This window comes from Triturus cristatus, chromosome 9, assembly GCF_964204655.1.
Source record: "Triturus cristatus chromosome 9, aTriCri1.1, whole genome shotgun sequence".
Taxonomy (NCBI): Eukaryota; Metazoa; Chordata; class Amphibia; order Caudata; family Salamandridae; genus Triturus; species Triturus cristatus.
The window spans coordinates 722,002,098-722,146,276 of record NC_140592.1 but is presented as its reverse complement, the minus strand read 5'-3'; the positions used below and the strand labels follow the sequence as shown (position 1 = coordinate 722,146,276).

The 144,179-nt window shown below is 43.8% G+C and overlaps 1 protein-coding gene across 1 annotated transcript; it reads right to left on the bottom strand.

Annotated features, from left to right (window-relative positions):
• Window positions 1-32,876: 32,876 nt before the first annotated feature.
• LOC146798602 (uncharacterized) lies at window positions 32,877-130,187 on the bottom strand. Its single transcript, XM_085627992.1, has 3 exons — window positions 130,125-130,187; window positions 47,430-47,493; window positions 32,877-35,220 (listed from the first exon to the last, which is right to left on the bottom strand). The coding sequence occupies exons 1-3, from the start codon at window positions 130,139-130,141 to the stop codon at window positions 34,966-34,968; spliced, it is 336 nt and encodes a 111-aa protein (XP_085484118.1). The 5' UTR covers window positions 130,142-130,187; the 3' UTR covers window positions 32,877-34,965.
• Between the last annotated feature and the right edge of the window lie 13,992 nt (window positions 130,188-144,179).

Below are 144,179 nucleotides of genomic sequence, written 5' to 3'. Positions count from 1 at the left end.
ATTGCTAACGCCGTGCTGCGGCAGATTTCAAACGCAGGGATGCGCTGTATTTACAAGAATGCGGCGCACCCCTGCACTTACCCTAGCACTGGCACTAAATTTCGCTGCCTGTCGCCATCAAAGGCACTTTTGCACCATAGTGCAAGGGTGCCTTTGTTGTTGGGAATGATTGTTCATGTGCAGGAAGGTGTCCCTTCCTGCACAATTAACAATAAGTAATGGCAATTTATAACTTCTATGTGTGCTGCTTTATACAGCACACATAGAATTGCAAATCATAATTTTTTAATTATTGTTTATGTGCAGGAAGGGATATGTTCCTGCACAAGAACAATCACTAGTAGCGATTTGCTGTTTCTATGTGTGCTGCAGAAAGCAACACATATAGAAAGAGAGAAAAAGGAGGAGAAATTAATAATTTCTGCCCGTTTTGCCAGGTTAAGACCAGGTTTTCCCTGGTCCCAATTTTAGCGCGTCCCCATATTTACGTTCCCTGTGTAAATAGGGGGCAGCGTCAAAAAGCAATGGGTGTTGCGGTGGAACATTCACAGCAACACCCATTGCCCGCCCCTTTTATGCTAAGTGCTGCATCGAAGTGGGCCTTATTCACAAGGCAGCGTTAAGCCACATTAAGTGGTTTAACGCTGCCTTGTAAATAAGACGAAGGGCTTATTGCCAGCAGAAGATCACAGAAAGTGACGTTCTGGTGGCGAAAAACTCTTGTAAATATGCCCCTGAATACTCTTGACCACCTTAAGGACCTATGTCCGATAATGTTTTCTTTAACCCAACACATCAAATGGGGGATGTTACATTGTTTATTGATCCTATATCAATACTGAATGACAAACATTTCTGAAGTGCAATCTTCTCTGACACTGCCAAATCACTCCTTCCCTATACGATATGTGACACTAAGAAGTGTCATTATCATAGCAGCCCTTGAGAGTTAGGTCCAAAATGTGAATCTAATAAGACTTGAGTCTCATCATACACTGCAAATAGCTAGCAAGCGCCCTCCTCTTTTGTTTCCTACAGTAAATGCTTTAGAGGACTTGATTTCCACCTTCACAATCTCCTGGCAAATGTCTTGGGCATCGCATACCCGTTCAGACAGGTGTCCTAGGAACAGCACGCGACTCCACCTGAGTTCCACACCAAAATGACTAAGAAGGTTGCGAATGTCCTTGCAGAATAGATGGAGACTGATTGCAACCAATCAGAAGTGTTATATGTATGTGTCGTAGGATTCGCGGTGCCGTTGAGGTGCCATTGGAAATCTTGAAAACTGAATCAAAAACACATTCAAACAACACAATTACCAAATATATATTACTTTATACAACTTTTTAGCTAAGCCCTTTTCCTCCATATGCACTTATAATGTGTTCAACGAATGAAATAAATATTGCTAAAAAACAATATATATTGATCCCCAGATATTCTGGGGATCTGGGAACTATGGGGCATATTATCAAGCATGGAGTTAAAATTATCGCCGCTTTAGCAGCAGAAAACTGCCGCTAGAGCGGCGATAATGAGCTTGATAATATGCCCTGGAGAATTCCAATAGAAGCCCATATTGTCACCAGAACATTTGGAAGCCGGCTCCATTGCGTGGCAAGATTCGGCTATAAACGAGTCGGACTGACAAGATCGGCTTCGGAAACAATTCCGTTGACGTGGACGAGATCTTTGCTTCGTACTTGGTCGCTCGGAACGGGGGAAGATTCTGTCGGAAACAGTGGCTCCGAATCGAATTTGCTCATTCCGGACCCCGTCTGGAGGCCTTCCTAACGAGATCGTGCCTGGCCCCTAAGTGTTGTAAGCACCCTTTTTAAGTGAATTGTCTCAGCATGATCATTTCTATATAGGATAAGCAGTGAGGTGTGCACCAGCTATTACTAGTGTGCATGTGCTTAATAAGCCACCAAAGTGAATCCTTCTATAACATTCAAATGCAGTTAAGAAGTGAGTTGGCATACAAGAGGACCAAACACATTTCCACTCCTCTTTGAGTCTTGTTCACGGTTAGTAAACATCTTGGATTTTTTCATATATATATAAATGCACTCCATATATACTAAATAAATAATTCAGAACAGGAAAGTAAAAGTTTTTACAACATATATACCTTATTACTAAATTTGTATGCTCCCCTTTCTTTTCAATTCCATACAAATGCAGTTCATAAGGTTACCATTGATGGAATCACTATTTAGGTTGGTCACTAGATCCAATTATCACTTTCAAGTTCAATTTTTTATATGCATGCAATCGGTTCTTGCCCTTCTGTCTAGAATAGAATCAGATTGGGTAACAAAAATGATATATATCGTTTCACTCTATTTCCTTTAAAACAGAAGGGATTCAGTATTATACTATCACTATTCTTGATCACACCATTCGGGGTTTACTAAAATTCTTTTTTATAATTCTTTTGTCCTACCATTTAGTTTCTGCTTTCATTGTGTCACGGTGTTCACTGTAAGAAAGGTTGTAGGTTTCATCCATGCACTCTCACCGACTGGATTTACTTCTGGTGAAGTGAGGTCTCTTGCCATCTATACCATTTAGCATTTGCACTCCTCATCTATAATTCCTCATGCTTCCCATATTTATATTGCCTAGTGAATCCATTATATTAAGTTAATTTGTTTTCCAACCACTTCTCTGAAGTCACTTACTATCACAACAGAAAAGGGGCACAAACAAAAGAAAAACAAACAAAACAAAAATATAAAAAGGTGGTTAAAAAGCACTCTAAAGAACATATGTTCTTTGTCTCACAGTTTCACATCACTGCTAGATGAAGCAAACTCCAAAGCTTCTTAGGAAGATTGTTAGACAAAGGTATTCCCACCAGAGAGACAAAGAATGGCTTATTCAAATGGACGTACATGTTCTCCCCTGCGTTTAGGCCATCTGGCTCACTTGTCTCTATAGCTATAATATATCTAGAAGCCAATTTACTCAGGGTTGCTTCCACATACCCTTCTCTGTCACTTACCACGATCCTATCCAATCAGAGATGTGACAAGTTTCAAAATGTTTTGCTACTGTTTACTTTGAGTCTCTATTAGTCATTGCCCTCAGGTGTTCAAGGATCCTCTTCGTCATGAGGAGGGTAGTGTCCCCACATACCCGTCCATACAGTCACCATTATGTCACCTTACCTGAATGATAAAGTCCAGCATCGTAAAGTAATCAAAAAGGGCCTGTGTGGTACTTTTCCTACGTGGTAAAGGCGCTGCATGGTAACGGATGCATAGTAAAGGTAACATACACTTCGTCCAATAATCCTTGATTTATGATTTTGATAAGCACACAGTTAAATTTTGCATATATTAGGCTGCATCCTTCATTAAAAAGGCCACACTTTTCTGTACGATTTCTTGCATATGCTTCTTACACCCAACTTCCTTTATACTGCCCCACGTTTTTCATCCCACAGCACAGGTCCAATGAGAGCTACTGCCCAACTTGTGAGATCTAGGACTCATTCACAAGGCCTTCCTCAACTGCTGTCTTTATGTGTATTTACAACTTTTCAAGACGCCACAAGTCTAAAGGAAAATATAGCACTCTATCTGCTTTGACAGTTTTCTCCCATTTGAGATAGAATAAGGCAGCTTCTCTCTTTACGCCAGAGTTCCTGATGGGAGAGAGGGTTACAAATGTCGGGGCAGATTAACAAGCCCCTTGCGCGTCACTTTTCCCATGTTAAAAGTGACGCAAAAGTGGCGTAAGGGGCTTGTAAATCTGCCCCGTCATTTCCAATTCACACAGACTTTTCGCAAGTTAAAATGCGTAGCTCTTCTTCACAATATAACCACCCATCATGAGCCGGACATCGACCCTTTCTTAGACTCTGCCTCATATGCATCTGAAAAACATATCACACTATTGCTTGCACATTTTGATCATTAAAAGATGGATAGCCTCGCAACTTGAATGTACTCACATTTCCTATTTACATCAATCTTAGGGCAGGCAAGGCACAGGGGTCCAGCCAACATGGATTATTCAAAACAGAGAGAAATGTTTATTAAATATGAATGCAATATTCACAGTGATGACGCATTCAGAGGCAGATTTACAAGCCCCTTACGCCACTTTTGCGTCACTTTCCTATGTTGAAAGTGACGCAAAAGTGGCGCAAGGGGCTTTTAAATCTGCCCCTCAGTCTTTAGAAGGCTAACACCAGGGAGCCAGTTAGCGCATTGTCCCTGCCAGGGCATCCCATGACAATGTTGTCACACCCAAATAAATATCATGGGCACCAGAGGCAGATCTAGAAGGCCAGGAACACCAACAGGTTAATTCTCCCTCTATCCACAAAGAACCTCTCTGGAAGAGGATTTTGATAATAAACTCAAGGGCACTATAGCATAGGAGTACCATTCTTTGGCCCGAATCAGCCTTAGGGTAGGTGGATGCCATTTCAATGATTTTCTGCATAGCTAGGCATGGAGAGACAAAGAGGGTATTCTAGGGGCAGTCCAGCCTTCTAAATCCCAATGCCCTCTCTGCTCTATTTTTGTGATAATTTCTGGGACCCTATTATGTAAAGGGGGCATTTTCCCTGTTTGTGGCCCGTGCTCCTTTAAACAGGTGCGCCGGGTGCAAACAGGGAAAGTGCGCCCTATTACATGGAATATGCTGCCCCCAGGGCAACCACGATGCCATTAATGTGAAAAATAGAGCGGGGGCAGCGAATTAATGTGAAAAATAGAGCGGCTGCTTTAAAGCCGCTACGTGTTTTCGCAGTGCAGACAGCAACCCGCCTGCACTTTGAAGGGAGACTAGAGATACCCTTGGAGACGGGTGCAGTCAGTGACTGCACCCACCTGCAAGTCAATGTCTGGGGGGTCCATAGGACCCCCTTCCCCCTCACCTCCAGAGGGCTGCTCTTATAGCGCACTGACAGTGCGGCATTTTTTTAGGTGGCACACTGTCAGTGTGCATCCTGAGAGCTTCTTTGCTTCTGCGCCAGCATCTGTAATATGGCGTGGGCATAGAGGCAAAGGGATTCCCTCATTTGCATGGGCCACGACCCCATACAAATTAGGGAACGACCCCTGAAGATAGCGCTGGCGCTTTACGTGCGCCAGCGCTATCTGTATTACAGAAGGGGCAGCACAAGCATCTGCATCCCCTTCTGTAATTCCAGAATGCCAGTGTTGGCCGCCACAGATCGTGGGAGGGGGGATGCAGGAGTAACGACTGTCAATTAAAAAAAGGGACTAACTTACCTTTTTCCTGCTTCCTCGCCACGTCTCTCCTGGTAGTCCCTCACTTGGGCTGGAACAGGAAGCACACCCAGGCTGCCAGTCAGCTAATCACAATGCTGCAATGCAGCGTTTTGATTGGTCTGAGCGCCGTGGTTCGGCCCTCAGACGCTGACTGGGAGCCTGGGCATGTTGTCCATACAGGCTATAATGCAGCCTGCGTGGAGAACATGCAAAATGCGCATGAATGTTTGGCCAGCCCAAGACGGCTGGCTAAACATTCATGCGCACTTACAGTGTGCTCATCACTCCCCCTGCTCCTGTTGTGAGAGCAGCCTAACCCTGCAAAGCTGCAGGGCATCAGGACAAAATAAAATGATAATAACTCAAGTTATCATTATTTTATTTTTCCTTACCTTCACCGGTCTGCCTTAGCGGAGGTGCCGTCACAGCAAAGTGCCGCTGGGGCACGCACAGCGGGCGCAAACGCCCGTTGCGCCCCCGGGGCACCTTGTGTAATACGGCCCCTGGTCAGTTGTCCACCCCAGCTGCTAGTCTCTTGGGAAAGCAAACAATGCTGGGAAACCCCAGATGAAAGGGCGGCAGTAGCCCAGGCCATGCCAATTGGAATGGCCCTCTGCCCTACACGGTGGATTGGCTAATGAAGCTCCTCCTCTGCTGGCGGGGGGAGGATGGATGATCTTCGAGGCAGCAGGAGAAGTGAACGAATACAACCTTATCCTTTAGGCTTCAGCTTGAGAGAGGCTCTTTGAGGTCTGAAGCAGGGCCGGACTGGCAATAACGGGCACTGGGTGTTTCCCCGGCAGGCCGTTAGGGTGGGGGCCGGTTTTGGGCCCTTGCAAACTGCTCGGCTGCACTCCCTCTCACCCGGGGGTGGGGGGGGGGGGGGGCTGAGCAGTTTGCCAGGGCCGGTTTCTGTTCCCAGTCCGGCCCTGGTCTGAAGGCTATTAGGGGCGAACATTTCGGGTTCCTGGGCTTCTATTTGAGCCGTATCAGTTTTCCCTGTGACTTGTGTTTTCTGCATTGCCCTCAAAGTCCTGTGATCCCTTGATGATTTTTGCGTTTTAATGCTCCTGCTTATATATGATTTATAATAATATTGATCACCCCTTTGACTTTCTATTAGCATCAGGGGACGCGCAACTCTCTCATTTTCCACTCGCCGTGAGGGGAACGGCTGCCGTTCACGTACCGCCTGCCTGGTCTCAACATTTGCCGCACTTCGAGCCGTGAGGGGAACGGCATCGTAACCAGGACCAATCCAGACTACCTATCCCAGGGGGCACAGCGCCGGGAGCGCGCTGGACGTCACTAGAGGGCGTCGGAAGCCCTCAAAAGCTGTGAGCGCCTCCCGCTGCGCGAGACGCGCAACTCTCTCATTTTCCACTCGCCGTGAAGGGAACGGCTGCCATTCACGTACCGCCTGCCTGGTCTCAACATTTGGCGCACTTCGAGCCGTGAGGGGAACGGCATCGTAACCAGGACCAATCCGGACTACCTATCCCAGGGGGCACAGCGCCGGGAGCGCGCCGGACGTCACTAGAGGGCGTCGGAAGCCCTCAAAAGCTGTGAGCGCCTCCCGCAGCGAGGGACACGCTCGGGCCAAGGGCGGGCCCGTCCTTGCCCGTCTTAGCCCGGAAGAGGCTGGGCTGGGCCATACCCCCGTCTTTTGCCGTATGAATACCTATCTGTAAGTACTGTTGCTCCCTATTTTGTCAGGGCTATAGCCAGTTTGCCTTTGCTGCTCCTATTTGCGACCTATTGATTGTTCTTTTTTCTTCCTTTGTGGAGTTACGGCCTATTTACCATGGGCAAGCGGAAGTTAACTGAGGCTGGGGGCTCACTTTCGAGCAAAAGGGGGAGAAAATCAAAGAAACTGTCTCATGCTGCTTCTAATTGTGTTTTAACAAGGATTGAGGGCATTGTGGATGATTGTGAGAACATTTTGGGCATTACGACGGACACTCTGACAGCCGTGGATGGTAATCGGGCTGCAGTTTTATCAGCACCTCCTTCCCTAATGGACAGAGTTGTTCCAGCTATGTTCAATAAGAAATCATCTAAAACCTCTACTCTTCGCGAGTCACAAATTTCTGGACACGGCACTCAAGGGCTTCCATCACCACAAAAAGAGCCAGTCCCTAATAACTGTATGAATGCTTCGAGTGACTCTATACTTGTTCATCTTCCCTGTTCAAATAGATTTGAGGTTCTAGACCTTTGTGTTGAGGACAGCACAATACCTACCCCCAGTAAGGAAGGGATGGCTATGCCTCTCCCCAGTCTATCGCCATGTTGCCAATATAGCTCTCAGTTCGGTGCCCTGCGACTAAGAGTGGAATTTCTTGAAAAAGAACTGACTTCACTGAAGATAGCGATGGGCTTGCCTGGGAACAAGCTTCCGGACGCAGTCCCTTCTCCCCCGTACTGACCAGCACTAGTGCAAGCCAGGATTCAAGGAGGAAATGCCATGGGATGGATGGGGTTGGCTCAGCCCAAGGCCAAGGGACCCACGTTCCGCTCCCCACAGACCCTTCTTCTTCACTTAGTCATTCTATCCCTCTCACAGATTTGGGTCCAGGAAGGGGTTGCAGTGGCAGTACACATGCTGGGCCCCTCCGGGGAGCCAAACCTGTTAATACTGCCTCGAACCAGGATGAGCAGTTTGGGAGGCCATATTGGAGGTCTACTAGGGACAATTTACCATCTAGAGGCCCTAGCACTACAATTCATATGACCAAGGTCCCCAAACTCACGAGTCATCACTGCTACGAAAATCAAGAATCACTACACAATAAAGTAATCCATTGGACAAGACATGTGAGGGGATGTAGGTCAGTCATAAGGGAGGATGTGGATAAAGTAACAAGGATCACAAAGGTTGGCTCAAAGACAGATTGTATTGAAATCAAGGTATTCAATCCCGAAATAGCCGAAAACCTGCTTTTACTTGAATTTCGTACTTCACCCCCCAGTTCTTCTGCTATTCAATTTCGCAATTTTCCACTATGGTCTCAAGACGTGGAAGTAGAAGAGTTGGGCCTAAATTCAGTAGACTGACTGGACAATAGCCACTTTATAGCCCCTGGGGTTTCTATAAATAATCAGATGGAGAGAAAAGTTGAAATAGTTTTAGGCCCAAACGATGGGGGGGAAAGCAATTTGAGCAGGGGAGTCCACCGGCTATCCATAAAAGATTTTTGAATGCGGGCGACTCTGGGACTGTGCCCAACTTAAATAAGTCACTATGCTTCCTTTCCTGGAACATTGCCGGCCTACAGAAAAAGTTGTCGCTCCCTGAGTGGAACGAATTTATAGATGGCCAAGACATCTGCTTGTTCCAAGAAACTTGGAGCTTGATCCCTTTATACAAGTCTGGGTTTAGTACTTTCTTTATTCCAGCATTAAAATCAGGGAAAGGCCGACCTGCGAGGGGGCTGCACATCTGGTTAAGTATTTCTTTAAACTGGTCTGTAGCTTCCATCACCACCCCTTCCGACGACATTTTACATCTGTCGGTGAAAGGTCTTAATAAAGTACCCAGTTTGGAAATATTTAACGTTTATGCCAGAGGATCATCCGGGGCACAACTCTCGTCGACTATAGCCACCTTAGAGAGAGAAATATGTAATTTTAAACCTAACTCAGTGATTATCGTTGCTGGGGACTTCAATTGCACCTTTGAGCCTCTTTGCTCTGAGGATGTTTTGGGCATTGGCGAGCACGATGCTAACTTTGCTATTCCTCCACTTAGTATAACCCCAATCAAGAAGTGGACGCAAAGGGCCATCCAATTGTGTGCACTCACATTGGAACACAATCTTAGAGCTGTCAATGGTAGATCACGTTCTGATTTATGTGGAGCCAACACTTATAACAGACGAGATGTCCGTCTAGGATAGACTATATCCTGTTAGATATACGTCTTTGGCATGCTCTAGAAGACATGGAAATTCTACCTACCCAGGACAGTGATCACAATCCACTTTGCATGTCATTATGTAACATCTGGACAGATGCTCAAGCCGGCATTGCAACAGAATTGAGCACAAAAGAGGTCGTGCCTTCTTATTGTAATCGTCGCCTAAAGTGGCATAGGGTCTCTCAGGATATAGACACACTGTGCAAAATAAGAGCTATGGTAGAGCAGTTGTCTTTGGAACTCGACCCACTCCAAGAGCCCCTTAAGGGTGTGCAGATTTCTCCCCTTATTAAAATCTATGCAGAGTTTATAGGAAAAATGAGTTTGCTTTTTACTATATCAGAGCCTGGGTCATTTAATTTACGTCCCAAGGCGTCTAAACTATGGTTTTCAAGCTTGTGTAGGGAGAAGAGACGAATGTTATCCACGGCGTACGAATACCTATCTGTAAGTACTGTTGCTCCCTATTTTGTCAGGGCTATAGCCAGTTTGCCTTTGCTGCTCCTATTTGCGACCTATTGATTGTTCTTTTTTCTTCCTTTGTGGAGTTACGGCCTATTTACCATGGGCAAGCGGAAGTTAACTGAGGCTGGGGGCTCACTTTCGAGCAAAAGGGGGAGAAAATCAAAGAAACTGTCTCATGCTGCTTCTAATTGTGTTTTAACAAGGATTGAGGGCATTGTGGATGATTGTGAGAACATTTTGGGCATTACGACGGACACTCTGACAGCCGTGGATGGTAATCGGGCTGCAGTTTTATCAGCACCTCCTTCCCTAATGGACAGAGGTGTTCCAGCTATGTTCAATAAGAAATCATCTAAAACCTCTACTCTTCGCGAGTCACAAATTTCTGGACACGGCACTCAAGGGCTTCCATCACCACAAAAAGAGCCAGTCCCTAATAACTGTATGAATGCTTCGAGTGACTCTATACTTGTTCATCTTCCCTGTTCAAATAGATTTGAGGTTCTAGACCTTTGTGTTGAGGATAGCACAATACCTACCCCCAGTAAGGAAGGGATGGCTATGCCGCTCCCCAGTCTATCGCCATGTTGCCAATATAGCTCTCAGTTCGGTGCCCTGCGACTAAGAGTGGAATTTCTTGAAAAAGAACTGACTTCACTGAAGATAGCGATGGGCTTGCCTGGGAACAAGCTTCCGGACGCAGTCCCTTCTCCCCCCGTACTGACCAGCACTAGTGCAAGCCAGGATTCAAGGGGGAAATGCCATGGGATGGATGGGGTTGGCTCAGCCCAAGGCCAAGGGACCCACGTTCGGCTCCCCACAGACCCTTCTTCTTCACTTAGTCATTCTATCCCTCTCACAGATTTGGGTCCAGGAAGGGGTTGCAGTGGCAGTACACATGCTTGGCCCCTCCGGGGAGCCAAACCTGTTAATACTGCCTCGAACCAGGATGAGCAGTTTGGGAGGCCATATTGGAGGTCTACTAGGGACAATTTACCATCTAGAGGCCCTAGCACTACAATTCATATGACCAAGGTCCCCAAACTCACGAGTCATCACTGCTACGAAAATCAAGAATCACTACACAATAAAGTAATCCATTGGACAAGACATGTGAGGGGATGTAGGTCAGTCATAAGGGAGGATGTGGATAAAGTAACAAGGATCACAAAGGTTGGCTCAAAGACAGATTGTATTGAAATCAAGGTATTCAATCCCGAAATAGCCGAAATCCTGCTTTTACTTGAATTTTGTACTTCACCCCCCAGTTCTTCTGCTATTCAATTTCGCAATTTTCCACTATGGTCTCAAGACGTGGAAGTAGAAGAGTTGGGCCTAAATTCAGTAGACTGACTGGACAATAGCCACTTTATAGCCCCTGGGGTTTCTATAAATAATCAGATGGAGAGAGAAGTTGAAATAGTTTTAGGCCCAAACGATGGGGGGGCAGGGGAGTCCACCGGCTATCCATAAAAGATTTTTGAATGCGGGCGACTCTGGGACTGTGCCCAACTTAAATAAGTCACTATGCTTCCTTTCCTGGAACATTGCCGGCCTACAGAAAAAGTTGTCGCTCCCTGAGTGGAACGAATTTATAGATGGCCAAGACATCTGCTTGTTCCAAGAAACTTGGAGCTTGATCCCTTTATAAAAGTCTGGGTTTAGTACTTTCTTTATTCCAGCATTAAAATCAGGGAAAGGCCGACCTGCGAGGGGGCTGCACATCTTGTTAAGTATTTCTTTAAACTGGTCTGTAGCTTCCATCACCACCCCTTCCGACGACATTTTACATCTGTCGGTGAAAGGTCTTAATAAAGTACCCAGATTGGAAATATTTAACGTTTATGCCAGAGGATCATCCGGGGCACAACTCTCGTCGACTATAGCCACCTTAGAGAGAGAAATATGTCATTTTAAACCTAACTCAGTGATTATCGTTGCTGGGGACTTCAATTGCACCTTTGAGCCTCTTTGCTCTGAGGATGTTTTGGGCATTGGCGAGCACGATGCTAACTTTGCTATTCCTCCACTTAGTATAACCCCAATCAAGAAGTGGACGCAAAGGACCATCCAATTGTGTGCACTCACATTGGAACACAATCTTAGAGCTGTCAATGGTAGATCACGTTCTGATTTATGTGGAGCCAACACTTATAACAGACGAGATGTCCGTCTAGGATAGACTATATCCTGTTAGATATACGTCTTTGGCATGCTCTTGAAGACATGGAAATTCTACCTACCCAGGACAGTGATCACAATCCACTTTGCATGTGATTATGTAACATTTGGACAGATGCTCAAGCCGGCATTGCAACAGACTTGAGCACAAAAGAGGTCGTGCCTTCTTATTGTAATCGTCGCCTAAAGTGGCATAGGGTCTCTCAGGATATAGACACACTGTGCAAAATAAGAGCTATGGTAGAGCAGTTGTCTTTGGAACTCGACCCACTCCAAGAGCCCCTTAAGGGTGTGCAGATTTCTCCCCTTATTAAAATCTATGCAGAGTTTATAGGAAAAAGGAGTTTGCTTTTTACTATATCAGAGCCTGGGTCATTTAATTTACGTCCCAAGGCGTCTAAACTATGGTATTCAAGCGTGTGTAGGGAGAAGAGACGAATGTTATCCACGGCTCTACAAAGTAAAAATGCGCCCCTTCTTAGAGTTGCCAGGAGAGAGTACGCTAGGTCAATAGAGCTAGCCAAGCGCTCTTGGGAAGAGGCACATTGGCAGGAGCTTACACGTGCTTCCCATCTCAAGGATGCTACGCTGTTTTGGGGTCTCATCGACAAAGGTAGCCGCATGGGTGACGATCCAATTTCTAACCACATTACGGCGCAACAGTGGCACTTTCATTTCTCCAGCTTGTACAGTGAGCCCACTGACCATCCTCACTCTAATGGCGTTAAGTCCTCCCTACTTTCTGAGGCCTCCTCTACAGACGACTCTCTTGTATCTGCTAGTGCACCCGATCCTTTTAAGCTCAATGAGGTTATTCTAGCCATCACGGGATTAGCATCTGGGAAGGCGGCAGGCCCTGACGGTAGTCCGGGCTATCTCCTTCTCCACAATCCCAAACCTTGGGCTATTGCTATTCAGCACTTGTTGAATCTAATCGCCAGAGGCCATCCTGTCCCTGATTCATGGAAAGGCGCCGAAGTGGTACCTATATTCAAGAAGGGAAATAGAGAGGATCCCGCCAATTATAGGCCGATAAGCCTTATCGACATAATTCAGAAGGTGGTTGGCAGGGTCCTCTTGATGAGGGTCAGGTCCTGGATGGATGATGTCAATGTTCTCTCACATCTCCAGGCAGGTTTTAGACTTGGGGTGGGCACGATGGACCAGGTCTTACGGTTTTTTATGATCTATTGGAAAGTGGTCACTATCGGGAAAGGCAGTCTATATCTGGCCTTCATTGATCTGAAGACAGCATTTGACCTGGTTCCTCGCTCTAAGCTCTGGTCGGTTTTGTCTGACCTGGGATTCCCCCCTCTGATCCTAAACATTGTAAGGCGCCTCCATGAGGGGAATTATACAAAAATTAGGTGGGGCAATCAAGGACAGTTGACTGACAGGGTACCAGTTGTCAGGGGTGTCCGTCAGGGCTGTGTGTTGGCCCCAACTTTGTTCTCGCTTTTTATTAATGGGGTGGTTGACCATCTGAGAGAGGTTCCAACTTATGCTCCTGTGTTGGCAGGGGAAAAATTACCAACCCTTCTTTTTGCCGACGACACCCTTTTGATGTCCAAAAGCCCAAGCGGCCTTCAAAAGCTACTTGATAGGTTTAGTCAGTTTTGCGATGTAAGGGGTCTTGCAATTAACACCTCCAAAACAAAGATAATGACTTTAGCCCCATCTAAATGCTTTAGGAATGGCCTCTCACTTAAGGGATTGCCACTAGAGATCGTTGACTCCTTTGACTATTTGGGCATCAGGGTCACTAAGGCCATGCATTGTAAGGAACACCTAGCCAAAATGCTCCTTAACCACAAAAGGGTGGCGGGAGCTATTTTGAGAAAACAGCGGCTCTCCCTTAGTAGACCAATAGCAGCTGCCCTTAAGGTATATGATGGGAAGGCCTTACCCTCAGCCCTTTATGGGGCGGAACTTTGGGGGCTCGAGAACACCTGTGATCTGGAGAAATCCGAGAATCACTTTTTGAGAGGTTTGGCCTCCCTACTTTCTTCCACCCCCTTGCTTCCGCTCCGCTTGGATCTGGGGCAGCGTTCCATTAGAGACTTAGCAAGGATACGACCACTGCTCTTCTGGGTGTGCTTGAGACGCACCCCAGAATTGGCTAGCTATGCTGATGCCCTGTCTGAGTTAATTACCCTAAACTCTGGCAATAAGATTAAATGGATCTCTAAGCTAAGACGGCTGGTCTTTGATATTGGGCACGGCGATGCCTGGCTTAACCCCTTCAGTGCCCATGACGAGATAGTCTCGTCATGGAGCGCGGTTGCGCTGTGCCCATGACGAGACTATCTCGTCATGAACCCCGCCCACTAATGCAACGCCCGGCACAGGGCGGGGAAAGGGCGGGGCACTGAAGAGGTTAATCAAACCCCCCCAGAAAAACAAATCATTAAAAAAGCTTATTGGGTCTGGGTGAAGGGTGAGGTAGCCAGAAATGCTAATCGTGACAGACTCACTGACCAGTTCCTGGAGCATAAGATGGTGCCCAAATATGAGCAATATCTGGACTTCATCCTGCGTCCAAGAGACAGGATGTTATACATGATGCTCAGGTTTGGGTCCCTCCCGATAAATGCATTGAGGGCAAGCTGGAATTGCCAGCTTTCCATTTCGACCAAATGCCCGGGATGTTCTGCCCCAACCAAATCTGTTCCTCATTTCCTCTTTGCCTGCCCGGCTTATAGAGCGGCTAGGAGGAAGTGGCTCGGGCCTATCTGTAGGAATATGGGATTTGCACATTTTAGGGTGGCACATCGCTCCTTGTTGTCCGATACCTCTTCCCTGGCAATGGTTTGTGGGGTAGCCAAATTTACAGGATGCGCCTGGCTGATTCGCAGAAAATTGCTCAAATGTTTAGAGTTTGGCCTTTGAGATCTAGATGTATTCGCTGTATGTCATGAAGATGTTTTTCTAGGGTCTTTTATTCTGTATATACACTGTTTTATTGTCTTTTAACTGTTTATGCTGTATCATGAATGATGTTTTGCTATGTGCATACCTTTATGATATTTTATATCGAATAAAGTTATTCATGACTATTAGCATCATAGTCCCTAAACTAACACTGCACACAATCAAGGCACGCACAGATGTCATCTTGAGCATGCCTGTGGTTGCATGTGTTCTCGCGTTACAGACAGACTTCTTGGGTTGACAATGCTTGTTATTATTTCTTTTAAAGAACTGATGGGAATTTTAGTAGACCAAGCCTGAAGCATCTGTTCAAGGGAGATGGGGATTGGATCAGACAGCACAATTCAAACATGAGTTACCAGATGTGAACATTCAGAACAAGGGGAATGCTCTTGCTGAAGTGATTTAAAAACAAAACGTACTCTGAGTGGCAGCATACTAGATGTCCGTATAATAAAGGGAAAAGAAAAGAATGATGTAATGAAGAGTGCGAGGCAACTGAGATTTAAAGAAAAGTGCTTTTGCAGGAAATAAAATGTTGATCAGGACCAACTCCTGAGATCAGGTCTTCTCCCACAGTATCACTGATGATATGCATTGGAGAATTACCTCATTAAACTGACATTTATTCATATTTGTCTTACAATTGTCTAGCCCCTGGATTGTGCTCTACTCACAATACATTGAAAAAGTTCATATGGGAGGTTTTATGGAAGTAGTTCCGAGTCAAACACATCTTTGTTTTGATGTAGCCTTTAGAGCGTGATGATGCATGGTGAATACTGTCCATGCATGATGCTCATCAGCGGCATACACTGTTTGTCCACCTCCGTTGTCCCACTATGAAGAGATATTGGAAATTTGGCAGAAAAGCTGAGTGCATACTCTGGCATAGTTCCCTTTCGGGGGCATTTCATTCCGGGAGAGGATAACAGTCCAAGCAGTTTACTCACCAGATTATCGTAGGCAGCAAAAGGAGGGGCACCCAAAATAGACCAAGGATGCTGATAAAGATGACAGATTTTAGGGATGGTCGATCGATACATTTACATAAAATTAATCTAAATAAAACATCTTTACATAGTTGCTCTTAAGTTAAATTACCTGATAGAGACTTCTACCCGCAGTTTCCTTACTTTAGAATATTCCCTAGGCATCAGACTGGATCCAGAAATTTTTAGTTAACAGTAACCCTGCACGCGGGTAGGTGATATGGTTCAGCTTCGCGTAGACTCAGTGGCGTCATCCATGCCGGAAAAGACGTGCACAATGCCTTTGATGGCACCACCCCAGCGTGCTGAAATCAGGTCTTTTCTCTCTGTTCTAGTCAGCGCAGATCCAGAGAAGAGCTACCCCTACTCACTTTTTGACTGACCTTTTTATGACACTCTTGTCGAAGATTTTTGAGTCTTTGTATCTCCTGGTGTGAAGGATGTGAACCAGAAAGGCAGGTTTCAAGCTATGTGGCACCTGGAACTGAGGGAGCAATCCTACAAGCTCCTTACCTCCCGATTCTGCCCTATTCCTCAACCCTCCAGATCTCGGTCGCTGGAAAGATCCCGAGATCGCTTGCTAAGTCGGACCTGGTGATCATCATCCCACTCCAAGTAATCGGGAAAGTGAAGTAAGTCCCAAAAATAGAAACGGAAGTTGAAGAGGTCTTTGACTTCACTGCACAAGTCTTTGGACAAGTTGCAGGGCCTAGTTCTGTGGTGAAGCCTGCGCCTTGGTCACATCAGTGCCTCCATAAAATTCTGTGAGTCAGAGCTACCCCAGCCAAACTCAAGGAATTTCATAAGGCCATGCACCTCATTTTAGGTGGCCCGACCTCTCTGGAGCAGCCTCAGGCCCACAGGTATGGGAGGGGCCCCTACTGGTCTTCCGCCAGTGGGTTTGCCCTCGGCACCAGTCAGGCCTCAAGGATCCATTGACAGATTCGGAATGGTGCCAGTTGTGCAATCTCGAATATCCCCGGCATTTGCTCTAGTGCCGACGCCCCTGGCGCCACCGATGCCCTGCTGTGGTACTGCCCCCATCATCATTCCCATTCCAATATGGAGCCAGATGGGCGTCGTTGGATGCCCGTGCCGGTCTGGGGCAGACTCCCAATATCGGAGCCAGTGCCTTATTCATATGACAGGCCTGGATTGGGTGATTATTGTGAGGGGTCTGTGGACTATTATGGATACCAGCCCTTATAAGATCCCAAGGACAACTGGTATGAGAATCTGATGGATGCCAGTAGCCTTGACACCTCCCCAGAAACTCAATCAATCAGGGTTGGTAAAGCACAGCTACTCACCCACGAGGGTCTCAAGACGCTGGGGGGGGGCTCCGTTGAGTGCTTGGATCAACCGAAGAGCCAGGTTTTGAGGTCCTTCCTGAACTGGTGCAGTGTGGGGGCTTGCCGGAGATGGAGGTCATTCTAGGCCTTGGCAGCGAGGTAGGAGAAGGATTTTCCTCCCGTTCTGGCCTTGTAGATGCGTGGGGTGGTGGCCAGAGAGAGGCTGGCTGAGCGGATGTGTCTTTTGGGTGTGTGGAAGGAGAGGCGGTTGTTCAGTTATGTTGGTCGGGTGTTGTGAAGGGGCTTGTATGTGTGGGTGAGGAGTTTGAAGGTTATTCTGCTTTCAACTAGGTGCCAGTGAACAACACAGATATGTTAGGTGATGTTGCATGTTGATTCTGGCTTAGAGAGTGTTGTCGTAGGTCAGTCTGCTACTAATGAGAGAGTGCGTGACAGTTTTTCTGGATTCCGATGGGATCCATCTGAACGTCTTTCGAAGCATGCAGAGGGTGTTTAAGCAGGTTGATGATACAGCGTTGATCTGGCGGTTCATTGTGAGCAATGAGTCTAGTATGATTCCAAGGTTTCGTGCATGGTCTGTGGGGGTGGGGGGATTTCCAAGGGCGGGGAGCCACCAGGATTTGTCTCAAGTGGAGGGGGGGGAGCCAAGGATGAGCACTTCTGTTTTCTCAGAGTTTAGTTACAGGCAGCTGTTCTTTATCCAGGTGTTGACAGCTTTCATCCCTTCTTGGAAGTTGCGTTTGGTGATGTTGGGTTTGTTGAGGAGGGAGAGGATAAGCTGGGTGTCGTCAGCATATGAGATGATGTTGAGCCCGTAGTTCCTGACGATGGTTACGAGTGGGGACATGTAGCTGTTGAAGAGGTTGGGGCTGAGGGAGGAGTCCTGGGGCACTACACAGTTGGTCTCTGTCTGTTCCTAGAGATAGGACGCGAGTCTGACTTGCTGAGTTCTGCCGGTTAGGAAAGAGCATATCCAGTCAAGGGCCTTGCTGCGGATGCTGGTGTTGTGTAGTCTGGTGGCTAGGGTGCGGTGGCAGACGGTGTTGAATGCAGCCGAGATGTCCAGGAGGATGAGGGCTGCCGTTTCGCTCTGGTCAAGAAGGGAGCAGATTTCATCGGTGGCGGCAGTCTCGGTGCTGTAATGTAATGTAAATATGATTCATAAAGCGCAACTCATGCCCAAGGGCGTCTTGGCACTATAGAAGTCTGATCTAAGGCAGCAACAGTATCCACTACGGGTTGAGCAAGAGGGTAGGATGCTTTATCAATCCTGTGTAAAAAAAAAGCTAGGTTTTTAAGGCTTTTCAGAAGCTGAGTATGGAAGGGGATGTTTTTAGAGTCAGTGGAAGACTGTTCCAGACCATTGCAGTGGTCCTGTAAAAACTCCCCCCTCCCCAGGTGGCCTTTTTAAATAGGGGGACCACCATGTTCCTGGCAGAGCCTGAGCGTAGCATTCTTGCTCGTATGTACCATTTAAGTTTTCTCTTAATATGGTCAGGCCTGAGTCCATGCAGAGATTTAAATGCTAGACAAAGGGCTTTGAACTTGCATCGTTGTCTAACTGGCAACCAGTGTAGTTTTCCTGATGGCTTCTCTAGCAGATTTATATTTGGGAATTTTTAAGATGAAACGGGCAGCAGCGTTTTGCAAAATCTGGAGTGTTTTCAAAAGACCTGATGCAAGAGTAGGGTAGAGACTATTACAGTAGTCAATCCTTGTGAGGACCATAGCCATGGTCACTGTTTTAAAAATGTCAGGAGGCAGGAATTTTTTGTTTTTTTTAATCAGCCTTATAGAGCAAAAGGATGCAGATGTAATTTTGTTGACTTGCTTCTTGAATTTCAGTTCACTGTCTACCGGGAATCATAGGTTCTTTACCTTGGTTGAGGGTGTGGGCAGTGGGTCCAGCTCTGGTGGCCACCAATCCGGTGTCCAGAGAGAGGGTTTATTGCTGAAGATGATGACCTCAGTCTTTGAGGCATTCAGCTTCAGGCAATTGGAATCCATCCAGTTGCTCACCTTGCTCATACATAAGCTGAATGCCTCACCTGGCTTGTTTTCACAGTTTGCCAGTGACATCACAATGTGGGTGTCATCCGCATACTATGCTAAGGTAAAACCGGCATCTTTGATGATTGACACAAGTGGCGTAACATAAAGGTTAAAAAGAGTTGGGCTCAGTGCCAATCCTTGTGGAACTCCGCAGGGCAGGGAAAGCTGCCTGGAGACGAAATTGCCCATTGCCACATTTTGTTGTCGATTTGTCAGAAACGATTTCAGGAGATCTATCGCTGTGCCTTTTATCCTCAGGCCCTGTATACGGTTTACTAAGATCTCCTGGCTGACTGCATCAAAGGCCGCATAGAGATCAAGCAAGATCAGTGACGCCGGTGCTGCGGTTGCTGCAGAATCCAGATGTCCAGGACATTGTTAGCTTTGATGAAGTTAGTTAGCTGCGTCAGCTTTTTCGGTGACTTTGGCTGCGAAAGAAAGCATGGAGATGGGCCTGTATTTTTTAGGTCCATCTGATATGTGTGGGGTTTCTTCAGGAGAGGGGTGACCAGTCATCTGTGAAGGTGGTGGTTTCGAAGGAGCAGTTGATCGTCCGACCTAGTTAGTGTGAGATGGCCCAGGTGCCTCTGTGGAAGATGTGGGGTGGGCAGGTGTCTGAGGGAGCTCCGGAGTAGATTGTTTTCATGTGTCTTCTGTCGTGACAGAGGTCCATTTGAGCAGGGTCTGTTGGGTGACTTTGTATGGAGGGAGAGCAAAAGCTTTTTGAAGTTGTCATAGATCCTCTTAATCTTGAGACACTTGCTTGGTCTTTCCTTTACCATGGCTAAGGAGGATGGTGCCTCAGTGGCAGTCAAGACAAACGTTTTGATGAAGGTACTACAACTGAAAGTTCCCCCCACCAAACTGATACTACCATTCAATGTAGGCCTCCCCGACGCCCTACACAGGGCCTGGTTCAAGCCATGCACTGGGGCTACGGTGCATAGGACAATTGCCCACCGCCATCGCCTTGCCCTAGGGGACCAAGTTTCCTCACCCAGTACCCCACCCTGGAGAGCTTGGTGGCGCACTCCCTACCACTCCACCGGATAGGGAATCCAAAAGGCAGAATACCTTTGGAAAGACAATGTTCTCTTCCGCTAGCCTGACACTGTGGTCGGTGAACACTGCATGCCTCTTGGGCCGAAACTCTCAAACGATCTCAGATTCAGTTGTGCAAGTACTGCCCATGGTCTCTGAGGATGCCCAAGCCATACTCTCTCAAGCAATTGCTGATTGAAGTGATGCAACCAAGTTCGCCATACGATGTGGAATGAACACAACAGACTCATTAGGCAGGAAGATTTTAAAATCAGCAGCACTTAGCCTCTATGCCTGGTTGAGAACCACTGGCTTTTCAGGGAATGTCCAAGCATTGCTCATGGACATGCCCTTTGACAGCTCCCAGTTGTTTGGAGAGAGAGCACTTTAAGGACAACAGAGCTACAGCCGGTCCTTCGCCCTTTCCATGGCCAACCCCAGTCCACCTTGCTCCCCTTCTTGTGGCCATCAGAGGGGCTTCCAAAAGCATCTTTAAATGCCCAGTCACCCCAGCCATTAGCCTACACAATCTTTTTGTGGCCGAGGACACAGATCCCACAGACCATGTGAGACAGGCAGCCAGGGGTCCAACCAGTCTGCCACCATCCTCCCCTGGAAGTCACAGCCTCCAAACCCTTTTAGCTTGCCCTTCGACCATCATTGTCCTCCAGTGGATAGCAGGATATGGCATCACTTGCACCACTGTAGGTCAATAACATCCGACAGTTGGGCTTTGCTGTTCATCCAAAGGGCTACTCCCCATCCTTGCTTTGTCGGTAGGTGTTAGCTCTCTTGGCCAAGGGAGCTATAGAGAAGGTGCCGGCATCAGAATTAGGCTGTGGTTGCTATTCATGCTAGTTTAGGGTTCTATTCTAGGTCTGTGACTTCTCAATGTCTTCCCAAGAAAGGAGAAATTCAGAATGCTCACGCTCACGCATGTCCTGTCTGACCTGGACCCAGGAGACTGGATGGTATCACTGAACTTAAAGGATGCGTATATTCACATCTCCGTCCTGCCTGCCAATAGGTGTTACATGCAGTTCACGGTCGGTCAAGAGCAATTTCAGTTTCTGTGCTCTCCTTTGACCTTACCAGTGACCCTCGGGTGTTCACAAAAGTGATTGCGGTGATCACAGCTCATCTGCGGAGGATCTGGATTCCAGCATTTCCCTACCTTGACAACTGTCTGTTGAAGGCAGGCTCCCCCCAGGCAGTTATCTCCCACCTTCAGGTTATGGCAAACCTTCTGCACTCACTGGGGTTAACTATCAACATGCCAAAGTCACCCAGACTTCTTCTCAGATGCTCCCTTTCATCTGAGTTGTTTTGGACACAGTGTACCTTTGGGCCTATCCTCCAGAAAGGCGAGTCCAGAATATTCAGGCAATGATACCAATGTTTCAACCTCCATCCTGGATTTTGGTGAGACTGACTCTGAGGCTGTTGGGCTGTTGGGCCTCATAGCCTCCTGCATCCTTCTTGTGACACATGCCCTTTGGCATATGAGGGTTCTGCAGTGGGAACTGAAGGTCCAGTGGGCACAGCATCAGGGAAATCGCTACGACATGGTCCAGAACTCGGAGAGAACTGCATAAGACTTGCAGTGATGGCTAATGAACTGCAATTGGGTCAAGGGCAGACCTCTTTCCCTTCCCCAACGAGAGCTAACTGTAGTGACAGATGCATCACGTCTGTGTTGGGGTGGCCATCTGGGAAAGGTAGAGATCAGAGGATTCTGGTATCAGGTGGATTCTGGACTCCACATCAACCTGTGAGCTTCGGGCAATCTGGTTGCCTTTAAAGGCCTTTCTTACTTCAATCAGGGGAAGGCTGATATTGGTGTTTATGGACAACACCACAGCCATGTGGTATTGCAACAATTAGGGTGAGGTGGCGTCGTGGACCATTTGTCAAGAGACACTGCAGCTCTAGACGTGGCTGGAACACCAAGGCATATTCCTGGTGGCTCTCTGAATGCCAGAGCGGACAAACTCAGCCGTCAATGCCTAGCAGGTCATGAATGGAGTCTCCATCAGGTGGTAACGTAAGGTCTCTTCCAAGAATGGAGAGAACATTGCTTGGATCTGTTTGTCTTCATCAAGAACATGCAATGTCAGCAGTTTTTCATGCTGGAGTTTCCAATACTGCTCTCGCTTGGAGATGCTTTTCGTCTTGAGTGGAGTTCAGGCCTCCTGTGCACCTTTCTGCCAATACCACTCTTGTCCAGAGTTCTCAAGAAGATCAGGAACGACTGGACCCAAGTCATTCTTGTGTGTCTGGATTGACATGGAAAGTCTGGTATCTCGAGCTGTTGAGCATGAGAATGGGTCCTGCGATCAGGCTGCATCTTCAGGAGAATATTCTGTTGCAACAGCAGGGCAGAGTTCTGCACCCAAACCTGAAAACACTTCGCCTTCATGCATACAGATTGAGCTGCGACCTGTTGACAGCTTTCGACCTACCACCCGAAGTTTGCCATGGTATTTTAGCAGCCAGGCATCCCTCACCCAAAACGGTATACGTCAGCCATTGGAGCAAGTATGTGGCATGGTGTACAGACTGACACGTTGATCCTCTTTCTGCACCTCTTTCTCAGGTTCTATTGTTCATTCTTACCTTCGCCCAGCAGGGCTCTGATTTTGGTGCATTAAAAGGTTATCTCTCTGCCATATCAGGATTTCTGTGGTTAACAGATAAACCACCCCTGTTCACATCCTCTATTGTAGATAGGTTTATGAAAGGTTTCCAACACATGTTCCCACGTGTACCCTTCATTATGCCACAATGGGACCTTAATTTGGTTCTTACATTTTTGATGTGTACTCCTTTCGAGCTTCTACAGAACTGCCCACTCAGGCTTCTTATAATGACAATGGCCTTTCTAATAGCGATAACATCTGCCCGAAGGGTCAATGAGCTACAAGCACTGTCAGCACATCCTTCCCATCCATCCAGACAAACTGGTCCTTCACACTAGAGCATCCTTCCTACTGAAGGAGATAACTCCCTTTCACTTAGGCCAGTCCTCACTCTGCCTACCTTTTATGCTCCGTCTCACCCCTCTAAAGAAGAGAAAATACTTCATCAGTTGGACCCAAAAAGAGCATTGTTGTTCTACCTTGACCACAGAAAAGAGTTCGGGCGAATGATCAGCCTTTAGTGGGGTACGTCAGAGCAAAGAAAGTACAGGCAGTGCAGAAACTGACCGTCTCACAGTGGATAGTGCTCTGTATCAAGATCTGCTAAATATTGGGAAAAAGCAACCTCATGAAGGTCTTCAAGCTCATTCTACCCGAGCCAAGGCTACGACCACTGCGTTAGTTCACAGATATGCTGTCCTGGATATTTGTCAGGCAGGGTTGTTTCCCTTTTAAGAGGCCTAGTTTAATGCACCAGAGGTCAGTGTTCTTGGTCGATACATGCTTCTGGCGTGGAAAGTTTCAAAACGGAAACTGACGTCGGCACGCTGGGATGGCGCATATATAGGCACCGCAAACGCCATTTCCAGCACGGATGTCGCCACCAATGCCATGTGAAGACCAATGACACCACCTACTGGCCTGCAGGGTTACTGTTCACCAAAAACCTCCAGATCCAGTCGGATGCTTGGGGAATATTCTAATGTAAGGAATCTGAGGCGAAGTAGTGTCTCTACCAGATAAGATGTTACTGAAGGTAAGTACGTTTTTTGTACATGGCTATCAATCCTAATAGAAATACTCAATGTAGATTGACTTACAATGATTCTAAATAAAACATAGTCAGAGGTAAGTAGGATAAATATAAATATCATGAACATATATGGCATTCATGCACATTGTTGGAAAATGGCCCTCTCTGAAGGGTAACCCCAAACGTTTTGCCTTCCTCCTCCTATTTTTCTGGCCTTCCTTTTGTTGGATTTAGGACTGCTGACCAGTACTAAAGTGCATGTGCTCCCTCCTCCACACATGGTATAATTGGTTTGCACCTGTTGGCAAATTTAATTTGCTTGTGCGTCCCTTTTAAAGCGGTATACCATATACCCAGGGCTTTTAAATTAAATACTACTAGTGGGCCTGCAGCACTGATTGTGCCAACCACACTACTAGCCCTGTAAACTTTTGACTTGCACAAATACTACACATTGCATCTTTAGATAAGCCTGACTGCTCTGTGCCATTGGAATGTTAGAAATGGGTTCTCTAGTTGGCAGAGTTATGCACCCTGTCCAAGTAGGGGCCACCACACCGGTCAAGGTAAGCTACATACAAATCTAAAGATTACCTGTTCTCACCCTCTGGAAGTTCGGCACAGAGCAGTCAGGCTTATCTAATGAGGCAATGTGTAAAGTACATGTGCAACACAACACACTGTAACACAATGTAAACACTATAAAGAGACTCCACTCTGGTATAGAAAAATAGACAATAATTGGATAAATATATCAAGACCAAATTGACAAAAATCGTATAAGTAAAAGTCAAGATATGAATTTGTAAAGTAAAAAAAAGAGTTACAGCACTAAGAAACTATAAGTGCAAATGGGGGTTATCTGATCAGGCGGGACTGATGCAAAGTCAACAGTTTAGGCCAACCGCGATAGAGCGCAGGCTGGGGACAAGAGCCACGCAGGCCCGGTGAACAGAGAACCTTGATCCTGGTTGTAACAGCAAGATGCAGCATGCAGACAAGCAATGTGTAAATGTCAAGCCAGCAGTCAAGTTGATGCATCGATTTTCTTCAAGCAGTGGTGACATTGAGTCAGATCAGTTGAGCGAAGTGACAGTTCCAAAAGTGGCAGTTTCGATGCTCTGGGTTAATCTACGCTCGAGGGGCGATGCGTCAATCTTGTCCACACTGAAGGGGCAATGCGTCTATTTTCCACACTCTGTGGCATTGATGCATTGGTTCCAAAGTGGTAGTTTTGGATGCAATGTGGCAGACACGAGTGCGATGTGCTGGTTCTACTCCAGCAACAGGGTCTACACGCATACTGTAGATGTGTTGTTTTCTCTGGTTCAAGTATCAGCGTCCACTTCTAGTAAACCAAGCACAATGGTAGGGGTAGAGACTTTGATAGCCCTGAGTCTCAAGCAACAGGAGGAAATCCAGCAAGCCCTTGGGGATCACTTTGGTTGTTAGGTAGAGTCCAGCTCTCACTCAGCAGGGTCAGAGAGCAGCAGGCAGCAGGGCAGTGCGATAGAAAAGCAGGTCTTCCAGATCAGCAGTCCAGCAGAGTGTCTGTTCTTGGTGCAGCACAACAGTTTTTTCTAACAGAGTTCAGTTACAGGTCCAGAAGTGTCAGAATCCAGTACATATACCCAGTTGTCTTGGAAGTGGGGGTGAATTCAAAGAAGGGTAGTTGAAGTGCATAGAAGCCCTGTCTTTCCAGCCCTGGCTCCAGACTATCAGTGGGGGGTAATCCGCCTTTTGTGTGGGAACAGAGCACTGCCTGTTCAGGTGTCAGTGACAGCTCCACCCTCCCTTACTGCCCAGGAAGAGCCACCAGAATGCAGACGAGTGCTCAGACACTGCTAACCTTCCTGTGTTTGTGGCTGCCCAGAGGGAATGCTCAAAGTATAGCTGTCAGCCACCCCAGACATGTATTTGAGACAGGCTGCAGGCACACAGAGCTGTAAATTGCAGAGAAATATCCACTTTCAAAAAGGGGCATTTCTGAAACAGTAATGTTAAATCCAACTTTACCAGTAAAGAGGATTTATCATTACCATTCCAAAGGTATGACACATGACCCAGCTACTTCTTTCTATTCAGTAATTACAGCTTAAAAGTATGTCAAGGAATTCAAAATGTTAACCTATGAGAGAAGTAGGCCTCACAGTAGTGAAAAATGAATTTAGGTGCTTTCCACTACCAGAACATGCAAAATTTAAAAATACACGTTCCACATTTTGCTTACACAGCACCCTGCCCTATCGCCAACCTATGCCTACCTTAGGGGTGCCTTATCTGCAATAAAAAGAGAGTTTAAGGCTTAGCAAAGGGTTTTAAATGCCAAGACAAAGTGACAGTAAAACTGCACACACAGGCTCTGAAGTGGCAGGCCTGAGATATATTTACAGGACTACTGGTGTGGGTGGCTCAATCAGTGCTGCAGGCCAACTCATAGCTTTTAATTTAAAGGCCCTGGGTATATGGTATACCACTTTACAAGGGACTTACAAGTAAATTAAATATGCCAAACAGGTGTAAACCAAGTATTGCATGTTTAGAGAAGAGATCACATGCACTTTAGCACTCGTAAGCAATGTTAAAGTGCAGAGTGTGCTAAAGGCAAGAAAAAGGTCAGAAAAATAGGAGGAGGAAAGCAAAAAAGTTCCTTCAGAAACTGCCATTTTCCAACGCTCATGGTCAATGGTTGTCCTGAAATTCTGACACAGATTATCCCATCTTTGAACTACGTTGGATACTCGTGAGCTCGATAGTCAAAGCAGCTCAGAGCAAACATCATGACAATTTATCCATCTACGAAGATATACCTGTCAAGCACATGAGCTAACTTCCACTGGCTATGGAAACATGATGCCCTGATAAGACTACAACTCAGCAAGGCAAGGCAGCCCAGACTTCTAACCCTGCTTCTTGTGTTCAGAAGTGTCATAACAAAGGTTCTCACATTTCTCCTTAAGTGGAATGAATCAAACGAAGACTGGTCATTGAATATACGAAGCTGGAGACTCACCCAAAAGTTCTGTTATGGTCAGAACAAAGAAACGTTTCTTACAGATCTGTCACTGAGGAGATTAAAAGTTTTTGGCAGTTCTAAAAAAGCATTTTCAGCTCCACCCAGGTTAAAATGGCCCCCTTCAAAAATGTTGCTAATATATCATGAAGCCATTGTTTTCTAGAACGTAGCACGCAACATTCAAATCTGTCAGAATCAAACAAAGATAAAATCAGTTCATTTGATTTTCAATAAAGAATCCACAGTTTCTCATGATGTATTAAAATAACTACCACATTGTTAAGGTTCTCCTACAATGAGCACATCAAGGACATGTAGAGACAAAGGATATGTTATTTGGCTCTTTTTAGTAAGCATCACTTCTTTCTACTATTCTAAACATCTTACAAATGAATGTGCAACTTAATTGAACACTTCGATCTAAGAGCTAGAGCAGTAGTGGGTTCAAATGTGTTTTATGTCACTTTATGCACCAGGCCCTATCATGAGTCAAGTACACATTGCATTTGCTTGACTCTTTTTTACCATCAATTGCATGTGAATAAAATAACAAGCAATGGCAATGCTAACTGGTATGGCTTTAATATGCTGCACCCTGCACTCTCATAGGTGTATGGCTTACCCTGCACTCATATTGGCAGTGTCTTTTATCCCTGGTGCACTAAATATAAGAGCGAGATCCAATAAAAAAGCATCTGCCTACTCTGGTGCGATATAATATGGGCACGAGCAAGAATGCATGAGACAACAAATGAAGCATATTAGAGGGCACGTAGGGCTGAAACTAATAGCTGAAATTCTCAAGACAAGTAGCAGCAAGTATCTTGCATCCAATGCAAAGTTTTAAACAAGCTGAACTTATTCACTAGTAGCCTATGAAGGAAGTCCAACTGTGATTGAAAAGAATTGCTCTAAGTTGAATGAAGTAACAAACAAAGCAACTGCATTTTGCACAGTCCAGAGATGACAGATAATATATTTAGGTAAGCCAAGCAACACTGCATTCCGATAATCCAAAGTGGATAAGATAGCTACCTGGATCCCAAACCTTCTCCCACTAACTGTGAGGCAAGCAAGAATTTTCATGAAGTTGTTCAAAATGGAGTAATATAAACATAAACATGATTTAACTTCAAGACATTATTTTTAAACATATCTTTTTATTGAAATTTGCCATACAGCAGCAACTTGTAACATTAGCCCTGCAGAACATCTCAGAATAATTTCAAGTCCTAGTCCAAGCCTCCCTGATACCACCTTTGTTTCCTTGCTCGCTGTATTTTTCTCTCTGATTTCCCCTCAGATTTCCCACACCTTTGCTGGCTAGGCCCAATTCTCCTTGAATCAGGCCTCTATATGAGTTCCAGCCATTCCAAATTTCCCCCCACATCTGGTGACATCCTCTACCATCACACACCACCTTTTCGGCTACCATGCACCATGTCTTGCTTCCATATTCCCAGGTCTGGGGCCTGCCTGCCGCTCCATTACCTCGCTATATTTCTCTTTGCCACTGCCAGGCCCAATATCATCCATGTCCACTGCACCCTGCCAACCCTTGCCTCTCCCCAGATATTATGAACACATTGTTTGGCGGAGACCGTCATGCCACTTCCCCCTACTTCTCCCAAGCACTCCACCATTGCAGACCAGAATTTCTGTATTACTGGGTACTCCCATGAGATGTGAAAAACAGAATCCGTGTATCCACAGACACATAGAGAGTGCATGTTTGTCAGCCTCCCCATCTGAACCATTGTTGCTCGGGCCTAGTAGGAGCGATGGAAAATCCTTAACTGGACCGAAAGCCTGATCATAGGGCCACATACCTGGGGCGTGCAAGGACTCTATAACTTCAAGACCCGCCATCTCTCGATCCCATAGATTCCCTAAATATTGCAGGGCATCAGGTGTGTGGTTAAGTCGTTTTTTATAGGTCAATGATGTGGCCTTTTGGGGCATGGAATCTCCCAATAATCTACCCTCCAGTGGAGAGGATTCTGCAGGTTCAGTACCCTTTGGCAGCACTGCTCTGAGCTCATGATGCAGTTGTAGCTACCTGTACGGCAGGGTGATGATATCTCCTTGAGTCCATACGTCTCCTACTGTGGAGATTCCAATGATATCCTGTTTGTCACACCCTGGTTGTTTCCTCAGTGTACACAGAATCTCAGCATCCCAGACCAGAGTCACCTGAGCAACCTTGTTTATTCACCCCAAGTATGTCCATCAGCCTTCCACCGCCATGTAGGGCGTTCGGGCATCCCTGCGGTATCACTAATCAATCAATTGTGAGTGAGGAGTCCAGTATGATAGTTTTAAAGTCAGCTATCCCTTGAAGTATAATTAGAACACATACAATGATCCCATCATCTTATTCAATCATACAATAATTCTATCCTCTAGAAAGCACCCTCACTTGCTTCTAATGATATCTAATTTTCAACTCCCAAATTTTGTCACAAAGGACTACTTCATTAAAAACATATTGTTGTACAATTGTGATGACATTAAAGATTTTACAAGCTGAGTGTAACACAATTTTTTCTGAATAAAAAACACAATATTGCATAAAGTACAGTACAATTAAAACATCATACAAAACAACATTTCATATCCAGAATAGCATTTGTTAGACAGAGAGAAAATTGACAGCACAATTTGTCATTCAAAGACCATATCAATTGGGACAAATTTAAAAACTAGGCCTTGATGTACTTAGTCTTTGCACCATTTACAAGACCAAATGTTGTTTTGTATGATGTTTTAATTGTACTGTACTTTATGCAATATTGTGTTTGTTTTTTTTAGAAAAAATTGTGTTACACACAGTTTGTAAAATTTTTAATGTCATTACAATTGTACAACAATATGTTTTTAATAAAGTAGTCCTTTGTATCAAAATTTGGGAGTTGAAAATTAGATATCATTGGAAGCAAGTGAGGGTGCTTTCTAGAGGATAGAATTATTGTATGATTGAATAAGATGATGGGATCATTGTATGTGTTCTAATTATACTCCAAGGGATAGCTGACTTTAAAACTATTTAATAGTACTCCAGCCCCTTTGTGTTCAAAAGGGGTCTCTCTCTATTTTTTTATATATAGAGTCCAGTATGATGCCAAGGTTTTATGCATGGTCTGTGGGTGTGGGGGATGTTCCCAGCGTGGTGGGACACCAGGAGTCATCCCAAGCTGAGGGGGTGAGTCCCAGGATGAGGACTTCGGTCATGTCCGAGTTGAGTTTGAGGCAGATGTCTCCCATCCAGGTGGCAACAGCCATCTTCCCGTTGTGGGTGTTGTTTTTGGCGGCTGTGAGTTCATTGGTGAGGGAGAGGATCAGCTGGGTGTCGTCGGAGTATGAGATGATGTTGAGTCTGTGGTTCCTGACAATGGCTGCCAGTGGTGTCATGTAGACGTTGAAGAGGGTAGGGCTCAGGGAGGAGCCCTGGGGCACTCCGCAGCTGATCTCTATGGGTTCTGAGAAGAATGGTGGTAGTCTGACTCGCTGTGTTCGACTGGTGAAGAAGGAGTGCATCGAGTCTGGGCCGAATGCCAGCATCGTGGAGTCTTGTGATTAGGGTGTGGTGGGAGACAGTGTTGAAGGCAGCCGAGAGGTCCAGGAGGATGAGGGCTGATGGTGGCAGTGAGGAGGGCGGTCTCGATGCTGTGGTTGCTTCGTAAGCTGGATTGGGATGTGTCCAGGATGTGGTTGGTTCCGATAAACTTGAAGAGTTGGGCGTTGATGGACTTCTCAATGACATTGGCTGGGAATGAGTGTAGGGAGATGGGTCTGAAGTTCTTGAGGTCTGTCGGATGGCTTCTTCAGCATGGGGGTTATTCTAGGCATGTTTCCAGTCGTTGGGAAAGGTGGCGATCTTGATGGAGCAGTTGATGGTGTGGCAAAGCTCAGGGTGATGGAGGTGGCGGCTCTGTGGAAGATGTTGTGCAGGCAGCCGTCCGAGGGGGCTCTGGAGTGGATGCTCTTCATGGCCTTGAGCGAGCCGTTCGTGGTGAGTGGAGTCCAGTTGAGCAAGATCTGTTGGGGGCCGGTGTCTTTGGGTGCGTCAGAGCTGTCATAGATCTGTCTGATCTTGTGGTGGAAAAAGGTGCCAAAGTTGCTGCAGAGGTCTTGGGTGGGTGGGATGTCTGTGGTCTCGCTGTTGGGTCTGGTAAATATCTTGACGATGGAAAACAGTTCCTTGCAGTTGTGTGCACTGGTGTTGATTCTGTCTTGGAGGGTCATTTTCTATGGAGTTTTTAGGAGGAGGTGGTGTGGGGTGATGGCGCTTTGAAGGCTGCATAGGCTTCCGTGGCCTTGTTGTTCCTCCATCTCTTCCTGAGCTGTATATAGGTGCGACCGGACTCCTGAAGGGCAGGATTGAACCAATCTACTTTCTTGGAGTGTTTCTTGCTGGCGGCTTTCTTGTGGGGTGCAAGAGAGTCTGCACAGTTGGAGATACATTGGTGGAGGTGTTGGCGTCTGTGGGTATTGACGGTGGGGTTGTGCTAAGGGAGGCGGTGAGCTGCTCTTTGGTGACATTTTTCCAGGTTCTGTGGGGGAGGTGGTGGGCGGGATGGTGACGGTGGGTTTAGTGAAGGTGAAATGAACGCAGTGGTGGCCGGTCCAGAGAAGTTTCGGAGGTGTGGCTGAAGGTGACATTCTCACTGGCAGAGAAGATGGGGTCGAGCATGTGTCCTGCTGAGTGGGTAGTAGAGGTGACTAGCTTCTTGAGTCCTACGCTGGCGAGGTTCTTCAGAAGGGATCCAGTGTTCAGGTCATTGGGGTTGTCCAGGTGAAAATTGAGGTCGCAGAGTACAATGTAGTTGGTGAATGCGAGAGCCTGGGGTGCGATGAAGTTGATGATGGCATCGGTGAAGGATGGGCGGGGGCCAGAAGGTCTGTAGATGAGGGTGCCGTGGAAGGTGATGTTGGGGTTGGTCTGGCCCTGGAAGTAGAGGTGTTCGATGCTTGTCGTTGGGCCATCTGTGGGTGGTCAGGCGGAGGTTGTTTTTGTGGATGATGGCAATGCCTCCTCCTGGTTTGTGGGTGCGGTCCTTGCGGATGATCTTGTATCCATTGGGGATGGCGGTGGCGATGTTCGGGGCTGAGCTGGGGTTCATCCAGGTTTCCGTGAGGAAGACGATGTCGGGGGAGATAGAGTCAAGGAGGTCCCAGATTTCTGTGGCGTGTTTGTAGAGGGAGCAAGTGTTGAGGAGGATGCAGCTGAGATGGTAGGGTATGCTGTGGGTCGATGAAGCGGTGGGAGGAGCTGGAATGCGGAGGTGGGTGAGGGTGTGCAAGCAGCGGGGGCAAGAGAAGGGGCCTTGGGTGTTGCGAGGCATCACAAGGTAACAGGTGGTGTTGCCTCTGGGGTTTAGGGCATCGAGGGTGCAGGCTTTGTAGCAGTGACGGGTCTGAGGACCAGGGTCCGTGGCGCTGGTTGCAGTCCAGGCACAGATGGGTGCAGACGTGCATGCATTTGGAGCGCCTTCGGCGTGCCATCAGCGCAGTCGCACTACGGCAACCATTAAGAAGTGTGGGGGGAGTTGGACAGGTGGGAGGTGGGAAATACGGGGAGCAGGAAAGTAGCACTGGAGGGGGCAGGGCCTCAGGGGAATGCAGCGGCAAGGGCACAAGTGGAAAAAAGGAACAAAAAGGAAAAATAAACAGAGAAAAAGTGCTACAAAAGAGGTGCATGCGGGAGCCTGCGGGTAGAGGAGGGTCTCGAAACACTGACCAAGGGATCAGAAGGTCAGTAGCTGGGAGCTCTGGGGCAGCAGCTACCAGGCGGAGCTCTACAGGGAAGGGAGCAGTCCACTGATAAGATCTGTGGATTGCACCTTCACTGTGCAGCGGTCGCCATTAAGTAGTGTGCTGGGGGGGCTGGACAGCTGTGAGGCGGGAAACACGGCAAGCGGGAAAGTGGCACTGGAGGGGGCGGCATAATGTAAATTCCTAGGGCAAATCAAAATTAACATAACACATAACTATAATCATTCTCAACATAAGGAGAGACAGAAACAAACAGTGTATTTTACAAAATACAAAAATTACTTTTATTAAAGATTAAGTAATAAATATAAATACAAATCAAATCTAAAACAATCCACAGGCACACCGCAACCATATCATCAATCACGCTTGTTGCACACTATTCATACCCAGCAATACTAATATATACATCAAAGACAAGAAAAGTGTAGAACAGAGATTTATAAGTATTTCATATTTAAAGTCATCTTGTCTTTTTGATGATTTGAAATTTGGGCATCGATAGAAAAAGGCCCTAGATACAGGCTGTTAGATAGGTTTAAAACTCGTATCTGTGTCACTGAATGGCTGCAACCCAGGATGGTATCCTACGCGTGTTTCAACACAACAGTGCCTTCTTCAGGAAAAGCCACAGCAAATAAAAACAAATATCCTCTATTGGGAGTACGTCTGCCCGGTTAATGGAGGGCTGAATGGTTTGGTTCACAACACTCATCAGTGAATGCAACCTAGCTTCTATGGAATGATTGAAGCACACTGCATGGGTAAAACGGTAAATAGAATTGGGTGTAAAAGACAAACTCAAGATAAGGGCTGTCTGAGAGGTTCCCGTTATGTGGATCTATTTTGGGTCTGTCAATATCCGAGCATCATCTGATATGTATGCCTCAGGCCACAAATACGCGGTCTCAGCTACAGGTAGCACATGCAGCCAGACACTGTCTGTGTCTAAAAAAGGGAGGGGGCGGCGCCACAGGAGAACGCAGCGGCAGGGGCAAAAGCAAAAAAAAGGAGCAAAAAGGAAAAAGGAAAAATAAAAGGAGAAAAAGTGCTACAAAAAAGGTGAAAAGTTAAAAGGAAAGGGGAAAATTAGAGAAAGACAGAGGAGAGAGACAGTGGGCAGGCCAGCAGCAGAGCAGAGATGTTCTACCGCTAGACCACCAGGGATGAGGTGCAGGCAGGAGCTTGCGAGTGGAGGAGGGTCTCGAACCACTGACCAGGGGTCAGAAGGTCAGCTGCAGGGAGTTCGGGAGCAGCAGCTACCAGGAGGAGCTGTGCAGGGAAGGGAGCAGTCCACTGATAAGAACAGTGTCATCACAGATCTATCCATACAGAACGCTGGTTCCATCTATTGCGGGAAAACCAGTTATTAATCATGCTCAGCTGTTCTGCTGAATAGTTTCTCTAAATATCTGGCAAGGCTATGCCCCCATCGTACCAAACTCTTGTAAGTTTGGGTGTTCTGCAGTGCAAATTAAAAGGTTGGCAAAGAAATCATTTTGAATAGTGCTGCGATCCCTAATAGAAAGAGTGGCAAAGACCACCAATTTTGTACATTCTGCCGCAGTCTATCTAGTAGTGGACCAGGTTGCTCTTCTGGTGTAATATATATTCCCAAGTAACAGAAGTCCGTGTGCACCACTGTTGCCGCACAGTCCTTTAGCAGGCGCAGGAAATGGTCCTCAAACGGATACACCACATTTGTGCCAGTTGATCATGTAGCCAGAGTATTTGCCAACATTTTTAATAATTTGCATTAAGCAAGCCAACGTTAACGCGAAGTCAGCCATGTAAAGCAGCACATCGTCCACGTACAATGATATTTTGCCTTCCTATTGTACCCCTTCCCCCCATTGCAGTCCTCTGACCATTGGATCCTGATGGATCCATGCCGCCAAGGGTTCTAGGGCCAGAGCAAAAATTAGTGGAGACAGGGGACAACCCTGCCTGGTACTTCTCTGGAGTTTGAATGCTCGGGAGTGCACGCCAATAATTTTAACCTTCACCATTGGTCCAGACTAAAGGAGGTGGACCCATTGCACGAAGTGAGGGCTGAATCCCAAATTTACGGGCATCTCAAATATATACTTTCATTCCACTTAATCAAATGCCATTTTGGAATCCAATGATTGTACCAGGGCCTGATCTAGTAAGTTGTTCCTCTATTCCAATACCCTGTGGATGTGCTGGGGATTAAGTGTGGTACTCTGGGGGGGCATAAATCCCGACTGGTCCGGGTGTATCAATGTTTGGATCACTGTAATTAGGCATGCGGCTAAAACTTTGGGCAGTATTTTGACTTCAGCATATAAGAGCAAGACCAGGAGGCGCAATCCTCTGGCAGCTTCCCCTTTTAACGTATGACCACTATGGTGGCCAGTCTCTGATCTTGCAGCAGGGAGCCCCGCTGTATACTCTCCTTATACATCTTTAGGAGGTGGAGGGCTAGCTTGGTTGCCAGCATTTCGCACAGTTCAATTGGGACCCTGTTTGGGCCCATGGCTTTTTCGGAGCGAAGCTCCCTCACCGCCGCCATCAGTTCCTCTTCTGTAATATCCGCCACCAAGAATTCCTGATCCGCCCCCACCAGCTGCCACGCGTGTATGTCCTGGAGAAAAGCACAGGTGTCATCGGTCATCATCATCATCAAGATCATCTTTATTTCAGCAATTTGCCTTAAAAAGAATACAAAATTAGACATATACAAGAACAGACCATACATTGTATAATAATATATCATTGCATTTCATTAGATGTTCACCAGACCCCTTCTCTTATTCCACATTGCTAATAGAAATTGGGAGACTGCGAAAACTATGCATTCAGATGTATCTGTCTTAAAAATTCTAAAAGCATGGCTACACTGTCGAAAGCCCATATTTTTGCAGATAGGTACCAACCAATATTTCCTTGCTTTTATATATACAGGGCAAAAAAACAGTACATGGAGCTCGACCTCTTTGTCACAGCTACAGCCAGGGCAAGCCCTGGTTGAGTTGTGTGACCAATTGCCAGTGAAAGCTCTCAAAGGTAGAGTACCATATCTCCATTGGAGGTATAATTTTCTTGATGAGATGGGATAAATAATATCCATAAAGTTCTCAAATTGATAAAAATCCTTAAAACTTAAAAAAGATTTAGTTAGAACTCCAATATTGGGAGCAGACTGTGCTCTTGTAAGTTGCTCAGCCGCATAGATCTTGGTGAGGAGCTTCCGCGGGATCACCTGACAACTCCTTTCAGGGTCATACCACATGTCATGCAACCCAAGTTTGGTAAACTGGAATTTTAAAAACATAAACCAGGGGATTTTTAGTAAACCCCTGCAAGACAATATTTCCTTCAACTCTGCTCTGTAGTACGAAAGTTCGGGCGTTGTCCACAACCTGTGCCAATACCTGAGGGGTTTCAGAGCTAATTCATCATCGATGGACCTCAGACCCAAATCCATCCTCAAGGGTTGCAGCGGAGTGCTTTGCGGAAGTGTCAATAGCTGCCTGATGAACTTGTTTTCTATTTTAAGAAATTCTGACCCTGTTGAGTGCCCCCATAGCTCCGCACCATACAAAATTGCGGCCCTCGCCTGACTCTTATAGATCTCCAGCGGAGGTTTGATGGGTTTATATGTGGAGACATTAGAGAGCCTAAGGATACCCCCTGTGTACTGGGTTCATTTCAGTTGCGCTTTAGCTTGTTGTGGGGCCCATATGAGACTTTCACTTAGGGTTACTCCCAGGTATTCAAAGGTTTTAACCCTTTCCAGACTTACTGAGTCTAATTTGGGATTCGGGCGTGTGGAGGGCGAGGGATTAAAGACCATGTACTTTGTTTTGTTAACATTAATTTCCAGGCCACGACCTCTACAGAAGTCCTCGAAACTATCGAGCACACGCTGGATTCCCATTGGTGACTTTGAGAGAAGCAGAGTGTCATCCGCGAACATAATCGCCGGCACCCTGCTACCTGCCAAAATTGGGGCATCGTTGTTAGGGGCACTGTTAAGATGGGAAATCACACCATTGACATATAGGCAGAACAGGGTAGGCGCTAATACGCACCCCTGCCTGACCCCTCTGTCAATGGGGAACTTAGATGACAGTGCCCCATTCTTCCCACATCGAACCCGGGCAAAATTCCCCTCATGCAGCTTCATCAGTATTTCCAGGATTGGTGGTGGGACACCCAAACTGAGCAGCACAGTCCAAAGTTTTCCACGGGGTACCAAGTCAAAGGCGGAGCGGAGGTCCATGAATACCATGTAGAGGCTGCCACCCTCTATCTTTGCCGTTTTCCAGAATAGTAAAAGCAGGCGAAAGATTTGATCCATGGTAGAGGTATTCCTCCTAAACCCCGCTTGGTAGTGGCTCAATATAGCATTCTCCTCCATCCAGTCCTGTAGTCGGTTGAGGATGAGCGGCGCAAAAAATTTTTGCGGGACATCTATGAGGCTGATGGGCCGATAATTGACCGGTAGCAGAGGGGATCCCTTCTTAAAGATGGGAACAATTTCTGCACCCAGCCAGGTGCAGGGAACCTTCATTCCTCTCAGAACTGCATTGAATATAATGCACAAGTATGGTCCCCAGATCCCCGTTTGATGTTTTAAAAAAGCTCCCGGCAATTTATCTAGCCCCGGCGCCTTCCTGGTTACAATTTTAGAAATAGCATTGGCAACTTCCTCAACCGTGAACTCTAAGGTGTCGTGGGGGTCATTCAATGCTGCTAGAACCGAGGTCATGTCCATATTAGGTTCAGCAGCATACAAGGTCTTAAAATGTTCTTCCCAAACGTTTGCCTCTATATTGGGTTCGGTTGCGGGTTTAGGATCACCGCTTCCAGTATTAACTATAGCCCAGAATTTACGGGCATCATTCTGTTCTAAAGCACAGGATAGATCAGTCCATTTTGCGTGGTCCCAGTCGAGTTTGGCCTGCTTCAGCATAGCTTTATAATGTGTTCTCTTGCCATCGATGAGAGTCTTGTCGCTGGAAAGTTTTAGTACACTAATCAATTCTTTTTTTGCCAAGCGACAAGCATCATTAAACCAAGAGGGAAATGGAATCCTTTTCTTTCTCTTGGTAACTGGTGGATTGAAAACAGCAAGTAATGTACTAGCTAAATTCGTATGCAGAGCCTGCAATTTAATATTAAAATCAGGAGAAGGTTGTTGGGAGTTTAGGATATCTAATTCAATAAACCATGGTAAAATTGAATTATATAATTTTGCCAGGTCCTTGCAGGATGCCGCCACCTTATCCCACTTGACCCTGTGCCGGTCATTCGTTAAAACTGCCCTATCTCCCAAATCATCCCGGTATCCTGATTCTTTCGCTCGTGGGGCCGGAAAAACCATCTCCAGCCTCAATAAATTGTGATCGCTGTCATCCCTTGCAATTACCTCCAGGTCAATGACCTTCGACCACAGCTTTGTCCCAACCATAATATAATCTAAGCGTGATTCATGGCCCTTTTTATTATATGTGCACCTAGAGGGTATATCAGAGCGAGTGCGTCCATTGCAGGCCCTGATTGAATGACTTAGTGTGAGGGCCGTTATCTGTATCGCTAGAGGAGACCATGACCTGGAGTGTGGAGATTGAGTTGGGGGAACGGACCAATAATCATCCTCAGTTGCAAGGGCGCCATAATCCATCCCTGGGAGGGGTTCGAAATGGCAATTCAGATCTCCCGCTAATAGTAAAAACGTATCCGTTGGGATAGAATGCAAAAAATTTGATAGCTCATCCACCGTAGTGGACTCGTTAGCTACACCAACAGGTCTCGAGTAAACATTCACAATAGCGAGCTTAAAGCTGTTAGGCCACTTCAAAATCACACATTGTATGTCATCCGAGTGGGTGGAGACAGACTCAGCTATGCAACCCAGATGGGTGCCCACCCATGTAGTGAGACCCCCAGATGGTCGTCCCTTCCCCCCCCATCGAGCAGGTATATGGAAGCCCGCGAATCCCAATCTCCTTTCCTCTTCCCTGGCCCACGTCTCTTGAAATAGACATATATCCATCCCATCAATAAAAGTGCCCCAATCATCGGTCATCATATTTACAGCCGGGGATTATATTTGAGCACAATAATCTGCGAATGCTTCTGCTATACGGCTTCTTTCCCTAACCAGTTCCCCACCCCAGTCTTGGCCTCCAGGTTCCAGTTTCGGGACTGATCTCTCTTGTCAAGCCACGCCGGAAGCCTTTCTGTTTTAGTCCCTATGTCATAGAGGCAATGGCTCGTGGCGCGATGTAGTGCCCACCAGCCTCCTTGGCTAGGTCTTTATATTCCCTTTGTTTTAAGGCCAAAGAGTGTCGTACTTCCAGTCTATTCACTGTCATGCGGAATTGCTCCTGTCACAGTACGCCCTCTTCGAGTTCAGCAAGTTTGGCCCTCTTGTCCCTTTCAAAACCTGAAATAAGGGATATCGCCTGACCACGGTTTTATATTGTATTGTATTGTAATTGCATTTGTATTACGCTTACTACCACTGACAAGGTGTCAAAGCACTTTTTTTGGCGAGTATTACGCTACTTCGGGACCCATAGAGGATTAGTGTTGAATTAGTATAGTGAAACATGCAAGTAAATTTTAAGTGCTGGATAGATTAGTCAGTTATTTGGATTCGGAAGGATAGGTTTGTATTTATATAGCGCTTGTTACCCCTGATGGGGTGTTGAAGCACACTACTCCGGAAACCCATAAGGGATTAATGGTGAATTAGTATGGTGAAATATGAAAGTAATTTGAGTGGTGGATATTAGTCAGTTATTTGGAGTGAGAAGGATAGCGAAGGGATAGAAGGGGAAGAAAGGTTTGCATTCATATAGCATCTGTTACCCTTGACGGGTGTTGAAGCTCTTTTCTGGTGAGTAGCACGCTATCCCGGAACCCATAAAGGATTAGTGTTGAAAATTAGTATAGTAAAATATGAATTAATTTGAGTGGTAGATATGCTATTCAGTTATTTGGATAGAGAAGGGTAAGTGGCAGGATAGAAGAGGGAAAGAGGTTTGTATTTACATAGCGCTTGCTACCCCTGATGGGGTTTTGAAGCTCTTTTTTGGCGAGTAGCACGCTACTCTAGAACCCATAAGGATTATTGTTGAATTAGTATGGTGAAACATGAAATTAATTTGAGTGGTGGGTATGTTAGTCAGTTATTTGGATTGAGAAGGGTTTTGGAGGGGTGGAAAAGGGCAAAAAGGTTTGCATTTATATAGCGCTTGTAACCCTGATGGGGTGTTGATATGCTTTATTGGCGAGTAGCACGCTACTCTGGAACCCATAAAGGATTAGTGGTGAGTTAGGATAGTGGAATATGGAATTTGAGAAGTGAACATGTTAGTCTGTTATTTTGATTGAAAAAGATGGCGGAGGGATAAAAGAGTGAAGGATTTTTTTTTCAGGTCATAGCAGTAGGAGGGGACTTTTGGATGAGTAAATAGGGTTTTTGGAAGGGAAGAGTCCGAGGGAAGAGTTTAGAGAGGTTTGTTTTGGGGGATCGTTATAGTAAAAAAGAGGTGTCAGATGATGCAAAGAGGGGTAGGGTAGGAGAGAGTCTAGCAAGGGTTATTTTGTGGGTCATAGTAGTGGTATGGGGTTTGGGATAAATGAGAGAGTGGATGTAGAGGATATATTGATAGGGTGAGACATAGGGTAGTGCATTGGAAAGTGTAGTAGAAAGTAGTTTGAGATGAATCAGAAAGTTGGGCTAGAAGATATATTGAGAGAAGTATAGTCTGAGAGATAGGGTAGTGCATTGGAAATGCCAAATTAGAAAAAAGTGATAAATATATAGATCCATAAGTACATTGAAAGTATATAGAGGCATAAAGGATGTAAGTATATGTAGATTAAAGATATTGATAGAGGTACAGGATGAGAAATAGGGTAGTGCATTGGATATGCTTTCTCAGGAGAAAAGAAACAGACACACAGATCCAAGTAAATGGAGGTACATAGATGCACAATGGAAGCAAGTACATGTAGACCAAAGATTTTTTTTTTTTAATCAACATAAATTTTCTACATGTTTATACAAAGCAATACACAAAGATAGGTACATATCTATAATGAAAATAAATGCTTATATACAGAGGGATATGCTGAAAATGTATGTTTGCGTATTGTGCTTATGTGGGGATAAGCCAATTCTTGAGTAGTTTTCTGAAGATAAGGTGGCTGTCAGTGGATCTTATGTTGGGAGTAAAGAGTTCCATAGTTTGGCTGCTTGAACAGAGAAGCATGTACAACCTATGTTTTCTTTTTCTTGTATCTTGGGATTTTGAGGCGAGATGCCCCTTTAGAGAGCAGGTTCTTTTGTTGAATGTGTTTGGTGATTTTATTCTTGATGAAGAGCGGTCCCATTCCATGTATTGGTTTGTGGGTGATGCAAAGTAGCTTGAATGTGGATCTTCTGGCAACCGGTAACCAATGCAGGTCTTTCAAGGCAGGAGAGGTCTTGCGGTTTGATATGCAAGAGTAGTCTGGCAGCTGAGTTCTGAATCCGTTGTAGTCTTTTCATGGTTGTTAAAGGTGATCCGTAGTAGATGGTATTGGCGCAATTGAGATGGGACAGAACAAGGGAGATGGTAGCTTGGACTTTGTGTGGAAATCCCAAATGAGGGAAAATTTGTCGCAGCGTTTTTATAGTGACAAAGCTTGATCTTGCTAGTTTGTCCACTTGGACATTTATCGACAGTTGGAGTCCATGGTCATTCCTAGGTTTCTTACTTCCTTTGATACTTTAGGTGGTGATCCCAGTTCATCAGGCCAGGCGGCAAGCGGGTCATAATGTTTCCAATCGCCACACGTGAGTATTTCTGTTTGGAAGCATTCAATTAGAGATGACTCCAAGTCATCCACTGATCCACCGCTCTGAAACAACTGAACATTGGGGATTTTTCAAAGTCTTTGGGGCATTCCAGTTGAAGGAGTATTTGGTTGTCATCTGCATAGTTATAGCACGTGAGGTGAAATTAATTACTTCATGTAGATGTTGAAAAGCATGGGTGAGATGATAGAGCCTTGAGGGACCCCTGCTTTTGTGGAGTATGGTTTGAACAAGAAAGGTGGGGTATGGATGACATTAGTTCTGTTTTGAAGGTAGGATGCAATCCATTCTAGAGCAGTTCCCTCTATGCTGGCTTCATAGAGTCTTTGTTTCAGTGTCATGGTCAACCGTGTCAAAGGCAGCTGAGAGGTCCAAGAGGAGTAACGCAGCAACCCCGTTGCAGTCTACTGCATTCTTCAGGTCATTCCAGATGGGAAGGAGGGCAGATTCAGTGCCTCTTCCTGGATGGAATCCTGTTTGGAAGTCTGAAAGTATGTCATTCTCTTCAATGAATTTTGACATCTGGGCGAGCACTGCTTTTTCTATCAGTTTGCCCAGGAAATTTCCATTTGTAATGGGTCTGTAATTGTCAGGGTTCAGCGGGTCCAAGTTTGTTTTCTTCAGTAAATGGCATATGTGTGACTTTTTGAGTTCTTCTGGAAATATTCCGGTAGTTAAGGAATCGTTGATGATTCTTCTTACTGGAGTGGCAGCAGAGGTTGTTAAAAGAATTGTCTTGAAAGTTTGTGGTGGACAGGGGTCAGAAGGGCTGCAAGCAGGCCTGCTTGCTTTGACCAGGCCCATAAATTCATTGTGTGAGATGTGTTGGAAGGAACGGAGAGGCTTGGTTAGAGTATTCTTGGATTGATGTTTTGTACTAAGGGTTATTGCTGGTGCATTGTTTCTGTTTTAAGTACGAGGCCTATGTATCTGCTTTGTCCGTGTAATGATATGCCAGTTTGTCTGTGAAATCTTGAATAACAGGATGAGTTCCTTCTAGGCAATTTGGTTTGCGAAATTCATTGAGTATTTTATAAAATTCTTTATTTGCCCATTTAGCATTTTGAATTCTGTCTGAATAGTACCTTTTCTTAGCTTTTTTGATAGCTGACTTGTATACTCTGTTAATTTTCTGTAGGTGAAGTTTGTCTTGTTTGGCGATTGTTTTGAGTTAGGTACGTTGCGCTTTCTAATTTGTTGTTTTATGTCTTTTATTTCTAGGTTTCTCCAAGACGCTTTTTTTCTTTTGTTCTGTTGTGCAGTTTTGAGTGGCATCAGGATATCAAAAGCTTCCTGTAGCCACTCATATAGATTTTGAATAGAATTTATTGTTTCTAGATTTTTACTGGATGTTAGTTGTATTTCTAAGTGTTCCAAATTGAGTTTGTTCCACGGCTGATAGGTGGATAGATGTAAGGTAGTTTTAGGTGAGTCGTTTAGTGTTGTTTTATTTTGGAAAGCAAGCAAGTTGTGGTCTGACAATCTGATTGGAGTTATAGTTTGAAAGGTAACTAGTTTAGTATTAGCAAAAATGAAATCTTGGATATGTCCAGCGATGTGTGTCGGTTTGTGGCCAATCTGATGCAGGTTTAGTGCGTCTAGGCCAGTGATTATTTTTTTTGCATGGGTCAGATTGGGTTTGTCAAACCTATTGTTGAGGACACCCAGAACACATAGGTTGTAGTGTATTGTTATCAGGTTTGAAACTGTGTCAAGAAGTGCATCTGGGAATGTCGCCTTGCTAGGTGGAGGTCTGTAAAGGAGCAGGAATTTAAAGGAGGAAGACGGTGTAGGATTGCATCTTGTTAGAAGAGCCTCACAATTCTTTATGAAGATGTCGTCAACTTTAGTGATATGTAATGATTGCCTGAACACAACAGCTAGACCATCTCCTTTTTTGCCTATACGATTTTGGGTGATCGTTTGATAGCCTAGAAGAACGGCTTCATGCAGGGCTGGAGCCATATCATCTCCCAACCATGATTCAGTTATGAATAGTATGTCTGGTTTTGCATATGTGAGAAGGTCGTAGATGTGACGTTTGTTTTTAGAGAGGGATCGAGTGGTTATTAGTAGACGGTTTAGAGAATGGCCTTTGGTGATAGTGAGACTTTGTTTTGTAGATGAGTGTACAGTATTGTGTGGGTTTGTAGCAGGTGTGATTTTAGTGCTGGCATTAGCTGTATTAGGATAGCAATCGAGTAGCTGTTCTGTATCATGTTCCTCATCCAGCATGCTAAGAAGGCATTTTGATGGGTCTGTGTGTATGTGGTGGCGATGGTGCTTGAGAGTGAGTTGGTGTGCTGTGTTGTTTTCGTGGTGTAACATTGTTGTGCAGTAGACATGGGGAAGCGAAGTTCTAAGGTGTGGTGCGTTGCTTATATTGTATGCGTTTGTTTAGGGCAGAAGGTGTATGAGTCAAGGGTGGTGGTGCAGCATGTGGGTCATGTAGTAAGGTTCTAAATTGTCCAATGGATGAGAGGCAGTTAGTAGAGAGTTGCTGTGTTGCTGTATCTGTGTTAGGTGTGGTGGAAGAGAGAAAGCTTGGCACTGGAGTTTGTTCCTTTGTGTGGTTTGAAAGGTGCGTGTATGTTTGTATTTTGTGATGGTAAGTATTAAGAGGTGTTGTGCTTTGAGGATCTTGTGCTTGTGTGCGTGATATGTTTTGTTTTTGAGTGGCAGTGAAAAGGGGTGCTGGTGTATTTGTTTCATGCATTGGATTTGGTTGTATAGTATTATTTGTGAGAGGAGGTTGTAAGGTAGGGGGGGTGGTGATGTGTTTATGAGTAGAGTGTATGTTTTGTGTAGGAGGGAATGAAGTAGAGGTAAGAGTGTTAGTCTTAACCGGGTTTGTTGCAAGAGTTAGAAAGTGTGGTGGTGTGCAGTGTATGTGTTGTGTGTTAGTGTTATTATAGTAGAAGGCAGAGGAGGGTGTTGGTTGGACAAATGATGGAAGGCTGATATATTTGTTAGTGATTAAAGGTGGTCTGTTAGGAGTAATTAGAGCAGGGAGCGTGTGTCTGGATGGGATGTAGTTATGTATGGTGTTAAATGGTGTTGTGTTAGTGATGAGTGGATTGGTTAGTGGTATAGGATAGAGTTGTGTACTGTTTGTAGGTGATGGTAGGTATGTGTGATAGTTGGGATAGTAGGGTGTATAGATGTCGTTTGGTTGGTTTGTGCATAGGGTTGTGTGTGGTGTACATTTGGTGTGAGTGTGTTACTCTGTGGATGGTGTGGGGTGGGTATTACTGAATGGGAACATGGGCAGCATTTCTGGCCCTGGCTTCGACCAGTCTTGAACAGGCTCAAACAGGCAACTGCCCTTGTTCTCTACACCCTTAGCCTCGATACCCGAGCAGAGTCACCCTAACCCTGGCCTTATAGAGCCCTAGTTATCAGGTGACCCCTCCAGCCGATGGGAACCCTAGCCCTAACACTATCCAATCACAACACTACCTCTAAAATCTGGAACCAGTAGGAGACCAGGACCTTACAGCCAATCTTAGCCCTAGTCCAAGCAACCAATCAGTTTAAAAAACCCTGATATCTACGTCCGATAGAGGTCCTAGCCCTACCAGTAGTCCCAACCCAAGTCCAAGCAACCAACGGCACAGGAAGCCCTAGTCTCTACTTCAAATAAAAAGCCTAACCCTGCTCTTAGTCCCACACCTAGTCCAGCAACCAATCACACCAGAAGCCCTAATCGCTACTTCCAATTAAAGGCCTAACCCTAGCCCAAGTCGCACCCTAGTCCCAACAACCAATAACACAGGAAGCCCTAGTCCCCACTTCCATTAGAAATCCTAACCCTAGCCCTAGCCCCAACCCTACATTGATCGAATCACAGACCCAGAAACTAATCAGAACCCTCAAATACCCAACCAATGAGGACAGTAACCCTAATCCAATAGAAACATCAGATACAACCACCAAACAATAGCAGACTATATGAGGTCCCAGCTACCTCAGACAAGGCTTGCTGGCCAGGCAGTTTGAAGCTTCTGCTCTATTCAGAAATCTCCTAGGAGACAATCCTAACTTTGGACTTCTGCAGGTAATGGCCTAAATAACTTGTCCTTTAACAATAATGTTTGAATAAAACTTTACTCCCTCTCCTGGCCAAAAAACAAAGTGCACAGTCCCTATTAAATACAGTTTAAACAGCACACAGCAGATTACTGCTGTCTCACAGCACCCTCTGATGTAGAATATCCCTGTTGCTGGGGGGGAAGAGGGGGGCTGGTTTCACTGACTTGTTAAGACAAAATGGTGGCTGGGGGTGCACTGCTTAACATACAGGTCTTAGCACAGAGCAAAGGAGAAATTTGGAGGGGAAAACTGGTAGTCACGGGGAATGAGAGGGTAAAACTACAGAGTTTGGACTGTAAATCCCACAATTCAACAGGTTAAATGGAAGCAGTCACTGGCAGGGAAAACCACAAGTTTAAACAAAAAATGGGTGATAAATTATGCAGTCACAGGCAGGTTAAAACTACAATTTTAACCTGTAAGAACCACAGGCAAAGACAGTTAAAGAAATTTAAAAAAGAAAAGATGATGCAATCACACATAGGGAAAATCATTTTTTAGGGAAGAGACAGCACTAGACAGCCTCCTTAACACTTCCTGGACTCTGCAAACTGCAATCTGGGGCACATGTAGGTTGCAGCTCACAAGATGGAGGAGAAAATATGTCTCCAAGAGAGATTGTGCTGGGTCTACAGAGGATAGGTTCTCTTTAAAGTAGGGGTCTGTGCTTTCAATGAAATCCTGTTGTATAGTGCAGTGCTTCAGGTACCAGGGGTTTATTGGTCTTGTCGCCTTAGTGTCGGCATAGCTCTAAGCAAAAAAACGCCCAAACCCGGGAGTTATCCGAGATCCCAGTTGCTAAATGTTGAACATCTGAGTAGTGATGCACCTTTTGGGGGTGTGTGAGAAGGTAATTGATGTGGGAGAGGCCCCCATGTGTGCCTGAGTGAAAGCATAGTGCAGTCCGCTCTGGATTGTGTGCTCGCCATATATCAACCATCCCCAGGGCCATCAGAAATTCTGATAGTGGGGTTTGGGCCGTTCCCTTGTGTCACAGGGGTCATATGTCCTGCTCCTTGCTGACCACTATGTTAAAGTCTCCCCCCCCCCCAAGAGCAGCATGGCAATTGCAGTAGCAAGGCATCCATGTCAGGTAATGTAGAGGCATGCTGATGTGTAGGCACATATTTTGAACATACATTGATTGTCATTCCCTCCCATTGTCACAATAAGGCCACATATCTCCCTTGTGTGAGCCCATCCATGTGCGTTGGACAGTAAAAGGGATTGTCCACTTCAATAGAACCCCTACACCTCTCAAGCCCAATATATGTCCTGCATGGGTCACCATCTTGTACCACCACCTGTCAAGGACTGGGTATTTGTTGCCCATCATATTAGTCTCCTATAACAGAACTGTAACAAAACTATGTGCTGCTTCAGTGGTGCTTAAGATACTGCGGTACCACTCCCCTCTTAATCTCGTTCACGAGCCCATTGGCATTCCAGGACATTATCTTTAAGGCCTCCCCATAGCCATTCTTTATATACGATACAGTGAACCAGGGCCTTTGAGGGTCCACCCACTCCATTCCCAAATCTCAGTGTTCTCTCGGGTCAGCTTAGAGGGTGACTCTCCCCAGTGTGAATTGACAGTACACCAAAACAAACAAAAAGCAACCAACTCAACAAGAACAGCTCACCTCTCTATATCTCTTTGTGCTGTGTGGTGGGGGGATGGGAGTCCTACATGCATGTTCAATGAAAAAGAACTTCACAAGACCTTTGATGTTTGGAAAGAAGTTCACAATTGGAAGTTCTTCCTATTGTAGTGGTAACAATGTTTTTGTTTTAAAGTCCTTTCCTCTTGCATCTCAGTTCAAAATGTAAACTGCCTTCCTAGTGCATTTGTCAAAGAGTTCAAAATGTAAAACATGACTTACTGGGTATTGAGGCAAAGCAGTCCAAGAATGACACAGGAGGGCATTGTGAGGTGGACACTCAGACCTGAGCAATACACAAAGATAACACACAATGAATCAATAGCCAACCAATGCATTGTCTTAAAAAGGAAAACTACTTTACTGCAGACACATCTAAACACAAAAAGTGAAAAGCATTTTGATGATTCCAGGTGGAATTACAAATTGCAGCCTCTTCTTTAGGGGCCTCACTGATTAACTTGGGTGCAAATCATGTGCCCTGAAGAAACTTCACAAGGGGCAAGTACCCTAGTAAGTGTAGTCCACTTTCATGATATGTGAGCTACCACATGGCAATTTGTGCACAAACAGATGTAATCCTAAAAATCACCAATGCTCTTACACGGGCCTATTTTGAACTATTAGGCTTTTCACAATCAAAATAGTTAAACTTCCGTTTTGTCATGTCATTAAAAATGTAAAACAATGTACCACATTTAATAATCAATAATGCAAGCCTGTTTAATTTAGCATAAAAAAAAAACAACCATGACCATGTGGTGTCTGCATAGGGAGACTTGTCAAACATTTCAGGAAAACTCAAAGTATACATTGACATGAACCTTTAATCTCCCTATGGATATATCAAGCACATTCCAAAGCAACACCAAGAAAATGGACATACATATTCAAATTTTTCTTATTGCATTCACATTGTAAGTCTACCCGCTATTCTGTGTGTCTGATAGTTAAAAATGTAAAAGCCCTTCCTATATTGTTTGTCCTGGAGTTACAATGTAACCCCCTTTCCGATTGTTTTTGCCAGGGAGTGCACCATGTAAAACCTCTTTCTGTTGCATTTGTCAGAGTTCATAATATAATACATGTTCCTATTGTATTTCTCAGAAAAATCACAATGTAAATCCATTTCTTTTGGCGTTTTTTCATAGGATTCACAATGTAACAGTTCTCCTGGTTGTATCTGTCAGACTATTCACAAAGTTAAATTCCTTTCTTATTGAAATTGGAAGAGACTTCCCATTGTAAATCCATTTCTATTGTATTTGTCAGAGTTTGCAACACCTTTTTTGTTGCATTTGTCAGAGAGTTCACAATGTAAAACCACTTCCTACTGAATATGTCAAAGTGTTCGGAATATGAATCTCCTTCGAATGGTGTTTGTCAAGGAGTTCACAATGTAAGATCCCTAACTATCATATTTATCAGAGATTTCACATTGGCATTTGTAGTTGGAAAATCCATTTGGGGTGTCCAGGTCAGTCAGTAGTTACTGGGCCTCAGCTTGGTCAATGGGAGTCTTTCTCCTTTGATGTCCAGGAGCCCCATTATTACACTCTCATAACGAGAGGACCAAGTTCCCATTTTGGAACCTGAAACTCAGGGTAACGGGGAAAAGCAGTCTCAGACTGACTCAGGGAGGTCATGTGGGCTAGAGAATAACATAATAACAAGAAGTCAATGTACAGCCAATGCTTCTTTTGTTAAGAAGGAAAAGCAAGATATTGAACCCAGAACTAAATACTATGCAAACAATTACAAATGTTCACAAGATTTCAACTGAAATTGAAAATCAAACCCCCTTATACAAGGGCTTGCAAAATCCCAGGGAGTAATTCACATCCCCATGCCACAAAAAATATCACAGCGGGGCATCTAACAGGCACATCTAGTCCCTTCACATCTGTGCACTACCAAGCGACAATTTGAACACCAACTGGCTCTGTCCCTAGAAATTAGAAACACTCCTATGTGGAGCAACACATAAAACTTCTCCCGATTGTAGCATCTTTTCTGGCCTGGGGACCCACCAATCACTACGCCAAACACACAGCTTAGTTTTGCACTTCTTTGTTCATCTGCGTGTAACTGCGAACTCAACATTCTAAACCAACCTTCAGTGCATTCCGCTCTAACACTTATGTCGCAGTTCTATGGAATTGATCAGGAGGCAAAAGGGTTTCATCATTTCTAGCTCACAAGACACTATACTGTTTAGCAAGTTTAGGCTATGTGTTTTGTCAACTCATTCACAATGTAAAATGAGTGACCTATTGTCTTTGTCACCACATTTAAAAATCAATAACATAGCCAAATTGCCTTAGCATGAACTTAGAAGACCATGTGGTGACTGCCCAGAGAGACCTTTCAAACATTTTACACCGACCAAAAGTATATATTGACATGACATTAAGACTTCCTCTTCAAATGCAATGCATTTACTATAGTCAGTTGCAGAAAGGGACCTCTGTACAAAAGCTCTTTTGTTCGAATTTAGTAGTTCACAATGTAAAATCCATTCCTCTTGTATTTGTAAAATTATTTGAAATGTAAAGCTTCTTCGTATGATGTTTGCCATGGAATTCACAACATAAAACCCTTCTATTGCATTTGTCTGTGAGTTTACAATGTAAATCTCCTTCGTACTGCATTTGTCAAAGTTCACAATATAAAGCTCCTTCCTATTGCATTTGTCAGAGGGTTCACAATGTCAATTTTGCCAATGACTCCTTACTATTTTAGTTAGTTGTCAGGGAATTGTTCAGGGAGTTCAAAAATTGTCAGGAATTTCACAGTATGAAGCCACTTTGTATGGGTTTTGTCAAGCAGTAAAATGTAGAAACCCTTCCTATTATTATTGTTGGGGAGCTCACAATATAAAGCTCTTTTTTACCGGGTTACACCGTGAAATGGCCATTGCAAACAATTTTTTATCTGGGGTCTGCATTTGCAATGTCCCTGTCAGTTATGAACAATGGAAGTACTTGTGCTGAGTCACAGACTCTGTCCCAGTACTATGTCTTACAATTCTTTTTCTGGTGATCACATAAGCCCTCACAGCCAGCTAAAGTGTCAAGCCAGGCTTAAAAACAATAACATCCCAAAACAAAGGGTTTTGTCAAATGGGGTAATCAAACCTGCCTTCTACGGTAATCTATTCAAATCTATGTTAGAAAATAATTGTGTACAGGTTTTAACGCAGTGTGATAACATTCAACCCATAATAGTCTACTGAAATCTCCAAATAAAAATAGTTCAGGCTTTGATCATTGGCTTGTTACAATAACCAACTTAGGCCCATAGTACTGAGAATAATCAGTGTTATACAAGGATTCCTTTTTAGCAGAAGTACCAAATTCTACCCAATCAAATCCAGAAGGGAGGAAGATCAAAATGTAGGTAGAGCCAAATCCCCTTAAAACTATTGTCTTGTTAATCAAATGAGGTGTGGCAGAAGCTGCGCTGTCAAGCCACACCTAAAAATGTGGGGTCTCATTTATGTTTTTTTTTTGCAGTAGGGCAACGCAGCAGCGGCTGCGCTGCTCTACGGCAAAAGAAAAGGGCAGGAATGCACAGTATCTATTAGATACGGCGCATGGTGCAAAAGTGCCTGCATTGTGGGGATGATTATTTTTGTGCAGGAAGGGGCACCATCCTGCACAAAAACAATCACAAGAGGCTTTTTCCTCTTTCTATGTGTGCTGCAGAATGTTAGATCCAATTTATATGCCATATTATACACCCAAAAAACGATAAAATGGTATTTCACAGGAGCCTTTTTCCTTTGTGTTGTAAATGATCTCATAAGTACTATGAAAACTGAGATGCAGTGTGACAGGTTCACAATGACGTCTAACCTGAAATGACCTTTATAACTCACAGAAATCCATGCTTGTTAGAATATGTCTGCAACCCTACATGTTCAGCCCCGTGCAGTGAAGCTCATCCATTGTATGTCTGCATGGAAATGGAAAACTGCACCAACACACCCAGCAGTACCACTGATCCAAACGCCACACACCCCTCATGTGTTACTCATCTGAAAATAGCTTTGCTGCCAGTGCACTTTCATGACTGGAGACACTAATAAGGAACTGAAACGGCGAGTAAGAGATGCAAAGAAAATAAACTAAAACATCTCCAATTGAGCTCTTTTGAATATCCAGCACAAAAACTGATGGATTGAGTGTTTGAAATAGTCTTTGCCACTAATAGGTACTAAAAGCCATGTTCCATGCCATTCATGTTTTAGCTCATCCATGCCATTACACACAGTGGTCAACCATATGTAAATCAGTTTTAGGGGACGGTCCACTGCAAACTGCCAGGCTACTTCCCCCCCAATATTGGAGCACATGGAGGGTCAGACATAGGTCAGGCTTCCTGAGCCTCATCAGTGGGGTGCAGCTTGATTAGAATGGTGCAACAAGTTCAGAATCTATGCCTGGGCATAGGCCTTATGAAGGTCCAGTCAGTCCATCTGTTTGGGTGAAAAACTGGTCATTTTACACATTGTATTCATACATTCCCACTTGCCCCTGTTAACAAGATCAGTTTAAGGCTAAATATGGTCTTCTTTGCCTTCCAAAATGTTCAAGTTTTCTGATGTTAAAATCAAAGAGAATGGATAATCTGTGAACACAACTGTTGAAAGCATGTAAACTATTAAATAACAATGCTGCTGCTTGTTAGTTTCTATTATTCTCTCTTTAAAGAAAGGTCCTTTTTAAGAATTGATCAAACACAGCAAAACGCAAAGGCTTATTTGGGATTTACAGAGCGATGGAAGGCCTGATTGGCTTGGACTTGTGTGGCTTTGCAAAGAAATGTAGCGCTTGTGCTACATTGCGTTAGATTTCATAGCGGTAGGCGTTCCATGCGTGGAGTATGGGCTTTCCTATGCACCCACCCATGGATTCCACACAGTTCCAGATTTGTGATTTATTAAGGTTTGTAAAGCTGGAATTCTATGAAATCGGTACACCTACCACAGAGAGGTATAACAAGGAGAAATATGTTTTTTTATATGCCTTTCTGTGCATGATGTATTCTGCATCACATATTGAAAGAGGAATATGCCTCATTGGGGTGTTTCTGCATAGGAAGGAATCTGTTACTGCACAGAAACAATCCTGCCCGCAACACAGGCACCCTTGCACAATGTTTATATTGCCTAAGTACATATATGTGGAGTTAGGTATAGAAAATCTATACTTACTTACCTTTTGATATTTTGCAATAAATATTTTGTCCTCTGTATTTGCTTACCTCAATATTCTGACTTTGATATTCAGGGGGCACACCCACATAAGACAGCTGGTGAAGCGCCAAGGGCTCAAAGAGGAGTCAAATGTTTGAACTGTACAAGTGCTTTTTGTATACAAATTAGAACCTAAGTGCAGTGTGCTCACACTGGCCAGCATTTGTGGTGTGGCACGGGCCCAAGAGTAACAGACCGATTGATGTGGGAAGCTTCAAGAGACCACAATATAGTTCTAAAGGGATAAGGATTAATAAAGGATTGAGCATGCTGCAGTAAGTGCTGGACATGGACAGAGTGACTGTCGATGGCTACATAATAGAGTGATCACAAGTCCGTAATTTTCACAGACTGTCCATAAATTAGTTCTAATACCCCTTGTCTGTAACTGATGTTTTAACGGACAGCACTTGTCTGTAATTCAGTTTTTCAGCTAAAGGACAAAAGTTACTGGATTGAGATTCCCCAGCTGAAGTGAAAGGGAGGGAGTCTCCTGTGCTGTGTTCCCTAGGCAGGGGCAAACAAATAAACAAGAAACACGCCTTCTTGCCTGGGTGTCTGCTTCCCCAAAGAAATACAAATGTGTGCCATTGCTTAATCTGTAAATGTAAAGGGTGCTCTGGAGCCGGCGTTAATTGATGGAGTCACTTGAAGCTTCATGAAAAAATATATTTTTTCTTTTTGAGAGGTAATGTAAGGGTGTTCCAAGCTGAGCTGTGGAGTGTGTGGTTTTAATAGAAAGGTTGCACTAGGTATAATCTGCACATTACTGAAATCTATACTTCAGAAGCACTTTTTAATTTTTACCCTAAAGTCTTTATGCATATTTCATGGCGGCCTATATTATACTACGTGTAATGCATGTTTAAAATAATGACTTAAGCATTCACAGTGCGTGCAGGGACCTTCTAGCACTAAAAATACATGTCATACTTCCCTACTGCACCAAACAGGATCCAATTCTTTAGGTCTCTGTTTCCACACATAGACATCTGCAATGATCACATTAACCAATAGAGGTGCCATAACATAAACAAGTGCATTTCCCACTGATTAGTTTAACTTTAATTTATTTTTCAGTTAAGGTGTGCGTAATTTTGTATGTAGTTACTTGATAGTGGAAGATTTACAAAATAGTTACAGAATATTTTGCTATTTTTATTCACGCCTTTGATCCCATCTCTGCACTCACTGACCCCGTCTACATTGCTGTGCCGATACTTTTTTTCCAGTTTGAAAAGCTTTATTAGCAAACAATGACATAAGTAACATACCAGCAGTACAATTCAAAAACAGGAATAAAATATCAGAAAAGGCTGGTAACAAAAAGAGAAGATTAAAAGCTATTTTGGGATTTTATATGAAGAGGGAGGGAGGGGGAGGGGAGGGAGCAGAGGAAGGAGGGGTAAGGAAAAAAGGAGGGGCAACAACATTATGATATAAAGAAATAAAATAGAGAAACTGCATATTAGATTGCATCATTGTAGAAATGTAAATATTAGATGTCAAATGTAGACGTAAATATATTAAATGAACAGGGTAAGAACAAAAAGAACAGAGATAATATTATTCAAGGAGGTTTTAAATTTTCAGCAGTTGGATGTGAAGTATTATTTAAAACAATATGATCCAAGTAGGTGGTGAGGAGTAACCAGAAGAGATCTCTATTTAACAATGGTTTACAAGAGGAGGCGAAAGAAACATCAAGTCTATGAAAGTGACATAATGTATTCCACCAATGTTGTATGGAAAGTTTTGTGAGTGTTTTCCAGTTGAAGGAGATGTGCTGAAAGGCTAGAGCAAGCATGAGATCAAAAAGACCATGCTCATGAGAGGGAAGATCTAAAGAATCAGAGAGGCTACCAACAAAGAGGAGGGGAATAGAATAAGGAATGGAAATTGCGAATAGTCGAGAGATGTATGACCAAACCTTACCCCAAAAGTGTGAAACAGTAGGGCAAAGAAAGAGAAGGTGGAAGAGGTCATCATTTGAGGTGCCACAATTCCAACAGTTAGAGTCAGCAGAAGAAGAAAAGCGAGCTAAAGATGTAGGGGAAAGATAAAGGAAAAACATAGATTAAGAGAGGCAGAACAAGAGATTTTTAAGGATCTAGACCAAAGTTTATCCCAGAAGATGATAGACCATTCACAGTTCAGATCCGACTCCCAAGCAAGTTCCAATTTAGATTTAACATGATCAGGATTGGGGGCTAAAAAGGATTTATATATAAGAGAGGCCTTGGGTAGAGTGAGGAGTATAGTAAGAAGGGGATGTTGGTTATCAGATGAAGATTGAGAGGGAAGAGAAAAGTAAATGTCAAGAATAATAGTTATAAGGGTAGTAAACTTTTGCAAAAAGGAGCGAGGACAATGAAATATAGATTGAAATTGAGGAAAGGAACAGGGTGAAACTCCATTAAAAAGATGTTTAACCCATATAATACCCTTTATTATCCACAATTTCCCAAAAATGGGTCTGTTCTTGAAGAGGATAAGCGAGTTATGCCAAATAGGGGAATCTAAGAAAGATTCCCGAGAAGTAGTAGGAGGGTGGATCAAAGGTTTCAATAGAGAGCAGGTGTATCTAAATAAGGGAAGAGAAGTATGAGAAGATTTGGAAGAAAAGTACATAACTTCCTTGAAAGAGAAGGGTAACAATAAAGTGTGTTCAATGGAAAGCCAAAGGGGAGTAAAGGGAGTGGGGTCTGATATAAGCCATTTGGAGGCCTGGCAAAGAGAGAAGGACTTATGATAAAGGTAAAAATCCGGGAAGTTTACCCCACTGTTTGATTTTGGCTTACGAAGAGAAGATAAAGCAATTCTGGCTTTTTTATTCTTCCAAAGAAATCGAGAAAGACATGAATCAATACGCTTGAAATAGACAGCAGGAATGTGAATGGGATGCATGGAAAGTATATAAATTAAAATTGGGGCAATCATCATCTTAACCGAATCCAACCGACCCCACCAAGAAAGAAAACGAAAGTTCCAAGAAGAAAGTAGTTTCTCAATACGAGATAAGGCTGCAGACATATTCAATTTAATTGAAGAGGCGATAGAGTTGGAAAACCAAATGCCAAGGTATTTGATTTTTTAACTGTTCCAAGCAAATCCAGTGGAAGAAAAGTAGTGGGGACAGCAGAATTTTGTAAGGGGGAGAATTTCAGTCTTGTCTGAATTAATTTTATAACCGGAGACTTGCGAAAAGGATTCAAATTCAAGTAATAAAGGAGGACTATAAGTTTCAGGAGCAGAAATAAATAAAAGAATATCGTCTGCATAAGCAGAAAGTTTCAACTGATGCTCACCGTAAGGAAAACCGGAAATGGAGTCGGTATTACGGATAGAAGATAAAAAGGGCTCAAGAGCTAGAACGAAAAGAAGAGGGGATAAGGGACATCCTTGACGAACACCATGCTGGAGAGGAAAATAAGGTGAGACACGACCATTGACTAAGACTGAGGCTTTAGGAGCAGAATATAGTAAGGAAATAAGAGATATGAATTTAGAACCAAAACCATGCCATTGTAGCGATGCATACAAGAAGGACCAGTCTACCCTGTCAAAAGATTTTTCTACATCAACAAAGATAGCAGCCAGAGATGTAGATAAGGAGGGAACTTTATTTAATACATTGAGAAAGAGACTAGAGTTATCGGAAGTTAGTCTTCCTTTCACAAAACCACATTGCTCTTTACCAATAAGAAGAAGCATGAGGGGATCTAAACGTAAAGCTAACAACTTAGTAAACAATTTATAATCAACATTGACAAGAGAGATCGGCCGATAATTTTTACAAAATTTTGGGTAACAACCTTCTTTAGGAATGAGGCAAATAGTGGTCTCCTGGAGGGTGCCCTCTGTCTTAACCAGCTAAATAAAATGAGTGAAAAAGCGTTAGAAGTTTCGGGAGTAGTAAATCAGAAAAATGTAAATAAAATTCAACATAAAATCCATCTGGACCAGGCGTTTTCCCCTTAGTGAGAGTATTCAAAGCAGTGGAGATTTCCTGAAGGGAAAGGTCATTATCAAGATCGAGAAGGTTAAGATAGGAAGTAGCGGGAGAAGGAAGTTTATCAAGATAAGATTGGATGAGAGAAGGGGAGGGAGGAGATTCTGGCGTACAGAGATTTTGATAAAAAATGTTTACATTCGTTGAGTATTTCCTGATCTTTATGCAGAAGGGAATTATTAGACGAATAAATGGAATCTATAAGAGTACGTTTCCTACGTGTTTTAAGGTAATTTGCTAAAAGTTTCTCTGCTTTATTATGACCACCATAATAACGGGCGCTACTCCGCAGGAGCATCGATGAAGCATTGTCAGTAGTGGTTTTGTTAAAGGCAATCTTCGCTCGAATCAGTTCTGGTGATATGGAATTTTTAGATGAGGTATAGAATTCATATTCCAGAAGCTTAATATGTGCTAGAGTAGATGTTGGCTGTCGAAGAAAGCTTTTTTTTTCTTTGAAACAAAGTCTATAATATGACTTCTAGCTGTGGCTTTAAAAGAGTCCCAGATTATATGGGGGTAGGAGCTGGAGTTGCAGTTAATTTGAAAGAAGTCATTAGCAAAAGAGCGACAGGAGGAAGAGAAGAGAGGATCGGTAAGAAGAGAGTTATTAAAACGCCATTGAGAGGTTTTCGGGTATGGAGGGAGCAAGTCAAGATCTGTTATAATTGACTATGGGCTCAATAGAGGAAGACAGAAGATTTTGAGACAAAGACTGAGAAAGAAAAAGATAGTCTAGATGAGAAAGAGATGCATGAGAAGGAGAGAAAAAGAGTAATCAAGAGTGTCAGGGTGAGAAAGTCCCCAAGAGTCAATGAGATGTGCTTGAGAGATAGTGTCAAGAAATTGTTTGTGAGATTTATGTGGAATGAAACGAACTGTGGACTTGCAATCTAGAAATGGATCCACAATTTGGTTGCAATCACCAACTAATATAAATAAATCATCACGAAACTGAATACATTTTTGGGTAATCATCGGCCAAAAGGAAATATCAGGCAGTGTGGGGCCATAAACATTAAAAACAGTTAAATGAACAGAATTAATTGATAATTTGGCAAGTATCCATCTACCTTCCGCGTTATTTTCTTGTGATATAACTTTCCAATTCAATTTCTTATGACAGAGGATAGCAACACCATTTTTTTTATTAGTAGATGGAGAGAATAAAACCGTACCCACCCAGCCTCTCTTCAACTTAAGTGATTCAATGTCTGTGAGATGTGTCTCCTGTAAAAAGACTATGTCTGGGTTATAAGAGGCAAGATGGGAAAGGACTCTCTGTCTTTTAATAGGATTGTTAAAACCGTTTACATTCCAAGAGATAACTCTGAAAGTAAAAGCATAACAAATTTAATAGAAACAAAATGCACAATGATAGGAGGATGAGAGAGGATGCCAATGAATAGAGGGAAAAGGGGATGAAGAAAGGGGAGGAAAAGTGAAAAGGAGCAGAAGGAGCATGGAGGAGGCAGGATAAAAACTTATATAATACCAGATACATGATAATGGATAAGAAGATAGAAAAAGAAAATGCAGAATCTATGAAAGTGGTGAGTAGGGGGAATAGGAAAGGAGGAAGGAAAAGGAGAGATACACGAAGAGACAGTACAAATCCAAAGGATGACTGAGGGAATATACCTGAGGGGAATGAAGACAACATAAGGAGGATTGGGCAGTGGCGACAAACGGAAGACGATATGCCCAAAGCAGGAAGCCCGGCCACACCAGAACAACATATAAGAGAAAAGAAACGGACTAAACAACTTTAAGGATGATAGACGAAACCTGCATAAATGTAGTGAGTGAAAAGAAGATACAAGTCAAACACAAATTTAGAACTAAGAATGAGATAAGAAGATGACAAAGAAAAAGATAATGAAGAGAAGAAGAGGTAGCCAAAGAGGAGTAAATAAAGAAAGGAGGAGGAGCACGGATAATATGATATGAGACAAACGTAAAAGATGAAGAACAGCAATATTGAAAGAGAGGAGATTAAGAACAAATGGTTTGATACATATATGCACCAATAAAGAGAAGTGAAGACGAACATATTTAAAACATGAGAAATTCCTGCAATAATAACAAGGCAACAATGAGAATCTAAGAACTCTACATTTAACAAATCAGCAGGTAACAAGTCAACCCGTGTTTAGGAGGAGGAAGAGACAGAAATATAGACAAGCAAAATTAGAACATATACAACTTTATGAACAACTCATGTGACCAATAAAAAGATGAGGGCAAGTATTAAATGTCAACCATTGGGGGGGCCAGTAGAAGTGTCCATGTTGGTTGAAGAGTGGGAGTGTATAAACTTCCTAAGTTCCGCAGGTTCTTCAAAGGAAAGAGTACGATTTTGAAAAGTCACCTTGAAGATACAGGGGTGAAAGAGGCCATAACGGGCACCCAAGGCACGTAGTGGTGGTCGAAGATTGAGAATTCTTTGCGCCTGGCAGAAGTGGCATTGGAGACATCTTGAGAAAGAAGAACCTTCTGACCAAGCCAAGAGAGCTGTCGTTTTGATCGGGCAGCAGCAAGGACCGAGAGTGGGTCGGTGTATTTCAGGAAAAGGATGATGACACCACGGGGTCTGACTGAAGATGAAGTTGAAGTTGAGGAAAGCGGAGGACGAGGTCCAAGTCTGTGAGCCCTTTGGATATTTAAAGGAGTTGATGGAGACATATCTAGTAACTTTGGGACGAAAGAAGTAAAAAAGGCAACAGGATCATCACCTTCCAATGCTTCAGGCAAACCATAAATACGAAGATTATTTCGTCTGTCGTGATTCTCCAAATCAACAGTATGATGCTGAAGCCTACGAACCTCTTTCTCCAATGAACTAAGCCTTTCAGAGTCAGCCTGAACCACGAAAGCTGCTGTTCCATTGTAGATACCCTCCCCTCCATTGTGGACCATTTCTCCTCTAGAAATTGCATTTTGTTATTCGTCTCTTCCACAAATGGACGTAATGCGCGTATTTCATCTAGTAGCAATTCCAGAGAAATAGTCAGAGATGATGATTTATCTGGAGGAGGAGAGTCTTGTTTCAGGCGTTTAGATGTTGATGTAGGCAGAGAGGTTTTATGCTGCAGCGCCTGCGATGGTTGAGCACGATCAGGAGGCACACCAGCCATGTCTGTCTGCAATGAAAAAGTGTTAATTATAGCTGGTGCGGGATGTGCAGGGGCCATCACAGAGGAAGATTTGGGAGTGAAGATGAATTGATGTTTATGTATTCTGCCCATATACGAGTGTCACTCTTCCAAAAATCCATACAAGATAACAACAGAGCGAGTATGGGTGAAAAGGATCTTCAAAATTTGAAAAGATGCAGAGATAAGGAGAGTCTACTGTAAGAGTCCATGAAAAGACAACTCCAGGAAAGGCAGCGTGTAAAAAACTGTTACACGTTAAAAAATGGTGTTCTTAAATTAATAAAGCATCCAGGCAAATCACATAGTGCTCTTTCAGGGCCAGGGACAGAACGGTGTTCAATGACAGAATGCGTAGAAAACAGCAGCCAGGAGGAGCATTCTGAGGTGATTGAGAGACAAAATGGCGGCCGCTATGAGGAGCAGTGAGATTCGGCGAATATACGCCGAGAAACGTAGAAAACAGAGAACAAAGGGCGGCACGCCATGATTTGCAAGTGTACCGCCGCTGGTAATGTTCAGAGGATCAAGTTAATAAGCTGTAGGATCGCCAAACCCGTGGTGTGACCGACCGCAAGAATGTATTCCTGGTCCGGCAGGTGGTCTTACATTGGCAGTCTGATAGGCTCATAGAAGAGCCTACCATGCAGACCTCCACTCTCAGAGCATCACCTGCACCTTCCTACACAGTGTGGCATACATGCCTTACCGTGCAGGAACTGGGGGTGCAAATCAAGGGGGGGCACTATATGTGCCCTGCATGCACCCCCTGGGTCCTGAAGCAGCAGGGGGCCCTGCCTCTGACCGCTGTGCGAACGCAGAAGAATCCTGGATCCCTGGTGGTCGCAGCAGCCATGAGACGATCCAATCGCCGCAGTCGTAATACTGTGGGCAGTCCCACAGTGGGGCAGTGGTTGGACTACCACCACGGGTTCTGCCAAACTTGTAATCAGGCCCTAAGTGGTTTGCCCAGATTCACTGGATGTTGAGCTGATGCCGAGACCAACCGCGTCTTCTCTGGTATTGCTCCAAGGATCTGGAATGCACTACCACCAGAAATCAGACTCAACCCCTCAACTGTCTATTTCAAAAAAGAAGTCAAATCTCTTCTCATGTCAAAATGTATTTAAATATTGATGCAGACTCTTAGAATAACCAGTTGGAACTTAAGACTTTATTCCGAAACACTATGTTGCCATTGTATATTGTCTCCTTTGTTAACTACTTCGCTTGTAAAGCGCTCTGATACCCACAAGGGTCATGTTCGCGCTATATAAAACCTTCAAAATAAATAAACATAAATAAATAAATCTCGTTTCCCCAGTTCCAAAGTTGGCAGCCCTTGCCTTAATACCACATCCTGGGTAGATGGACAGAGGCAAGCAGAAGCCACATGTAAGATTGGCTCGTTATGGGCTCGAGGTTTCACCAGGACTTCCAGCTGAGCCTCAGTCAGGTTTCAGGCTCGAGCCTGGCTCAATCTTTCAGGGGCTCACCCACCTCCAGAATATCTGTAGGATGTCTGACAAGCCAGTTATATTAGCATATGGTGTCCTGCGTTCCCTTACCTTCATTATGGACATTGGCATTGATGCTGTTGGACCTGTCCGCAGCATTTGACAAGGTGGACCACAGCATCCTGGTAAAAAGACTCTGCTTTAGGGTGGTTAGGGTCCTTTCTGGAGGAAAGAGAGCAGGTAGTGTGGATGAAACTGGATTCTTCTAAATCCAAAGAGTTGAAATGGAGGGTGCCTCAGGGATCTGCACCGAGCCCCACCCTTTTCAACTTTTATATGTCTCCTCTGGCATTCCTGGTTGAATCATTTGGCATCAAGAGTATCTCTTATGCGGGCGATGCACAGCTCCTGCTCACCTATGACAGAGATTCAGTCAGCGCCAAAGAAACATTCACTCTTTGCTTAAAGGCACTACTTGAGTGGGACAGGAAGAACAAATTACAATGTAATCCAGATAAGACTGAGAACCTGTTATTTGGGCCAAATCCCCTTCCGGGATGGACAGGAGCGTGGCCAAAGAATGTCCTACACCCCCCCACATTCCCCCCCACCCCGCCATCCCTGGCAGTGGTGGGAAGAAACCTGGGGACTCTGTTTGATTCACACCCTTCCTTTAACGCCCAGGTTTCTTTGGTGGTAAAGTCCTGTCTTTGGATTCTTTGCCTACACTTGATTCCTCAGGAAGTATAGGCCACAGTGGTTAGAGCCTTGATAATATTATAGGCAGACTATATTAATGTGCTCTACCTGTCTATCCCAGAGTACTTAGTCCATTGTTTACAGGTGGTACAAAATATTGTGGTCAGCCTATTGTACAAGCTACCGCAGTGCATGTCTGTATCGCTTTTCCGTGAGCAGCCTCACTGGCTTCCAGTGCATAAGCGGATCATGTTTAAAGCTCCAACCCTGACACATTAACCCTTCCACAACAAGGGCCCGTCATATCTGAATGAGAGGATCAATGCTTACAGTCCAAGGAGAGTATTGCACTGTAGTCATGATGGGCTGTTAACAATACCCCACTTTAAAAAGAAGCAGAGGGGAGGCTCCTTCCTTCAGGTATGTGGAATCAATTGCCTAGTCAGCTGCGATTAATGAAAGAAATAGCAAGTTTAATGATAGAGGGAGCAAGTTTAAAAAAAGCCTTAAAAACATACCTCTTTAGCCTTTAGGGTACTGGTATACGGACTGAGGTCTTCTCTTCTGTTTGTACCATTGATGCTGAGCTCCGGGACACTCCTGGAGTAGCCGTGCTCTATCTAAATAATTTTCATTCATTCATTCATGGAATCTTTTTTTCTGAATGTTGTGTCAGATACACCTGTGATCTGTATTTATTTAACACAGTGTATTACTTCTCTTCCAGAAATGTACAAAAACACTGTCTTCTGGTTTTAAAGTGGAATGAGGAATATAAATGTATCTAGTCATTGACTGAAGTGCACTATTTGTTACCAGGAAGCCTGGGTTCAAATCCCAGAATCCCTGCATGAATAGATTGTGTTATCTAAGTCAAACCAATACGTTTTGTGTCTAATTTACTTGATAGTGACCTTTGAGAGCCCTTTCACATAACTCAGTTAAAGATGGATTGTGTACAAAATAACCTCACTTGTATGTTTTCTTAGCCTGTAATGCTCCGTCATCAATAACAATAATATGGGTCATGATGAAAGGGACACCAGATAAATGGTTCACCTTGTTCACTACGTGTTGTCAAGAGGGTTAATGAATGTTTTAAAGTTCATGTTTAGACATGCTCACTTCAAATAAATGTCAATGCAATACATTTTTTAAAGAGTTTATTGCTGTATACCAAAACGGTTACATAGCATGATAGTAGCCAGGTATGTAGCAATAGATTCCACTATACAATTGTAGAACAGTGCTGGGCAATTTATGAAGAGTTAGCACACAATTATTACATTGTTCTGTGTAAAAAACGAACACATAATTAACTGTCCATCCTCACGCCCTGGCCAGTCACCGCTGCCGTAACTTTCAGGGTAGAGAAGCAGATCAATGAACCCTGTGGTGCTTAGAAGAAAGTGTTCTAGTGGGGACAACATGACAGTGTGATGGAGATGGGTGGCCTTAGAACAGTGCCTTGTGAAGTTGCTTAATTGTGGCATAAACAACTAGCATATAGAAGCGAAGAGTGTATATGTTGGAGGTGGATTACAGGGGGAGAGTAATATCCTTGGTGGAGTCGTTAAAGCCCTCCACCAACATATATCACACTTACCAACATATATCACACTTGTGCAATAAAATATTTTCTCAGACCAGCTCATTCCTCCCTATGTAACAGAGTGCTTTCCGATAGGAACCAAGAGAGCGAGACCTTGGTCCAACTTACGATAGTCGGAGGAAGTGAATCCTTCCTGTTCAGTGTAATATTGTGTTTTGCTGGAAGAAGAGCCAGTTCGAGGAACTTGATGGAGTGTTTCTCAAACTCAGAATGGGGAATATGCCCAGTAGGGCCATTTTAGGGGATTCGTCAGTACATGGCCCATTGTGGACCAGAGCAACTCAGGAACTCTCTGCCAGTATTAAAGGATTAACAGGCACATGCATCAATGTAAAAACCGGTCGCAAACGGGCAGATTCTCAGAATCTGCCCCTTTGCGACCGGTATTTTTGCATTTGGGATGCATCATCCCAAATGCAAAAATCGCAATTTAAGGAATCTCTAAATTGTGATTCCTTAAATTGCGATTGCATTTAAGGAATCCCAAATTGAGATTCCTTAAATGCAATGCATGAAAGTGAAAAAATTTGCGATTTCGCTAATAGGGGGAGCAAATTACCATGAAGTTGAACTTCATGGTAATTTGCAAAAACTTTGAAAAATGCACTTTTGTGCATTTTTCAAAGTTTCATGTTGCGCACACACATGCCCTTAGAGCATGTGTGTGTGCAACATATGTGCACAGATAAATTTCAGGGGTACAATAGGGTGTCATTTTGACACCCTTGCACCCTTGAAATTGTATGAGCAATTTGCGAGTACCGACTGGTACTCGCAAATTGCTCATGCAATCTCCAATTCATTCCTATGGGCTTGGAGGCCCATAGGAATGAATGGGACGGCATTCCTTAATAGCGACTCGCAATTTGCGAGTCACAATTAAGGAATTTGTAGGAATCGCTATTTTTATAGCGATTCCTACATGCATAGGCTTTTGCAATTCCTTAATTGCGATTCCTTAAAAATCGCAATTAAGGAATCGCAAAAGTCTTTGTTGATGCATGTGCCAGTAAGTGAGAAGACCAAAACATTTAAAGCAAATCAGAAGCTAATTACATACAGCGCGGGCATGCTGCTGCAGCTCCTGAGTATATTTTGTAAATTTAGCCTGATGTAAGGTAGGCTTAATTCGGAATATTACATTGCATATACTTAAAATGGGATATGCGTAATGCTTTGTGGGGCTATTCCAATATTTTAGCCGAGTCCACATCATGCAGATGTTTGGCTATGTCAGTCTCCCAGTTAATAAGGAGAGAGGCCCAGGATTGGTTACCATGTTGCAGGAGAGCTCTGCACACCCATTTTATCAGTTGTCCCCAGTCCCTATGGTGTAGAGCATCTGGAACACCTCACGCGGGTTTGGTGCTAGGTGATGGACATAAAATATGGTATTTAATGATTTTTTTTAAGGTGTTTGTGAGAAAGTTGTTGACCCAGGTGAAGACGGTAGTCTGCTATAAGGGTTTGGAAATCTAGTAGCTTCCTGTCAACAAACAAATCCCTTTCTCAAAAAGAGGGACTGTAGGGCGTTTTATACGAGGTCCAGCATTAGTGCCCTGTCAAATCCTTAAAGCCAATGTGAATGCTGTTCCTCTAAAGGTGGTGCCTAGTCGATAAAAATAAGAGGATCAACCTCCATCGAGGGGTTGGTGGTGGTGGAGAAGTACTAGGAGAGGGAGGGAGTCGGAGGGGATCCCGCTAATGCGGAACTAGGGTCCTCACACACCCAGCAAGCTAGGTGTCATGCTTCATCATCTGGACCTGCTCCTCGTTGGGAAAAAGCAACTTGGCTAAGGAAGAACTGTGTCACTCTGCCAAGATTTCCATCCTGCATATCAGTGGGGAAATGGTAGATTTTAGACCCTAGGTATCAAAAGATAACTGATTCCCATGTTCAATCTGGGGTCTAATTGTATATAAACAGGAAAATACTACCATATGTTACAGAAACACTTCTTACATTATAAAAACTTTATCATGTTCTTACATTTTGCATGTGTAATTTACATCCCAAATAGTTTGGAGATTCTGCATGTACTTTGGCCCTTGGGAATTAGCCAGATCACTAGTTTGGCCTTGACTCACCTGCAGTACTATTTTAAGACTTGGACAGAGTTGCCAATTGCCCAGGGCACAATCTTCCGAGGGGTGTGGTCCCAGCTCACTCTTCATAAGCATGACCAGTGGCCCATTGCACCTGCAGAGTTTGCCAGGATTGTTGCTAGTTCTTCAACTTGACAGTGCCTCTTTTGGTTCTCTCTTCTCTGCTGAGACAAATCTCCACGTACACAATACCTCCCGGCAATACTTCCCGATACTCATGGTAGGCCCATCTTGTCTGATTTTAGGAATTATCCCACCTTGTTCTTCTCTTCATTATTTGACTGTTTATTTGCAACAGCCCTTTGAATCAGTTGTTGTAGATCTCCCATTTAAACTCAATTTCAGCCTGCTCTTCAATTCTCTTTGATTGGTAGTCTGGGCTCCAAGTTCTGAGATAAATGTAGAGTCCCGGACTCACACTCTAGTGTTGTGAGACAAGTTTTGGGTACCTCAAATCCTGACATTTGGCGTGAGACTGTCACCAACACCATCTGCTCTGCTTCATTAATTGTTTTTAGGTTCATCATCCACAAGAGGTTGAGTAGAGCCAGATTTTTGTTCAACCTGTCTAAACTAGCATAAGGTAACTCAGCTTAATGTTTTCCAAACTGTTTAACATGGATTTTAAAATGTTCAAAAACAATCAAAATTTTGCAGTTGCTTTCTCTTCAAGACAGATTGAATAGATAGGGTGGGGGCCTTGACACCGTGCTCAAGGGCATTCATTTTCAATTGAACGAGGAAATAATATATTACCTGAATGTAGCATAGCCAGAGGCAATCACGTAAAGACCATAGTGAATAAATAGTGCGGTGTAGAAAACAGTAAATAAATGCACTGATAAAGCTTCGCTGTATGGCCTCTCCTTGGATGTGTCTGTAAAATTAACCTTTTGTCCTGAATTTTGAACTTTTTTGCTGAATTTTTGTCCTTAATTTTGACCCTTTGTCCTAAAATATTTACAGTCCTCTCCAGAATTTGCCTCCATGCCAGGTGGTCACCTTACTACATAAGCATGCGTAGCAAATTCAAAGTCGAACAGAAACACAAATGACAGTTTATACTTTAGCAATAGAGAAGTCAAGCGATTGGCAGAAGTTACTGATCAAAAGATTGGACGGGAAACAGAACAGTGTTCCCTCTTCTGCTTGAGAAAAAGATTTAAAACTTTTGGTCTGGTACAACCACCAAGACTTCAATCTAAATAAAAATGCAATGGACAAACTTAACTGAATGTAACTGCTATATATATGTATGCAGCTAGCACACGTGACACAAAAATTAACATTGATGGAAAAAATACCAGAAGGCAACCAATGAGAATTAGGACTGTAACGACCAAATGTGTGTACTCAAAGAGATTTAGAGTCCTTTTTTGTGATATATCTTGAGAATTTGAACTCCTGGGGCTATGTTTCTTTTGGACGTCTCTGGGCTAAAGCCAGGAAAAGTGGGGAGTACGGTTCGCCCTTATGGCCACTTGGTGGACAGATGAGTGACAGTAAGCCTTGCTGTTCTGGAAGTTGCTGGTTTTGAATTCATACATTTGTAACACCACTATGCCCTGATGATTATGCTGTTCTTGTATATAGGAAGTTCAGTGCAACAAATGTTACTACACCTTAGCTGGGCTTACCCACTTTCTTGGTTTTCCTACCTGGACTCCTTCCCGGAGTGTTGATGGTCACTCCACTATCTCCAAGTGCAGTCTCAAAATAAGCTCATTACTATGAGGTGTTGTTTGACTGCACCAAAACCAGCAGAACTGGTGACATGGTTGAGGTCGGAGGAGTGAAGGCTCTGGTGGACTGCAGTAATCAGGTGTGATGCGTGCTTGACAATTGTCACCTAGTACAGCCTGTAAAATACTGACTCCAATGAGCTACAAAAGGCTTTTGGTACAGCGATATTGCTGTCATTTTGAAGATTAAGGGCCTGATTATGAGTTTGGTGTCCATTGTTGGACTGCCGCACCAGTGGTCCAACCACCGAATTACAACTATGGACCTCCATGGAACCACCATAAGTGACAGGGAATTGCGTTTCCTGGCGGAGGCGCGGCGGTCAGAGGTGCACAATATACTGGAGGTGCTGCTGCAGTACCACCAAGCATATTTAAATAGTTTCCCTCACTGCCAGGATTTCATGGCGGTGTTCACATCTGGTGGTGAGGAAACAAAAGGGGCTGTACAGGGGTCCTGTTGCCACTGGGCCCTTGGGTGCATGCAGGGGGACACATGGTGTGCTGCCTGTGTGCATGCATCCCCTTTTCTGCACTGCATGGACTTAACAGCTTGAGTTTGGCGGTGCAGGAGCGGGGCAGCGGCATGCTGCCCCACTCCCACACTGCCAAACTCAAAATCAAGCCCTCAGTTAATCAGGGTTTCTAAGAAGGAAACTTACTACATTATGGCAGACCAGCTACAGTGGATCAGATCCGGAGATTGGGAGATCCAGCATGCGTCCCATTCTTTTCCAAGTGATGGAGACAGTAAGTGCAGGAAGAAAAATGTGCCTTAACTAAGCCTCCATCGATAGGTCATAGAGGGAGACCATTGAGTACAAGAAGCAACATTATATTCGGCAGGCAGCTGAAGCATATTGTAAACAAAGGCACTACATTTATATCATACAGTAGCTGTAGGAATCTGGCTCTGTATATAATATGCCAAAGTGAGGTATAGTGTACAGAGTCCAGGGGGTCCCTAGAGGTATAGTATAGGCTAAAGTAAATAATACCTTACTCTCTTTTGTGGCAGTGTGGTTGAACAGTATGGCATATCAGAGGGTAGTCTTAAGCATTTGTTGTACACACTCAGGTAGGAAATGATGTCACACACTCAAAGACTGGATCCAGACCACTTGTTTGTAGAAAAAGTTGTTACTATGTTGTTTTTATTTCTAGAACCAAGATTTACTCAGTAGCAGGTAAGTAATGCTTTCAATTCAATTATAGTTTGCAAGAGACAGGGTGTACTGGTTTTGTAGACACATACAAGTTACTTTGCAGTAGAAGAACTAGGTTGTAGATACTTTAGAGTGCTTGAAAGTACTTTAGATTACTTTTCAGTTACTTTGTAGTTACTATTCTAGTTTGGAGTGAAACAAACTAATAACACAGTCTAAACATCACAGGGCAATGGTAAACTCTGTTGAAGACACTAAGGGCCTGATTCACAAAGGTAAACTTAGACCAAAAGTCTAAGTTTAGACCTGAAGTCTAAGTTTAGACCTAAAGTCTAACTTTACTACTACTAAAGTTAGACGTTTGGTCTAAGTTAGACTTTTGGTCTAAACTTAGACCAAAAGTCTAACTTTAGTAGTAGTAAAGTTAGACTTTAGGTCTAAACTTGGAATTTTGGTCTAAGTTTACCTTTGTGAATCAGGCCCTAAGTTACTTTTGTTGCAGTACAAGACAGTTCAACACAGAAGATTTTTCAGAGAAAATCCACCATACAATTCAAATGGAGAAAAATGAAGTGTTAGGTTTACAGGTCAGTAAACGGTTTTGGATAAGGAGTTTTGGGGGGCAAAACCAAGGTTCCCCAAGGTTCAGGTTGGCACTCAAGGTGCACCACCAGCAGCACTAGGTCAGCTGGGTGAAAAGTGCAGGTTGTCAATGTTAGCCACTGGGGTTAAGAGGCACATCTGTTAGGGGCTGCTCACTGGCAGGCCACTTGGTCTTGGGAGTCAAGCTCCTGTTGTTGAGGTAAGGGCAAAGGGGGTCCCAGATTAGCAACAAGTCCACACCACCAGCAGCGCAGGTACATCCAGTAGCAGGGTGCTTAGGAGGTGTCGGGAACCCATTGCTCTCCTATGGAGGTTGCCGGTTGAAGAAAAAGACTGCAGGCTGGAGCCAGAAGACTGGAAGAAGGGAACCAACGATGGGAGGATGAACTTGAAGAGTTGCTGGACACCAGGACATCATCGTTCGGGCACCTCACGACTCAGGGGCTGAGGGGGGAAAGGGTGTCTTTTCGTGTCGAGTTCTTCATACCAGTTCTGGTTGTGGTCGGGAGGACCCTTTAGGATGAGGCTGCAGGCATCGCAGAAAAGGTCAGAGGAGGTTGTCCAGTGCTGGATCTCAGGTCAGGATTGCCGAGTGCAGAGTGGAGAGGACTTGCGGTTCCAGCTGGATTCTGGAGTCCTGGCTTGGATTGCTGTTGGACAACGCCAGTGTCTATGGGAGATCAGAGTCTTTTGGAAGGCAGGGCAGGTCCCTGGGGTTCTTGGAGGCTGCTGGCTGTAGGACATACTGGTTTCAGCTTGCAGGGGTGTTGAAGCAGGAGACAGGCTGGTAGGGCTGGAGCCAAGGCAGTTATCACCATCCTCTTCATCTGTAGCACCACTCTTCATTCATTCTTCTTGTCACGTTGAATCTAAAATCTGGGTTCGGGGCTGCCTCCTAAAAACTGTATTTAGGGGGCATTTTAGTGGTCTTGAGGTAATAGCCAATGGGCTATTAAACTTAGGGTGACTACACTACACCTTTAGGGTGCTCACCCCATGTGGGGGGTGGGCACAATACCTATCCCTGATTTGAGGGTGCCTGCCATCTGCAAGATGGCAGACACCGAAGAGTGCTCTTCACCTCGACTCTTCCACCTGAGGGGTGGGGTTGGCAAACCTTCTGAACTGTTTCACTTTTTCCCGCATGTCTTGCCACCAAAAAAGGGGTGAGACAGGAAGGGGGCCTGCTCCTGATCGCGCTGGGGGTCGCTTTAGAAAGGCCGCAGGGCCTTTGAAGCTCTGCTGCCACAGATGGCTTTTCCTGACCTGGGGGAGGTGTGAATACCTCCACCAAGGAAAGGCTTTGTTTCTGGGCCCATGGAGTGAAGGTTCCCACCCCAGGGGTGCAGGATCTTGTCTCGTGGTTGCATGCTGGTGGTCACATGCCAGAAACCCACCAGAGGCTGCTTTGGTTCAGGGTTCCCCTCTAGAAGGGAACCCTGAGTGCAGGGAATAAAATATCTGACTCTGGAATCAGGGCAGGTTTATTATTCTGAGATGTTTGATACCAAACATCTCTGGATTCAGTAAAGCCATCATAGTGCTGGAAAACTCGCAATGACCAGTTTCCAGACCATATAGGATGGCTTTACTAGCTACCTATAATATCTAAGAATGGCCTTAATGATAGGAACCTGCCTTCTCATGCAGATAGGTCCTCACATGAGGTATAGGGCACCCTCATGCAGTGCTGGACAGGCATGCAACATGGGGATGTGTGCCATGTTGACTTAGCTGCACAAAAACAGGCATGCTGCAATAGCAGTGGTGTATGTTTGTGGTGAGAGGTCTCTGAGGGTGGCATAGTACATGCCACAGCCCTCTGAGGCCTTTCACTGGCTACATGGCCCTTGGTACCATAGGTACCCTTTACAAGGGGCTTACAGGTAGGCCAGAGTTGTGCCAATTGTGGAAACAATGGTACAGTTTAAGGAAAGAACACAGGTCCTGGGCTCCTGATTGGCAGGGGCCTATGGCACACTCAGTCAAATTGCATCAGGTATCTGGCAAAAATGTTAGGGAAAACTAGGCAGAAAGAACACTTTCCTACAGTACCCATTTCTGTTCCAGGGTTATGGCAATTATGTGGCATATCACATACAAGTTATGTCGCATATACCTTGCAATTAGTATGTGCTGGTTTATGCATGTATTTTAAAGCATGATCGTGCATTGTATACAGAGAGGCTGTGGTATGCTTGTCAGGCGGATAGCTCGAAACTGTTTTGTTATATTCACTTAAAAATTGTTATTTTGAGGAAGGACCTTTACTTCTAACTCTGATGATTCTGGTTTGAAAGGAGCCCCTATACTGACAAAAAATGATTTCATTTGAGATGTCATCAGTGATGTCAGGAATTATGTCATAGAACATGTCATGAGTAATGTCATGTGTGAGGTCATAAGCAGTGCACGGCCGCAACGCAAGCTAGAGGTAGCTCTACTAACTATAACTAGTTATTTTCTGTGTTTTTTTGTTAGTTCAAATGGGGTGCCGCTCGCAGGCGCAGGACCTTGCTCCCATTCAGACTCACCTGGAGCTGTCTCCCGCAGTGGACCTTGGCGCAGGACAGCACAGATCTTCACTGAACTCTACAGGGGGTTTTAATTTTGACTTTGTGTGATTCGCGGGACTGCGAGGACCAGAGTGCTTTCTTTCCTGCTGATTACTCGCACCTGGCTCCTCTTCCCGCCCCTCATTCCGGCCAGTACTTCACGCCTCGCGGCCCCCGCTTCGCGGGAGCCGCTCGCAGGCGCAGGACCTTGCTCCCATTCAGACTCACCTGGAGCTGTCTCCCGCAGTGGACCTTGGCGCAGGACAGCACGGATCTTCACTGAACTCTACAGGGGGTTTTAATTTTGACTTTGTGTGATTCGCGGGACTGCGAGGACCAGAGTGCTTTCTTTCCTGCTGATTACTCGCACCTGGCTCCTCTTCCCGCCCCTCATTCCGGCCAGTACTTCACGCCTCGCAGCCCCCGCTTCGCGGGTGCCGCTCGCAGGCGCAGGACCTTGCTCCCATTCAGACTCACCTGGAGCTGTCTCCCGCAGTGGACCTTGGCGCAGGACAGCACGGATCTTCACTGAACTCTACAGGGGGTTTTAATTTTGACTTTGTGTGATTCGCGGGACTGCGAGGACCAGAGTGCTTTCTTTCCTGCTGATTACTCGCACCTGGCTCCTCTTCCCGCCACTCATTCCGGCCAGTACTTCACGCCTCGCGGCCCCCGCTTCGCGGGAGCCGCTCGCAGGCGCAGGACCTTGCTCCCATTCAGACTCACCTGGAGCTGTCTCCCGCAGTGGACCTTGGCGCAGGACAGCACGGATCTTCACTGAACTCTACAGGGGGTTTTAATTTTGACTTTGTGTGATTCGCGGGACTGCGAGGACCAGAGTGCTTTCTTTCCTGCTGATTACTCGCACCTGGCTCCTCTTCCCGCCCCTTACTCCGGCCAATTTAATCCTTGCCTGCTCTCGCGCTAGCGGGACGCGTGCGGGGCGTAGTCCGGGGCGAAGCCCGGGCCAAGGGCGGGCCCGTTCTAGCCCGTTACAGACCGGGTAAGACCGGACCGGGCCATTTCTCTTTCATTTCAGTGACCATAGCTTAAAATGGCAGCAAGGGAAACCCATAGTAAATGTCTTGTAAGTAGTGGGTCTGTATCAGGGACCTTAGATGCTTTTTTAATTCGAGCCAATTCTCTATTAAATAATGAGATAACGGTCCTTGAAAAGCGCCTCTCTATAGGCATTGAAAATGCCAAAAGATCCTCTTTGGGTCATATCGCCCAGGCAAGGACGCCTGACAATGTCCCTCTGCCCGGCAAACAGACACTATCTATTGTTAGCCCTGCTACTCCTGTTTTTAACTCCCTTATCGATAATGAGTGTCCCCAGAGAACGATTAATGCTAGGACATCGCCCGTGACAAGCCCCAATCCTAATCCCACTATTGAAAACAGTAGGGTTGGTAGGAAGCGTTCTAGAGCTGTTAGGGAGGGAGCCATCCCTAAGAAGAACAAAGGCCCCCCAATAAAGAGAAACAAGTTGCACAAGCCATTAGTTCCTCCCCCTTGTACTGATACAGTTCCTGAAAGCACTTCAAACTCTAGCGCGTCTCCCGTCGCAATAAGCAGATCTGTATCTACCATGACTATTTGTCCAGATCAGGTGGCTTCCCTCCATTCCTTAGTTACCCCTACTTCTAATACTAATTTGGGCACAAATACTGAACCGCTTCACAAAGATGTAAAGGCTTTATTAAAATCTTTGCTTGATCCTCTTTGTTTCAAGCTGGACCAATTGGAGGATAGAATAGCCAAATTGACAAGGGTAATTGAGTCTTACCCCAATCCCCCCATAGTTCCATCCTCTTCTGAAAGGGAGCGGGGTAATGTCGCTGCACTACAGAGTACAAGCGCTCCAATTCTACAATTACCCACACATACTCCCGCATCCTCGACATTGCCAGCCCAGGCTCCCACACTCCCTATCAGCAGCTTCATCCCTCCCTCCTCTACGGTGACAAACACAAATTCTCTAGGAAGGGTAGAGCCAGATTTCCACCAGACCATTACTACCAATCCTCCCATTGCTGGAGTACATCTTACCCCAAACCTCCCCCCAGAGGCTGCCCCGTTTGTTGTAGTTCTAACGGGAGTCCCTAAACTTACTGAAGGAACCATCGAATCATTCTCATCGCTTAAGAATAAAGTGGTGAGTTGGCTTACAAACCATAGACCTCTCCCCCCAAATTATTCGGGTGAGATTTTGATGGTTCGTAGGGCCCACTGGGTGGGTAACACTAAGAAAGATCTTATCGGGGATTGTGTGATTATAACCCTGAGGGATAAGGGAGCCGTTTCTTTCATCCTTAACTCCCCTCATGTGGGGTCTGAATCTTTAATAAAGCCCTTCCCACTAGCTCTTTTCTATCCCCCACCGAGAAGACAACAGGAACATGATTATGACCAAGGGTGGATACGTGTGGGTCGAAATGGATTCTGTAATGGGCATAGTACTAGATATGAACTACAGGGCTCTTCCCTATATTTGGGGGATTACAATCGATTCAGATGTCTTAGCGAGGTTGATTGACTGGTTCCAAATACATGTCCAATCAGTGGGTCGCTCTACGCTGAACCATCTTCCCAAGGAGATCTAGACATGGGAGTTATTAAAACCATACCACCAAGCCCGACTTCATATTCAAATCCGGATGAGGATTTTAAAATTTTACCACAGATTGTGTCTCCTGTGAGCTCCCCTATTGGCCCCTGTACCAGGGATAATGTCTTTGTCTTATGCTCTAATTCTCCTTCTATAGCTGATTCTCCAAACCTAAGCATAGATGCCCCTACCAGAGGAGAGCCCAAAACTGATGTCAACCTTATCTCTTGGAATGTAGCGGGCCTAAAGAACAAACAGATATGCAATGAGTGGGGTAATTTTATGGACACTTTTGATATTTGTTTGTTACAAGAGACATGGGCCATGGATAACTACCAACGAGAGGGGTTCGCCTCTTTTGGCATTCTGGCTTTATCTAGTGGCAGGGGGAGACCTTCTGGAGGTCTTAGCACCTGGGTTGCAATTCATCTGGGTGCTAAAGTCAGGCAACTCCAAACATGATCTGATGACATTTTATGTGTTATACTGGACTTGCCTGAGAACAGGCATTTGGTTCTCATAAATGTCTATTCTAGACCATCTCCAGGAGGACGTGAATCTAAGGTCATTACAGCTCTGAATGATTTTATTCTGACTTTAGATCCAGATTATTCCGTCATAGTAGGCGGCGATTTTAACTGTCAGTTTGAGCCGCTCAGTCTCTCAGCCCAAAATGATCCTGTGGCGGAAGACACACATTTAAATATCCCTGACCCTATGATCCCTACGGTTAGAGCTTGGACCCCATTAGTACTTCAAATTCTTTCTCTTACCCTTTCTTTATCATTGAGGGCTTGCAATGGCCGATTTAAATCCGACCAGCCTGGACATACTACTTTCAATAGAGCTGGGCATTTGTCGATCTTGGATTATATCCTGATCGACACAAAATCATGGAACAAGGTCTTAGATTTTAGAGTGGTCGTTCGTGATGATAGTGACCACAATGCCCTTACTCTGAAATTAAAACCAGATCATTGGGGATTTTCAACGTATGTCAGCGGGGTGTCCCCTTCATTGCAATCTCTAACTCTCCATAACAACAAACGAAGAGTTAAATGGTCTAGCATCCTCATGCATCCTGAGAAACTGGCAGAAACTTATAGACTGGCACTTCCCTGCCTTAATGAAATGGCCGGTGTAGTGCTAGACTGCTCTTCCGCGGAAAGTTTATCCAGCCCCGTTATTATCCACACTCAGTTATCAACGAAAATCCTGGACGTTTTTTCTCGTTCAGAGGCTCCTAAGGCACCAGTGCCCAACAAGCAATCTTGGTTCACAGGTGAATGCAGGAAATTAAAAACTGAGCTGATTGTGGCAATAAAAGCAAAGGATAAACTTAGAACCAAATCACTCCGTGCCCTTTATAAACAACAGACCAACAGGGCAAGGAAGTCTTGGGAAGACGATATGTGGGAGGAGTTAAGAGTATCTTTACAGAATAAGGACTTTAAGACCTTCTGGGCCATTGTTAGCAATGGTAAGAAAGACTCTGACCCCATTACTGGTTCTAATATTGCCCCTGCACTGTGGGAAGGGCATTTCGGTGGCCTATACTCAATAGCGGATTCTAATTCACTTCCCCCAGTTGATTCTCCCTCTATTACAGCTTGTCGTGCTGCAGCTATCCCACGAATCGAAATTAAGGAGGTTGAAAATGCCATCTCTATGCTCATACCTAACAAAGCGCCGGGCCTGGACAAAATCCCTGGCGATCTTTTTAGGTCTGAACCTACGGTGTGGGCTCCCTACTTATGTGTCCTTTTTAACTCCATTTTGTATGGTGCAGAGCCACCAGTAACCTGGCGTGGCGCGGAGATAGTGCCTATTCACAAAAAAGGCTGCCCTTTACAGCCCTCAAATTATCGCCCGATAAGCCTAATTGATACGACCCAAAAACTATTCGGGCGCATAATTTTGAATAGATTACAGGCCTGGGAAGAAGAAAATAACGTTTTAAGCACTTTGCAGGCCGGCTTCAGGAAGGGTACTTCAACCCTTGACCAGATATTTCGTCTTCAGGTTATATTCTGGAAGACTGTGAGAGTAGAGGGTGGCAGCCTCTACCTCATTTTTGTTGATCTAAGGTCAGCTTTTGATCTGGTCCCGAGAGAAAAGCTCTGGGCCGTTCTGCAAAGGCTTAACATTCCCCCCTATCTCTTGGATGTTTTGAAGAACTTACACAAGGCCAATTTCGCCCAGGTTAGATGTGGGAAGTATGGCGAACTCTCTGACCGCTTTCCTGTTAGTCGAGGAGTTCGACAAGGATGTGTGCTAGCTCCCACGTTGTTTTGCCTATACATTAATGGACTCATAAAACACCTTCTAGCCCTCAAAGACATTGACGTCCCTAGGCTTGTATCGGGCAAGGTTCCTGCTCTAATGTTTGCTGACGACACCCTGTTGTTGTCACGCACTCCCATGGGAATTCAGCGAGTTTTAGATGGCTTTGTTGACTTCTGTGGTGACAGGGGCCTTGAGATCAACCTAGCCAAAACGAAATTTATGATTCTCAACCCTCCTAAAAGTACCCGCCCGAGCCCAGTATTGAATGGTATCCCCCTTGAAAGGGTGAAAACGTTCACTTACTTGGGGATTACACTCCAAGAAGATCTTGGCTGGGGAGGCCAGGTGGTCAATTCTACACTTAAGTTGACCCAAACTACAGGAGGTATGGCTAGATTGTTTAGTGGCACGGTTTTTAAACCAGCGGCCCCAGTGGTAGAAATTTTTAAAACTCAAGCCCGATCTGCCGCTACCTATGGAACAGAACTATGGGGCCACTCCCAAATAGATAGTCTAACGAGGGTCGAAAACTCCTTTATCAGGAAACTATTAAGTTTACCCCCTAGTACTCCGCTGGTCCCAATTAGATTAGATCTGGGACTGCTTCCCATTGAAGAAGTGGTGGTGGCCCGGCCTGTCCAATATTGGAAGAGATTATGGTCCAATCCAGACCTCGAAATTTTCAGAGATGAATTTCTGGATCTCTGGCCTACACTCAAACACATGAAGATCCCTTGGTTAACTCACGTTAGGGAAACTTGCTTTGAGATTGGTCGCAGGGAACTCTGGGATACCCCAGAAGCTTCCTGCCTATCTGTTTCTAAAACCAATCTTGCTGAAGAACTAAGATACTTTCATCTAACACGCCTGCACATGGATCCTAACATAGGCAGGCTGACCGAACAGTTTCTCCAGATTAAACCGAACTATGGGAGGGAGTTATTCCTGGATCTGATTTTCCCTCCTCTAGCCAGGAAATTATATGTTCAATTTAGAATGGGTACCTTACCACTCAGGTCTTTCACTTCTAGATGGGACATTAAGAATAGTATTTCATGCCCTGCATGTGGCTACAAACTGGAGGATGAAATTCATGTGTTCTTTGTTTGTCCTGCGTACCTTACCCATAGGAAACGTTGGGTAAAATCGATTTGTAGGAACCTTGGTTTTAGAGATTGTGTTAATGCCCTGCGAGTTTTAAAATACGACACCCATCCCCCAATTGTGTTCGCAGTTTCACGCTTTCTTAATGCTGTATGGTTTCAGCGTAGGAAACTTTCCACCAATTTTTAATAATGTGAAAATTTTAATTTGATTATTTTATTCTGTTTTGGTGGTTAAAATGTGATCTGCTCTTGCTTTCGACATATAAATTGTTGTATTGTATTCTGCTTTTATGGCCCTTGTGGCCGAAATAAAGTTTTTTTGACTGACTGACTGACAAAATGTTAATGTTGTCACTAACCAATTCACCTAACTATAACATTACTTTAATCGTTGTTTTTTTCAGTGAATTTCTTGTTTGTTTAAACGATAAACGAATATTTAACTACGATACAGAAATCTAACTCTCCACCGTGAACGTCGAAGGGTTGGCTGCAAGGCCTGCAGCCAATTCCCCACGTACAGTCAACCCCATCCTGCAGCCAACCACCCACATGCAGCCAGCCTCAACCTGTAGCCTACACCTGCAAATGCAGCCAACCGTACACTGTGCAGGACCTGTGCTCGTACAAGGTGAGCCAGGTCCTGCGGTCCCCACGTGCAGCCATCCCCTGCTACGCACTGCCTTTGGTCATGTGCAGTTTGGGGTTCATCACATCCCCCTACAGGCTGTCAATCCCTCACTGCACAAGGACCCCATCACCCAGGACCTTTATTTTAAAAGGGAGGGGGACAAGAACCCTCAGGGCCTTATTTATTTTAAAGGGGCGGGTGCTTGCATGGCCCCCCTACCTGAGCCTAATTAGGCCCAGGGGACACATCCCCCAGGGTCTTTTGTTTAATTAAGATCATCAGTGATGTCATGAGTGATGTCACTGACCATGTCATGAGTGATGTAATATGTGAGGTCATAAGCAGTGCATTGCGGGGGCATGAATTATAGTTAGCTAATTGTTGAATGTCTCTGGTTTTGAATGAGTGAAATGTAAGCCTAAATATAAAGCCTCTGTAACCTTTGATTTTTTTTGTGAATTTCCAAGGGTTTTTCAAATTTTATTTCCTAACTATAACGTCCCTGTAACCTTTGTTTTTTAATGTGAACTTCTAAGGTTTTTTCAATGTTAATTCCTAACTATAACGTCCCAGTAACCTTTGTTTTTTTCAGTGAATTTTTAACATCTTTTAAACTATTTAATAACTTTAACATCTTTATATTTTTTCTATAGTTAAATATTGATTCTATGATTAGATAATTAATTAAACTTTCCCCTTTGTATACATTTGCCAAAGAAAGTGCATCTAAAATGCATTGTTCACGGCAACACTGGACATCGCGATGATGTCTGGAGTCAAAATCACCGCAAATACACCGCAAAATGACAAAACAAAAGAACACATTCAATAGCCAACACCACATACAAAACGTATAACTGCAAAATAGATTATAACCAACACACTAAACACATTACTATCTAAAAGGCTCTATAGTAGCATATATAACTCCCTTAATATATCTATAACACAGGGTATAACTCTTTCAGTGGAATCTGTTGCTGCATGCAGCTGTTTAAGTATTTCAGTGGATCCATTAGACAGTGCATCAATCTATCAATGGTTCTGTAACAAACTGCATGACTGTCTGAGTGCATCTATGACTAGGTGCATCAGTGTCTCAATTCAATGGATCTGTGATTTGATTTCATAAGTCTCTCAGTTGATCTGTGAGTAGGTGCATGAGTGCCTTTGTACATTTGAGAGTAAGTATATGATCTGTGAGTGGATACATAAGTGTCTAAGTGAATGTCTCAGGGGTCAGTGAGTGGGTGCATGAGTATCTGAATGGGTCTATGACTGGGAGCATGAGTGTCTGAGTGGTTCTGTGAATGGGTGCATGGGTCTCTGAGTGCAACTGTGAGTGGGTGTGTGAGTCTCTGAGTGTATAAGTACATGGGTGCATAAGTCTCTGAGTGAGTCTGTGAGTTGGTGTGTGAGTGACTGTATGGGTGTGTGAGTGTCTGAGTGGGTCAGTGAGTGGGTGTATAAGTGTGTAAGTGAATCTGTGAGTGGGTGTACGAGTGTCTCAATTGGTCTGTGAGTGAGAGCTTAAGTCTCTGAGTGGGTAAGTGAATGGGTATATGCATGAGTGTCTGAGTGGATCTGTGACTGGGAGGGCAAGTGTCTGGGTGGGTCTGTGAGTAGATGTATAGGTTTTTGAGTGGGTGAGTGAGTGGGTGTGTCTACATCTGAGCGAGTCTATGAGTGGGTGTGTGAGTCTCTGAGTGTATGAGTGAGTGACTGAGTGCATAACTCTTACAGGATCTGTGAGAGAGTGTATGAGTGACTGTATGGGTGTGTGAGTGAGTGTAAGAGTGTCTGAGTGGTTCTATGAGTGGGTGTGTGAGTGTCTCAGTCAGTTGGGTGTGTGAGTGCCTTAGTGGATTTGTGAGTACATACATGCATGTGTGAGTGGGTCTGTGAGTGGGTATGTGAGTCTCAGGGAGGGTCTTTTACATGGGTGCATAACTCTCTGAGTGAGCCTGTAAGTGGGTGCATGAGTATCTGAGTGGGTCTGTGAGTGGGTACATGACTGTCAAGGTGGGTCTGTGAGTGGGTGTAAGAGTCTCTAAGTGGGTATGAGACTGTGCACATAAGTCTATGAGGGGGTCTCTAAATAAATGTGTGAGTCTCTGAGTGAGTCTGTATATGGGTGTGTCCCTTTCCTAGTGGGTGCATGAGGGCCTGAATGGGTATGTGAGTGGGTGCATGAGTATCTGAGTGGGTTTGTCACTGGATGTATTAGTGTGTGAGTGGGTGTGTGAATGGGTGAATAAGTGTCTGAGTGAGTTTGTATGTGCATACATGAGTCTGTGACAGTGACCGGCGAGTGTGTACAAATATATATATATATTTTTCCCACTATTTGCGGTGTCATCATGATAGTCATGACATCCTCGTTATGGTACACGGGGGGCGTGCTGGCAGTCGCTTCGTCATTGCAAATATCACGTGCTATAAAATAAATCCATTTTGCACACATAACTTGTGTTACTAATACTCCCATTTCTCAGACATTGAGTCAGAGTATCTCCACTCTGATCCCTTATCTAAGCTCTCACAGAAATTTTCATCCCCGAGAACCATTCTCGATCGATAAAATGGTGGCTGCAACTTTCTTTTCAGGTTGCATCGAGCCAATCACAGCATTCCCGCTGACAATCTTTAACGATTTACCTTGAACAGGTTACAATTTCACCGCGAGGGGTGTTTGAGGAAGAGCTCTTTCCTGTTGGTGATTGTGAGCAGTTACCCCTTTTCCATTTGGTGATTTATTTGCTTATTGGCTGGATTTCCTGAATGGTCTACTGGGTTGTGGGGAGGGAAAGGTGAACAGGGAAAACACGTAACCTGGTGCTCAGTTCTATTGCATCTTCAAGGTTGGGATTGTCTGTGCCCCCTTTTATTACTGTCTCTCCCTTACACTCTTCTTATCTTCTTGATCAAGTGGCTAGCCTCTCTAACCAAGTCTGAGATTTCCCACTCGCCTGGGATTGTTATCCCTTTCTCTTTTATGCCTGCTTTTATCCAAACTTGGACAAAAAAATGCAAAATGACAATAGCCAAAAGGTGAAGAGAAAATAATAAACCAATAAGCACTATCCCCGTGGTTGGAGCAGTGCCTCCCTTAGACCCCTCAATCCCCACCATTCTTGGTTCTCGTCCCCCCCTTTCTTTTAATCATCCCTTAAGCCTACCCACCCTTCCCAGACACGTACCCGAAAAAGCCACAGCTCTCCTGAGCAACTGCGGGGGAGTCACGCTTTCCGGGGCAACCACCACTCTTCTTTCCAGGTTTCCGGAGCCTCATCGTTGTCGTATGCTGCTGCCTGCTCCTGTATGATGAGAGGCCAGCTTCTTCCTTTCTTTTCCCATGCAACGCTTTTGCCGTCCTCTATTCTGGTAGAACGGGTCCCGTTCTCCTCCCCCGGGCTGCGGCTTGAGTCCATGATGTTCTTCATGGCGTCTTCCGGGTACTCCCCTCGTGTTCTCCCCGCCAATCCATTTGTGTTCCCTTGACCCTCCACCCCTCTTAGCAATTGGCTACCAGCTCGGAGAGACCTCCCTCCTCCTTTCATCAGGGGATCGTCGGCGGCACCGTTAACCCTTTCCTCTTCTGTTTAACAGGGAACGAGTTGCTGGATTTGCTCACCATCCTGGGACGAAAAAGGTAAGTAAGGGCTGATTATAGGGATTGGTTTGGGACCTGTTAGGGGTAGTAAGGCGTTTTCAAAGGGCAGGCCTGGTCTTCCTCACAATAACATTTTAAAACTTTTTAAAAACTGGATGATGTCATCAGTGATGTCATTTGAGATGTCATCAGTGATGTCATGAGTGAAGTCACTGACCATGTCATGAGTGATGTAATATGTGACTAACTTGTGCATTTGACAAATCTTCACAATACTTTCCAAAAGTTCATCTACCTCATCTCCCTCTTTGACAGTTTCAGGCCAAGAAAAAAAGAGGTCCAGAGAAGGAATATGCCCATGCGTCTTCCATATGGATTTTTGAACAGCGCTATAGTCCAAAGGCTCTTCAGCTCGTTTGCGGACACCTTTGTAGAGTGTTAAAAAACTGTACAACATTTTTAAGTTTTTTGTGATTATCAGTGCTTTATGTAAAATATTTTAGTGATAATTCTTGTTAATGAACATTGCAATGTGCATATTAATAACAATTTCAATGGATTTTGGTTACTTATTCTATTGGCTTTATTGATAAATTATGACATGTGGCTGATTAATTGATGTGGTGACCCTTTGACAAAGACAATAGATCTGTTTTACATATTTTGATAAGATGACCCCTGACAAAGCCAATGGGCCTGTCTTTTAGACATTAATATCCTGACCCCTTGACAAAGCCAATAGGCCTTCCTTATTAAAAATGACACCTGCTACTTACATCTGGAAGCCCACGGATTTGAATCACGCAGACCAGGGCTGGGTAACACTAGGGACGACATTAGCCAAACGCAATATAGCACAGTGCTGGGGCTCGGAACAGTCCCCGCCGCATCAGCAATGGTGTCAGGATATGGACCTAACGATGGTGACGGAGAAATCTGTTTACGTCCACTGAGGCTGCCTTAAATAATGGACGCGAATATGGGGAAAATGGAATCATTTTCGGGCCGATATTTGTGAACCTCCCCAACCAGAGCGGGTATCGGATGACAGTGACTAATTTAGACATAATGACAGGGCGGGGTCTGCCACAGCATATTCCATCTGAGAGACACGGAGAGGTTGATGAAGTTTATATTCCTATAAGTTATGGGATGCCACGCTCGATTAAACCTGGATTGTTGTTAATGCTTGCCAGAAAATATTCATTGCTGTACTGCATAACTGTTGGGGTATATCAAATTGTCAATAAAAATATATTTTTTTTAAATGACACCTGCTTATATTGTCCTATTGCATCTGGTGTAGCTGGGGGAATGTTATTATGGTGATCTTTATCCACTAGGTGTCACTAAAGGCATTTCCATCTATTTAATGCCTTGTATTTAGTACTGAGTGAGTAATAAATGTACTTTTCCTTTTCACAAGAAAGAGCACTGAGTGGAACATCATTTATTGAGTTTTATGTTGCGTGCCGGCGAATTAGGAATGCGAGCCCACATCAGCTACCTTGAGGCATTGGACTGATTTGCCTGACTACCCTGAGAGTGTCAAGTGTTACAATGGGGTATTTGTAAACTTACACTTGTAATAAGATCTTACATTGCATTAAAAAAAACTAGAAATTCACTGAAAAAACAAAGGCTAATGTGACGTTATAGTTAGGTATAGAAAGAAGTCATTAACTTACACAAAAAAAAACACTTACAAATTTACTGAAAAAACCAAAGGTTAAAGGCACGTTATATTTAGATGACATTGTTAGTTATGGTATTATGTTTTAAGCTAGAAAAACAACTGAAAGTTATATTTCAGTTAGCTAACTAGAATTTGCGACCCTGCACAACACACTTTATGACCTCACATTACATCACTCATGAAATGTTCTATTACATCATTGATGACATCACTGATGGCACCTCAAACAGCATCACTGATGACATCACCCCCACTACTGCTCAACGTACCCTATAATATTAGTTCGAAGCCTCTGCTTTGCATAGCCTTTGTCGTGGGCACACATCTTCACTGAGAGCCCACTCTCTACAGACACCCAAGTCCCATTACATGGCCAAGCCCCCACTATGCCCAGTCTTCACCCTGTGCACAACTCTTCATGGAGAATCCACTTCTTCGGGACATCAGAGCACCATTAGGTGGCGTAGCCACTCCTTCACATGCCTTTGTCCTGTGCTCAACTATTTACGGAGAATAACTCCCTTCAGACACTCATGCCCCTTTAGATGGGAAGCCCATAATGGGCACAACCATCATCCTGTGTTGAGCTCTTCACAGACAGACCTGTCACTCCAGATATCTAATTTCCATTAGGTGGCCCAACCCCTACTATGGACAGCCTATGTCCTGTGCGCAACTCTTCACAGACTTTCACTAGCTCTATTTAGTCAAGCCCCATTCGGTGGCCAAGTCCCTTCTACGCATAGCCTTCACCCTTGTTAGTGAAGTTATCAATGATGTGATTTGAGATGTGATCAGGGATGCTATAAATGATGTCATTGAACATGTCATGGGTGATGTGATATGTGAGGCTACTAGCAATGCATGGTGGGTGTATAAAGTCCCCTCAACCTTTGTTTTTTTAGGGAATATATATATATATTTCCACAAGTTCTGTTCTTTGCCACAACAAAACCAGAGCAGACTTCGAATGCGGTAAATGTATCCTTTATTTTCAAGGTCAGCCGCGCATAACGCGTTTTGGTCGTCTCAGCGACCTTGGTCAAATGCTAATACAAAGGGACGTAACCCGAAGTGACTTTTGAATCTCCTAAGACTGACTTGTACTGAAGACAAACTCTAGACAGCATCTTCACCATACTTTGATACATAGTATCGTTCCACAGTATGTTGCAATTTGGTTACTTTACATCATGCTTCGAGGTGATTAATGTCAAATGTTACCACATCAGCTATAATATTTTCTTGGCGAGTACACGGAAGTATTGAAAAGCCTATTCCTTTTTTACCATGGTATTTACTTAAAATGTATATGTTGAGATACTAGCGGGTAGTTCTAGATTTGGCAGTCTTAGCCAGACTTATGGGCAAGTTCCCACTGTACCCATTACTACAATTCCTTAACTAGTTGCCATTACCTTCCTTTCTCACAATTACTAGTATTTATAGCATGGTTTCAATTCCACATTTGCTCACATAATTGGGCAACAGCCCCAACATTTAGTAACCCACTGTGATGCTTTCAATTAGTTTGTGTGATTTTTGACCTACAGGGTTTGTTTCATATCTATATTTCATGACCTTGGTGCTTCTGAATGCAATACTGTGCCAGTATTAGTGTTCCCACACCCAATTACAGACACAAATGAAACTCCTCATCAAAATTCAGGCTGTTCGGAGCCTTGCTGTCTAATGCCAGGTTATACCTAGTTTTAAGTTCACACAGCTTTCTAGTTCGATCACCCCCTCTTTTATCCACTGGCACTGAGTCAATTACGAAATACCTAACTTGTGTTGGGTCTTTCCTATGCACCACCTCACAATTCCTTGCCACTGGGTAAGTTCTATCACCATTTGCTATGGCCCTCATGTGATGCAGAATCCTTTTATGAACTTGTAGCATGGTTCTACCCACGTACTGTAGTCCACACGAACAAGTTAGCACGTATCCTGTGAACTCTGTTTTGCAATTGTAAGATCCCATAATCTTTTTACTCTTTCCTCCAAATGGGGCCGAGAAGGTAACGGTGTCCTAGCCTATGCTACATGCTCTGCATCGGCTACACTTTCTGAAACCCAGGGTTAGTTTTAACCAGCTTTCTCCCCATTAATTTTCTGTGCTTGTTTTTACAATTGCATCCCTTAGAGATGGCGCTCACCGGTAGGTAATCGGAGGGTGTCTGGGAAGAATCTTGTCAACTACAGGGTCAGGTTTTAACAAATACCAATTCCTATTGCACAAATCTCTCAGTTCCCTATATAGTGTTGTAAGTGTGTAAAAAACCTTACCTGGAGTTTGATTTCCCCCTCCCTTACTTCTCTCATACAGAATAGAGAATATGATTCTTTCACACTTCTATTTATTGGCTGCCCTGCATGCCTCCTCCACCACCCTCTTACTGTAATCTCTCTGGTAAAATCTCTGACTCATATCCTCCTGACATTTCATTAGTTCTAGTTCAGCATTGCAGTTCCTGTTCGCTCGCAGCATTTACTAGTACGGTACGCTCATTTTGGTGAGGTTGGGGTGAAAACTAGTGGCATGCAATGTTGTGTTGCCTGCCGTTGGCATTCTATGGAGTCTGGTTTCTAACTTCCCCACTTGCACACACATATATTTTTAAAGGCAAAAGCGGGACTGGTGTTGTACATATGGTGGAGGTCGGCTCCGCAATCAGGCACGCCTCTTGATCTGGAGCTCCGCGCATTGCCGACAAACTCTGTGGTTGAGTGTACAGACTGCACAGCGTGGCGCCCCCCAGCCTGGATTGTGGTGTAGGCACTGGGGAAAGAGCAGCAGCTGGTCTGCTGATAGAGTTGCTCAGCAGTGACGAAGTCCGCCATCGACCACGCCAGTTTGAAGGAACAAGTAGAACAAAGGCTGACTAAGTCAGGGCACAATTGTATGCAGGGGCGGGTTATTATACCACGCTTGCAATTTTGGACCTGTTTGTTCCTTTTGGCGAGATCGTCGCACAGGGCTTATTGAGAGGAACCTTGACTGACATATTGGGAGAGAAAAAGTACTGACTTTTGGGAACTTTCTTAGTCCTCTCTCGATAGCTACACCAGCCAGCCAATGAGATTCCTCCCTACAGACATTTAAACACCACCCCGCCAAAATCCTCACTTTTGGACTATGCAGCTGAAAACCGGCATTGATAAAGGCATCTGCCGAAACGCGTCTGCCAGGAGCTGTTATATGAGGACAACGCATTTGTTTTTAAAGTGCTAATGGTGGCATTAAAACTTACTGCAGAGCAACTCCAGCATGTGTCTGAACACTTTTTAAAGGCAAAAGCGGGACTGGTGTTATATATACATATATATTCACTGAAAAAAACATAGGTTTCAGGCACGTTATAGTTAAGAATTAGCATTTAAAAAACCTTAGAAATTCACTGAAAACACCATAGGTTTCAGGGGCGTTATAGTTAGCTGGACTTTTCACTTGTACAAAACCATTGAAATTCCGCCGTTATAGTTAGTTCAGCTAACTATAACTCGCGCGCCCGCAATGCACTGCTGATGACGTCACATATTACATCACTCATGACATGGTCAGTGACATCACTCATGACATCACTCATGACATCTCCAATGACATCACTTATGACACCATCCACGTGACAATCTGATACACCACATCATACACTAGTATAACCTTTCATCACTCACTGTAAAATACAGAGTACCATATATGAAACCATTGACGCACCAATACCAGTTACTACATACCCACTCACTGATTCCTAAGCCTACGTACACAACTACCCATTCAACAACAGAATCATTTATACATGCAGTCACTAATTAATAGAACACTATCAAATGCACTTATACACATATATAGACATTGACACATCAGCAGTCATCTGAGTCGGTTATGCAGTCATCCTACTCACTCATGAAAAAAACTTAATCACACTTATATTTACTCACTTACACAATTATCCAACAACACCTCATTTATTCAAACACATAGTAACTCATAGTTAATATGCAAAAAATCACCATTACAATTATACACTCATTCATATAGTTACTCTCACAATCACTGACTCTTACACATACTTATTTATATACACCAACTCTCACATACAATGCCTTTTATTTTTTTACTTTGTTGACGATGTACAACTAAAACATATATTCGCTCACCAACACACAAATAAATACACTCAGTCACCCAAACAACTCTTTCCACATGCACTCTTAAACCTGTACACCTAGTCAATCAACCATTCACACATCTATGCATAGAGTTACACACACCCCATCCAACCACACACAAACTCAGTGTCCCATACAAATACTCACCCAACTAATCAATAACTAATATACACACTCATGTAGTTAGTGACCAACTGATGCAGCATGTTATACAACAACAGAGACAGTGCTGCACACATTCACATAGTTTAGTTACTAATCCATGTATTAAGTGAGACACTTTTAATTACTCACTTAAACAGACAGTCAGACAGCTACTAAATCCTCCATCCAGACAGTTATATATCCACTCAATCTTCAATACAGATTGGTATATATATATAATACATATTCACTGAAAAAACCATAAGTTTCAGGGGTGTTATAGTTAGCTGGACATTTCTCTCGTACAAAGCCCTAGAAATTCCCCCGTTATAGTTAGTTTAGCTAACTATAACTCGCGTGCCCCCGCAATGCACTGCTGATGACGTCACATATTACATCACTCATGACATGGTCAGTGACATCACTGATGACATCACTGATGACATCTCAAATTACATCACTGATGACATCACTGATGACATCATCCAGTGAGTCTGTGTTTGTGTAGAGGTTTAATATGTTTAATATATATAGGGAAAGACCTATGGAAGAATGAGTGGGTGTATAAGTGTGTGAATGGATGATTTTCTAGGTGTGTGACTGACTCTATAAGTGAGTCACTAAACGTATCTTACTGCAGACTAGTGACTAAACTGTGTGAATGTCTGTATCTGTCTGTCTGTTGGTGTATAAGTGCCTGCATGATTTTGTGAATAGCTATATGAGTGTCTATATAAATTATTGATTGGTTGTCTGAGTATCTGTATGGGTGCATGAGTGTTTGTGTGGGTACTGTGTGTGTGACTGTGCATAGATGTGTGAGTGGGTGATTCTATGGGTGCATGGTTTTAAGAGTGCATCTGTGATGGACTGTATGGTTGGGTGAGTGTATGTATCAGTGTGTTAGTGATTGAATGTATATCTCAGTGGTACATGTGTGAGTAACTACATATGTGAAAGGCAAGGTATATGTGTGTAAGAGTATATAACTGGGTATATGTGAGAGTGTGTGATTGTGACAGTGGCTGTATGGATGAGTGTGTGCTTGTATCAATGATTGTATAAGAGCGTAAGAATGTGGTACTATTTTTATGTGTAAATGAACTTGTGTGTGTAGAACTGTATAGGTGAGTAAAGTGGAGTGTGCTTAATTATTTGCATGATTGACTAGGTGTGTGAGTATGTCTATGGATGATTGGTGGTGTCTGAGTGTCTATGTAGGTGTTTAAATGCATATGATAGTCCTGTACTGAGTGATTGTAAGTATGAGTGACTCTACAGATGAGTGAGTGGAGGTGTGTGTAGACCTAAGAGTCAATGAGTGGGTATGTAGTTATTGGTATTGTAGTATCTATGGTTTTGAGAACGGCCATCTGAAATCGGTGTATCAAAGATTATATTAGGGTGTGAGAAGATGCACTAATTTATTACATGGATGACGTCATCAGTGATGTCATCAGTGATGTCATTTGAGATGTCATCAGTGATGTCACTGACCATGTCATGAGTGATGTAATATGTGACGTCATCAGCAGTGCATTGCAGGGGCGCGCAAGTTATAGTTAGCTGAACTAACTATAACGGGGGAATTTCTAGGGTTTTGTACGAGGGAAATGTCCAGGTAACTATAACACCCCTGAAACTTATGGTTTTTTCATTGAATTTTTAAGGTTTTTTAAATGCCAATTCCTAACTATAACGTGCATGAAACCTATGATTTTTTCTGTGAATTTCAAAGGTTTTTTAAATGCTAATTCCTATCTATAATTTATCTCTAAAGCTATGATGTTTAATGATTGTCATTGAATTTCTAAATTTTTCAATTTCAGTGTGTCAATTCCTTTAATTATGTTTTTTTAATACTTTTTTATCACCTTTTTTTAACTTATTTTTTCAATTAATTCTTTTAAAAATTAAAAAATATTTTTTGTTTTTATTGGGTTTTTAAAAAAAATTGTTAATGTTTTAAGATATATTTTTATATTTTTGAAAATAATGTTTAAACTATATTTTCAAAACTTTATTTCTTATTTTAGCTTTTTGCATTTTTTTGGGATCCGCGCACCCAACGCGTTATGAACCGCGCACCGTGCGCGCATTTTGCCGTTTAAAAAAAAAAAAAAAGGGGGCCCCAGGTGGTCCTACTGGGACCTCATAAGCAACACTAGAGGGTCAGTTTCTACCCTGACCCCTTTACATCTTTCACACACTTATTTCCCTTACTTAATCAGCCTCGCTTCTACCGAGGCACAAAATGTCTGCCAACAGTTCCTGGTTTTGAATGTAGACAGACACTTGACAGCCAATTAGCATTCAGCGCGTGATCGGGAGGGTGCGCGCTTGGTTCAGGGAGGGTGCGCTTAAGGTGCGCTTAGGGTGCTCGGATCCTCCGAGACCATAGATATATCTATCTTTTTTAGTCTAATTTTCTCAGGAACTACTGAACGGATTTACACCATTTATGCAAAAGGCACGAGTCTGAACTGAGGACTACCTCTTTGCCAAATTTGGTGTAATTCCGTTCAGCAGTTCGGGCTGTAGATGCGTCAACAGGTCCTATGGGAAATTGCATGGGGAAAACGTGTTTTAGGACCCCCCTTTTTTCTCGGCCCCCGCTTGACGAATCCCCATGAAACTTTCAGGATAGGAGTGGACCGGAGCTGGTCAAAAGTTTGGAAAATTTCGCAAAGATTCGTCAACCGGCGGCAGACTTATTGGGAATAGAATGTTGCGGATTTCCTATGATAAATAGGTCCTAACTAAAACTACCTACTTGCGACCGCCAGTAGGTAATGTAAATTTCAAACTAAACCACATTCGCTGGATGATGTCATCAGTGATGTCATTTGAGATGTCATCAGTGATGTCATCAGTGATGTCACTGACCATGTCATGAATGATGCAATATGTGACATCATCAGCAGTGCATTGCGGGCGCGCGAGTTATAGTTAGCAGAACTAACTATAACGGAGGAATTTCTATGGTTCTGTACGAGTGAAAGGGCCAGCTAACTATAACACCCCTGAAACCTATGTTTTGTTCTGTGAATATATATATATATATTTATATATAAATATATATATATATATATATTTATATATAAATATATAAATATATAAATATATATATATATATATATATATTCTGCTCCAAAGTTTGTCCACCAGGTGAGCAGCACTCGATCAGCAGCTTTGTTTATGATAGGCATGGACGAGAATCCGCTTGTAGAAGCCGCTCCGTAGTGGAATTGCCTGACGCGTTTCGAAGCTCCATATGCTTCTCTTCAGAGGCTTTAACGGAGACGGTGTGTGCAAGCGCTGAACCTACTTCGCCATTTTCATATTGCACTCCCACCAATGGGAAGCTCAAATGAGACTGTGCATTGTGGGAAATATGGTCCGGATAGCACACAAATCTTGTCCTGTATGGACCCTGCAAGTGGACTCGTCCTCAATCCTGTTTGCCGCTGCTGGCCCACATTACTGGCATGATGGTTACCATGTCAGGTGGCCCCCGTAACATTGCGGGGTGGTGCAAGCTCCGCGGCAGGACGGCCGCGTGTTACATTCTGCTCCAAAGGTTGTCCACCAGGTGAGCAGCACTCGATCAGCAGCTTTGTTTATGATAGGCATGGACGAGAATCCGCTTGTAGAAGCCGCTCCGTAGTAGAATTGCCTGACGCGTTTCGAAGCTCCATATGCTTCTCTTCAGAGGCTCTAACGGAGACGGTGTGTGCAAGTGCTGAACCTACTTCGCCATTTTCATATTGCACTCCCACCAATGGGAAGCTCGAATGAGACTGTGCATTGTGGGAAATATGGTCCGGATAGCACACAAATCTTGTCCTGTATGGACCCTGCAAGTGGACTCATCCTCAATCCTGTTTGCCGCTGCTGGCCCACATTACTGGCATGATGGTTACCATGTCAGGTGGCCCCCGTAACATTGCGGGGTGGTGCAAGCTCCACGGCAGGACGGCCGCGTGTTATATTCTGCTCCAAAGGTTGTCCACCAGGTGAGCAGCACTCGATCAGCAGCTTTGTTTATGATAGGCATGGACGAGAATCCGCTTGTAGAAGCCGCTCCGTAGTGGAATTGCCTGACGCGTTTCGAAGCTCCATATGCTTCTCTTCAGAGGCTTTAACGGAGACGGTGTGTGCAAGCGCTGAACCTACTTCGCCATTTTCATATTGCACTCCCACCAATGGGAAGCTCGAATGAGACTGTGCATTGTGGGAAATATGGTCCGGATAGCACACAAATCTTGTCCTGTATGGACCCTGCAAGTGGACTCGTCCTCAATCCTGTTTGCCGCTGCTGGCCCACATTACTGGCATGATGGTTACCATGTCAGGTGGCCCCCGTAACATTGCGGGGTGGTGCAAGCTCCGCGGCAGGACGGCCGCGTGTTACATTCTGCTCCAAAGGTTGTCCACCAGGTGAGCAGCACTCGATCAGCAGCTTTGTTTATGATAGGCATGGACGAGAATCCGCTTGTAGAAGCCGCTCCGTAGTGGAATTGCCTGACGCGTTTCGAAGCTCCATATGCTTCTCTTCAGAGGCTTTAACGGAGACGGTGTGTGCAAGCGCTGAACCTACTTCGCCATTTTCATATTGCACTCCCACCAATGGGAAGCTCGAATGAGACTGTGCATTGTGGGAAATATGGTCCGGATAGCACACAAATCTTGTCCTGTATGGACCCTGCAAGTGGACTCGTCCTCAATCCTGTTTGCCGCTGCTGGCCCACATTACTGGCATGATGGTTACCATGTCAGGTGGCCCCCGTAACATTGCGGGGTGGTGCAAGCTCCGCGGCAGGACGGCCGCGTGTTACATTCTGCTCCAAAGGTTGTCCACCAGGTGAGCAGCACTCGATCAGCAGCTTTGTTTATGATAGGCATGGACGAGAATCCGCTTGTAGAAGCCGCTCCGTAGTGGAATTGCCTGACGTGTTTCGAAGCTCCATATGCTTCTCTTCAGAGGCTTTAACGGAGACGGTGTGTGCAAGCGCTGAACCTACTTCGCCATTTTCATATTGCACTCCCACCAATGGGAAGCTCGAATGAGACTGTGCATTGTGGGAAAGGAGGATCATGAACAGTCGCGCTTTCTGGGGCTCATGCGTATATATATATAGGTATATAGGTATATAGGTATATATTACCTACTGGCAGTTGCCAGTAGGTAGTTATAGTTAGGACCTATTTTCCATAGGAAATCCGCAACATTCTATTTGAAATAACATTGGCGCTGATTGACGAATCTTCGCGAAATTTTCCAAACGTTTGGCCAGCTCCGGTCCGCTCCTATCCTGAAAATTTCACGGTGATTCGTCAAGCGGGGGCCGAGAAAAAAGGGGGATCCCTTTTCTCCATGCATTTTCCCATAGGACCTGTTGACGCAGCTACAGCCCGAACTGCTGAACGGAGTTACACCAAATTTGGCAAAGATGTAGTCCTCAGTTCGGACTCGTGCCTTTTGCTTAAATGGTGTAAATCTGTTCAGTAGTTCCTGAGAAAATTAGAGTTAAAAAGATAGATATATCTGGGCGGAGCCTAACCACACATCTCATCGTGAGATCTGATTGTGGGACCAATATACATGATAGCACCTCATTAAAAAGCATTGCAGTTAATAGAAGGTTTTAAGACTTTAGTTACATTATAAATCATTTGTTGATGGTACCATACTCATTTTAGGAATTGTGGTGTGTTCTAAGGTGATTTTACCATGTGAAAAAGTCTTCTGCTGTGATATCATGAATCATGTTTGAGAGAAAACTATTTTCTCATGCTTTTCCCACAGCGGTTTGGAAGGTGATCTATAAGCTAAACTGAGAGCATATTTTCTGTAAATTCACATTATCTTTCTCAGTCATGTGAGAATGAAGTCTGACATTCTCAGTAAAACATGTACATCCAACAAGGGCAGAGACTTTCAGTTGATTCCTTTGTGTTCTACTGCAGCTTCCCAGAGTGTTCTAAAGAACAACTAGAGCGCTAACAGTCCTACTTATGACAAACGTATTGCACACCTGAAGCCATCTTGATTGGAATAAAGTGGTAACTCTTAAAACATTTAATTTAAAAAGGAAAACAAAATGAGGGGGTTCATTTTGCCATAGAAAGTATGATTAGTGCTGCAGAAAGAAAAATTAGGGCACATTTTGAGTGACTTCTCAAATCCTCTTCTATTTCATTAAAAATTTTTGTCATGCAGACTGAAAAAGGCACTTTCAATACCAGCAGCAGACTTCCCTGGTGAGCAGTAGCTTTACTACAGTGATCTGATAAGCAACTAGAGTGCTAACATTCCGAATTTATGGCAAATGTGTGACACATCTGAATGCCTTCTTGATGGAATCAAAGTAAAAAACTGAAAGTATTTTCTACTGAGGAGACTGTAGTAAATGAGGAAATTAGGAAACTTCATAACAAATAAATCTCCCAAGATGGCCACCAGAGACAAAAGAGCCCAAATGTAGCCGAAATATCACCCAGATGTAGCCCAAGTATAGCCCAATGACAGAATGTCCCAGAGTGTTCTAACGAACAACTAGAGCGCTAACAGTCTTACTTATGACAAAAGTATAGCACACCTGAAGCCATCTTGATTTGAATAAAGTGGTAACACTTAAAACATTTAATTTACAAAGGAACAAAATGAGGGGGTTCATTTTGCCATAGAATTTATGATTAGTGCTGCAGATAGAAAAATTAGGGCACATTTTGACTTCTCATTTCCTCTTCTATTTCATAAAAAGATTCTGACATGCAGACTGAAACATGCACTTTGAATACCAGCAGCAGACTTCCCTGGTGAGCAGTAGCTTTACTACAGTGATCTAATGAGCAACTAGAGTGCTAACATTCAGAATGTATGGCAAATGTGTGACACATCTGAATGCCTTCTTGATGGAACCAAAGTAAAAAACTGAAAGTATTTCCTACTGAGGAGACTGCAGTGAATGAGGAAATTAGGAAACTTCATAACAAATAAATCTCCCAAGATGGCCACCAGAGACAAAAGAGCCCAAATGTAGTTCAAATATCACCCAGATGTAGCCCAAGTATAGCTCAATGACAGAATGTCCCAGAGTGTTCTAACGAACAACTAGAGCGCTTACTGTCTTACTTATGACAAAAGTATGGCACACCTGAAGCCATCTTGATTGGAATAAACTGGTAACACTTAAAACATTTAATTTAAAAAGGAACACAATGAGGGGGTTCATTTTGCCATAGAAATAATGATTAGTGCTGAAGAAAGAAACATTAGGGCACATTTTGACTTCTCAAATCCTCTTCTATTTCATAAAAAAACTTCTGATATGCAGACTGAAACATGCACTTTTAATATCAGCAGCAGACTTCCGTGGTGAGCAGTAGCTTTACTACAGTGATCTAATGAGCAACTAGAGTGCTAACATTCAGAATTTATGGCAAATGTGTGACATATCTGAATGCCTTCTTGATGGAATCAAAGTAAAAAAACTGAAAGCATTTCCTACTGAGGAGACTGCAGTAAATGAGGAAATTAGGAAACTCCATAACAAATAAATCTTCCAAGATGGCCACCAGAGACAAAAGAGCCCAAATGCAGCACAAATATCACCCAGATGTAGCACACATGTAGCCCAATGACAGAAGTGTGCAAAACACTTATTTTTTGTGTATTTTCAGTTTTATATAGTGCAGACTTGTCAGGTATTGGAGTGCTTTACATGAGCATTGGTTACATCACACAAGATCAAATTCATTTTGGTTGTAGACATGGGGAGATTAAGTTATTTGACCAGAATCACAGAATGTTGAGCTGAAGCAGAAACTCCAACCTATTTCCCCAGTTGCAAAGTCTGCAGCTCTGGAGGTAACACCACATACTCTCCCCTAGGTGCAACATTTAATCAAGTGGTCAACTGGATAAAAAAACATAAAGATTACAAATAATTTTAAAGTTCTTTGTCGCTATTTGAAAACTTAGAAAATATGTCCTCATTTTAGTTTTTTAGAGCACTAACAATAATTTTGATGCAAATAAGACCCTCTCATATATGTAATTTCTAAAGGAAATGCTCTAGGTATTACAGTTTTGATTACATCAAGATGACGTCAGGCGTTCCACACTTTTGCAATAAATATAGAATGTTAGCAATCTAGTTGTTCATTGGGATACTGTTGAGAGGCAGAGGCCAGGGGCACGGACTCTGAAAATTGAAGGCAGGTAGGAGAGTGCAGAGGCAACAATTTGACCACACTGGGCAGGCAGGAAGGGCAGTGGCAGCACAACAGACTATGGAGGGCAGTGGAAAGGGGGGCAGGGGCAACAAACCAACAATACAGGACTGGCAAGAGAGGCTGTGGCAATATAATAGACCATTGTGGGCAGAAGGAAGAGGCAGTGGTAGTACAACCATACATGCCAAAAGACCCGTTTCAGCCAGGAAACATCCAATGTTTTTAAGCTCAAATAGGCTTTATTTGATCTGTCTCCTGTCTACAATCTCCTCTTTTTCAATGTAACTGAAAGGGGAAAATCAATACCCCAGTTTTTTTTCAAAATCTCCCTCTTACCAAGTTCAAAATGTTCACAAGTATGGTACATTGGATCATGGCAGGCAGGAGGAATTGGGGTAGGGACATGGACTCGGATAACAGAGGACAGGAGGGACATGCAGAGGTGCACCAAACCGACCCTACAGGGCAGGCATCAGGGTTTGCAGCAGCACAATACACCACACAGGGCATGCGGGACGGGAGTGCAGCACAACAATCCATAGAAAGCAATAGGGAGGGGACAGGACCATGCACATGGACAACAGAGAACAGAGGGGAAAGAGGCAATGGTAGCTAGCTGACCATAATGGACAGACAGGAGAGAAAGCTGCAGCATAACAGACCATAAAGGGCAGGAGGGATGGATCAGGGGCATTACAATGGAACAGACAAGCCAGGAGGGAGGGAATAGGGGTCTGCACATGGAAACAGAGGGCTGGGAGCAAGGGGGCAGGGCAGGAGCAGCAAGATGACCATGGAGGTCAGGCAGGATGGGCACTAGAAACAAGACACACCATGGAGAGCAACAGTGAGACTATGATGGCATACACACAGACCATGGAGGGAAGGTGAGAGGGGGTCAGGGGCAGCAAGCTGACCACACAGGGAAGGTGGGAGGGGCCATGGTAGCACAGAAGACCATGCATGGCAAGCGGGAGGGTTAGTGGCAGCACAATGGCTATGATGGGCAAGAAGGAGGGTGCAGGGGCATGCAGAAAGGACCATGGAGGATAGAAGGGAGCGTCAGGACCTGGGCGCAGACAAGAGAGTTCAGGGGAAGGGGCCTCACAACAGACCGCGTGGGGCAGGCAGGAGGAGCAGTTGCAGCACAACAGACCAGGGAGGGCAGAAGGGTGTGGCAGTAAAATGGACCATGGAGGACAGGAGGAAGGGGATAGGGGCATGGCATGTGGACAGGCAGGGTGGAGGTGGCAGGGACAGGTTACAGTCATCTGACAATGCTAGGCAGGTGGGAGGGGAGTGGCAGCTCAACAGAACACACAGAGTAGATAGGAGTGGCAGGTCGATAGAACATGGTGGGCAAAAAGGATGGAGCAGGGGCATGCACAAAGACATCGGAGGGCAGGGGGAAGGAGAATAGGGGCAGCAAGCTAAGCACAGAGGCTAAGCAGGAGGTCAATGATGGGCCATAGAATTGGGCAATGGAGGGCAGGAGGAGTGGACTGGTGCATCATGCTAAATGGAGGGCAGTGGCAGCACATCAGGCCATGCATGGCAGGAGGGAGGAGGCTAGTCCATGGATTCAGATAACAGAGGATAAGGAGGAGGCAGATGGGGCAGCAAGCTAACTGTTCAGAGAAGGTGGGTATTAGGAACTTTATTGTTTTTAAAATGTGTGTCTGTGCGAACTACTTAAAATATGAACAAGTATGCAGCATAATCTCACTTTTATTCAGGAAGAAGAGGACATTTGTGACTGTGACTCCGGGCTCACTTGGCAGAAACACCCCCTGACCCTCCACCCCCATCGCAAAATGTAATGCCCCTGAAAAGAGTAGGTGGACGCAGTGTTATATAGAACATAGTCCTGAGAGCACGATTGAAAATGAAAACTAGATATAGTATGCACCAAAAAGTGTGATATAAGATGAACCGGGGCGTGAAATATAATATGTAATACATTGTGCGCAATGACAGATTCATTGGAGAGCGCGAGATAGCACAGGCACTAGCGCGTGCTATGCGATATGCGCCTTGGAGTGTAATATGCACAGGGCAATGTTGTGCAACCTAACTAGTCTCTAAAGTTGTAATATAAAATACGTGCTGTGGAGTGTAACGTTGCATATGCACTGTGACAAAGATATGGATCCCAGATTGTAATATGTATGGCATAGCGCTGTGCGTTATAACATAGGCATCGAGGAAGGCACGTTAGATGGGGCAATATAACCCATGCGAAGGCAAGTGTGGCATGACATATTCACAGGGTGGTGTTACAGTGTACATGGGCTAGAGAGTGTCATAGCATACGCACTAGCTGGTGGAATACAACACAGAGTTGTGTGGCACTCGGCGGGCACTGGTGGATGTAACACAGCATTGTGCTCAGCCAGGAGCACGCTGTGACTCTCAAGTGAGGTTCGTCTCTTTTCCAGAGAGTAAAATTAAAAGTATTACACATCTGGCGGTGGATGTGTGTTTTATTAACCGTGAGGGGGGTTTCTTGCATAGTTTGGTCAAATTTTTGTCGAATCCCCTTTGAATGGCTTGGTGTGCGTGTGTATTAAATGTGCCCGTCAATAGCTACCCATGGTTGTATAAATAAACGACAAGGGTGTCTACTTGGAGAGTACCCACCGGCGGGGGTGCCGGGATTAGGCACGGTAGGGCGTCAGACACGTCAGAGCTTCACTAGCGGTGTAAATACATTCCACGTGGATTCATTGTATGCATAGTCGCCTTTTAATGAATATCACGCAAATCGTCATGGTGATAGGTACATACGGTTTGTCCAGCATGTCCTAGGTGTTTCTATAAATATATATTTTTTTTAAATAATAAAAAACAAAGGCCTGCCCCGGGGGATGGGGTCCCCGTGGCCATAAGTGGCCTGAGGAGGGGGGCAACGCAGCCTTCCTCCTAAAGAATTTTTAAAAAAAGGCCATGACCCGGGGGTTGGAGTCCCCGGGGCCGATTAAGGCCTTGGGAGGCCAAATTTAATTTTTTCAACAAAAAAAATTAGGGTGCAGGCCCTGGGAGATCGGGTCCCCAGGGCCAATAAATTAGAAAAAGAAGGGGGGCCACACCGCCCTCCTTCTTAAAAAATAAAATAAATAAAAGACCAGCATCGCGCCAGAGGCCACGCCCCCTCCTTGCAACACTCTGCAAACGCGCCCCCTGGCCAGTTGTAAGTTGGGGAATTAATTCCCCTTCAATACTGAGGGTCCCTGAGGGCCAACTAACCCAACAGGTATCTCCAGTATGCGCCTGGGAGCTGCGTTGCAGACAGGTGTTCTGAGGCCACGCCCCTTTTTACACCTCTATGCAATGCAGTTCTGTGGCGCTTACTGGAGGTACCTAGTGGGCTAGTTTGTCCCTAGGGACCCTTAGGATTCAAGGGGACTTAATCTCTCAATTTAGAACGGCCACAGGGCGTGTTTACACAGTGGTGAAGGGAGTTGGCGGGGCCTGAGGTGACGTGTGCAAACACGCCCTGTGGCCCATTTTAAGTTGGGAAAATAATTCCCTTTCAATCCTGAGGGACCCTGGGGGCCAACTAGCCCACCAGGTGCTTCCAGTAAGCGCCACTGCTCTGCGTTGCAGAGAGGTGGTGCAGGCCGTGCCCCTTTTTACACCTCTCTGCAACGGCGCTTACTGGACGTACCTAGTGGGCTATTTTGCCCCTAGGGACCCTCAGGATTCAAGGGGACTTAATCTCCCAACTTAAAAAACGGTCACAGCGCGTGTTTACACAGTGGGGAAGGGAGGGGACGGGGCCTGAGGTGACGTGTGCAAACACGCCCTATGGCGCGTTTTAAGTTGGGGAAATAATTCTCCTTCAATCCTGAGGGCCCCTGGGGGCTAACTAGCCCACCAGGTTCTTCCAGTAAGCGCCACTGAGCTGCGTTGCAGAGAGGTGGTCCAGGCCGTGCCACTTTTTACACCTCTCTGCAACGCAGCTCTGTGGCGCTTACTGGAGGTACCTAGTGGGCTAGTTGGACCCTAGGGGCCCTCAGGACTCAAATGAACTTAATCTCCCAACTAAAAGTGGCCACAGGGCGTATTTACACAGTGGTGAAGGGAGGGGACGGGGCCTGAGTTAACATGTGCAAACACGCCCTGTGGCGCGTTTAAGTTGGGAAAATAATTCCCCTTCAATCCTGAGGGACCCTGGGGGCCAACTAGCCCACCAGGTGCTTCCAGTAAGCGCCACTGCGATGCTTTGCAGAGAGGTGGTCTAGGACGTGCCCCTTTTTACATCTCTCTGCAACGCAGCTCTGTGGTGCTTACTGGAGGTACCTAGTGGTCTAGTTGGACCCTAGGGACCCTGAGGATTCAAGGGGACTTAATCTCCCAACTTAAAACAGCCACAGGGCGTGTTTACACAGTGGGGAAGGGAGGGGACAGGGCCTGAGGTGACAAGTGCAAACACGCCCTGTAGCACGTTTAAGAGGTAGTTTTAATCCCCTGCCCTATTATATACTAGGGGCTTACAGAGGAGGTCATGCTAATCACAGGGGGACCCCAACGCATAGTGTTCGCTAGTGTATGTAGGTGTTTTCACTGTATTCTGAGTGTCTTTTAACATAGCACTGGCTCTTGGACTGGTTAGTCAGACTCAGTTACCGCCAGCATCAGTCTGAAAAAGTTGAGGGTACAGGATGATTTTGCAACAAAGCTTCTTTCTGCTCTTATGTTTGTTCTTTCTGCACGTTATCCTTCTTCCTGCACTTTTCTTTGAGGACTTCTGTTGCTTCTTTCTGCATTTCTTTTTTTTTTCTGTGCGTTTTTTCTTCTTTCTTCACATGTCCTAGCTCTGTAGGCATAGTTAGAAATTAGCATTTAAAAAACCTTTGAAATTCACTGAAAAAAACATAAGTTTCAGGCACGTTATAGTTAGGAATTAGCATTTAAAAAACCTTAGAAATTCACTGAAAAAACCATAGGTTTCAGGGGTGTTATAGTTAGCTGGACTTTTCACTCGTACAAAACCATTGAAATTCCCCGTTACAGTTAGTTCAGCTAACTATAACTTGCACGCCCGCAATGCACTGCTGATGACGTCACATATTACATCACTCATGACATGGTCAGTGATATCACTCATGACATCACTGATGACATCTCAAATGACATCACTGATGACATCACTGATGACATCATCCTTGTGATAGAGTGGCAGACCTCCTCTCCCCCTAATATAACCTTTGATACACACATTCAAAAATAGAAACTAAAATTTTCAAAACAATGGACATACCAATACCAGTTATAACAACCTATTCAGTAATTCTAAGATCCACATACACATCCACTCATTCACCAACAGTCCTATACAGTCACTCATACTTGTACTCACGCATCATATGTACTCATACACCTATACATCCTGTTACACAACGCCACTCATCCATAGAGTTACTCACACAGATAGTCACTCATGCTAATAAAGAATCAAACATCCATTTACTTGCGTATACAGTTATACACACACCACCACACTTACTTCTACAGAAACTTACACATACTTAGTCTTTTAAACAATCACTTATAGAAACACATACTTATTCATACAGGAACTCTTTCAATCTCTCTCTCTCACATATACTCACTTATATACACCAATAGTCACATATACTAGTCTAAAACATATGTAGTTACTTATAAAGACACTATTGAAACAGTCATTCACTCACTAACACACCCATGCACACACTCACCCACCCATACAGTCCTGCACACATGCTGTCTTCAACACATACAAACAGTGAGTCACTCATTCATGCACCTATGCACTACGTAATACCCCCCACCGAACCATACAGACACTCAGACACTCATACTGATACTCAAAAAAACAACTAATAACCTATATAGACACTCATGTAGCTACTCACCAACCCATGCAGCCACTTATACACAAAGTGAGAGACTGATACAGATATTTACATATTTAAACATTACTCACTAAGCCATGTATTTACTAAGGTACACTTAATCAGTCAGTTATACGATCAATTTTTCAAAAACCATCATCCATTTAGACACTTATATACCCATTTATTCTTCCATCAACCTAGAGATATACATATATAAAACATATGTAATTTTCAGAAAAACACACATTCACTGGATGATGTCATCAGTGATGTCATCAGTGATGTCATGAGTGATGTCACTGACCATGTCATGAGTGATGTAATATGTGACGTCATCAGCAGTGCATTGCGGGCGTGTGAGTTATAGTTAGCTGAACTAACTATAACCGGGGAATTTCAATGGTTTTGTACGAGTGAAAAGTCCAGCTAACTATAACAACCCTGAAACCTATCGTTTTTTCAGTGAATTTCTAAGGTTTTTTAAATGCTAATTCCTGACTATAACGTGCCTGAAACCTATGGTTTTTTCAGTAAATATATATATATATATACACAAATTGGTGTAATTCCGTTCAGCAGTTCATACACGTAGGTCCGTTAGTGCGGGGCTTTTCCATGCGGCGGACCAGAGCGGAACCCGGCGTTCCTAAATTTAACCACCACTGTCTCTCCTTTTGAAGAAAAACTCTGGACACTCCAAGACGCTGGATTCTGTTTATTGTATAACAGACAGCCTTCTGCCGACGCGTTTCGCCATTACGGCTTGTTCACGGTTAGGCAAGTTGTGTATCACTTCCGTCTATAAACATTCATTAGACATAAAAAATGGTTACGCAGTTTCCTGGCAAGAATACATGTCCGCCATCTTGTAATGGTAAAAGTCATCTTTTTACAAGACTCCTTTATCGTCACGTTAAAGTGCAAGTGTTTTATATTGTGTATACATTCATTGCACTATTTTAGCTGCACATTTGCCAATCAAAATTGTATTTATACCTCAGGGTTAGTGATGCATGTCAACAACAATATATTTACTGTTATGGCAAAATGGTATTGTGTCTTTTTATATCACATATAATACAAATCAGCCATGATTATTCGAAATGAACCCACATTCACAATGGTTGTTTCGGTGTCCAGCCCCAGTGGGTTGGCACCTAGCCTTTTAAGCGTGCCATCCTGTAGTTGTTCGAATTTCATTTGTGCACAGCTGATATTGTCATAAAAATACAGTGCAAATGGCTGGCTGCAATATGAAAAACTGTTTTGTCAGCCATTAAAGGATTCAGGGACTTTGTTCTCTGTTCTGAAAACGATAACAATATCAAACCCGCAGGGCCAATTTTTAAAAAAAAAGCATTTTATTTGCCAAATCCTGAGGTTCTCCCATGGGTACGCTGTAAAAAAAAATGGCGCCACCATTGGCTTTTTAATTAAAATGATCCATGGGGAGGGCCTGGGCTGAGGGTCCAAATATATGTGATTATTTGGAGAGGGTGTGTTATGTTAAAAATTACTTATAGAGCGCACATACACCGATTGGTTCCTTGGCACTGTCTATAGGGTTTGTCGGAGCCCTGTAGGTTTAGTCAAGTGCTTGAATTTTAGTCATAAGCTTGGATAAATAACCAAGTCTTGAGAAGCCTTCTGAATCTCATAAGGTCATTGCAAGCTCTGATGTCAAGTGGGAGGGAGTTCCAGAATTTAGGTGTCAGTACTGCAAACCTGCATCCGCCTAGGCTTTGGCGAGGTGTATACTTTTGAACAAGGCTAGAAATGAATTTTGGGCTTGCGCCATGCAAAGACTTAAAGATAAGGCAGCCAACTTTGAATGCGCATCTTTGTGGGATGGGGAGCCAGTGTAGTTTCCTCATAGGAGGGGATGTGTGTTCCCATCTGGGCTGATGGAAAATCTGTCTAGCGGCCTGGCTCTGCACCAATTGCAGTCTTTTTATAAGTTATAGTGGTATGCCAAGGTATAAGGAATTGGTATAGGCTATATGTGATACAACCATGGCTAGGACGACCTGCACCAATGCTTCCCAGGTGAGTAGTCTACTGATCTTCCTTATCTTTCTTAACTGAAGGAAGCAGGTAGAAATACTGATCCAATCTGGGATTTCATGGTAAGGTCACTGTTGATTATCACCCTGAGACTCTTGTCTGAGGGGGATGGAGTGGGGGGAGAGGCCAGCTCGATTGGCCAGAAGTTTGAGCTCCATGGGTTCTGAGCGCCCCCTACCAAGATAAGTTTGGTCTTGTAAGGATTAAGTTTTAAGTGATTGCTGTTCATCCAATTACGGATGTGCAGCATGGTGGTTTGGAATTCGGACACAGAGTCAGGTGTGTTATTAATGGTAAACATTAATTGCAGGTCATCTGCGTAGTTGTATGTACACACCTTCCTTTCTTTCAGGGACCGGAGCAGAGGCAGGAGGTAGAGGTTGAACAAATGTGGAGATAATGAGAAACCCTGAGGTACTCCACATGTTGTTTTCATTTTTGGTGCGGTGAACTGGGCTAAGCGGACTGACTGGGAGTGGTCCTCCAGGAAAGGCCTAATCCAGATGAGAGCTGATCCCTTGAGGCCCGCATCCCTGACACGGTCAATCAAGATACCATGGTCGACCGTGTCAAATGCCGCAGACAGATCCAGTAACACCAAAGTCTGGGGAGAGCCTATGTCGGCTTCTCTCCGCAATGTATCCAGCACAGTTAGTATCACTGCCTCAGTTGAGTGGGCAGGATGGAACCCTGCTTGATGACGGTCGAGGTATTCAGATTGCTCAATAAAGTGTGTGTGTGTGAGGCCCTCCCTTCTGAGCCAAATAAGGCCTGGGGACCCCATCTCCTGGGGCCTGCCATATTATTCAAAGGGGCGAGGGGTATGTGGGCACTATTCCCAAGCCTTGTAATCTTCTGGGGCTGGTTCTAATAATGTGTCCCAGATAGCCCATTCCTGTGACACAGTTTTCCTGCATGCTAGAGCACGGGCAAAGAAGAAAATGTACACTCCCACCCTGCAGGAGCTGCAAAAATACTCCCACCAGGTGGGAGCACACATTTTTTTCCTTTCCTCGCCCTTAAGGGCAGGGAAACAGAGATCGCTCTTGCACAGCAGGAACATGGAAAAACCCTGCTACCGAAGGGCAGGACCAAAGTCAGTTCCCGCTGCACCCAGGATGAGTGCATGCAGGTGAGCTGGCTGGACTGCGGGGGCCTGGGGCTCCTAAAATGGTCCCCAACTTTCTGTGTTTTAGTTGCCCCTGGTGGGCACCAGGGAACCCACCTAAAGACCTGGGGGATAAGGTCCCTAGGGCCATTATTGGATTGGGGAGGGGACCACACGCCCCCTGACCTTAAAAAACATACAGCCCCGGGTATGTTCTCTCCAGGACCTGCAGAGGCTAGGGGATGGAAGCCTTATGCCTCTTCTCCTCAAAGAAAATAGAATTGGCAGCGCCCACAGCACCTAGAATGGGTGCTGGCAGCAGATATGTCTGGGCTAGATTGACTCTGGATCTCCCCCCGCAGCCCCCAAGAAAGAAAAGATCTAGGAGTCCCGGATGGGAACTGGAACAACCAAAATACCATGAAAAATTACAAATAAATGAGGGGTGGTCTCTCATTTATTATTCACTGCTCCTAGCAAGGAGTTCCCCAACAAGCCCTAGGGCATTGAAAACATGTATATGTTTATGCTAGTGGTAGCCTTAGAAGAGGGAAGGGCACCACCAAACAATGTTTTTATGTGGTGGTGGTGGGGCTGCAGGGAGCGCAGCAGCCCCCAGCAACATTTAACAAAATACAGTAAGTCTCTTGGGTCATTGAATCCATGACTCCAGGAGAGCTTTCCATGTTTTCATAAAGCACTCCTAGCTGAAACTCTATGTTCTTTAGCTGGAGTGCAGAGCTCCCTTGTCATTGGTTTAATGGCTGCACTGTGTAGCTTGAATTTCTTTAAAAAAAAGATTCGTAAACATGATGATGGTTTTTTAATGAAGCTTTATAAAATTTTGTTTAATGACTATCACTTTAATCAAATGACTATCACTGTGTGAATTAGTGAATTATACATTTCATATAATTATTGATCATTTCCTGAGAAGGATAATACATGTGCTCAGATGTTGATATTCTGACCCCTTCATCAAACCAATAGGCCCATTTTTTATATTGTGTTTGTCTGCCTTTTAACAAAGTCAGTAGCTCTGCCTTATTTAAAATTACAGCCATTATATTCAGCCATGTGTGTGGCAGGAGTTTGTGCGCAGTGGTGGGGGAGTTGGGCACCATCTAGGGATGGGTGCAGGGCCTGGCCTGCAGCCATCCTCACACCACACATGGCTGAAGGGTTGACTGCCCCCTGGGAGTTTAATGCAGAGCCTGGCTGCAGGCCAGGCCCAGCAATCAACCCCATGCTATGCACGGTAGAAGGCTGCCCACAAGGGGTTGGTCGTAGCTGATCAGTGTTTTTTTTAGTTTAAAATTTTACTTTTAAGCTAATATTTTCACCTAACTATAACATGCTGCTGTGCCTGAAGTCACCGCGGCAGGACCCAGAGGCCACCCCTCACCTTGAGGCACTGGCAGTAGCTGCCACCAAGCCCATCTCAGCTCCAGAGCAGGGCGCGATGGGTGCAGGCTGCTCAGACTCTCAGTCCCTAGTCGCGTCCTCCGAGCATAGTCTAAGCTCCGGCCGTCATCTTGTGTGGGTCGCACAGATCGTGTCAGCCATGAGGGGCCTCACCTCATCTCCAGCAGCCCCCAGCAGCTCAGGCAATACCCCTGGGCATTAAAGGTACTAATTAGGTGTAGGCCTTTTTTACCATGTTTTAGAGGGGAAAGCACAAATGCTTTACTATTGGTTACAAAAGTAAAGTGTAGAGTCCTAATGCCAACAAAAGCCAAGTTCAGCAAAAATTCTGGAGGTTATATCGTGCCAAGGATGTCAGGAGCAGGCTAATTATATATATATTTATATATATTCACACACACACAAAATGGTATTGTTGTGTGTGATGACATTCGCAATGCAAGGGGAAAGTAATAGTTATAATTTATGCCTCGAAATATGGTAATAGTAATAATATGCTTTTTGAAAACAGTAATTTCTTACTTGATTGATAATAAATTTACACTTCTTTTAGTCAACAGAATTTCACTTTGCAACACTAACAACACCCGAAGGATATCCACAAACTTAAACCAGGTGTTATCTACACCTGTTAAACGACTACAGATCTCCTCCAATGAAATGTTTCTTTTCAGCCAGTAGATAACTATGTAATGATGGCCGGTATATATTTACCAAGGGGTGTATTGGTTGTAAATAGGAAATTTGTATACCCTTCGAATACTTAAATGATTCCTTTGGACGGAGCACTCATACACTAAATGATTCTATGGCATACGAGTTACAACTGTATGTAAATATTTCCATTTGTAGACCTTTTTATTCGTAAAACATGTACCCTGTACAGCGCTCTCATGCCCTCTGGTCATATTCGTGCTTTAGAAATCTCACAAAAAAAATAAAAATTGTACCCACTAGTTGGAAATAAAAGCAAACATTTAAACCTCATTTTTATTAATTTGCCCTGAGTATATTAGTGAGTGCAATCGTGATCTTGGATCTATGTTGGACACCCACTGCCTCACCAACCCTTACCTGCCAGAGTCTTCAATTATCTGTGACTACTCCAGGGTGTGTACCTGAGTGGGTGGTGCTGTTTATGTTCTTCTTACTTTGTTGGACATCCAATGGTCGACAGTGCCATTCCTTCCTTTGGAGTGATAGTTGTCCACACAGTAGTCCTGAGTGTTTATCTGACTGAGCGAAAGCGTTTGTGTTCTTGGAAATATGTTGGGCACACACTATTCTCACTATTCCTTTCACTCCATCATTGTTGGGGAGTCTCTGTAATTAGTTTAATTCCTCACTGTACATATACTACCTTTAGAGTGCTCCCTCAAATCCCTGAGTGTGGCATTGAGTGCTGATGTGAGTGAGTGGAGTGTGTGCTAAATCTCTGAAGGCAACCCTGAGTGCAGTTATGGGTGAGGGGGGTGTGAGTACCTGTACATATTTTAAAACCCTCCACCTCACTCTACTGTTGCTGTTGTTGGGCTCTCCCCCAAACACTTGATTGTGGCCTTGAGTGCTAATATGGGTGAGTGAGATGTGTGCGTGAACCTGGACCTGCATTGGACACCTTCTACCTCACTGTACTTTTGCTGCCAAAGGGACGCTCCCCTAACACTCATTGTAGCCCGAGTCCTGAAATGGGTACATTGGATGTTTCCATGAACCTTGGCCTGCCCTGGACACACTCCATCTCACTCTGCTTTCGATGCCATCAGCAAGATGCCACAAAACCCCGACTGTGGCCTTGAGTGCTGATTTTGGTTAGTAGGGTGCATGCGCAAACCTGGACCTGCTTTGGACACTCTCCCCCTCACTCTACTTCACTGTCATCAGAGTGCTCCTCCAAGCCCACGGCTGCTGCCATGAGACATGATGGCATAAACCTGGACACCCTTTACCTCACTCTGCTTTTGTTGGCATTGGAGTGCTCCCCAAATCTGTGAGTGCTGATGTTGATGAGTGGGGTGTATGTATCAACCTAGGCATGGGCTGCAACCCTCTTCATCTTGACTCTACATTTTCTTACCATCATAGCTCTACCCCATGTGCCTATGTGCTGATATTGCTGAGTAGGATGTGCTTGCAGTGGACACACTCATCCTCACTCTGTCTTTGATGCTGTCAGCCTGCTCGTCCAAATCTCTGAGTACTGAAATGCGTGAATGGGAAGAGTGTGCAAATCTGCACTGCCTTTGGTTACCCTCTAGCTCACTCTGCCTTTGCTGCTGTTGGACCGCACCCTCAAATGCCTGCATGCTGATATGGGTGAGTGGGATATGTATGTAAACCTGGACTGCACTGGTCACCCACTGACTCACTTTTCTTTACATGCCAGTAGAGTACTCTGGTCTTAAGTGCTAACATTGGTGGGTGTGGTGTATGAGTAGACCTTGACACCCTCTGCCTCACTGTACTTTTTGTTCCGATGCTTCTTCAAATCCCTGATTGTGGCCTTGAATGTTTCCAAGCTAATCATTTTGTGTAAAGTAACTCAAAATGTGACTTACAGGGAGTTTGAAGAAGTGTATACAGTGTTTAAATCCTGTGAAGTCATCAGCGATCTAATCAATTATGTCATTTAAGATGTCATCAGTGATGTCATAAAACATGTCATGAGTGGTGTAATATGTGAATTCATAAGCAGTGTGGGGGCAAAAGGTATAGTTTGCACTGCTAACTATAACTGGGAAATGTCAGTGTTCTTTTTTAGTTCAAAATGTTACGTTGTCACTGAAATTTTTACCTAACTATAACATCATCTTAACCTTTGGTTCAGTGAATTTCTAGATTTTTCTTTAACATAAAGTGATATTTTATTACCATACGTAAAGCCAACCCCTTGCAGGCAGCCAACCCCTCGCCAGTCAGACACAGGTTTGGCGGGAGCCAGCAATTATTATTTTTTTATATTAGGGAGGGATACGGCCCCCAACCTCGAGCCTTTAAGATCCTTAGAACCCCATTGACCCGGGCCATTTTATTTAGTTAAGGGGAGGGGTGTGTGGAGACCTCCTCCCCGAGTTTCTGGGGGCCTCAGGGGACCCTATACCAAGAATTTTTTTTTTAATTTAATAGGACAGTGGCATGTGACCCATCTCCCTGAGCCAATAGTGGCCTTAGTGGACCTCATTCCCCCCGGCACCTAAACATACATTTAAATGGAAGAATTTGCATGGCCCCCCTCACTGAGCCAATATTAACCATGGGGAACCCATCCCTTGGGGCTTTTTTAAAATTTTAAGGCAGAGGGGGCATGTTGCCTCTGTGGCAAGTCAATATTGACCCATGGGACCTCATTGCCTGGGGCCTTTTATTTTTTGAAAGGGAAAGGTGGTGTGTCCGCTCATTTCCCTGAGCCTCATTCAGGCCCGGGGATCCCATCCCCTGGGGCTGAAATTTTTAATGCTAGGGGAGAGGGCATGCACAACCCCAAGCCTCTATAGCCATGTGGACCCCATCCCCCAGGGCTTTCTTTTTTAATAATGGGAGGAGGCGTGCAGCCCCCCCTCCTCGAGTCACTATTCACCAACAAGGCTTTCTTTTTTAATAAAGGGCAGGGGGCCACGCAGCCCCGTCTCTGAGCCACTATTAGCCTGGAGATCCCATAACAAATGGCATTATTTTTTAGCAAAGGTGTATGGCACACGGCTTCCCTCTCCAAGCCACTATTGGCCGGGGACCCCCACCCCCTAGAGCCTCTAATAACAATGGGACCCAATCCTCTGGGTCCTTTTCTACACCCAGGGCACCAACAAGACATAACATTGGGGCTGTGGGGGAGCCCCAGAGCCCCCGTGGCCTCAGCCGGCTCCCCACATGAACCCATTCTGTGTACAAGGGGAGCTGCCTCTGTTGCTTCCGCCTGGGGGAGAAGCGCTTCTGGTTGCTCTCTCCAGGCGGGAGCCTTCTGGGTTTCTCTGCCTGCAACAACAAGGGCAGGGAAACAAGTGTCTGGCAGGACCATTTTTGCAGCCTCCACAGGATGGGAGCAGAAAATTCCCTGCCCGTGTTTCTGTGGGCAGGGCAACAGTGGCCTAAGAGTGAGCTCCCTAGGAGAAGTCAGTGGGACCGTCCCCGGGGAATGGGCTCCCTTGGGTCTTAAGTGGCTCAGGGAGGAGTGCTGCATGGTCACTTTCCCTTTCGAGTAAAAGCTGGACCCCAGGGTATGGGGTCCACGGGGCTGCAACCAGCTCAGGGAGGGAGGCCGCTCACCCTGTTCTCCAAATTAATGTAGCAGGGCCTGGAGGATGGAGTCCTGGGCCACGATTGGCACAAGGAGGGTGACTGCGCGCCTTCCTCCACTATTTTAAAATTTTGACCCAGTATATGGGGTTTCCAGGCCCCAAAATGGGCTTAGGGTGGGGCCTCACTCATGCCCTCTTCCCAATTAAAAAATAAGGTTGATATATTCTTTTTGTTTTCCACAATCACACCTGAGTCCTGTAGCAATCGTGACAAAAACAGCTGCATTTGTTTCATTTTGGGCCTGGGGATGTCTCTCTAGGACTCACCGGCAAGGCTTAGGGGAGAAGGGTATCTTACCCTGCCACTTATATTATTTTTATTTTAAATTGCTGGACAGGGTATTAAGTTTGTGAGTCCAGTAATGGCTGCCATCTTCCTGTTGCTGGCAGACAATCAGAGCCCTTGCTCCAGAGGGAGAGTGTCTCCAATGGGAGTGAATTGGCCCAAGGGAAAAAAGGCCACTGGGCCGAAAGAACGCTCTAGTTTTTAAAATTGGGTTCGCTGGACACTTGCGAGAGTGCCTTTATCCCAACTGCCCAGACATACAAATATTTTTGAGACTTAATATCTCAAAAAATATTTAAGGGATTTACACCAAATCACAAAAAGCACACTTACTGGCCAAGATCTAGCTTCCTGACAAATTTGCCGTAATTCTATTCAGCAGTTTTTGCTTTAGCGCTGTTCAAAAAAGTCTATGGAAAATGCATGGGTATTTTGCGTTTGGGGACCTCCCTTTTTTCTCAGCCCATGCTTAATGGATCACTCAAAACTTTCCAGGCACACACTTTGCAAAAAAGAGCACTTTTTGAGAAAGTTTCATGAAGATTCAACAAATGGTGGCAAAATTGTTAGCAAACTAAAAAAAAAGCCATTTCTTATGAAAATGCATACCAAACTAACTACCAAGTGGCAACAGCGACTGGGTAATACATATATATTTTTTTTACCATGGATATATCTTCATATTGAATGTTTTTCAGTGGTTTCAAAGCTGGTATTTCCTGTGGCAGCTGGTGACATTTGAAAGTGGTGGGGGTGTAAACGTTTGTGATGAGTGCCCAGTGGAGAGGAAGCAAGCCCAACTGTCATATGGCGGGTTAGGGGTGGTTATCCCCCCCGAGAACATTTTGAAAAAGAGTAGGCCAATGGTGCATTTTCAAGCATATTTGAGAAAGCAAGAAGGTTAATAAAGCAATTGTGAATTTTTTTTAGATATGACATCAATAAAACATTTCATATAATAATGATGTAGGTAGCTGCTTGTTCAGTATAACCACATAACTTCATAACAGACTTTGAGATAACAATGCTGAGTACCTCAACTTAACAAGAAATTTGTACTTTTACTTTACAAGAATCGGGCATCAAATCCATGCATGCTGCCTGCAAAAAAGAAAAGCACTTATGCACAAAGCAAGCAAACAGGTACATACTCTCTTACTTTGAGGACAAAATGTGCACCTTATTTCTAAGGAAATATGCTTTGCTACACTCAAGTCCTTAATTTGCAAATTTAATTTTTGGCATTCATACCTATATTAAATAGGATTTAGTCGTTTTGGAGATTACTGCTATCAAGTATGCTCTGAAAAAACTTGAATGAACCGCATGTTTCCAAAGACATACCTCCAGTAGCGGCCACTGATATTGCGAAGTGGTGGCGCAGGGGGGGGGGGGAACACTAACAAAAAAAAAACCATCATTTTAAATAAAGAAATTGCACTTACCTTGCACCGATGGCCGCCCCTTTTCTCCCGAGCCTTGAGTCCCGTCCAGGAACTGCTGCACACTGTGCAGGCTCCCAGCTCCCAATCCCAGCACTGCTCTCATGCTGGGAATACTATTCCCAGCATGGGAGCAGCCCAGGGATTGGCTGAGCACCTCGGCTCAGCGCTCAGACATAGACTGGGAGCTTGTGTTGGTTTCTCCATCCAGCTGTACAACACAGCTTGGTTGGAGAAATGCCCACTACACCCCCCTCCTCCGTGGTGCTGCAGCGTCAGTGTGGGTGGCCAGGCCCCTCCCTCGGCTCTCATTTGCAGCCTGCAGGGCGAAAAATAAAATTATAATAAAAATATTTTATTATCATTTTATTTTTACCCTTTTCCTCTGCTGACTTTCAGCAGGGGAGGCGATGCTGTTGTAGCTGCCATTACCCAACTCTGTGCATCAATAGGCATCATTACGCACTTGAGGCTCACCTCTTTTGAGTCTTGCCCATCATCACACTCAACAATGTCAATAAATAGCATATTACACTCTGCACATCTGCATAAATACTGAATATTACACTGTGTTGTTATAGTTCAGCTGCACTTTCCATTAAACATTTTTTTTTCATTTGGTCCATATGGACAGATCTGCACCAGATTTGGCATTTTGTTTTAGCATAGGCATCTAAGGTCCAGTTTGTCAACTTTTGTGCACTTCAGTGCAGGAAAAAAAGTTAAAGGTGGGGTCAAATGAGATTTGTTTCCTTATTTTACCACCAGAGGAAATTTTGTTTGCATCTACAGCAAAAACGGCCAAACTAATTTTTGCCACACCTTTTTTGTGATAAGAGCAGTTGAAAGATGCAATGGGTGGCTTTGAAAGAGTAATATCTTGTCAGTTGAAAAGAACATTTGTAGATATACTTATATGTTTTGCAGCCTTTGATGACTATGTGTGATATTTGGCAGACAGTATGTTAGGATCAGTTTTGGTAATTTCAGATTCGCGCTATCCATCAAGGGGCCCCTGTAAAAAAGGATCAACAAAAAAACTTTCATTTGCTAATAAATTTAGCACTATGTTAATCTTTTTTTGGGGCGAGTCTCCAGAACGTAGGTTGGTGAGCATGAGTGAGATTTTGCGCCCCCTAGCTCAATTTCCGGTCGCTAGGAGGACATCTGGTGAGGTTTTTCTAACACAGGCATTCGCAGGCGGTCACGTTCGCGGTCAAAAGGCTGTCGCTTGGGTAGAAAATCTACTCGAGTGGCCATAAAATCAACTCAAGTAGCTGCACCCTCTGGCACACCGCGCGGTGCCACTAGCGCTGTTTGTTCAGCATGGAGCACGCTACAGGTGCCAAATCACAGCGCAACCAGCTTAACTTGCCTATTTCTGCTCGTTGTAAGAACTCAATGGAATCTCGCAGAGTTTGTATGGAATTCCGTGGAATTCCACAGAGTCGAATGCCGCACACCCCTAGCAGTTACTAAGCTACATCCAGTGCAAGAGTTTAAGGTTTTGTGTTGATCCTGTGACGGTGGTGGGGCAACGTTAAAGGGTGTGTCAATGACTCAATATGTTTTTGATTTGCTAATTGCTTTGGCAATGTTTGATAGATCAGCAAGAAATTTGGAAAAGACTTGGCATGTTAAGCCTGTTCTTGGTTTTCCCAATTTCATGGAGTTCCATCTTTGGGGTACAAATTTAAAGGAGGCGTAAAATAAGTGCTCATTTCCTAATGAAATTTGGCACTGCCATATACAGTTTAGTAGACATTTACGAGGTTTAGCTTTCTGTGTGTTTTATCAAGTTTTGAGCAGATCTGTCAATGTGGGCAACAATTATTAAGAGGCCATAAAATATCTATTCACTTTGAGCTGTTTGATGAATCTGAAAGAATTTTGGCAGCCAGTTAGCAAATTAAACAGGGAGCATTTCCAGGCAGGTCCTGTCACCACAGTGCTGATACCCACCATATAGTTGTGGTTAGGGTTTGGGGTCATAAGAAACCATTTTTTTGTTTCTTTATATATTGAGCACCATTTGAAACATATGCACGAAACTTTCTAATCAGATGCTCAATGCCCATGCTTAGGCATGCCAAGTTTGTGCATAGCCAATAAGAGGTGAAGAAATAATGGAGGCAATTAAAATTTTTACATTTTCAATATTAACACCTATGGAACGCTTTACAACAGCAGAAACTGCTGAATGTAATTTCAACCAACTTGGCATGAAAATAGAACTTTACTAAGAGGTTTCCTTTGCTTTGTTTGGTGTAAGTGTGTTCAGTAGTTTCTGAGAAACTGGTGTTATGAAAAGGTGCTGAGTGGCCTCGAAGGCTTACCTGACAAAGACTTTTGAATATGTTGACCAGATCTTCGAGTTCTCTGAGGATAATAAATTCTAAAGAATATGCAAATTCCATTGGACGAGGGGGCCTTTTTCTGCTCTTTCCATTGCAGGACTCTTGGAGAATTCAGGAATCTAAGCAAACTGATGGCAACAGAAAATGTATAGTGCAGCAACAATTATGGGATACCATGCACCAATCCATATGTCCTCATAAAAAGCAACAGAGGAATTATAAGCGGGTTATGTGAACATCGCCTAACCCGATGGTGGGTGTGGGATGCGGTTCCCAACCCTGAGGGGCAGATGCTGCCATCTAAAGAAAAGCAGCACCATTTTTATTGTGGGAGTCATTGATCCAATTTTCACAAATAAAGTTGCGTTTTTTTTAATCCGATATTTTTTCAAATTCTGGAATAAAGCTAAAAATAAAAATATTTGATGTCCAGTTGTGCATGGCAAAAATAGCCCACTGTGAGCTCGGTGGATGGCTCCAGCGCTGGCCTCTGGCCAAGCCTGTGCTGAGACCATAACTAATTCTGTTTCAGTGGCATGGGGGCTGGTGCAGGCTCCAGATCCCACCACCATGGCCAAAGGCTGTGTGCAGTTGGTTTGGTGGCCCAGCACCCAGAGCATGCTGTGCACTGGGTGCCAGGCGCATCTGAACATGAGTGTGAAAGTTGGGCATAGGAAATAGCCTAGCTAAGCCAGACTTATCAACTAAGCCAGACTTATCAACTGCACTTTTGAGCTGCCGGAACATCACTTTTTTGATGTTCCGGTGGTGCAATGTGCCACTGGCATATTTATAAGGCCACGTTACATGGCTTTTCATGGCCTTATAAATACGTGCCCCTTTCATGTAGAAAACTGAGTGAAAGGGGCGTGCCATGGGTGTTGCTGGGGGCGTTCCCAGCAACATCCATGGCTTTTTGACACTGCCCCAGATTTACGAGAAATCGAAAGTCTGAGGCAGCGCCAAAAAAATACACCTCCCCAGGGGAAGTGGAAGGGTGGCACAACCACGAAAAATATCTTTATTTCTCCTCGTTTTTCCTCTTTCTATGTTTGCTGCATTCTGCAGCACACATAGAATCAGGAAAAAGCCTCTTTTGATTCTTTTTGTGCTGGAAGGTTTCCCTTCCTGCAAAAAAATAATCATCACCACAACGAAGGCACCTTTGCACCATGGTACACAGGTGCCTGCGTTGGTGCACGGCAGCCCATTGTGTGCCGGCGCAGGGGAAAAGGACAGGAATGCTCTGTAACTAATAGATACGTTGCATTCCTGCTCTTTTCTTTTGACGTAGGGCAGCGCAGCAAGGCCTGCAACGCTACCCTATGGCAAAAAACCCATAAATGAGGCCCTAAGTTATAATGGGTAGACAGAACTGAATGATCATAGATTTCTGCATAACCACATAAATACAGGTGAACAAAGCATCATTTAGAAGACCTAGCTTCAAATCCGAATGGCTCAGGATAGAGCTCTAAAATCAATGCTCTTTGCAGAAATAAATTGGGCTGAGAAACAGGGATCCATCCCTGAACTATATATTTGAATAAAGTATTAAACTTTACACCGACTTTCTGCTACCCCTGATAGTAAAACGTGAATTGCTTAGGCCCTTATTATGAGTTATAGGCTAAATTCCGATCCCTGTACAAACATAAGTTTGCACAGGCATCGGATTTACGAGTTAGGTGATAATTATCACACTCTTATAATTCCATCTGATAAATTACAAATGCCAGCAGGTCATACATGGCCAGGGCTGGCTTTAGCACTGGTGGCACCTGGTGCGACAATCATATTTGGTGCCCCCACTCCCCATGACCGCCTCCTCCAATTCTCTCACTACCACCAGGCGAAAGTGCCCCTCATCTCTCCAATCATTGCTAAACACAGCGGCCCCACCTGAGTCAGCGCCCCCTCCACAGGTCAGCACCCAGTACGGCAGCACCAGTCGCACTGCCCTAAAGCTGGCCCTGTACATGGCACATTAGGGCCGAGTGAAAAGGCGAAATATGTGGAATTCGGTGTGTTAAAAATCGATTCAGCGTGTCATTCCCCATTTCCCTTTTAAAAACTGGTAACAGGTGTTATTTAATTACCAGCCTGGGGTAGTGGTGTTTACAACGTGCGATAAATATCCCTCCTAGTCTGACAAACTCGTAATGAGCTCTGAAGCTTCATGGGAGTTGTAGTCTTAGCCTGTTCACTTGAACACCTTTACCTAACGCTTCTGAAAACAACAATTTGTCAACTAAAATCCAAGGATTTACAGAGTTTGCTCCCTTTTACTTCAAGTCATTTTGTAGCCCTAACACTCCCAGTAGCCCTTTCACCTAGATGAGTTTGCAGAAAGTTGCAAACATTGACCTTGTTGCTTCACGACTGTTTATAAATGTATCAATCATTGTTTCAAACTTGAGGGAGCTAGGTGTTACTTAACAAACACAAATATCAGATACCAAAGCTTCAATGCAAGTAAAGGGTGCAGCATATTAGTAAACAATGAGTGCTAGCTGAAGCACTGCAGCAGTAATAGCTACTCATACCACGCCCTCCCTTTAAACCCAGAAACAACAGGAGCAAAGGTTGTAGGGCACCAGTGGGACCATTGTACCCCAATTATGGTTATCTTTTCCTAGTTACGAAAAACAGAGACGGCCTGGTACCACGTTCCTCTTCTAAAGAAAGTGACTTCAGAACTGCAATTCAAGCCATTGTAATCTTGCATTTTAATGGTAGTAACCCCATGCACCATGTCCTCGCAGACTCCACACTGGCACACCATAAGGACAACCTACACGCTGCAGCATGTCCCACCCAGTGCATGAAGAAATATGATCCCATCACCCCCAAGCTGATGGTACTCCAATGGCTCCCCATGCCAGCCCGCACCATCAGATGTGTCATTTACAAAGCTATCACGACCAATACCCCCACTTATCTTGCAGATTCTTCGGGGCCCAGAGGGCGATTCTCATCCTCTCATAGACCAGGGTCTCTTGACTTTGACGGCATGGAAGATTTCAGGCGTCAATGGAGAACCCCAGGCCTTTCGCAAGATGCTTTCCAACTCATATCTGAGTCTTGGGCATCTGGAACAAGAAAGGCATATCGACTGGCATGGAATAAATGGGTTCGCTGGTGTATTCAACAACATTATGATCCCGTTTCAATTGATTTAGTTCACGTAGTTAATTTTCTATCAGAACTTTTTTCTTCTGGCCTATCTTACAGAACAGTTAATGTCTATAGATCTGCAATTGCTGCAGGCCATTGCTTGGTTGATGGCGTATCGGTGGGACAAAACCTTTTAACTAAGAAAATTATGAGAAGCATGCAAGTTCTTAATCCTCCAACTCCAAAATATACTGCCTTATGGGATGTTAGAAATGTTTTACAAGTTATATCCTCTTGGGGGGACAATGTTGAGCTTTCTCTTAAACGTATCTCTTATAAACTTACTGTATTACTTTGCCTAGTTTCTTTTAGACGAACTTCTGATGTGAAAGCTTTGGATGTTTGTAGCAGAGCTTACCAACCTGAGGGAGTCTGTTTTTATCTTAGGAAAAGAACTAAGACTATGTCATCTTCGATTTTCTATCCTTTCTTCTCTTCGAATGAAAGTTTGTGCGTTGTCAAATGCTTGAAAGAGTATGAAAAGAGAACCGACTCCTTGAGAGGTACTGGAACGCAATTATTGATCTCTCACAGATTCCCACATAAATCTGTATCATCTCCCACGCTTGCAAGATGGGTGAAAGAAGTGATGAAAGAGAGTGGTGTTGATGTCTCTATTTTCGGCGCACATTCCCTCAGAGGCGCTTCAGCTTCTAAAGCTTTTATGTTAGGAGGTGGACTGCAAGATATCCTTAGAGCCGCTGATTGGTCGAATGAAAGTATGTTTCAAAAATGTTACTTTAGGCCAATCAATAATGTGATTGACAATGTGTTTAATTCACTTTAAACTTGCATAATGTTGGCCTCCGTGTCGTGCCATAAAATTTAGATTTTTCACAGCCTGGTGGGCAAAAAATCTGGATTTTATTAAGGACACGGAGGCCAAGATTATCCCACCACTTTTGACCCGCCCAGGGTTTATTCATCTTGACCTATTGTGTCTTTTTTCTTACAGAATAATCCGCCTATGCATTACTCCTGTTTAATGAAAGTTCTTCACGTCATTTTCAAGATATGTTTATTGTTCGCAGCATTGGACTAACACAAAGAAGGAAGACTGATGTGTGCTCATGCTCTATATACTATATGGAATGTTGCTTTGAGTTCTATATTCTATTCATTGTTACTGTTGAGTTGTGGCAATAAAGGAGATTTGCATAATCTTGGCCTCCGTGTCCTTAATAAAATCCAGATTTTTTGCCCACCAGGCTGTGAAAAATCTAAATTTGCCTTATAGTAATACCACATACATGTATACATATATCACCACCACTGGGTAAGTTGGTATTTTCTTTGCTTTCATTAAGACCTAGAATACCCTTGCTAAGCCACTGTTATCAACCCTATCCAGGTGAAAATATAAAGATGTCCTCTCCTGTCAAGCTAGCTAAGTTGAGCAATGGAAAGTGCCTGCAAAATCTCATTAAACTTGCATGAAGACATATGCAGCTACTTTGCTCAAATGGTAGGGGTAGTGGAGTTTTGTGATGCCTTTGTGACATTTTTAACAACTGCAAGCTGTTTTACAGGCCTTTTCTAATATAAAATGGTTTATATATTCACTTCACTTGATTGGTGCACCCCCTCAACCACTGAATCTCAGAGATACAATACAAGGCCTTAACCCCAGATTTACCATTTTGCACTGCTGTCTGAGGTATGCCTGAGGCCTGAGCCAAGGATTGAGTCCTTGAGCAACCTTATCACATAGTTAGCGAAGGCTTCCAGCTCAGTTGGTAAGCGTACATGTGCCATCTTAAGGCTTTAGGACTTGTTCACATTATGAGGGCTTTCAACTCCTCTCCAGTGCCCTATGGATCCCAGGTCATTCAGATAAAGCCCAGCCGTTGAAGAGCATCACTATTTGGGCCTGTCAGGGTCTGGACAAGGCCTAGGGCCTGAAACCAGACTCTCACATAACCGCTGATCCCTTTAGCAACTCCTATGTAACTCCTATGTAAAAGAAGAATCCTAGCGGTACCAACACCTATGTCAGGGCTAACCTACAACAGGTATGTGCCGACCACAGGCTGGGATAATGAATTCTAGGTAAAACACACCCCTGCTCTTTGCGATGGGATAGCCAATTCTCAATTTTAGTGGATAGTTGCTTTTGCGTAAAACCAACTTTCACTTACACAAGGCAGAGATAACCTCTCTGGATATTCCATCTGTGCAATCATAACATCACCGATATTAGTGGTGTAAGGAACGTGGTTTTTATATGGTGTGGTTGTGCCACCTCACGATATAATAAAGGCACAATTCCATATCAGGTCCAGTCAAGTTTGTTTATAAAACTTTAGCTCAGTCCTGGGCAGCAGTGGCTCAGAAAAGTCTAGCTTTACCAAACAAACAAGAGTAAAGCACTAAGAAGTATCAACACAGTTGAACAAGTTGAAAATGCAACACAATAAAAATGTGACACTACTTTATCAAAATAGGGTGTATTTTCATCTTTACAAAGACACCTCTATTACAAAACCCCCCTGGAGGGCTTCGGAGATGAGGATTTTCAAAGAAACAATAAATCACTGTTTTTCACTAAATGCGATCAATCTTTGTAATCTACCGCAACTTGCTTTTTATGGCTAGTTGCAACAGTGACTTGAAAACAGCTAGATTGGGCACTCTTGTTGAGACTAACACTGTCAGGTAGCCAGTCAAAGAGGCCTGTTAGGTCCAGTTGAACAGTTTCCTCTGGGTCTAAGCAGTCTCCATTCCAGTTCCAGGTCCTATGGGCGAACTGCCATAGATGTCTATGAAGTGGCCCTGATGCAAAGGTTAAGAGATGCTAAAGATGTTCAAGGATGCTGAGCAGGCTTCTTGTGGCCGTCCCTTGGTCCACATGCATGGGGTGACTCTAGCCTCATGGGTTGATGCTCCACGAAGTCTGGGTGAAGTCCAGCACAAAACCAGTTGCCACTGATCTACTGGTCTCTGGTTACAGCAAAACCAGTGGTTCTCTGTAAATTGCAATTCATTCTATCTGGGTGACTAAATTACACTCTCCTAGGTCCAGCAGACTCAGATGCATCTTTTGAAGTTTGGGAGTCGATTTTTCAGCCTCCGCATCCAGTGGTGGACAGGCTTATTGGCGCTGGGCTCTCAAGGCTTTTATGATTCTGTGGCTGTAGCAGGAAATCAGCCAATTGACTCATTGAGTCACCTTCTCTGTCTTGGGGGCGACTTTTCTGTGATTGAGACATCACAGGCACAGTCCTTTCATTGCTAGCTCAAGGTGAAGCAGGTGCAGTCAAACCTTTGGTGCAGCCTCTCTTTACTGGGTTCAGGAAACAACAGGGCAGTCCTTCTTTGGTTTTCTCTCCAGTATGGATTGGATTTGAGGTCTTGGGCCCAGGGGTTCCACTTGTATGCCCACTATGAGCCTCAGAGGTTGTGGCGACTAAGAAGCTAATGAGCTACAAGGTGCCCTTCCATCCGCAGATGGCTTCCTGCAATGTGTGGTATCACGTTAGCCCAATATGCCTCATTCTGCCCGCTCCCCATAATAGCAGAGCCTTTAACTGCATGGAGCTCCCTATACCAACCCAGAGGTGTGGCTTCCTGGGGCTACACGCACTCTAAAAAACTGGTTTGACAATGACCTCTCCCTCTATGCCCAAGACGCCAGCCTGTCTGCTAAAACAAAAGAACAGCCCCTTCCATGTGTGACTACCCTTTGCCCTTCAATGGCGGCTCCCCCTTTAAAGTTTTCTTTTTGAACTCACACCCACGTTGGTCATCCTGCCAGGAGGATATCACACGTCTCATCCTTAGCAGGTCCTTTGTTCCTCTTCCTGAGGGTCGTTCTCACTTCCCCTGTGGAGTGCAGAAGGCTGTCTCAAGGACAGTAGCTTGTATGCAGCCACAATAGGCTACTGAAAATGTTGGGCAACGAGATGACAACTTTCCAAAGTTGCCATTTGTACAAAAGTTACATTAAATTTGACTTGACCAAAAGTCAGGTTTAATGTTCTAATTTGTTTGATACCTTGAAGTAACATGTTAAGTTGTCCTGTTAGGAAGTTAGCACTGCTCAGCTGTCAGCCTGTACCTCCAAACTCACTAATGGGGCTGCTAGTCTTTCCACAGTAAAACCGACAATACAGGGTTTTTACTGTCAGGACATATGATAGTAAAACACATGTTCTTTTTTTAAATAAAATTCACCCTCCCTGTACATCTCAGTAGATCTGCCTTAGGGCTCACTTATAACAATCAAAAAGGAAGGAAGGTCTTGGCTTTGCCATTGGTTTAAATGGTAATGTTGAGTTAGAATAACTCAATATTCTGACCATTTCTTGACACATATAGTTGATAAGCTATAATAAAGAGCTATAAAAATGCATGTAACCCCGTTCATTCTGTCATTTTCAGTATATAAATTTAGACCCAGGATGTTAAGAAATGATAAACATGCTAATGAGACATGCAGAGGTTATCACAGATGCAGGCCCACTACTACTAATCATAAACTGCATAGCTTTCTTTCACACACCATCATCCATAACACTGCCAAGTGCAGCATACCAGGATAACACTAACAGCACCTTTAGTCACTCATTCACCACAAACAAACACTCATGCAGAGGCTCAAAACAGACAACATGATTCCAACCATATATCCCACACGAAGGAGAGGGTTATGAGTGTAGGTAAGTGCTTGAGCGCCCTAGTTATGGGTAATAAGCACAATGTAAATAGTGCAATGCAATACAGAAAGGGAAATGGTTCTCCACAGTCTGGTGCCCCTGAGTAAGCCAGTTAATGTATCTCTATTAAAAGGCTTTTCTTGATTCTGTGTGTGCTCTCAAGAACCTCCATTCAAGAAATCCACACAGATTTATTTGGGAGAGGTAAAAAACTCAGTCAGTCAGTCAGTCAGAAATGCTTTATTCGGTTTGTACAAGTACAACCATATAGCAACATACATCAAGACAGTTAAGATTCAAATTTATGAAAGTTAAATAATGAAACATTTAAAATTACATCACTATCCATGCCAATATTGTTAAATCAATAAAGTATATCACTTTGTGTACAGAGTTAAATTTGATCATTAAATACATTTTAGCAGTAGTTGTTAAGGGGGGAGTTAATTCAGTTTTGACATTTTAGCAGCAGTTTGTTTATAATAAGGGTTTGTACAAATGCCAGTGCAAAAATAAATACACAACAAACAATGTAACTCGACAGTAAATCACCAATAGTCATAAAATGTAACAGCCAACGGGAGAACGGGGATAACGAAAGGAGGGAATCATATAATAATTGATTTCCTGTGCCAGATACATTTTAAAATGTAGGTGGCCACACGATAGCACACATTCGGGGAAGCCAAATCAAACAACAATTGTATTGCGGCTCTTGTATTGTATGTCTTATATTCTAAAAATAGTTGCTTCAAATAAAACTTTCTAAAACCAGTATAAAAATTACAAAAGAGTAAAAAGTGGCAGGTAAAAAACTCAAATTGCCCACTTATAGACTTAAAGCACACTGATTGCTGAGGTTAGGCTTTCCCCTGGTTGGCTGTCTGCTTTTGAACTCGATCATCTTGTGACGAGTAATTTTCGCCATAACGAATGCATGGCTTCATTCCAAACGTACCTTGAAAAAGTTGAACTTTAAAAACGTGCTGCAAGCATATATCAGGAAAACAACTGGCACACCAACTTTCTCACCCTCTTGCCCTTACCACAATTCTGGATGTCATGCTACAACAACAGGCACGATATATAGAGTTATAAAGTAATTTTCAAGACAAACCCAAAGATTGTACCACGCCTTGTAAATGGTGTTATCAGCTTTTAAGAGATAACATGGCTGTTTGTTCACCGGTGGAGTTACCTTTAATGGAAGTGGAGGCATGTGGCGTCTAACTGGTTAGTAGAGTTGTGAATGAATCATGTCATGCTATATGTGAGATTCACTGGTATGTATACCAGATGACTCAAAGCCACTGTTTAGGCTATTAGATGGCTCCATGTTTAGAAGGACATAGTGCCGCACTCTCGTTTTTTGCTGAATAACCTAATGAAGTGGTTCTTAACCAGTGGTCCGGGGACCCTTGAGGGTCTGCAAAGCCTACACAAGGGGTCCGTGACTGCTTAGAAAATTAAATAATATTAACACATTAATAAAGTGTACATAAATAAAGCAGAAAAATTAAAAAATTTAAATATTACAACGATCTGTAAATGCAAAAGTTCTGGTAATGTAAGGTTAAAAATTAAGTTGGTATCCTCAGATTGAGGAGCAGTGCAAGTGTATCAAACAGAATATAATATGGACAATGGGTGGCCTTAGTTGAATTTAGAAAAATCCCTACCTTCCCATTAAAACTAACATTATTTTTTTTATATTTGTTTGTGAATCATATTAAGTATTAATCATTTGTGTGTTTGTTTGATGAATGCTTGTGTCTGTTTTCTCGTGTACTGTTTTACGGTTCAAGCAATTAAAATTGAACCAGCTTCCATTAATGACTCATTGAGGTCCGTAGATATCAGTAATGATTCAGTGGGTATTGAAAGGTGGTTTATTAGTAGGTGTCGGTAGGTACCTACAACTAGTAATGAGGGTACAATCACAATACAAGGTCCAGGCAAGGTCTCAATAAATGATTCCCTTGCTCAACCCTTGGTAGCTGACTGCGAGCAGGCAGGCTTAACTTCGGAGACAGGTGTGTAAAGCATGTAAAACAACAATACATTCAATAAGTAAGACACAACACACAATAAAAATTCAACACCAATTTGTAAAAATAGGAAGTATTATTATGATTTAAATGACACCAAAATGACAAACATCCAATGTAGGGAAACAGAGATATGAATTTTTAAAGAATAAACACTTTCTAGTGCTTAAACGCCAAAAGATTCTACTTGGGACATCTAGTCACGCTAGACTGGGACAAAGCCAAAGTTTCAGGGCAACCGCAATGGAGTCCATATCGAATAAAATGAGTGGTGGGGCCCGGTCAAGATTTTACCTTCTGACTTAGACACTTTTTTTCAGCTTTTTCTCTCAACATCGAGCGGGTCACCACTGCAAACCAAGTTTGGGTTTTACTATGGTGAGTTGCTTCATTGGGATGCCTCAGTCTACTTCTGGAAGTCTCGTTGGTGACAAAAAGCTGTGGAGCTTAAGTGGGGCAAACCTGAATTTCACACCTGGTTGCGGTTCGACGTCGCCGCCTTGACTCCCGATGACGGGTCGGTCCACTTTAGCTTTGTAGCTTTTTGGTCAAAATTCTCCATATGATTTCAAACTTCTGGAGATGCCTCCAGAAGGTCATTTTGGGGATCCAAAGTGTCCACAACACCAATCCAATATTCTAGAATCTCTGTGTTGTTCCTTGGGACTTTGGGACTACAATTTCCACAATGTACCTGATCAAATCCTTAAAAGTCCAGTTAAAGGTGGTCTGATGGGTTCTTCTTGGTGGAGATGATGCAGGTGGATCTCTTTTTACCTGTTGCTTTCAGGGGTTCCACTCCTTCAACTTTCCCAGCAAGGCAAAGTCCTTTTTGGGCTGAAGACCAAAGTGAGATGCTGCTGAAGTCCTTATCAGTGCAGTCCTATCTTGTGCAGTCCAAGGGTCCAGCAGGGTAGTCCTTCTTCTTCTTGTACTTTCAATGCAGAGGTCAGAGTTGCTGGGCAGGTCTCCCATATTTATCCATGCTTCTGGGTTGACAAGCAGGGGTGCACCGCTGACCAATGGGGTACAGGGTGCCATCCTCAGGTATGACCACTTCATCCAATGTGTGACATATTTTTGTCCCAGAAAGCACTGTTTGTCAAAATCCAAAATTGATAAAATCTCTCCTGGAGGTTAAAGTCTGGCAACTCACCCTACAGGTGTGGCTTACTTTCCCTAAAACTCCCCTCCAAGCCCCTCTGCTAATTCAATTACTGGGGCTCACCATCTGGCTGGGGGTGCAGGTTCTGTCGGTGGGCCTGTTTCTGCCTTAAACTGTCATTCCCTCTTTGAAGACCAGTTAAGCTACCCAGCCCCCTTCCTATCCTGTGGTTGGCAGCAGCAGTTCTCCTCCCACCAGATGTCTCCTTTGTCTCAAAGCAGGCTACTTTAAACCTCATCAGAGCTGTTTGGCTCAGCCTGTGAAAGGCTGGCCAATCAAACAAGGCTGCTAGAATGGTGGACGCTGGCACAACAGAAAAGTAAGTTTCATAACGTATTTTTTGTCATAGTTATAATACATCCAATCTTGGCAAGTTGTTGGAATAATTCTAGTTACTTTGAAACTTTGAAGTATCATTTTACCTCGTTCCCATCAATATGTACACTTTATTAAAGTTTATTGAAGCCTTCCCATTTTATCCTATAGAGCTAATGTACTACAATGGGGAAACATGAAATTGGCAGTTGTTCGCTCACCAGGGCTTATAAAGCATCTTTTATAATGTCCCTGCTTATGGTTACAAGACAACCAACCCCGGGGGAACCTAGGGAAGACCTTAGAGGTGAATTATATGTAAAAATAAGGTAGTTTAAGACTTTGGATGTATCTTTAATTCCAAAGTCGAGAGTGCATATAATTTTAATTTAAAAATAGCCTGCAAAGCAGTACTGACTTTTAAAATGACTTAGGGCCACAGAGCAGTGCACACTTCAGTGCATTAAATCTGCTGGGCCCCTAAACCTACTTGCCTTACCATATACTAGACACTTACAGGTAGGTTGACAGTACCAATTGTAATTACACCTAAATACCATGTACTTTTTTATCAGAGCACAGGCCTGGGTCTGGTCAGCTGACACCAGGGCACAATCAGAATCAGAAAACCAGCATTTAGTAGTTAAAATGGGATCAAAAACTAGGGGGACATTGAAAAAAGCCCTGGGTTCTCGTAGTGGGGGTCTCTGAATTTCAGCAATGATTAAGTGGGGGGGGGGGGTCCGCTGAAGTCAAAATGGTAAGAACTAGTGGCCTAAAACATTCTGGCAGTTGTAGTCCTTGCATAAGAGTGCATCTATTGCACAAACAAACCTGAAAACAATTATGGTCAAACGAACAGGACTGGAGCTTTGTGTCAGTGGTAGCATGGAATCATTCGGTAATCTCTCTGGAGCACCTTAGCGGCAAAACTCATTCAACGCAGTGAAACACCGGCCTCTACCACAGTGCTGAATTTGTGCCAATGGTTGCAGGTAGTTGGCACAGGCACTCACTTTGAGCATCAACTTTAGCATCAGATTTAAATAGAGAACAATAAGGAGAAAGCCAGAAAAGATTGACAGATGAGGGAAGAGAAAGATAGGAAAATAGTGCCTTAGGTAAAAAAGTAGAAATGAAAAAGAAACTGCAAGGGTGGGATAAAGAGACAAAAAATGCCACGTGGTAGAAGAAAGTGGCATGAAGTGGAAGCAAAACTAAGCAGTCTTTGAATTTGGCAACCCCGGAATGCGACAGCCCCTGGCGCCTAAAAAAATCCTTGAGCCCTTGCACGATTTTGTTTATTTTTAGAAAATGAGCACTGTTTGCAACCCACCATATTGGTATGAATTACTGTAACTCTATAAAGGGAGCAATAAGCATATGGTGTTGTAACCCAAAGAGACTTCAGAAAAACGTGGAATTAAATAGGTAAATGTTGTTGCTGCTGTGATATTTTGCCCTTTACAAAGTAGTCCAGAGTTTCAGAAGCTGAAAAAGTAATGTGTGCCCAGTCTTTACTGGTCTGAGGTACATTCCCGTAAAAGCTCTTAGGCTGATAAAAGGTTTACTCGGGAGAATGTTGGGGCTGTTATCAGAGCATAATTACAAAACCAAATAGTGGTACCTCTTATCTGGGCAAAGACCATTCTGAGCTCAAATATGGCTTAAATACACAGAAGGAGGACTAGTCATAGTGCCAACAGAACTGAGTTCAGCTGCCCTGCATGCCGGCGCGAAGGGCAAGTGGTAAGGGAGCACAGAGGGTGTAAACACCAAAGAAGGTTGTGTGCAAACTAAAGGTCATAGGTTTGAGTCTCGCCAGCACATATCAGTTCCAAGCACATAAAACTGAACAGGGTAACTATGCAACCTGTTCTTGTAACAAATGACAGTTCAGTTTGTCAGGTGTGCTATATCAATGCTCATGGTATTGTAATTGTTGGACAAAAAGCACCTTGATGTCTAAGAGAAGGGACTGTAGTAGGCGCTATCTGTCTCAATAAGTTCTGGCATCAGAGCTTCTACTCTAAAATCCAAAGGGGATGCTCCCTGGTGCGGCAGCTATCATGATCTAGTTTCTTGTAAGCGCCTAGAAGTAGGAAAAGACAAACCAAGCAAAAGGGGCACAAGCCCATTCCTATGACGTTATGCGCTATATAAGAACTTGGGGGCATATTTACAAGCAGGCGAAAAAAAATTATCGCCGCTTTTGCGGCCGTTTTCGGCCGAAAAGCAGCGATAATTTTATCGCCTAATTAGCAACGCGTGAAACCTTGCTTTAGCGTGGGGATTATTTACGCCCAGCATTGCATCTCTAATGAGATGCAAAGTGGGCGTTCCTGACCTAACATGACAGGAGAAATGTCGCCAAGCGACATTTCTCCTATCATCAAGCCCCACGCTATGAAGCATAGCGTCAGGAAATGTAGCGATAACCCCTGTTATCGCTACTTTCCCTAAGCCTGCTTCAGGACTGACTTAGCCATGATATCCTATGGAAGGTGGATATCATGGCTAAGTTTTTGAGTCCCTATCAGCAAGCTAACGCTACATTGCGTGAGATTATCACTGGGTTTCCAGCGATAACCTCACGTTAGGCAGTTAGCGTGAGGATTTTTATCGCTGAGGAGATAAGCGTTGCTAATAGCACGCTATCTCAGCGATAAAAATCCACGTTACCCGGCGATAATTATCCTCACGCTAAGAGCGCTGAGCGATAATTATCGCCGGGTGTTGCTGATATGCCCTTGGTCACTTATATGCTATATATCCCTAGAAGGGGCCTCCCAGGTTAGAAATTATTTTATTTACTTACTTGGACTGCAGTTGTGTCTTCCCAGTTGCATGGCATTTATTTTTTTACTTGCCAACTGTATATATCCATATTTATTATTTGTTAATTTTTAGTCTTTATCCATATTATTTTACATTTTGTGAAAACATTGAAGCTACAAATAATATATTTCTGCAGAAATGTATATTTATATCTGGATGTCTGATGAATTTTAACACTATAAGGAGCCAAACACTAGAAATAAATAGAATTCATATGAGAACATGAGCATTATGTAGAAAACCACACTATTTCAAACTCATAAGAAAATCTTCCCTCCATTTCCGTAACTCTTTTTTGGTTCCATGCTGACAAGTGCGTGCTGGGCAATCACGAGGGGCAGCATTAAAAATAACCTTAAAAAATGCCTAGTTTTTTTAAATATTTAAAATTGAATACAGACAAGGAATAGATCACTTTTTATTTGTATGTATTTATAAAAATCAGTAAAGACGACAAACTGTGAGGTATATCTGCATTATTAATTAGCTGTTCTCGTCAAACAGTCACTGAATTAATTACGCCTAAGGAAGCTCATTCAATCTCAACTCATACACCAAGATTAAGGCACGCTTGCTTCTTCAGCGCTCAGTAGAGGGACACATTGCAAATGGCCTTTTGAAATTTGTCCTCATATTACACTGAGAAATGTATCTTCGTTACTGGAAAGACAATACTTTAAAAAGCGAAGAGCAAAATGCCGGAAGCACACGTCACTGCCGGTTCGAATGAATTATAACCGACAGAAGCGTGTTGGTGAAGATTACGCACAGGGTTGGTTTTTGAGTGCATTTTTTTATGTTTGCTCCGAAGGGGCCAAATAATAACTGCGAAAAAGATAAGTATACTTCTGAAACAAATCTTTTTATGGCTCTTAGGCTGGTGTGCTAATTAATCAAGGGTGCAAAGTGCTGCAACCCTTGCCTGTGTTTGTCAGGATGCTGTTTTGCATATGGTTCAGTAGAGTATAAATAACACTGCAAGTACGAGTTACCTGTTTGCTTCATTCATTCTCTCTCTCTCTTTCTCTTTCTCTCTCTCGTTTTATATATAAGCGTTTCGGCTGATATAGCCTTGGTCACAGGTGAGTTGAGTTGCCACAAGGAGGTGCTTATGTTCATTACCCACGTGTTCTGAAGCCACAATACTACTGGTCCCAGGATGCACCAACATGGTAATTACAGTTCATGGAAATGGTGCGATCCTAATATATCTTACTGCATAGCGTCCTTAGGCACCATAATCATATTCTTTGACGTGCATCCTGTTTAATACCCAGTTGAAAATGCTTGTGTGAGTATTGTTAAAACGAAGAGGAGTTTGTCATGAAAATGGCATCCAAAATGTTTCAAGAGAGGCATTAACCTCTCTCTTCTCCCTTTCTCGCCACGTAACCAGAAATACTCTGGGAAATCCAATTTGTCCGGTCCGTTACAAACATGCCCCCTCCATACTCCTCTTATCCAAACACCAAGACTCCATTAAGGGGGCCACCAACCTTGCAGGGCGGCTACTTGCGAGCAGGCATGAAGATCCTATTAATTAATCCAAAAAGAGATGCAGAGCCAGATTTCGGAAGAGAAAACGAAACATTTATTTTCTCTATGGAAGTGCAGCAAACGCCTGTCCTTACGCGTTTCGGCTGATATAGCCTTGGTCACAGGTGAGTTGAGTTGCCACAAGGAGGTGCTTATGTCCATTACCCACGTGTTCTGATGCCACAATACTACTGTATACATGTACAGTGTAGTGATGTCACCAGGGATGTCATTCGAGATGTCATCAGGGATGTCATCAGTGATGCCACTGACCATGTCACTATGTGACGTCGTCAGCAGTGCATTGCGGGGACGAGAGTTATAGTTAGCTCAGCTAACTATAACAGCTACTTTTCTCTGGTTTTGTTCGAGTGAAATGTCAGCCTAACTATAACATTTCTGTAACCTGTGTTTTTTTCTGTGAATATATATATATATATGTAGAGAGAGAGAGAGAGAGAGAGAGAGAGAGAGAGAGAGAGAGGTAGATGTACAGTAATACCTAGATCTGCAGTTCCGAAGGGAGTGGTAATATTTTGCTTCTTTAATTTATGGGGTTCATGTCTCTTCTCATGAGATATAAATCTAAAATCACCAACACGTTCTTGACAAGATGTCTCCATCACTGTATGCATGTGTTTGCCTTTGTAATTTCAGTTTTTTTAAAGTATTGTGCAACTTTCCAAGGATTGCCAAAACTGTTGTGGCTGTTTTACTAGTGATTTTTTTTAAACAAAAAGGTTTTCAGGTGTGCATATTATTATTACACTAACTCAAATGGCAGGTAGCTACAATATTAGATTGTCACCTAAACCTTTTCTACCATAAACTTTAAAAAGGAGTGCAGGCAAAATAAATAAGTGGTATTTAAATTCAATAATATTTTTTAAAAAATTAGAAAGTGCACTTTGAACCTGCTTTGCAACTGAAGATAAATTAACTATTTTTAAGCCAATGTGAACAGGCTTTGTGTGGTCACTCAAAGTGAAGGGAGTCAATGGTTAAAGTGACCTCATGCGGTATGCTGAAGGGGGCTGAGGCAAAATGTGAATGACAATTTAACAGAGCAATGAAAGAAGCTTGCGGGTCAAAAGCCACTCCATATATGTACAATATAGATGATTTTTGGGGGAAACGGTAAGCTGATGAAGGAGCTAATGCTGTTTCAAAGGCCTGATCTAGAAAGAGGTGGCCTGGAATTCTTGAGCCAATGCTTCGTATTTAAATCAAATTCCTCTAGGCAGCATTTTAGTGCATAACGTCTTAGCTCCTCTGTCTCATTATAGTAAATCATATGCAGATTTTAGTCAAAGGGATATTCGCTAAGGGTGGGCGGAATTTGCGAAATTGACTTTCGCAAATTATCGCGAAAATGTCACAAATCTCCGCAAACAAGCAGAAATATCGCGAAGATGCGGAAGTTTTTTTCCCGCCCGTTCGCGATATTTTCTGCATGGTTGCGGGTCGCCAACTTACCCCTGCGGTTGCTCGCGGGCGCGGCCATCTTGTTTTCAGTTGTCTCGCGGTGCATGATCGCGAGAAGAAAGACGTGATCGCGCGACGCATGACATCACTGCGGACGCGAACTGTCGCGAGACAGCGCAAATGGCTAAAAACAATACAACATCTCATGGAGAACGCGACCGGATCGGGAAAACTTGTCGGCGAACGCGGGGATTCAGGTAAGGCGATCGCGCGCGCGCTAGAATGTAATATTTTACAGCGCGAGCAAGAAACAAATTATCGCAAAGCTGGGGAATGCGGAAATTTTGACATTTTCGCGCTCTCCGCGGAACGCGAAAATGCCAAATTATCGCAATTTCCGCGAACGGAACGGAAATTTGGCCCAGGCCTAATATTCGCATGCTTTGTAACCCAGAATTCACTATTGGCACGTGATAATGGTATGATTTAGTTTAAATCACTTTAGCCCTCTCTTCCTGAATATATGTCATTACATAAAGCCGTGTAAAAAATGAACAGCACAACAACTGTGCAGTGTGCTACCTCAGTAACATATTGTCAGAAGGCTGCAATTGGGTCTCAACAAGGCCCCACATCCCATTGTATTTGATGTTTAGCATCTCGTGTTGGAGTTGCTCTTCTCACCATTCACATGACCTATGTAAAACACTATCTATAGCTAGGTCTGTGCTAAATAAAAGAAATATAGGAAAATATGGAAATAAGTCTGGGCCATGACCCAAGGAAGCAATCCAGCCTAAATTGTTTGTTTCACTTCATGGTGATAGAAGCAACCTCAGATGCATTTCTACCTCAGCGTGGCTATTCGATATAGTTCAATATTGGACCTCAAGAACAGCCATGGTACAAACTATAGAACAGAAAGCTACCTAGATGGTTTTTTGATGTAACAATGCCGTGTCAAGCATTTCCAATACCTACTTTTTATTTCTTTTCGGTAGGTTGTATTTTGTATCGGTTCATCAATCTCAGAAATAAATTTATTCTTTCCTCAGTACAATACGGAGACTACCTAGAGAGTTATATTTGCCTTGTCCATCTTGCCACAGAGACTGTCATAAGTCCTCATAATACACCCCTTCCACACACCATCCCAGGGACCGCCTGTTGACTCTCCATGCAAAGGCCTCTTTAGTTCATCAGATTCCAGTTGATCAATGGCCTCTGGAAACGCTACCTTGCAATTTGTATCTATCTAGTTGACAGCAGCAGTATATTTATTGTTTCCTCTTATTGTTCTGGCAATTGCGTTTAATTTCTCATGTCGTACTGGAAATCTGTGATTTGATATGAGAAACCTTGAAATTAATCTGTACATTTTAAGAAAATACGTGAAGTTCTCTACAGGCCTCCTACTGTTAGCAACAACTGTATTGCCTGCGTTGTTACATATAGGACATCTTTAGAGAAGGTCAGCGTAAGGTCAGTTCTTCATATCTTCAAATGCTCAGAAGTACTAGATATCATCTGCAGGTTTCAGTCTACTGGTACTATTTAGAGCTCAATGGACGCTACGAACCTTCTATTTGGAATTTGACTCATGGAGAAGCGAGGTCGAGCTGTTAAGACTGATTCGCGAAGGGCGATGCAGGCTTTGTAACTCAGTTATAGATTGCACATGAAGAACAAGCAATCCATCATAAGGTGGAATCATTGTTATATGTTTATAAAAAAGAATGTGGCAGGATAAATAATTGAGATTATCAGCAAAACGATAAGAACACAGCAGAGTGCTTTCTTTAACGGGTTATGCAGCTCCTAGGTCTTTCTGCACATGTAACCGTAGTATCTTCTCGAGAGAGAAGTGCAGCAGTGTAGCTGTTCATTTAGTGCGGTCGATGCGTTACCTGCTTCCAGGTCTTGTTGCGTCATGTGCTCACAAGTGCGCTAGGAATGCTGTGATTGGAAGCATGTCAATCTTTTGAGAAGGAGGGCACCATCGGGATTTCCCCATCTCAGGGAACCTAATCCAGTCACAAAAGAAGGCCTTCAACCAAGCAACAGAGGATCCCAAACCACAGTGGTTCACAATCATACTTTCAGTCAGGGGTTCAGGTCTTCCAGCAAGAAGCAGAATTCCCCTTTTTGTATCACAAAATGTTGCTCATTAGAAATCCTTGATCAGTACTCGCTGATGATGCTATAAGACTTGATCTAAGAGCACCCTGGCTTTCCATCTTCCTAAAGGATTGCTGGTTATCAAAATCAAAACTGTGACTCAAAACTCAACCAATGAGTAATGGTGAGGCCCAAGCATAGGTGTCCAAACTAACTAATGACTGGAAATTTGGCAATTATACAACAATGTGCAGGTAAAGCGATTTGAATGTTCTTGATCTTGGCCTCTTTTGAGAGAGAAAAGGAGGAAATCTGGCACCATTTGACAGATATCTTTAGCATGGATAAACAGGAATAAGAGATAGGTCCTGATTATGACTATGGCGGCTCACAGAGGCAGTCTGACCGCCCCAGTAGGTGTATGGCAGTCGGACTGCCAAAGGATCGTTGCAACCACCAGGATCCGTGAACCCTCCGTGGTGTTGCAGTGGTGTGAGGCCGCAATATGATTGGCGGGGCCTCTGCGGCACCGCCAAGCATATTATGAGTTTCCCGACCACCTCACTTTCAATGGGAGTGAGCCCGCCCTTAAAAGTGCAGCAGTGAGGAAACAAAAGGGGCCATGGAATGCATACAGGGGGGCACATGGTGTGCCCCCTATCTGCATGCACACCCTCTCCTGCACGGCATGGGCTTTGTAGTCCATGCCGTGCAGGAATGGGCTTGGACGTTCCCATTGCAGTGGCTTTTTAATAGGCACTGCTGTGAGAACATCAAAGGACCGCCTGCCAGACCAGGTGAACACTCCTAATCTGGTGGGAGGTCAGTGGTCTGGTTTGGCGGTCCTGGAGCGGGGCGCTGGCAGGGCAGCCCGCTCCAGGAGCACCAAATTAGTAATCAGGCCCATAGTGTCTCCTGCCAGAAATACACCCACAAGTGTCACATTGTGCACCAACCATTTGTCATAGGGAACTAAAATAGAAACATGTGTAACGATTACCACTTTTTCTGTTACATAAGCTATGAAAGAAATATTTTTGGTTAAAATTTGAGCTTTAATTTACTTGTTGTTAACGCGAAAAATAGTTATTAAAGTGTTTAACAGTGTCAGATCTTGTCTGCCGGACCACAGAGCAGCCAGCAGCTATTGGGCTCCAGTCGCATTCATTGAAGTCATTTACCATTGGTGTCCTGGCGTCTGTCCTACTATGGCTCCACAAGCTGGTTCAAGTACCAGTGGCATCAACTCACTACCTGCCTGAGCCCTGTCCTCTCTCACAGGCTCTCCACTTACAGCACTGAAAGCTTATCATCTGTTTGCCTAAGCCAGCTTGCATAGTTCAGGTCTATTAAAAAAGGCACATTTGCACTTGAGTAAATCTATATGTGTAAATGTTCTACTTTTGGCCATTCACCATGTCCAGGTGTAAAGGTACTGCAAAGTGCAGACCCAAGATAGAGGGTGAGGACAGCCTCTCAAGACAGAAGAAGTATATTGCCTGCATTCCTGTGACTATGGCCCCACTACTAATATTCACACAACACAGAGAGTCCTAGTCCCACACATGAGCTTTACATTCACATGAACACAGGATGCCAGAGCAGGGTTCTGGGTTTGACAGAACAGTGACACTTTACATGAGAGGATTCAGTATACCACACTCTGTCTGACACTGCCGGACGTATTTACAAGAAAGTGTAGCTGCGTAGCACTGCAAGTCCTTTGGCTGTGCCACACTGCAACACTTTCAAAACACAGGGATACATCATATTTACAACAATATGAAGCATCCCTGTGTGTTCCCCTGCACAGGCAGACAATTGGCTGCCATGAGCCACGCAGGCCCTCTTGTACCGTGGTGCAAGGGTGCCTGCGTTGCGGGGAGATTGTTTCTGTGCAGGAAGAGGTACCTTACCTAAAAACAATAACAAAAAACTAAAAAGAGGTGATTTCCTCTTCTGTTGACTGTTGCAGAATGTAGCAACCTTAGAAAGAGGACAAAACAAGGAGAAATGTAACAATTTCACCTTGTTGTGCCTCGCTACACCACCCCTACGGTGGGGTAACATTCTGATGCATTTCCAGGTTTGCGAATTCTCGTAAATCTGGAAATGCGGAAGAATACATGGGTGATGACTGGGAACACACATAGCAACACACCTGTCATGCCCCTTTAGCGCAGAGAGTTGCGTGAGAAGGGGTCATATTTACAAGGACAGTAAAAACCACGCAGGGTGGCTTTAAATGTCCTTGTAAATATGGGGCAGTAGGTAGCGCCTGCGGTGCGTCACAAAAAGTGATGCACCGGTAGCCCAAGGGGCTTGTAAATAAGCCCCAGAATGCCTACAATGAGGGCACGTTTAGTGCACTCCTCCAGATCACAGAACAGGTTCTGGACATTGGATTACCATGGCCAAGCCGAGACCTCTGTGCAAACACTACATTAGCATGATGCCGAGGCCAAAATATAAGTCAGGATAATGGTTTCACATGCAGTTGGGCACCCAGAGCAGGGGCACACACCTGGTTAGCAGGAGGCATTCCCGACCCAGTAAACTATAAAAAATGACATATGAGCAAGAAACACAAATATTTTTTCTAACTATAGTGAAGGGATTATAATACAACACTTTTGGGGAGATGAATATAGGCTACTAGTAAAAGATATATATTTCTGATCTTAAGTCAGGGATACATTATGGCAAGAAAATGTTGCCATGCAAAAGAGAATTTGTGGTACACAAAGAACACTGAAGTTAAGATTATCTTTAGGGTCTATAAACAAGGGGCAATGTGGCTAAAAATAGAATGGACGTTACATTTAAAAAAAATACATAATTACATTTTTTGCAAAGTGCACTGACACCACAGGGTGTCCTCACACTAAAAATATGTCAATGGACTGCGGAAGACAATTCATAGAGTTAGCAAATGAAAATGATTTTAAGTGCTTGCCTAAAGGCCAGATAGTTGTCCAGAAGCCTGATTCAATGGCCACATTTTCCAGAGTTTGCAATCGAAATGACGAAGGTGCTACCGCCCAAATGCTCTTCGTTCACATGAAGTACCTAGAATTGAAGGAGGTGTGAGGATTGCTGGTGACAGTTGGGAGTATAGGGCACTAGGATAGTTTTAGATCAACTATACCAAGACAATACAAGGAACTTAAAGTAATGCTAACCCTATGCATAAAAACCTCCTAGAAAAACAGATATTTGAGGAGAGCATATTTGGAGTCTCAGTGGTGTTGTAGAGTGTTCCATATACACATATTTTTTAGATATATTTAGTTGAGATTTGTACTGTAATAAATACTGTAATTACATCCCTTTTCAAATATACAAACACACACACACATACACATAAGTTTACTTAAATAACAGAAGTGACGTTATAGTCAGGTGTTAGATTCAGACACAAGCTAACTTTTAAAACAATCCTCAAACCACTATAACACGCCAGTTATAGTTTAGTGAAGTAACTATAGCTTGCTCCCCCAAGATGCACTGCTTATGTCCTCACACATTACATCACTCATGACATGTTAATTAATATATTATCTTGGTACCATGGTAGTGTGAAATGAAGCTTACATGAGACAGTAGTGAGCCTTGCTCCGGAGGGACCACAGATCTAAACTCAGGTACAATCCAAGATATTTATATATTACAAAGTGGTGGTTTCCACTCTGTTTTTATTGTTATAGTTAGGGCAGCATTTCCAGATGAACTGTCGTTTTTGGTTTGCCAGTAACTTTGGTGCCGTTTGATGAATTTTCACAAAACGTTCCATAAAAGTTCTATTTTTTGCTAAGTTTCTTCATGGAAAGTTTTGTGGCGCTCTGTCAGGTAGGGGGCTAAGAAAAAGCGGGGGGCCCAAACAGATTAATTAAACTATGCTAAATTTAACAGTAAACTAGATCTTGACCTCGAAAACAGGTTTTTTGTGAATTAGTGTAAATTTGTTCAGTAGTGTTTGAGAAATTAAGGTTACAAAATATTCGTATATCTGGATGGTTGAGTTTGGGAGAGGCTAGCGAGAGTCCCGCAGTTGTGTGAATTAAAACATGGAACCATCTGATTGGTCGAGGGAACTTTTTTTCCCATCAATTGTCTTGCTCCTGTGGGAGGGTATCATGGGAGCGAGAGGCTTCGGCAAGTCCCGCGGGAGCTCACACTTTGATTGGGTGGCCACAACATGAAGAGAAATGTTGCAGCTGACATTTCAAAACACAGGGATTTGGTCCCCATGTCCTGAAAAAAAGACATTAAGTGTAAGGGATCACTGGTGGGGTACCCTGCACCCTGGATCTTATGGGGTGTTCCAGAGGGTCCCCCGTGACCAAATTAAAAGAAAATATATATAGTTTTTGTTTCCGTTGTCACACAGGAGCCAGCCATGGCTCTAGACTCCTGCAGGAGACTCAATGGCTGCCCCGGGACACCGCCAGATCATAAAAACCTGGTAAACTGTCTTTCTGGAAAAGCTTATCTAAAAACTGAAGAACAGCATCAGTGTCTGCTTTCACCACAACTTCGAACTTCTGTCATTGAGAAAAGTAATCCTTGCATACTCTTCCGAAAACTTTCTCACCAAAATGTTCTACAACAGGATCTATAGCATAAACACGTACAGTTTCCCAAGCCATATCAGGACAATTCATCAGGAGGAGGAAGGTTTCAATGTCATCTGTGATTTGTCTACATTTTCAAACTTGACACAAAAATGTACCAAACACTCCATTACTTTATCCATCCTGGGCCACCAGTATACTTCCTTCACTGTTTTTTTGCTCATTATGATTTTTAAATGCTCTTTATGACACAATTCAAGTATTATCTTCCTTTTCTGGAAAAGAGGAACTCCTCTGGATTCCCTGAACAGTTTGCTCCCTTCTACAGAAACTTCATGACGCACCACTTAAACATTCTTGATCCTTTGTTCCAAAGCGCACTTAAGGGCCACCCATTCTTAACATATTCAGACTAGCAATCTAGTTCTTTATCCTCACTGCTGGCCATCATCCATTCTTCTTTCCCTATCATTTTGCATACATAATATTCCAACCATGACACACTATACTCTTCCCATGGTTCCTTGGGAATTTCTTCTAAAGGTAAAGGTGACAATCCGCAACTCTATTTTTCACACCTGGAAGATACTGTATGTCATATGTATAGTTCAGTAATCTCATAAAGAATCTCACAATTCCTGGTGGTGGCATTGAGCAAACCCTTTGCAGTCCAAACATTGTCAAGAGGCTTATGATAACATGTGACTGACACAGGTGACCCCCATACAAATCCCCTCATGTGTTACAAAACTCAGACAATGGCTAAGAATTATTTTTCCAGAGCTCAAGAAGTAAATGCTACTATAACCTTTTTACCATTCAATTATTTTGTGATAAAACGGCACTGGGACCTTTACAACTTGCATCAGTTGTTAAAATGGTATGTAAAGAAGGATCAAACCTTGAATAGCATCAATGATACTTAAAAATTAATGTTGGCATGAATCTGACCATACAAATGTGGCTTTGTTTTTCAACAATTATCTCATGGTATGTATTTTCTCAGCAAAATGTTCGACAAATTTAAAATAAAATTCAAATAAACTTAATAAGGATCTTAATTTGTCCTTATTAGTGGGGAAGAATGAATCCTTGATGGCTTTTAAGGTTCTTCCTTGGGTCTAATGCCATCACTACTTACTTCATGTCCCTGGTAATTCACCTTTTAAACATCAAATTTGCACTTGTATATTCTGCTGTTAACAACACTCATTCTCTTAAAATACAAAAAACGTCTTTAAGTCTTGTATCATGTTTATTTTGTTTTTACCATTGCCAAAATGACATCCTAAAAGTACATCACTTCAACCACAGAATTAAACAAAGTGTGCATCAACTTTTAAAAAACTGCAACCACCGAGGCTTAGTCGAATGATATACATACATATTGTAAATACGTGAATACCATGAACGCTATAAGTTTCTTGCTAGCAAGGTGTAAGCAAATTTGATGGTATGCAGCTGAAAGGTCAATTGATGAAAACCATCTAATACCCTTTTGTCATGGAAAGCATTTCCTTATTCCTAGGTAGGGGAAAGCTTTCAGGTCTAATATTATCATTTAAATCTTTAAGATCAACACATAATCGCATCTTACCATTGGAATGACTTACCACTTTCAAGGAAGCTAACTATTCAGCAGTATCTATTGTCTCGCTTTACTTCCTTCCTTACAATCAAAGGTAGGTTCCTTGTATTATAAATCTTGTGTGCAGCCCCTTCTTTAAAATGGTTTTCATGACAATACACCTGTAAAACTCCAATTTCTCCAGAAAATACAGTAGAAAAATATTTCAACACACTCTCTTACACTTGATTATCTCACTGAGTACCAAAGCCTGCTCCGGACAATTAGGATGTGAAGTAATATCCAGAGCGCTTTCATCTATCCATCCTAAAACAAATGGTCCATTTCTGCAACATGTATGTTTCTCGTCTATCTTTAAAAGCAAACAAAGCTATGCAATATCCCAGCATGGGTATCGAATCCCTGATAAATATCTCCGGTTTGAAATCTGAAGTAAGTAATTGTTCTCCCAGTATTTTTACATATTTTTCCACAAGTTGCTCTGTCATTAATATTGTACGATGAGCCCGATTCCACTACAATAAGCATTTTGATACCAAACAAATTAATTTAACAGATGGGTTTGTTGTGAGTATTTTTAGCAATATCACACACCTGTTCATTAAAAGAGCAGTCATTACTTATGCAAGTAATGAAATCCTTAACATTTTCTCTCCTACTCTCATCTGAATCAGAACTGCCACTTTCTGACTCAGAAGAGATATCTTTTTCATTTAATATTTAGATTTTGCTTTGATTGCGTTTGCGCACCCTTGTAAAATGGCCTTTAATACTTCTGGAAGCACATTTTGCTTTCTAGGAGGACAGTTTTTGCTACATGTTAATTGCTCTTTACTCCCACACCTGCAACATTTCCTTTCATCACCAGATTGGTTTTATACTTCTTTCATTGTTTTACTTTCAGTCACATTCTTAATCTCTCCCTTGTATTTGTATAAAGCATCTTCCATATGTTAACTTTTCGTACATCCCACTTTTCCCATGACATCTTTATGTATGTTATCTTTATCTCCCAAAACAGCCTTAGCAAATATATTAAATACTTCAGCTTGATCAACAATGGCAATAACCTCATTCAGATTTGAATTTCCATGTACCCGTAGCCTTTCCTGAACTAAATCATTATTTATGTGCATGATGATCTGATCTCTAATAAGTTCATAATGTAGTGAATCAAACCTGCAGGCATGGCCAAGTTTTTTTTAAATACAAGACACTTAATCCTCTATTCCTGCATAACAGCGGAAGAAACAAGCACACACTGGTCTGTTTCATTCAAAGTCCAACTCGTCTCGAGTCAATCGAGAGCTTAGTGAAGAATAAAGTCCAATCCACAGGTTTTTTTTACCTCTCAAAATAAGTCACAGGTGTCAATATCCAAAACACTGCAGCCGACACGTGTTTCGTCACCCCAGACTTTCTTCAAGGCTGCAAAAATGTATAACATTGGGATTACACACGTTGTATTAATGGTGAGAGGATACCCAAAGGGGTATATACAGATAACCCTCACCATGTGCAGAGGCCAGCAACATGCAATGTGATTAATTGGTGAAGGGCACAAATTTACTCCAAAATCCCACAAGTGTCTCAAGTATGAGCTAGAGTGAGTTAAAATCCAATAAAAATCCGAAGGTGTGCTGAGAGAAAAGAGGAGAGCAAAACACAAAGTGAGGATAGTGGCATCTTGTAACAAGATGCCACTATCCTCAAAAAGATATTTTTTGTGTGCTTGTTTCTTCTGACATGATATTAACACTCGCTTGTGGGTTTGTTTGTTTTAGCACCTATGGTGACTGGGTGCAAAGCATGATAGCACCATCTTTAAACAAAAATTTGTTGTCCTATATTGTCATGATGTGCGTATATTGACACCTATTATTGATCATAGATGTGCGGTCATTCTGGCCAGGGCACCAAATTTTTCAAATTCCTCCATGATGGTCCTGCTTCATTTGGAAATAATTATATCTATCTATTACAGTGTAAATACATGCTACAAAATAATCATTTAAATCTCGTAGAGCCCGTTGACCTGGCAACCAGGCCCAAAGAGCCTACTATGCCTGGGATGTTCGCAAGGCTGCAGACCCGGCGGCAATCCAAAAATTGTTGAGCTGGCAACCTGGCCCAACCAGCCTACTGTGCCTGGGATGTTCGCGGGCCGCGGACCCGACAGCAATAAAATAAAAATGATGAACAAAGACAGAAGCAGTGCTAAAGCTGTCAAATAAACCAAGGATCTTAAAAGTGCTGAAGGGCAAGCTGTGGGAAAAACGGCGAATGAAGGTAAGCTGCCCCCTGAGATATTACAAGATGAAAATGCTGACATTAAAATGACTGAAATGACTAAATCAAATGCTATGAATAGTATGTTCCTAGGGCTGGGCAATGGGGCACAGATGGAAGAAGAGGCAAGGCGGGGGGCGCAAGTTAATATTGCACTGCAGGGAGAGCAGGTCACTCGGAAACCCCAAGAGTCAAATGCCTCTGATTTCTCCCACACACCTGGTAAAATTGCTAGGACCTCGGAGGGGGATACATTTTATTCTCTTACCGATGAGTCTGAAATCAGTAACACTATTGAAAATGATGGTACAGACGCATAAGTCTCAGGAATAGCCGAAAGCATCACAGCACTTGAGGAACGAATTGTGGCTCTCAAGGCCGGGGCTAAAGAAGGAGTAGGAACTTCTACAAACGTTATATGCCGAATTGGCATCGGCCGAGACACACCTGATAGAAGCAATAGCTGATGGGGAAGACTCGGAGGCAGCACAACCGGAAGTATTGGTCGCGAAGTTGGCAATCACAGAAATTCCAGGAAGATTCATGGCCTGGTGTAGCAAGGTATATGAAAGCAATGCAAGAGTAGGCCATATGCTGGCAGTCCGCACCAGGGAAAAGGTAGTCTAGGGAAGATTGCGGAAATTAGAGACCCAAGCAAAGGTCTAGTCACTGGGCCTGGGGCAGTTCGCTCCGCTTTCCAAAGGTTTTATCAAAGGTTGTATACAGAGGATAGCCAAGCAGGGAATGCAGCAGTAAAAGATTATCTAAAGGGTCTGTCTGCGGAGCAGCTCTCCCAGAGGAGAGAGAAAGCGTAGAAGCACCTATAAAGGAGGTGGAGCTAAGAAAGGCGATCAAGTCCACGCTATCAGGGAAAGAGGTAGGCACGGACTTCATCCCAGGTGAATTTTATAAAATATTTGCTCCATATTTGTTAAAACTTATGCGAGAATTTTTTTTAAGGGCACAATCAGGGGAGGGGGAGCCTGAATCTTGGAAGTTGGGTAACATTGTATTTCCGAAAAAGGGGAAAGCCCATCAATGAATTGGGATCATTTCGACCAATTACACTGGTAAATAGCGATATTAAGATATATGCTAAAATCCTAGCTATTAGACTGGCTGCAGTCATTTAGAAGTTGGTTTCTCCTTTCCAAAATGGATTTGTCCCGGGACTTGGGCACAACTGACCATATACGTAGGACTATCGCCCTTTTTCGACTCTTCCAAGGTTACTGGAGACCCTATAGCTTTAATAATATTAGAGGTAGAAAAAGCTTTTGATAGGGTCTCCTGGCCTTTTTTTATGGGCAATTATGGAGAGGAAAGGCCTGAGCAAAGGGTTTATTGGTGCTATTCAGATCATGTACCGGGAACCTATTGCTAGAATAGCTGTGATGGGTAGCATCTCTGAAATAATTAAGATCTTGCATGGCACGCAACAGGGCTGTCCCTGTTCCCCCCTACTATCCGCCTCTATACATCAACCCATTAATTAGGAAGATAGAAGGGAACAAAGA

Bases quoted from the DNA above. Each gene is read 5' to 3' on its own strand.
- LOC146798602 (XM_085627992.1), bottom strand. The intron at 35,221-47,429 runs GTAAGTCATGTT...GCTTTTCTCCAG, and splicing joins CTGCTTTGCCTCAATACCCA to GACATACACGCGTGGCAGCT.